The sequence below is a fragment of the Choloepus didactylus genome, chromosome 12 (assembly GCF_015220235.1).
Source record: "Choloepus didactylus isolate mChoDid1 chromosome 12, mChoDid1.pri, whole genome shotgun sequence".
Lineage (NCBI taxonomy): Eukaryota > Metazoa > Chordata > Mammalia > Pilosa > Megalonychidae > Choloepus > Choloepus didactylus.
In genome coordinates, this window is record NC_051318.1 from 93,074,463 (window position 1) to 93,202,916 (window position 128,454).

Here is a 128,454-nt window from a genome sequence, read left to right on the forward strand (position 1 = left end):
AAGGCAAACAAACACAATGCTCAAAAACATGAAGGATGGAAGAAATTGATGACACCTCAACTTTGAAAATGAAAGAAAGGGCTAGGCATGGTTTAAGAATTTAGATGAAGAGTTTACATTTAAATTAGCTTGAATATCCCATTTGTTCAACTGTTAAATATAGATATCTCAAATTAGGATTCATTTGTCTACAACTCAGCACAGTGACTTGGTGATTATATCTGTCCAGAACATTCTGTAATTCTCTCCATAAAGATCTTGCGCATCCATTTATTTTTCAGGACTTCTGGTGTTTGGAATTGGATTAATCACAATTCTTGGTCCATGATTCACTCTGTGCATTGGTCCATGTGCGGCCCTCTTTTCTATAACTGTATAGTTATTTTTGGTGATGTTGTAAGCATCATGAATCCAACACCCCATACAAATCCCAGGAGCTTGGCCAGAGCCTACCTCTAACTCCCCCTTTCCAATCCCCTTATCTCTCCCACCTGAGGTTACTCTCCTCCTACATTTTACATCCATCACTCTCTCACTTTGCATACTATAGAGTTTTTTGGCATCTATATGAATTTCTAAAATTTATTTTGATTTTAATTGTTTTAACATTATGAAAAATTACATTATGCTGTATATCATTTTTAGGACTATTTCCAATTAACATTACATTGGTTCATCCATACATTGGTTCAGCAGCTGTGGCTGCTGTATCCCATTCATTTTGGCCTCTGCATAAAATATTATTATATTAAATACCACAGGTTTTTTTTTTTTTTTTCATCCTTTACCCTGTTGATGAGCATTTGGGTTGTTTCTTTGCTATTATGAACATTGCTCATGAACATTCTTGGTAATATTTTGTCACAGACATATGCCCAAATTTCTCTTAGGGCACACTTTTGTTTTGTTTTAATACCTTATATTAAGGAATAATTTACGTACAGTAAAATAAACCTAGTGTAAGTGTGTGGTTGAATGAGTTATAACAAATACTCATGTAACCTCCACCACAACCATGTTTGTAGAACATTCCCACATCCTCAAAATGTCCCCTCATCATGGCACATATTTTGCTGAGTGTATTCATAATTGTCTTGGCTTTTTATTGCTCTCATGAATGGTATATTACTTTGTATTGCATGTTTATTGCTTATGAATGGCATATAGAAGAATGTTATTGACTACTTTAATTAGAGCAATTGTAGGTTTACAGAAACATCATGCAGCAGGTGCAGAGCTCCCATATACCCCCCTGAATGTTATTGATTTTAATATGTTTATTTTGTACCAAGGAGCCTTATTAAACTCACATCTCATTACAATAGTTTGTCTATAAATTCTCATGGATTTTCTGAGTAGACAATAGTCTGTCTGCAATGAAACAAAAATTTTGCTTTATTTTTTTCCAATACTTCCACTTTGTGATGAATTATGAGTCCATCTGGCTGGACTATTATACCCAGTTACTCAATCAAATGCTAAAGTGGGTATTTCTGTGAAGTTACTTTGTAGATATGGCAAGCTTCTACAGCCAGTTGACATTAAATAAAGGAGATTCTTCTTCATAATGTGGGTGGGCCTCATCCAATCAGCCAAAAGTTCTGAAAAGCAAAACAGGTTTCCCTGAGAAAGAAGAAATTCTACCTCAAAACTGCAGCATCAACTCCTGCTTGACAGTTCCCAGCCTGCCCACCCTACAGATTTTGGGCTCACCAGTTCCCACAATTACATGATCCAATTCCTTGAAATAAATTACATATATCTCCTACAGGTATATAGGAGAGCCCTGACCAATACCTCACTACCTATTTCCTTTTCCCTTGCCTAAGACTTCCACTACAGTGTTGAACTGTAAGGTTAACAGGAGTGCAGACACTTTCCTCTAAATTACTGCCTCCCACAGCTCCAAGTCCAGCCTTCTGGGATGCACACTAATTGAAGAGGTATTCCTAGTTACGGGAAGGATGCATAGACAAACTACAGCAACAAACTAGCCAACAACCATTTACATTTGGCTTTACAGCACAGCCAGATATTTCAAACCCTGGGGGCCCAGATATTTTTACAAGACATATTTGTTTCAAAAATTTAAAGTCATAAATGTTTACCATCAAAATTTAAAAAAATATAAAAACAAAAGTGCATTGGGGAAGAGGAAAGGGTGACTGATAGTCCTACCAGAACAAATGGCAGGTGTGAAGGGTATTTTCCCAAAAGGCACATAAGATGTTACTTCCAGAAGAACAGAGAACAGATGCAGGAAATAAATCATAGATGTAAAGAGCATAAGACCAAGCCTTTCAGGATAATCCAGTGTCCTGTAATAATCTGTCTCCTCTGACCTGCATTGTCCTCTCTGTCCCTTTCTACGGATGCCTCTCCTGGCTTCCAGGTACTTCCCTTAGCCAGCTACCGCCATAGGATTTCTTCTTGTGTATGCCTTGTGCATGTCTCACTTTCTAGGTCTTATCATTTGTTCCTGTCAGTGACTTTCTGTGCCCCAATTATTTCCTTTCTTTTTTTTTTCCTCTCTCCCTTCTCATTGGAGTTTTTTCTTTACTTGACCCAAGGTGCTTTTTTTCTTTTTATCCTGGTTGAATTACCAAGTGAAAAATGTATTTTTTTTATTTAGAAAGTGAATTAATGGAACATATTATGATTCTCTTTTAAAAAGATTAAATTATGGTATTTATGTGACTTTTAATTGAAGAGAAGGGCTGGGAAGAAGCCCAGGGGCTTTTGGTAGAAAAGCTGTCCAGCCATTACCATCACCATCACCATCATCACCACCGTTATCACCACCATCACCATCACCACCATCACCACCGTTATCACCACATCACCACTGTTATCACCATCACCATCATCACCACCGTCATCACCATCACCACCGTCATCTCCATCATCACCACCATCACCACTGTCATCACCATCACCATCATCACCGTCACCGTCATCACCACTGTCATCACCATCACAATCATCACCACCGTCATCACCACCATCATCACCACTTCATCACCTTCACCATCATCACCACCATCATCACCAATGTCATCACCACTGTCATCAACATAATCATCATCATCATCATCATCAGATAGCAATTATATATTCAGCATCTTCCAAGTGCTGGGCTCTGTTCTAAGTGCTTTACATGTTACTTCATTTAACTCCTACAACCTCTCTATAAAATATCTATTTTGATAATAATAGCTACAACATATTAGATGCTTCCTGTGTGCTAAACACTATGTTAATTAGCTTATATTTATTATCTCATTTATGCTATCTAGTGGTACATGTGTATGCTATTTTAACAAAACAAAGGCCAGATGAGTTCTCTGCAACATCTATTTAAAGATAACCTAATTTATTTGTCTACAACCTGGCTTCACCTCTCTAAACTATCCAAATCAAGACCAAATGCTCATTTTTAGAGAATCTGATGTTCTTGGCTTGATGTCAATCTCAAGACATGGGAAAATCAATCCCTCAGAAGACAACAGGATAAAAAGGAATTTCAAAGCCTAATTGGTAACTGAGCACATGGAGAGCAAGAGGAGACACAAGGTTCTGAGCCCAAAGTGCAGAGAACCTGAGTAATGGTTCAGAATAAAGAGCTCAGAATGAATAACTAAGAGCATCACCACAGTGTTCTCTGTCCGGACAATTAGGTTACCGTGGGAAAACATGCAGCTATTTAAGGACAGAAAAGAGCTCTGTGTAGGGCTTCCCAAAGCTCCCTCACCTTCTTGTGGGCTCTGAAGAAGCCAGTGGTGGATGATCCTAAGTGCTTCTCCTTAGGTTTTCACTACTTAAAGGGTAGTCCCTGAACCAGCAGCACTGACATCACCCAGGAGCTTGCTACAGCATCTAGGACCCTACTCAACAACTACAAAATCAGAATGTTCATTTTGCCAGGATTCCTGGTAATTCCTATGCCCATTAAACTTTGAGAAGAACTGCCTTAAGGTATGTCAGATCAGTAAGGAAGGAAAACATAAACATTCTGGGAGCAATAGGCTCCCAGAATGATCATGCCCCACTTTTCAAAACCCTTCAGTCGCTCCCAATGTCCTTGTGATAAGGCTCCAACTCCTTGGTGTGGATTTGGACTCCCATCTCCAGCCACCTCTTCTCACACTCTTCCCGTCTACACTCCAGCCAAGCTCAAGTTCAAGCAGTTCCACAAACCAGCCAGGTTTTCTTTCTGCTCTGTAATTGTACATATTTCTGCTGTCTGTTGTGCTTTTCATCACTTTAACAAACAAGAATGTTTAAAAGCCAGAGAGATATAGTGCTGAACATGGCTATATAAGACATCCTGTGAAAAAAATCTCCCCAGAGATTCTGAGACTATAAGGAAAAACTCCACTTGCTTAGAACTCTGGAGGATGGTAGGGACTGGAGAAGGACTCCGCAAATGCTGAATCAGAGAAGGAGAAAAATATCAGGTAGGAAACTTCCCTCCCAGACCAGCCGGTCCTCTTCTCCTCCACTTCACTCAGTTCCATGCAAAGCTTGGGAGTTCTCCAGAGGCTGTAGCCTGGGTCCCACCCGCTTGGGGACAGACTACAGAGGAACTCAAGCAGTGAGTTAGAACCCCACACATATCCAGGCACAGGGACACAAGTCTGCAGAGACCCAGGGTGGAACACAAGCCACTGAGGAGTGCTGCATACAAAAGGGCCCCTTGGGAGTGAGGCGAGGGGAACCGGTGCCAAATAGCAGTGTCCAAGTGGTGCAGTCGCTCAATCCAGTTACTGCCGGTGGGATTCCCTAAACACAAAACAGACTTTTCCGGAGTGGCCCACTTTTCCGGATTGAACCCATCTGGCAGCCTGGGGTGAGATAAACTACGGGGAAGAAACTGGAGGCAGAAAGCCTCACAGAGGAAAAAAAGGGGAAGGGGGTGTTATACTGAACTGCTGTATGACTGGAGGTTCCCAGAACTGAAAAGTGTAAGGAAAATGGAGCACTGTGTAAGGGAGAGAATTTAAACAATTCATAGGAACTGGGGAGAAAATTTTGCACACAAACAAACAAAACAGATCAAGATTCCCAAAGAATGAACAGAGGAAAGGAAGCTTTCTCCAGTAGGTGAAACAATTACACAAAAAATGCAATTTAAAAAATTATACTGCATATCCAGGGCAAGAATCAGATGAAGAAGAGCTGAGAAAATCTGATCAGATAAATTTGGGCTTTTCTAAAGATCCAGAATAAGTTGGACAAAGCATCAAAGAAGAGCCTTAAAACAAAGCCAATTGACAATAAAACCATAGCCAAGAGGGAGAAACTGATGTTCAGAGTTACCTCATCAAGATAATCAGACACCTAGACATCAGCAAAAAGTTACAAGCCATACTAAGAAATGGGAAGATATGGCTCAGTCAAGGGAACAAATTAAAACTTCAGAGGAGACACAGAACTTGGAACATCTAATCAAAGAAATTCAAACAAATCTCCTAAGTCAGTTCAAGGAGATGAAGGAAAATATGCATAAAGAGATAAAGGATATTAAGAAGACAATGTATGAATATAAAGAATTTGAAAATATAAAAATAATAAAATTATGGGGATGAAAGGCGCAATAGTAGAGATTAAAAATACACTAGAGCCCCTTGGCTGGCCCCACCCAGAAGGCTGCCCAGGACCTGCTGGGTGCAGTGAACGGAAAGCTGGAAAGGGCAAGCCAAATTCAGTTCACCATGGAGCTGTCTGGGAAATCCCAGGAGAAGCCACCCAAAGAGCTGGCCAATGAATGCTCACTGAAGATAAAAAAGGAAATGAGAGTAGTTGGCAGGCAAATAAGAGCTATCCAAAGGGAAGAATAAACAGTGAAACAATCTGTGAAAGATGCTGCTAAGACAAGCCAGAGGACGTCTGCGTTGTCCTGGTCAAGGAGATGATCAAGTTGAGGAAGGCCATGAGCAACATCTATGCCTCCAAAGCACACATGAATTCTGTGCTCATGGGGATGAAAAACCAGCTTGCAGTTCTGCAAGTGGCTGGCTCCCTGCTGAAGAGCACAGAAGTTATGAAAGCCATTCCAAGTCTTATGAAGAACCCAGAAATCCAGACCACCATGTGGGAGCTGTCCAAAGAGACGAAGAAGGCTGGGATCATAGAAGAGATGTTGGAGGGCCCTTTTGAACAATCAGGAGGAAATGGGAGAAGAAGCAGAAATGGAAATTGACAAGATTCAGTTTAATATTACAGCAGGGACTTTGGTAAAACCACCCAACAAGGTGACCAATGCCCTTCCAAGGCCAGAACCCCCAGGAGTGGTGGCTACCTCCGAAGACAAGGAGGAGGTGGAGAGGGTCCTTGTGGCCATGCAGTCATGTCTGGCCACATTCTGCAGCTAAGGGCTGCCTGGTATGTCCTCAGCTCTGCTCCTGGCTCACCTGCTGGGTGCACACACAATCCTCTGAAGCCACTGCCATTTTCTGTGTTTCTTCTTGCACTCTGCCATGAGGCATTGCATTTGGGGAAGCTTCTCTGCTAACATCTCTCCACTCTCTGCAGAGGTTTGGGAGCTGTCATAGATCTCAAAGGGAGTGTTACTGTAAGAGGTGGTATAATTAAATGCATCATTTTCAGGGGTATAAACAGGTATCTTATGGGGGGGTGGGCAAAGAATTCTGTCTTCTCACAAAGTATTTCTGAGAACAGAGTTTATTGCCTAAATGTTGAAGATTCTCAATATTATTTTTGTCTGTAAAACAATATATAAAATGATTTTAATAAATTTCTGCTTTACCACTTAGAGAAAAATACACTAGAGGTTTACAATAGGAGATTTGATCTGGCAAAAGAAAGAATCAGCAAACTAGAAGACAGGGCAATCAAAATCTTACAGTCAAAATAAAAGACAGAGAAAAGAATAGAAAAATGTCTCAGGGATTTGAGAGACAGCATGAAGCACACAAACATATGCATCATGGGTCTCCCAGAAGAAGAGAAGGGAAAAGGGGCAGAAAGAATATTTGAGGAAATACTGTCCAAAAATTTATAAGAGTTGTTATAAAAGACATAAATATACATTCTCAAGAAGTGCAACATAATCCCAATGGTATATATCCTAATAGACCTACTCTGAGACACACACTAATCAGAATGTCAAATGCCAAAGATAAAAAGAGAATTCTGAAAACAGCAGGAGAAAAGTGATTTGTCACATACAAAGGATCCTCAATAAGACTTAATGCCAATGTCTCATCAGAAACCATGGAGGTGAAAAGAAAGTAGTAACATATATTTAAGGTACCGAAAGAGAAAAACTGCCAGTGAAAATTCTTTATCTGTCAAAACTATCCTTCAAAAATGAGGGAGAGTTTAAAATATTCACAGATAAACAGAAACTAAGAGAGTTTGTCAATAAAAGTCTTGCCATACAAGAATTACAAAAGGGAGTTCTGCAGGTTGAGAGGAAAAGACAGTAGTAGTGTGAAGAAATGAAGACTCAGAGAATAGGTATCCTATTGAAGCTAAGTGGGTTATCTTTTCAAATTAGTAGGCTATAGATGTAGATTGTGTAATACAAACCCCAGGGTAGCCACAAAGAAAGTATTTTAAAAATATAAAGAAACAGAAACGGGAAAGAGAACAGTCAGATACATCACAAAAGACCAACTATACAGAAAAGGAAGTTGCAAAAAAGGAAAAGTGACAAAATGATGTGACATATAAAAATCAAAGGAAAATGTGGTTGAAGAAAGTACTACATTTACAGTAATAATACTGAATGTCAAAGGATTGAACTCCATAATCAAAATCACAGAGTGGAAGAATGGATTTTAAAATATAATCCAACTACACGTTGTTTAGAAGAGACCAACCATACACCCAAAATACAAATGGGTTGAAAGTGAATGGCTGGAAAAAGATTTTCCATGCAAATGGTAACCAAAAAGGAGCTGGGGTTCCTATACTAATATAAGACAGAAAATAGGCTTTAAGTCAAAAACTGTTACAAGAGACAAAGAAGAGCACTATAAATTAATAAAAAAGTCAAGTCAATCCATCAAGAAGAAATAACCATGATAAGTATTTCTGAACCTAACCAAAATATATGAGGCAAACACTGGCAAAATTGAAGGGATACATAGATGTCTCTATAATAATAGTTGGAGACTTCAGTACACCGCTCTCATCATAGATAGAACATCTAGACAGAAGACCAATCCGGAAAAAGAGAACTTGAGTAATACGATAAATGAACTAGACCTAACAGACTTACACAGAGCATTTCACCCCAAAACAACAGGGTATACATTCTTCTGAAGGGCATGTGAATTCTTTTCCAGGATGTGTCACAAAACAAGTCTCAATAAATTTAAAAGACTGAAATTATACGAAGTGTTTTCTCTGACCACAACTGAATGAAGCTAGAAATCAACAATAGGTGGAGAAAGGGAAAATCCACAAATATACAGAAGTTAAATAACAAACTCTTAAACAATCAGTGGGTCAAGGAAAAAATTTCAAGGAAAATCATATATAAATATCATATGAATATATTCAGACTGATGAAAATGAGAACACAACATATCAAAACATATGGCATGCAGTGAAGACAGTCTGAGAGGGAAATTTAGAGCCCAAAACACTTATATTAAAAAAGAAGACAGAGCTCAAATCAAAGACCTAACTGCACACCTGGAAGAACTAGAAAAAAACAGCAAAATAATTCCAAAGCAAGCATAAATAAATAAATAAATAACAAAGATTAGAGCAGAAATCAATGAAATTGAGAATAAAAAAAAAACAAGAGATTAACAAAAACAAAAGTTGGTTCTTTGAAAAGATCAATAAAATTGACAAACCCTTAGTTAGAAAAAATTGACAAACCCTTAGCTAGACTGACAAAAAAAAAAAAAAAAAAAGAAGACGCAAATAAATAAAATCAGAAATATGAGGGAGAACATTACTACTGACCCCACAGAAATAAAAAAGTATCATAAGAGGATACTGTGAACAACTGTATGCCAAAAAATTAGACAACTTAGATGAAATGGACACATTCCTAGAAAAACACAAACAACCTACACTGACTCTAGAAGATAAAGAAGACATCAACAGACCAATAACGAGTAAAGATATTGAATCAGTCTTCAAAAACCTACCCCAAAAAGAAAGGCCCAGGACCAGATGGCTTCACAGGTGAATTCTCCCAATCATTCCAAGAAGACTAATACCAATACTGTTCAAATTCTTCCAGTAAATTGAAAAGGAGAGAACACTACCTAACTCATTCCATATGGCCAACATCACCTTAATACCAAAGCTAGATAAAGATACTACAAGAAAGGAAAATTATGGGTCAATTTCTCTTATGAATATAGATGCAAAAATCCTTAACAAAATACTTGCAAATTGAATCCAGCAGCCCATTAAAAGAACTAAGAGCCATGATCAATTGGGTTTTATCCAAGGTATACAAGAGTGGCTCAAAATAAGAAAATCAATAAATGTAACATACCATCCTAACTAAATGAAGGGGAAAAAAAACACATGATCATCTTATTGACACAGAAGAGGTTTTTGACAAAACACAGCACTTGATAAAAAACACTTAGAAAAATAGGCATAAAAGGAAACTTCCTCAACATGATAAAGGACATGTATGGGAAACCCACAGCTAACAACATACTCAATGGTGAAAGACTGAAAGCTTTCCCTCTAAGATCTGTAACAAGACAAGGAGGCCCACTGTCCCCACTGCTAATCAACATTGTGCTGGAATTTCCAACCAAAGCAGTTAGGTAAGAAAAAGAAATAAAAGGCATCCAAATGGAAAAGAAGAAGTAAAACTTTCACTATTTGCAGATGACATGATACTATATATAGAAAGTCTTGAAAATCTACAACAAAGCTACTGGAGCTAATAAATGAATTCAGCAAAGTGGCAGAGTACAAGATCAACATGCAAAAATCGGTAGAGTTTCCCTGCAACTAGTAATGAGCACCCTGAAGAGGAAATCAAGAAAAACTCCATTTGCAATTCCATTAAATAATGTTAAGATGCCAATTCTACTGGAAACGATTTACAGATTCAATGCAATACCAATCAAAATTCCAACAGCCTACTTTGCAGAAATGGAAAAACCAATTATCAAATTTATTTGGCAGGGTAAGGGGCCCTGAATAGCCAAAAACATCTTGAAAGAGTAGAATGAAGTTGGAGGACTCACACTTTTTGACTTTAAAACATATTACAATGCCACAGTGCACAGAACCGCACAGTACTCGCACAAGGATAGATATACAGTAGTGACAAAGGGAATTGAACTGAGAGTTCAGAGATAGACCCTTACATTTATGGCCCAATGATTTTTCTCTTTTTTATGATTTTGTTTTGTTTTGGTTTAATGCAATTTTCTTGAGATACAATCACATAACATACAATCATTCAAAGAGTACAATCAGTTGTTCACAGTATCGTCATATAGTTGTGCTTTCATCACCACAGTCAAACTTGGAACATTTTCATTACTCCAAAAAATAAAATGAAAATTGAAATAAAAAAGACTATCTAAAACATCCCATTCCCCTCTTCTCCCCATTATTCATTTACTTTTTTTAATGCAGTTTAATTGAGAGATATTCACACACCCTACAGTCATCCACAGTGTACAAGTATTCACAGCACCATGATGCAGTTGTGCATTCATCACCAGAATCAATTTTTGAACATTTTCCTTACTCCAAAATAAAAATAAAAGCATAAAAGGACACCTAAATCTTTCCATCCCTTCTGTCTCACTCTATTCTTCATGTAATTTTTATCCCTACTTTTCCAGTCATCTGTCCATATACTGGATAAAGGGAGTGCAAGCCACAAATTTTCACAGTCACACAGACACACTATGCAATCTACGTAGTTATACAATCATCTTCAGGAATCAAGGTCACTGGGTTGCAGTTTGAAAGCTTCAGGTATTTCCCTCTAGCCATTCCAACACACTAAAGACTAAAGATATCTATATAGCGCATAAGAATACCCTCCAGAGTGACCTCTCAACTCCATTTGAAATCTCTCAGCCACTGGAACCCTACTTTGCTTCATCTCTCTTCCCTCTTTTGGTCAAGAAGATCCTCTCAATCCCACAGTGCTGTATGGCCCATTGATTTTTGACAAGACTGCCAAGTCCACTCAATTGGGAAGCAATAATCTCTTCCACAAATGGTGCTGGGAGAATTGGATACACATATGGCAAATGAATGAAACAGGACACCTATCTGACATCATATATGAAAATTAACTCAAAATGGATCAATGACCTAAATAGAAGAACCAGGACTATAAAATGCCTAGAAGAAAATGCAGGGACACATCTTCAGAATCTTGTATTAGGCAGTGGTTTCTCAGACTTTAAATCCAAAGCACAATGAAAGAAAAAACAGATAAATGGGACCTCCTCAAAATTAATAACTTTTGTGTCTCAAAGGACTTTGTCATGAAAGTGAAAGGACAACCTACTCAATGGGAGAAAACATTTGGAAACCACGTTTCTGATAAGGTTTAATATCCAGAATATATAAAAAATCTTATAATTCAACAATAAAAACAAACCAATTTAAAAAATGGGCAATAGACTTGAACAGACATTTCTCCCAGAAGCTATACATACAAATGGCTAAAAAGCACATGAAAAGATGCTCAACATCACTACATATTGGGGAAATGGTAATCAAAACCACAATGTGATAGCATTCACCCTATTAGAATGGTGACTATTAAAAAATACAGAAAATTACAAGTGTTGGAGAGGATGTGGAGAAATAGGAACACTCATTCATTGCTGGTGGGAATGTAAAATGGTTCAGCTGCTGTGGAAGACAGACTGGCTGTTCCTCAGGAAGCAAAGTATAGATTTACCATATGACCTGGCAAACGGATATTTACACACCAATGTTCATAGTGGCATTATTCACAATTGCCAAAAGATGGAAGCAACCCATGTGTAACATCAACCAAAGAACGGATAAACAAAATGTGGTATATACATACAATGCAATATTATTCAGCTGAAAAAGGAATGAAGACCTAATGCATATGACACAATGGATGAACTTTGAGGACATTATGCTGAGTGAAGTAAGCCAGACCCAATAGGACAAATATTGTATGACTGCACTGATAAGAAGTAATTATAATAAGTAAACTCACGGAGTTAGAGTCTAGAATATAGGTTACCAGGGGATATACAGGGGTTAGAGAATGAGGAGTTGATGCTTAATTTGTACAGAATTTTTATTGTAAAGGTTTGGAAATGGATAGCGGTGATGGTAGCATGTTACTGTAAATGTAATCGACAGCACTGAACTATATATGTGAATGTGGTTAAAAGGGGAAACTGGATTTTTGTACTACTAGAGCCAAAATTGAAAGATAAAACATAGGACTGTAAAACACAGTGAACCCTATTACCAATGATGGGCTATAGTTAATAGCACAAGTATAAAAATGTCCTTTCATGAATTATAATAAATGCATGATACTAATGCAAGGTATTAATAACAGAGTGGTATAAGGGAAAAATACACCTAATGTAAACTATGGATGCTAGTTAATAGTATCACTTTAATAATCTTTCATCAAGTGCACCAAAGGTAGTTACTATTAAAAAAAGTACAATTATCAAAAAGTGCTGTCATCAATTATAGCAGATGTTCCACACCAACGCAAAAATGGTGGTGGTGTATGGGAATGCTCTATCTTAGGCCTGACTGTAAACCCACAACTTCTCTAATTTAAAAAAATATCAAAAGACAGAGAGAGAAAGAGAAAGAGAGAGGGGCGTGGGGTGGGGAGAAAAAGAGAAATGCACTTCTAGTTAGGGCAATGAACAGAAAAAAAAAGTCTCCCTACCCACACAGACCCAGTGAGTATGGCTGGGTTGGCATGTCAGCTCTGCACAAAACCCAACACAGGAAGCTCATGTCTTTCCAGGGGAGTTCTTGAGCCAACAACTTTCAGCTGATGACATTTTTAAGGGCCTTTTTTTTTTTCATTTATACCTGGTCTTCTCTGTGACAGAAATTCCAACAGCAGAAAATGACAACAGAACTGTCGGGAGTCCTTCTCAGTTAACCAAATGTTGTAATGATTCATCGATACGCTTTACTGTTCTTTCATTCTTCAGAGAGGCCTAGTGTTTTGTGTTGTACTCCATATGGGTGTCAGATATGTTGATAAGACTGTCACAAGCTCTTTCACCAGCCAGCTTAAAGAGCTCTGCATGCCCCTGAATAGAAACAAAGCTTCCTCTTCTATGAGGGAACTTATAAAGTTATGTTAGGACAAGGCATTGATTTTTAACTTGAATCCACACCTTCACTGTAAGTAGACAACCAAGCTGGTATCATCAAAAACTTCTCTCCTGAAGTCCATTAAATTCAGCAACCAATTTCTTAATTAGATAGTTTATTCCCAACTAGTTAAAGATAATCCTTAAAGTTTTTAACTATCAAATTATACCAGTCACTGGCTCACAGTGAAATAAAAATACCATTTATTTCAAAGATATTTTTCAGAGCCTGTTCTGTTGGAAGCACTTTTATGATTAGAGAACAAAAAAAGTGAGATAATCCTGGAGGAGGCCAGGAAACCACTTGGCAGGGTTCTCCACTTTGCAGCTCCAGAAACTGCCCTTTCATCAGCATAACCAAAATCACTCAGTGTCTTGGAGTCTGATATGATCCAATCAAACTCATCAGAGATTAACACATAAGCAAGAAGGTCAATTTGTTAGTACTTACTATGAAAAAAAGTAAAGTTAGAGGAATGGGGGTGGGTGGAAAAGCCCATGCTGGCTGGTCAATGCTTTCCATCCCTATAGGCAAATTGACCCAGAAAATCAATGAACATGAAATCAGAGCCTCAAATCAAGTGGAATGACTTTAATGGTTGGAGTCATCACTCCATGAGAGAGGATCCATGGTTTGTTCCATCTTCATTAGAGGGATTTAACTTCTCAGACTGGAGACCAGTATTCATTGGTTAAGATCAAGCCCATTTTTCTACTGGTGCGATAGCATTTTTGAACCTGATGTAGGAGGATAACTTATTGAGAAGTTCATTAGCATTTGTTGTTGCTGATGACAATTTATTGAGAAATTCATTTGTTTTGTTCTTCTTGCTATTATAAAAAAATCAGAATGAATGGGACCATTTTTCCTTCACCTCCCTGAAGAGGGCCTGCAGAGATTTGGGTCCAGAGACCTGGATTTCTATTGCCCCAGGGCAGAGTTAAAGAGATTTTTGTTTGCTTGTTTGTTTTAAAGAGCTTATTTGTGGCTCTGTGGTTTGGAAAGCAGCTGGGCACAAGCTGCCCAGATGGGAGGTAGTTTCTTTAAGTTGGAGCTAAGGGAAAGGGACTTATTATTGTTTGTTTGTTGATTGATTCATTGATTGATTGATTGGTGGAAGGGACATAGTAGGTCTGAGACAGACTCTCTGAAGGGGTAGCATTTGGATGTTGGGTGACTGAACCTGTAAGAGCCTCGTAAAGGATCCATGAACCCACACTTAGCAGAGAGAGATAGAATCGCCCAGTGTATTAGTCGTCTATGGCTGCTGTAACAAAGTACCATAAACTGGGTATCTTAAAACAACAGACATTCATTCTCTTACAGTTCTGGAAGCTACAGGCTTCCAAAGCCAAGGCGTTTCAGCAGGCCTTGATCCCTCTGAAGGCTCTGGGGAAGAACCCTTTCTTGCCTTTTCCAGCTTCTGGTGGCCTCAGCTACTTGGCTTACGACTATATCACTCCAATCCCTACCTCCATCTTCATGTGACCATCTTCCCTCCATGTCTGTCCCTGTCATTCCTCCTCTTAACACCAGTCATATTGGATTAAGGAACACCCTACTCCAGCATGACTTCATCTCAGCTTAACTAATTAGATCTGCAATGACCCTATTTCCAAATAAGGTCACAACAAAATGCAAATGAGCTTCTCAATAAGTTATTGACATAATTCAACCCACAAGACCCATCTTAACACAAACTTAAAACTGAAGGTCTCAGCAGTGACCATGATGGAATAAACACCAGAAATCTTTCCCTGGATGATACATACCCATCCGGGTTCTTGAGAAACTCTAGGGAGGGATGGGGCTTTGCAACAGGACAGATTCCATTTCTTACCTCTTTGCAGGTGAGACACCAAATCAATTCAATATGATTTAGAACAATCTTAGAAAAACAAGGTGATGTGACTTTTTTTTTGTACCAGAGTAAAATTCATACCAGCCATATGTGTTTTCAGCATTTCCTTATTAAACAGTTTACATATAAATGACACAGAGAATTGTCTAAACTCTGCTAGAAGGTGGCTGGACACTATATTAAAAAATTTTATTGTGATAACTTATATACAATGTAACATTTCCCATTGTAACCATTTTCAAGCACACAATTCAGTGGTAATATGCTACCATTACCACTACCCAATACTAAAACTTTTCCATCACCCCCAAAACAGAAACTCTGTACCCATTACGCATTAACTTCCCATTCCCCACCCCCACCCCTTCCCCTGGTAACTTATAATGTTACTTTCTATCTCTGTGAATTTGCATATTCTGGTTATTACATGTAAGTGACATCATACAATATTTATCCTTTGGTGTCTGTCTTATTTTGTTCAACACGATGTCTTCAGGGCTCATCCATGTTGTAGCATGTGGATACAGACTTGAATGGACTAAGGTAGAGAGAGAAAAGCTGGGATAGTATGAAGGTCACTGGAAAAATCTTCTAAGAAAGACTCCTTGAGGATTCATTCAGCCAGGTACTATGTGTTGGAGATTCTGGACCAAAAATTTTCTATAAGGAAAAACTGACCTCCTCTCCTTCCTCCTTTGAACACATTTTACTGAGCATCAGTGGTATATGAAATGCTAGAGATGTGAAGAATGCAACATGTGCTCCCTTCTCTAAACGGCTTGAGGCACAATGATGGAAAATGTGGAGAATGTTCCAGAGCAAATGGTAAGGCAATTAGGAGGGAGAAAAGAGACTGAAATTTAGTTGAGACCACATTAAAGAATGCTTTAAATTCTAGAGCAAGACGACTGACCTTTGGACATATTAACTTTTCAAGCACGAGATGATTTTAGCTTCATTCCTTCCTCTTTTACAGAATGGCATGCAAATGACAGCCCACAAGCCATATGAGCAGTGAAAAACATTTGTTAAACACCTAAAACATGCAACACACAGGGCTAGGACCAAGGGCGAAGGAGGGCTGTGGGAGAAGGAAGTGAGAAATGAGCGATCCTCCTGGGGCCAGAGTCGAGTAGTTCAGAAAGAACATAAACCATTTAATATTTTTGGTTCTAAGGACAGATTACTGCTTATCACTGCACTCATGGGGGACCCCATATTTTTCATCATAAAAATAGACCACAGAACAGGTCCAGCTAAGGACATCTTCAAGGAGGAAAATGGAAACACTGTAATTAAGAGTGAGGGAGAAGTAAGAAGGGTTACTTCTTGTTACCTGTCAGACAAAGGGCACACATCCCTTATCATCTGTCTCCTTGGGAACAGGCAGACCCTGGGGTGAGGGTTTGCCTGAGGCTGCTGGGTTGCAGTGTCTGGGATTCTAAGCAGGCAAACAGCACTTTCACCTAGACCCACAGTCCTTTTGTTTTGTTTTCCTCCATCTCTGAAAGGTAAAGAGACTTTTTCAGTGCAGAGCAACTCTGGATATCACCCCTAGGAACCCCAAGCCACCTACCACCAGCAGAAGCAAATATACAAAGGCAGGACGAGGCTTCCTTCCGAAAGGGATGGGGGTGGGGAGTGCCCCAAAGCTCATCTCTGGCATTCCTAAAGGGAAGCAAGATAGGGCAAGATTTCTTAAAATGCGAGAGAGGAGGAAACTTAGCATATTACTTTCACTTGGGCTTTTACTCCAAAGATGTATTGCATCGTGATAATGGATTTTTAAGACAGGCAGGCAGGAGGGAAAAAGAATGGAGACAAATCAAAGACAGCTACCCCCGACCCTGCCCCCCAGTTCTTTCTCACCCTGCCTGACGCATGTTTTGGCTTCCTTCTCCAGCAGGATTTTCCCTGCTTCTTCCTTGGATTTCTCTGTGGTGACCATGCCTTTGGGCTCCTTGCGGTAACTTATTATGCAGTCCATTGCATCTTGTTTCCTTCCTGTTTTGTACAGAGACCGATTTCCCCTTTGCTGACTCCATCAGCCAAGTTTGAAAACAGGGTTGCAGCTCTGCTCAAGTCACACACACACACTGCTTCCAGTGAAATCTGATTCCACATTTGGTGGGCAGCCAGCTTTTAGTCTGCTATGGAGACTGTCCTGGTTGTAACAATGGAGGACTGTGGGGACAGACGGGTGCTGGGCATGAACCTAGTATCTAAAGTGGTGAGTTGCTCCTTACACTGTTTCTGCCCTTGAGCTGTGGGTCTAGGGTTCACTGTGACCCCATGAAAAAAACCAACCCAAACCAGCTTCTGCTTTTTCCTGCCTACTGCTTGGTTTGTAATCCTCAGCAACTTTCTCAGAATAGACCAGTGACTTGGGCAGCCTTGGAAAAAGCCTACCCCTCAGTATTTAGCAACTGGGGAATCCTCCTCCCAGATCCCAGAGGGGACTGAACAGATTTTCAGTGAGTATTGCTGATTGGAAGATATGTCTTTGAACTTTCTTAGCTCTAGAGATGGTCTCCTGGAATCTGGACACCTTTATCCGTGACCACCTGTTGAATGTGTTGAATTTAGTAGGGCCTCCCATGCAACAGGTTACAGCCTTCTGGCCCTTTCGGTAAAGGTGATTTCAAATGTGGCTTCGGAGGACACTGACCACGTGCCACCACCTTGACCCTAAATCTCGTCTTCCAACAAGTATGCCTTGCTTATCTTTCTTCCCTTGTGCTAAGTAGTCTGCTACCCACTACAGTACTTGGTGACTTGAAGACTCCTCCCTGAGTTCTTTTTGCACGTCTTCTCCTGTGGTTTTAAGATTCTTTCTCTCTGCTTCCTCCTGACTGCTCTTCCCTTTAAAATATGTCCCAAAGAGGGCTCTTGCTTGCTCTATTTCATTACTCTGTTGTGTCTGGCTGGTGGCATGGTGGAAAGTGGACACGGGGCTTGATGTTGGCTACACCTGCCTTCAAAGCCTGCCTATACTACTTGCTAGCTGTGTGACCTTGGGCCAGTTACTCACTAAGGGTCCTCGTCTGTGAAATGGGTACAACGATTTGTTGTCTTGGGTATATGATGGCATTACTTTAAGGTAAATTAGGAAAAGCACTGGCACACAGTGATACTCAGCAACCGCTAACACACACCGGCACCCTTTCCTTTCTAACTTGGTTGAAGGTAAGTCCCTCTCAGTGTGATCTGAAACCCTGGTGCAGAACCCCAAAAGTGAAGCGTTCTTTCAGTTCTAAGCAGGTTGGGATAGCGTTAGGTACAGTCAGATTGCCCTCAACAGAAGTCGGTGATTGGTAGCTGGTTCACCTGACGTGGTGATGTTTGTTCCCAATTTCTCCATCTGAAAGTGCAACTAGAAGAAGGCAGCAACTGGTGGTGGTGGTGGGGACCACTCCTTAATCACTCCCTGCCGGGATGTGTCAGGGAGGAGGATATTTCAGCCAGACACCTGGCAAGTAAAGAGCAAAACACCCCTGAGGTTGTTCCATCACCTGGAAACAAACAAAAAGACAAAGCCACGAAGGGGGTTCGGTTTCAACCAGCAGAAGGAACTCTTTTAAGAAAGCCAGGACCGGTTCACCTGCGTATTGTTCCCGGTGCTGGGAGCTCTGAGACTCTTTTCCCAAGAGAAGTCAAGGGCACGGCCAGAGCGCTCTGCAGCTCCACGTGCGCTCAGCCCCCGGGCTGAGGTTTCTGTTTTGTGAAAACTTCCTGTAGTGGTTGGTAGCTTCTTCCCAGCACCCACCCAGAGCTCGGTCCCACCCAGGCACACCTGGGGTGAGATTACAAACTCTCGTTGCCAGAAAACAAGGTTACGATTAGGTTGGACGCCACGACGAGTGCTGACAATCGTCGGACTGGGTCGGGATCCCCCTGGAGCAGCCAGCTGAATTCGGGGAAAAAAAAAAAAAAAAAGACCGCGGCTCACGCTCCGGGTAAGTTGCGGGTCCTTGCCGGGCCCCCTGATTTCAGTGCAGACTTAACGAATCCAAATCACTCCCAGGATCCTTCTTCATTTCAGGCGATCGTGCTGAATGCTAAATACCGCTGCTTGGGGGTTGGGGGTTGCTGGGGATTCTTTTCTGCTTGGTCTATATTTCAGTCCTTATTTCGACCCCTGGAAGCGCGGCTGGCTCTGGCAGGGCGTGACTTCGAGAGGGAGGACAAGAAGAGGGGCGCACAGCTGCTCCTCACTGTCCCCATGGCCGTGGGGGGGGTGGGTGCTGGGGGGAGTAGAGGACGCGGCAGCGAAGGGGTGGGAGCGCAGAAGTCCCTGTGCCTTCCAGCCCGGGTCTTCCGCGTGTCCCTGGGCCAGGAGCCGCGGCGCTTCGCTTCCCCCGTGCTCTTCCCCGCGCCACGGTGGCTCCCGCTAGGGGGTGGGGGGTAGGAGGGGGACGTGGCGGCGTCGGGGCGCCGCGTCCCCCACCCTGCTCCTTCTCCCTCCCTCTGCGTAGCGAGGAGACAGCTGAAAGCTACCTGGCGTCACGCGGACGCGCTGCGCTCACCTGGCGCAGCTTTCCACCGCCGAGGTGAAGCGGTGAGGGGCGAGGGGTGGGGAGGGCGGGAGGAGGCGGAGGGGAGGCTGGGGGTGGGGGGCACCAGATTGGCCGGCGCCTGTCCGGGACCCCGGGGTAGGACAGCGCAGTGGCCGGGGCCCTTTGGGGGAGTGTAGGAGGGGGCTCCTCGGCAGGGGTGGCGAGTTTTACCGAGTTGAGTTTGCGAGGCGCGGACGACCCTGTGCTGGGCTTGGGCGCGAAGGACTTGGGTGCAGGGCGACACCCAGTGAGCAGAAAGTCTGCCCCCTGCGCTGGGTAATGGGCTTGGTGGCTTTTCTTGGTCCCTCCAACGCGGGCTCACAGACTGCAAAGCCCCGCGTCCGACCCCTTCTTCAACATATGCAAACACATGCGTATCTGGTGGAGGTGGGGGCAGGGGAGTAAAACCATACACGCACGCGCGGTGTGTCTGCTGAGATTGCAGCGTGCACCTGCCGAGATTGCAGCGTGGAGAGCAGAATTGCTACATTCCACCTGCACCCCTGCCAGACAGACTGCCGGCGGGCGCCGTGGAGGTTGCTACAGACCCCCAGTAAAATTGGTGGTGTCAGCTGGGAGAATGCAGAGCACCTTTAGAAGAGGGGTTATTTAGCCTTAGATGGCGATTAAGACTCAAATGAAAGGGCATGTTCCAGAGCTGCCCTTACTGTGTAATTACAATAGAAGCTGGAAGGATCTTTGAATTAAAGATGTGGTGACAAGGCACAAAGGCTGAGATGTTGGTAAACTTGGGTGTTCTAGAATCTGTCCAGGAGCTACATACCTGTGAAACTGAGGCAAGTCAAGAAACCTCATAGAGATGGGAATCGATGCTTAATGGATGATGAGTTTGGGATGGTGAGTGAATTTTGATAATGCATGATAGTGAGGGTGGCACAATCTTGTTAATGTAACTAACACCACCTAATTACATACCTGAATGTGGTTAAAAGGAGAAATTTTAGGTTGTAAATATGTTACTAAAATAAAAATTAAAAATAATGAGAGAGTCGATGACAATGGAATTCTATGCATGATCCTGGACTGAACTAATAATGGAGAAGGAAAGGCCCAAAAGGACATTAGTGGGACATATGAAAAAAAAACTGGAATGTAGACTGTAAGCTTTATATGGGTGTTAAATTGCTTGAACTTAATAACTGTATCTAAGGTGGTTACATAAGTGAATATCTTTGTTCTAAGGAAATGTACGTAGAAGTATTAAGGGTTTAAGAAGCATGATGTATACAACCTACATAGGTAGATATGATGGAAAGAAATAGGTAGATCGATGATGGAAAGATGGATGGATGGATAGATGGATAGATGGAATGATATGGCAAGATTTGGCAAAATGTTAAAAGTTGGTGGCTCTGGATATTTGAGTGAAGGGTATGTTAGAGTTCTCTGTGTGTTTTGCATTATTTTTGCAACTGTTCTGTAAGTTTGAAATTTTGAAATTAATTAAAAAAAAAAAAAAGAAACCTCATAGAATGTCAGTTTCTGGGTCTGAGAAGGGAGAGGAAAACACCCTCCCTAACTCACTGGGTGGTTTGGAAGATAAAATGAACTAAAGGGAAGAAGAGTTTCTCTTTTTTTGTTTTGTTTTGTTTTTCTAGTGGTAACATATATACAACATAACGTTTCACATTTTAACCACTTTGAAGCATACAATTCAGTGATGTTAATTACAGTCACAATGTTGGGCTATCCTCACTATCATGCATTATCAAAATTTACCCACCACCCCAAACAAACTTCTTCATCCATTAAGTATCAACTCCCTTCTCCCTCCCTGAACCCGGCCTCCACCCCAGTAACCTGTAATTACTTTCTGTCTCTATGAATTTGCATACTATGGCTAGTTCATATGTGACGTCATTCCATATCCTTTTGTGTCTGGCTTAGTTCATTCACGATGGCTTCCAGGTTCATTCATGTTGTTGTGTGTGGAAGAACTTCATTCCTTTTCATGGCTGGATAATATTCCATTGACTGTATATACCACATTTTGTTTATCCATTCATCCATTGATAGACACTTGAGTGGCTTCCATCTTTTGACCATTGTGAATAATGCCACTATTTATCAGCAAGTATCTGTTTGAGTCTGGAAGAGAGGAGTTTTGAAAAGTATCCAGTAGTATCTGTACACATGAAGGTCTTACCACTAGCTGCTCTCTCCCAGGCTGGCTAGCAAAGCTCATTTGGAGCAGAGAAAGATTAAGGCAGCAACTTCCCAAGGGGTAAGGCTCATAGCGTTGGAGTTTTCATTATTACCTATCCTCAGTGTCAGGTGGGTCTGTTTCTCAGTTCCTTATTGTAATTCCTCTTTACTGCACTATATCACACGAAAATGTCCATCAGGAGACAGACTCTTTGCTTTTGTCATCAGCTTCTGTAGGGCCTTTTACAGAGTGGGGCGGTGCTAGGAACATCCTAGAAACTTGCAGTTCGGGGCGTCTGGAGGGTTAGATTTAATTAGACATTTTCCTCCTGCAGTCATTCAACTCCAGAAACAACGGTGGCCTTCTGCAGTTGGAGTTCTTGTTTTCTGTCATGGGAAATTCTATCACAGTCAAGGAAAAACACCCAAGATTTTTAAGCATTTACATTACAGCAGTCTTTAAAGGAAGATAATTGAAGAGCTGTAGAAAGACTGCATTGCTTGGTAAAACATTTTTTCCCCACAGCGCTGACAAACTTCAGCAGTTTCCCTTGTTACCAAATTTAGATTCTTATTTCTCCTCTGGGAAAGAGTGAGTCACATGGGTGGTTGGGTTACTGTTAAAATTCAAGTAGTTTTTGGGTAAGCTGTTCAGCCTTCCAGGGATGATAAACTCTGGCAATCCTAGTGCCTGGCAGCTGTATTGGATCGTCTCATGAACCCAATAAGATCTTTCCCTAGTTTTCCCATTTTAGTTAAAATGAGTTGAAGGATGATTTAGTTGAGAGGTTGGGAAATAAAATTAGGTCTCCTTAATTGTGCTGCCTTATGCTGAACTGAAAGCCGCTACTCAGGAACCGTGATGGTGATAGAATATTGTGTGCCAGGCTGGAATACACGTGTTACAATTCATTTAGTTTTCACAATAATCCTGTAAAGAAACTGAAGCACAGAAGGGTAAGTACCTGCTCAAGGTTCCAAGTTAGGGAGATCCAGCCTTGCCACTGACAGATGATTTTCTTTAGTTGATTTCAGGAAAATTGGAGGCAAGACTTTTTTGTTTTGTTTTGTTTTCCTCCTTCTATGCCACTGCATTCTTTTACTCCAGCGCGCTATCATGAATCAGAAAACAGTAGGGTCCTGCAAATGTAGGTAAACGATTCCCTATTCTTTCTTTATTGGGAAATCATTCTTACGAGATCAGCTTTTGGGATGACCCCTTTAAATTTGGTTGGTGACAAGACTTGAGATTTTGTGTATGCATATATATTTTTAAGTGTATTTTAAACATATGGCTTAATTGTCAAATTGTTTATATAGTCCTATGGCCTATATAAAAATCTGTGTTTTTTTTTTATTTCTCACCCTTAGTTTAGCCTCATGATTTCTCTGGCGATTTGGAGTGAGGAAGACAAGCACGTTAATACTGCTTGTGGTGTCTTTCGGGGCAGTTGCTCCAGGCTTTGGTGGATTTTGCTATTATGGAGAGGTATTTAGATCAGTGAGACCCCTTCTCCCCCGTGGTCCGGAAATTAGGGCTGGATTAGTTTAGCCTGGGTCTTTTGGGTCTTTGTCGTCTGCAAATAGCTCTTGAAATAGGTTGGCTGTTGGCCTTAGTACCAAAGAAGCGATTCAGTGTTAAGCAGCCTTCATTTGTGACACTGAAAACAAAGACTGAAGTTTTCTTGCTTCACCTTGTTCCAAACAATGCCATTTGGAGTTCTGGCTTTGCTCACGTAGCAACTTTCGTTTCTTAATCAAGATACCTGCCACTGGTTTCTCTGCCACACCACACCCCCATCCAATCCTCTGGCTCACCTTTGGATGCTGTTCTTTAGAAACCAAGAGGGTACATTTTTGTTAAAGGCTGGGCAAGCGTGGTAACAATCAGAAATCACTTTGAAGGTAACTCTGTTAGGGTTCTCGAGGGAAACAGAACCTGCAAGAGATATGTATCAGGATATTATGAGATTTTTAAAAAAATAGGAATTGACTCCCATGACTATTGGGATGGGCAAGTCCACCTTCTGTAGGGCAGGCCACAAACTGGGGACTCCAGTGTAGGTTTTCCATGAATTCTCCAGGTGAAGCTGGCTGGCTGAAGTAGAGTTGGAAATTCCCTCTTCTTCAGGTTCTGTTGATTTCAGCCTCTGGCTGCTCCTTCTGTGGCTTTTTCTCCCTCTGTCTGAATTTCAGTCTGTTTATAAAGGACTTCCTTACTAGATTGAAGACCCATCCTGATTGAGGTGGGCCACACCTTCTTAAGTGAAGTCACTTCATCCAGAGGTATTACTTACAATGGGTTCATTCCTCCAGGAATAGATTATATTTAAGGACATGTTTTTCTGAAGTCTGTGCTGGTTTGGAAATATTATGTCCTCCAGAAGAAGCCATGTTCTTTAATGCTGTCTTGTGTGGTAGACATATCAGTCTTGATTAGGGTGGAAATGCTTGTTTAAATTATTTCCATGGAGACATGGACTCTGCCCATTCAGGGTGGGTCTTAATTAAATCACTGGAGTCCTATAAGAGAGCTCACAGACACAAGGAGCTCAGAGCAGCTGAGAGAGACATTTTGGAGACAGCTGTTGAAAGCAGATGCTTGGTGACATTTGGAGATGCTAGCCCAGAGTTTGCTCCAGGGAAGCTAAGAGAGACAAGCCCGGAGACATTTGGGAGAAAGCCATTTTGAAACCAGAACTCAGGAGCAAAGGATCAGCAGACACCAGCCACGTGCCTTCCCAGCTGACAGAGATGTTCTGAATGCCATCAGCCTTTCTTCAGTGAAGGTATCCTCTTGTTGATGCCTTAGTTTGGACACCTTTATGGCCTTAGAATTGTAAATTCATAACTTAATAAATCTCCTTTATAAAAGTCAATCCATTTCTGGTATTTTCCATAACAGCAACTTTAGCAAACTAGAACAGGGTCCATAAAGCTTCAAAGCATCACAGTAACTAACTCCGTCACAGGATAAGGAAATATGAGATGCAGTTGGGATGGTGATTTGGACTGAGTTCTTTTCTCTACTTAGTTGTCCCAGTAGCCTCTTTCAGTCACATTTTGATGCCCTGCCTTCTCTTCCTTGGAACCCTGCTGGAAAACCTTTCTAAATCAGTCATAGTTTTGCATGGGTGTGAACAGCTCCTACCATGTTTTCAATGCTTGCATCATCTTTGGATCCCCAGCATGGCGCATTACCTGGTTCAGTCATTATTCAGTAATGCTTGTTGAGCACTTACTCCAGATGCTGGGAAAGGGCAATGAACAAATCAGACAAAAATCCCTGTCTTCATGGAATTAATTTATTAGTATAAAGAGATTGACGGTAATAATATCATGTACCCAAAGGCTTGTGATGTTGTGGGTAGGTGTGTGGGCTCGAGCAAGGCTGTCAGGGTTGGAAACCTGGCTTAGCTCACTATCTGAGCCTCAGTTTCTCATCTATAAAATAGGAACCCTATTAGATTGACCTCATAGGGCTCTTATCAGGATTAAGTGTGCAGGTGCAAAATTTAGAACAGTGCTGGTACATAGGGATAAGGATGTCAGAATATGAATGCTTTGGAGATAAACAAGGCAATAAAGGGGGATGATGTATCCATGTAGGGATTTGGTTTTAAAAAGGGTTATGTGGAAAAGTGTCCTCAGAAGGTGACATTGGAATAAAGACATAAAGGAGGTGAAGGAGTACTGTAGGTACCTGGAGGAAGGGTGTTGCAAGTAAAGGAAGTCCTTGAGGCAGTGACAGCCAGTTACGGGTCATGTAGAGTCAGGCTGATGTTGCTGAGGAGGAGGGGGAAAGGAAAATTTTCTTCTGGAAAATTTCAAACTTAGAAGTAGAGAGAATGGTGTAATGAACTCCCACATACCCTTCTCCCAGCCAGCATTAGCAATTATCAATGCAGCGAGCCACACTTCACTGGCACTTCCCACTATACTCTTCTAAAGCAAATTCATTAAATTCTATCAGTTCATCTTAAGCACTTCTGTATATATTTCTGAAAGATAGGGACTGTGTCAGTTTGGATATATTATGTCCTCCACAAAAAGTCATGTTTTTTAAGGCAGTCTTGGGGGGGCAGATTTATTAGTCTTTTGATTAGAGTGGAAACGTTTGATTGAATTATTTGCATGGAGATGTGGACCCCGCCCATTCAGGGTGGGTCTTAATTAAATCACTGGAGTCCTATAAGAGAGCTCACAGACAGAAGGAGCCTAGAGCAGCTGAGAGAGACTTTTGGAGAGACGCTTGGGAGCTGTCAGAGATGCTTGTAGTTGTGGACAAAAGGAATTTGCAGATGCTAAGCTAAGGACACACAGGAGCTGAGAGAGGAGCTGAAACACAACCCAGGACCAGCAGATGTCAGCCACCTGCCTTCCCAGCTGGCAGAGGTTTCCCAGATACCATCAGCCTTTCTTCAGTGAAGGTGTCCTCTTGTTGATGACTTAGTTTAGACACTGTATTAGTTAGGGTTCTCTAGGGAAACAGAATCGATGAGATGTGTCTCTGATTATCAAATTGTAAAAGTGACTCACGCAACTGTGGGTATGCACGAGTCCAAATTCTGTAGAGCCGTCAACAAACTGTCAACTCCAAGGAAGATGTCCAATGAACTCCTCAGGAAATGAACTGGCAACTTCGGTGAACTCCTCAGGAAATGAACTGGGATCTTCGATGAACATGTTCGATGAACTCCTCAGGAAGCGAACTGGCAACTTTGACGAACTCAGGAAATGCTTCACTGGGCAGCTGAAGAAGAAGTGAAGGTCCTCTACCTGTCTCACTTAAAAGTCTTCAACTGATTAATTGGATCAAATCCAGCCAGTTGCATTCTCTCATTGTGGAAGACACGCCCTTTGGTGAGTCATCTGTCACAGCTGCAGTCAATTGACTGATGATTTAATAAACCAGACTGTTGGTTTATTAACCAGCCTCAAACATCCTCACAGCAATTGTTAGGCCAGTGTTTGCTTGACCAGACAGCTGGGTCACCTGGCCAAGTTGACACATGAACCTAACCATCACAGACACCTTTATGGCTGTAGAACTATAAATTTGTAGCCAAATAAACCCTCTTTATAAAAGCCAATCCATTTCTGGTATTTTGCATAATGGCAGGATTAACAAACCAAAACAGGGACTTAAAACATAACCATAACACTGTTTTTACCTGGGATATTTTAAATCAATATCAGCAATTCCTTTACATCAAATATATGGTTGATTTATTTGGATCAGGATTCCAAAAGGGGTTCACACATTGCATTTGATTAAAAGGACTTGTATTACTGTATTTTTTAAAAAATGTTATTGTGGTAACATGTATATAACATACAATTTCCCATTTTAACCATTTCTAAATGTAAATGTATTGGCATCAGTTACATTCACAATGTGATGCTGCTGTCACCACCATCTATTGGCAAGCCTTTTCATCACCCCAAACAGAAGCTCTGTAACTGTTAAGCAACATCTCACCATTCCCCCTTCTCCTACCCAAACCCCACCCCCTGGTAACCTCTGATCTTACTTTCTATCTCTATGTGAAAGGCCTCTTAATTCGCTTCTTCTAATCTTTAACAATTTTCCATTCTTCTTTTTTTCTTGCCATTCATTTATTTTGTTGAAGAAATAGGGTCCTGTGTCCTATAGGGTTTCTAGCATCTGGACTTCTTTATTGCATCCTTAAAATGTCATGTTCCTTGGTCTGCCATCTTTCCTACAAACGTGTCATTAGATCTAGAGGCTCCTTCAGACCTAGGTTGGACTTTTGGGGTTGTACTACGTCCTAGGTGGTGTACCGCTTCAGGAGACTACTTGAGCCTGGGTGTTTGTTTTGTGATGTGAAAATTATGGGTTCAAGTGTTGTCAGCCTGGTCTATCAGTTATAAAGTTCCCCATCAACCTTTCACCCTGTGGTTTTAACAACAGTTGATGATCATTGCCTAGATCCAATATTAACTGTTTTGATCAGAGGAATGACGTGATTTCCTACTCTGCTGATAGTAAAGCATGCAGGAGGGAAGCAAGATGAGCACTAGGAGGCTCTGGCAATACACCAGATGAGACGTGAGGGTGACTTGGACCAAGGTGTGAGCAGTAGATGTGGTGAGAAGTGGTGAGTTCATCCATGTTGTCACATGTATTAGAATGTCATTCCTTTTCACAGCTAAACAATATTCCATTGTGTGTATATAACACATTTTGTTTATCCATTCATGTTTATGGGCACTTGGGCTGCTTCCATCTTTTGGCAACTGTGAATAATGCTGCTACGAACATCAGTGTGCAAATATCTGTTCGCATCCCTGCCTTACATTCTTTTGGGTATATACCTAGAAGTGGGACTGCTGAGTCATCATTGCTGAGTCGTGATGATTCTATACTTAACTTTCTGAGGAATTGCCACACTGTTTCCCACAGTGGCTGCACCATTTACATTCTCACCAACAGTGAATGAGTATTCCTGTTTCTTCACATGCTGTCCAACACTTGTAATTTTCATTTTTTAAGTAGTAGCCATTCTAGTGGGTGTGAAATGGTATCATGTGGTAAGTGTATTTTGGGAAGGTGGAGACACCATGCTCTGTACAAAGGGAAGTCTTGTACTGAATATAATCAAATGCCTGCATCCGAACCACAGTCAGGCCTGTCTAACCATAAGTTCCTGTTCAGAAAACCTCTATTTATTAGGATCAAAGCTTGATCCTTTTTATTATGATCAAAGGTTGATCCTATTTATTAGGATCAAAGCTTCATATACTGATATTCTTGTGAGTGTGTGTGTCATCATGGACAGGTCACTTACTTTCTCTGAGCCTTATTTTTAGTTTGTTTGTGTAGTCTGTGTTGGCATTTGAGTTGAGTGTAGTTTATTTTTTTCTCCAGTTGACAAGCAGAAGTAAACAGGGAAAACCTGCGAACACACAAGCAGTATGATCCAGACTGTTGATACATCCGATGTGTGTTCTTTCGGTTTTAGTATGCACTAATAGTTAGAAGTTCTAAACCTACTTCGTTGGATCTGATCCTTCTTTCTTCTAGGTGCTGACAAACATTGTCCTCTCCTCTCTATTGATATGTTGGTTTGCTTTTGAGATTTGAAATTCTATCCCAGCAATGCCTTCACTTATAGCTTAAAAAAAAACTAATGATAGTATTGGTATTAATAATACTATCAATTACTAAGGGCCTACTGTGTGCTACCCCTGGGCTAAATGTCTCACATACATCATTTGATTTAATCCATACTACAACCCTTTGATGTTGGTGTTCTTGTCTACATTTTAAAGATGAGGAAACAAGGCTTAAAGACCAGTTATTTGCTCTAGCTTCATTATTTTTTGTTTTGTTTTTTTAGTTTTTAAATATATTTTTTAAACAGAGAAATTGTAGGTTTACAGAAAAACCATGCAGAAAACACAGAGTCCCATATACTGCCTCTCCTTCACTATGTTTTGCTTAAAATTTTGGAGTTTTAAAAAATGTTATTAAATTTCAAAGCTGTTTGGATGAGGCATGAGTGATTGTAAAAATAAATAGAAGAAAATCTGTAGAACTTGGTTCTTTATGGAAAGCTCTAGATGTTTTTTTATGGTGTCCTTACATTTCTCATTAAAATATAATAATGTATTCATTGCTGTTTTAAAATTTCACTGTTCCTGTTTTTTCCTCCAATATTGCCTGAGCTTTGGAGCTAGAAGTTTGTTTTTGAATGCTGGATCTGCTTTTAGCCAGCAGGGTAGGCTGGGGCATGTCACTTGAACTTTGACTTTGTTTCCCATCTATCAATCAGGGTATGTTGCAGGGCTGGTTTAAGGATAAGGGAGAATATCTCCAAAGCCCACGGGTCAGGTCAGGTCAAGCAGTAAGTGCCCAATTACTGGCAGCCATTGTGCTGATCCTATCGGCTAACTGCCTTTATCAGCTCTTGATTTTTTTTCTTTCTCTAGATAGTTCCTCTGTAGCACTTTCTCTTCTTCCTCTCTTCTCCATACCTATTTTAGGTGCATTTATTCAGTATTCCCTTTATCTGCTCTCTACTTGCCCTATTAGCTTTCTCTTATACCTTCAGTGCTTTTGTTTGCAGCCTGCTGTGTTCCTTTCATCCCTACAGCCCTTGAAATAGCAGCTCCCCCTGGTCATCCTAGACTTCCAGAAACAGAGACAGCTACCTCTCCCCTTTTCATTTCTTTAAACAGCTTTATTGAGATATAATGCACACACCATACAATTTGCCCATTTAGAGTGTACAACTCAATGGTTTTTAGAATATTGACAGTTTATGGGCAGACATCACCATAGTCAATTGAAAACATTTTCATTGCCTCGGAAAGAAACCCTGTGCTATTTAGTTATCACATCCCTATTCACCCGGACCGCTTCCCCCACCTCCCAGCCCTAAGCCATCACTAATCTACTTTCTGTCTCAGTAGATTTCCCTATTCTGGACTTTCATATACGTGGAATCATATACTATGTGGGTTTTTGTGACTGACTTCTTCAACTTAGCATAATGTTTTCAAGACTTATCCATTTCGTATCATGTATCAGTACTTCATTCTTTTTATGGCTGAATAATATTCCAGTATTTATCCATTCATCAGTTGATGGATGTTTGGGTTGTGTGTGCTGGTTTGACTCTGTTATGGACTCCAGAAAAGCCATGATCTTTTAATCCAATCTTTTTGGGGTGAGACCTTTTGATTGAATATTTCTATGGAGATGTGAGCCCGGCCAGTCATGGTGGGTCTTAATTAGATCACTGGAGTCCTTTAAGAGATCTCACAGAGAGAAGAAGCTCAGAGAAGCTGAGAGAAACATTTTGGAGAGAAGCTAAGATATGTAATCCAGAGTTTGCCCCCAGGAGAAGCTAAGAACGGACAAAAGACCGAGATGCTTGTAGACACTTGGAGATGGAGACAGAAAGATGTTTGGAGATGTTAAGAGATGAAGCACAGAATTTGCCCTGGAGAAGCTAAGAGAGGACTGCCAGTCATTTAGAGAGAAACACCTTGGGAGAACAAGCAAGGATGCACAGGAGCTGAGAGAGAGAAGCTAAGAGAGACAGAAGCCCAGAAACATTTTTGAGAAAGCCATTTTGAAACCAGAACCCAGGAGCAAAGTACCAGCAGATGCCAGCCACATGCCTTTCCAGCTGATAGAGATGTTCCGGATGCCATCAGCCTTTCTTCAGTGAAGGAGTACTCGTGTTGATACCTCAGTATGGACACTTCTATGGCCTTAGAACTGTAAATTTGTAACCTAATAAGTCCCCTTTATCAAAGCCAATCCATTTCTGGTATTTTGCATAACAGCAGCTTTAGCAAACCAGAACAGGTTGTTTGCCCCTTTTGGCAATTTTGAATAGTGCTGCTGTGAACACATGTGTAAGAACTTTTGAGTAGACATAAACTTTCATTTATCTTGGGTTTATACCTAGGAGTGGAATTGCTGGATCTGTGGTCACTCCATGTTTCACCATTTGAGGAACTGCCAGACTGTTTTCTAAAGTGACTTCCCATTCATTTTGCTCAAACAGGAAAATCTGCCTATCCTTCAAGAACAAGTAATCTTACTTGGGTAAACGGCAAACATTATCTTTTTGTAGTAATATTTTTCTCTAAGTCTTAATTATCTACTTATACTCATGTATAAGTTTTGCTTTTTAATTTTTTTTATGTGTAAGGTCTGAAGTAAGTAATTTCTAGCAGTTGTCTCCCTAGTGGAGGATGTATACCCTTGGGGTATAAAATGATTTGTTAGGAAGCAAGAACAAAATGCTATTTTGTTTAAGTCTTATGATTACAGAATGGGTTAGAATAGCTGTACATGTACATGGTTTATAAATAAATATTCATATATTGGAGATGTTTGTACAAAGATTTATTTTTACAGATAGGAAGGAGTGATCACAAAATTCTGGGGACAGCTGTTCCAGAAACACAGAATCAAATATACCTATGTGGTTCTTAAACCTATGTTTGGTGACAAATGTGATGGGAAATTTTTAAAAATTACTTTGCTAACAAAATGGAAAATTTCCTGCTTATTCAGCTTACATGGAACATGTGAATACAAGTAGGAAAACTTTGGATCAGGTGCTAGGCTTTTGTTTTGTGCTAGTTCTGCTAATTACTAATGGTGAAACTTTGGGCAAGTCCCTTAGTGGTCTACAAGTCAAACTGGCATAATACCATCTGAAATATCTCAAGTATCATTACGCAGAATGAGAGTAGCAAGGATAACATATGCAGTGACCATAAGAAATTAGTCATTTGCATGTCTTGGCAACCACCCCCCCAAGCTTTTTAGGTGAAACATCTAGTGTTTCCCAATCTTTGCTTTCTCTGGGTCTTCCCTTTCTCGCCCCATCCCACCAATTTCTCTTAATCACTGTCTCCCCTACCTCCATGTTTTTGTTTTTCTGACAGCAGACTTTCAAAATTAAGGTCAAAACCTAAATCTGTGGGAGAGGAGTCCATGTGACACCACCCTGGCTTTATTGCAATACAGCATGGTTTCCTTCCTGGTGCTTTTACTCTTGGGACACAGTGTTCAGCATGGGCTGTGGTGAAGGTGTAACCGTAAGAAAATTATGATTTATAATCCCCAGTGATGGGGAAACTGGGCTGTCACTTCGTCAAGCATCAAATGGCTTCTGTCTGATAGGGGATACTCTTAGAGCCTGTTGACATCCATGGGGATGTGTATCTCAAGTAAAAGCATAAAGGGAAGTCGATAGAAAGAGAAATGGTGACACGATCTGGGGTACCGTGTTAACCAAGCAACTCCTTGGTTAAAGATGTATTCATTCTTTGTTCACTTGCATTTGTTTAGTACTGAGCATGCTTAGTAACAGCCTATAAAATTGATGAAGATGATTTTTCTCTTTCATCTTCAGTCTTATTGTTTGTGATTTCTATGCTCTGGTAGCCTTAATTGCACGGAAATGGTTGGCAGATAGTTTAGGTCGCTGTCTTCTTCTTAAGGATGACATCTATTTTTGACCTCCTTTCTTGGGCAATAGAAATAACCAACATAACTGTATTTATTTACCAATTGTTAATCTGTTCATTTATTCCTTTATTCACTCAAAGAATATTTGCTGAGTATAAAGGAATGAAGTTCCGATACATGCTGCCACGTGGAGGAACTTTGAAAACCTTATGTTGAATGAAATAAGCCAGAAATATAAGGACAAATATTATATGATTCCACTTATATTATATGAAATATCTAGGATAAGCAAACACATAGGGACAGAAAGTAGATGAAGGCAGCATGGAAGTGGCCAGGGGCTGGGGTAAGGGGGAATGGGGAATTATTGCTTAATGGGTACAGAGTTTCTGTTTGGGGTGATGGAAAAGGTTTGGTGGTGGATGGTGATGATGGTGGCACAACATTGTGAATATAATTAATACCACGGAAATGTACACTTAACGTGGCAAATGTTATGTTTTATATTTATATGTTATCAATTTGAAAAAAATATTTATTGTGCACTTACTATGTGAACAGTGTTCTAGGTTCTGGGCACAGAGCAGTGTCCCAAACAAAATTAGTTTCCTTCATAGATTTTACTTTCTAGTGGATGGTTAGTCATTGGAGTGAAATAAAATGGGGGTAAGTGCTAAGGAGAAATATAGAACTGGGAAAGGGGACAAGAATTGTTGGGCGGAGAGGGAGTAGCAGTGTTTGATAGGGAGATCCAGGGTCAGTCTGCCAGAGCTGCTATGGCAACTACTACATGCTGGGTGGGCTTATTGGCTGGAATTTATTGGATCACAGTTTGGAGGCCAGAAGTCCAAAATCAAGATGTTGGCAAGGCCACACTTTGTTCCAGCATTGGTAATGTTCTGGTGATAGAAGTCCTTTGTCAGATGGCGATCTCTCTCTCTCTCTCCCCTCTCAGTCAATCCCCCCCCATCTCTCTCTCATTCTCTCCCTCCCCTTCTTCATCTCTCTCTCTCTCTCTTATGTCCGGCTTCTTCCTATGGCTCTCTGACTTCTGTGTCCAAATTTGCTCTCTTTGTAAGACCTCCAGTCTTATTGACTAAGACCCACCCTGGTTCAATTTGGCCACACCTTAACTAATAATAACATCTTCAAAAGGTCTTATTTACCAGTGGGGTCACACACCTCAGGGATGCGGGTTCAGATGTGAACATGATTGTTTCTAGTGACAGGATTCAATCCCCAACACCCGCGAAGGTCTCCCTGAGAAGTAACATTTAAGATGGATCCTAACTCAGCCATCCCCCAGCTACGTACTCAGTGAGTAGCCAGTGCCGGGGCAGAAAAATCCTATTTTACCATCAGCTGGTAAAATAGCTCTAAGTCTGTTTGCACGGTTAGGAGCTAAAGCTGTTCATCCATTTTCAAAGTGCCGCTGCTTAGGGGCTGACAGGCATTTGTGAGGTCACCATAGAGGTCACGATGGCCCCCCTGGGGCATCTGCCCCTTTGCAGAGGCTTGTCCGTGCCGTGACCCCACTGTGGCCCTGCTGATGGAGATGCAGCCGCTGTCAGCATGGCCTTTGACCCTGCAGGACAAGGTTCCACCCAGCACGGCTTGGCTGGGGATGAGCAGCAGTGACGGGCTGGCGGGAGGCCTGGGCCGCCTCCTCTGGCTGGGGCCACTGCTGTTGCATGTGTGTTAACTGGTAATCTGGCTTGTGCTTATCCTTTGACGCCGATAGGGAGGACTCAGTAGGAATTATGGTAAGCTTTGGGACTTGATTTTTCTTTCTTTAAAATGTTTTTCCGGAAATGCATTTTTATCTTTGTACCCAAGAGCCTTTGATTTGATGAACCCTGTTTTGATGGTGAGAAGTATTTTGAGAAGAAGCCATGAAGTGCTTTACTCGCATTATCTTCTGCCTCTCGGTATAGGACATGCATGAATGTACGTGTTTGTTCACTATGTCTCCTCCACCAGAATGTAAGCTACTGGAGCTGGAAGGTTACTGTAATCACCACTGTTACCCCAGTGCTACCCTAGTTTTGTATCAAAATAAAAACAATGCTTGGCAGGTAGTACAAGTTCAAAGATATATAGATAGATAGATTTATTTATATATTTATATTTTAACTTTTTATTTGGAAATAATTTCAAATTTATGGAACAGTGGCAAAAATAATACAAAGCTGAGAGGGAATGCTTTACCCACACACCCAGATTCACCAACGTTTAACATTTTGCCACATTTTGTTTATCCATCTGTTGATGGACACTCAGGTTCCATCCACCTTTTGGCTATAATGAATAATGCTGCTCTGAACACTGCTGTATAAATATATGTTTGAGTCCTTGTTTAATTCTTTTGGGCATATATCTAGAAGCAGGACTTCCAGGTCAAATAGTAATTCCATACTTAACTTTCTGAGAAACTTCCAAACTGTTTTTCACAGCATCTGCACCATTTTACATTCCTACCAATAATGTACTAGGGTTCCTATTTCTCTGTATCTTCACCAGCTCTTGTTATTTTCAGTTTTCTTAAAATGGCCATTCTGATAGGTGTAGGGTGCTAATGTGCTTTTTGATTTGCGTTTTCCTAATGGCAAAGGATATGGAGAATCTTTCATGTGCTTATCGGCCATTTGTATATCTTCTTTGGAGAAATATCTATTCAAATTCTTTACCCATTTCTTAATTGGGTTGTTTGTCTTTTTGTTATAGAGTTCTAGGAGTTCTTTATATAGACTGGATCTTAAACCTTTATCAAAAATATGATTTCCAAATATTTCCTCCTGTTCTGTAGGTTATCTTTTCACTTTCTTGATATCCTTTGATGCTGAAAAGTTTTTCATTTTGATGAATTTATTTTTTTCTTTTCTTACTCATGCTGTTGGTGTAAAATCTAAGAAGCCATTACCTATTACAAGGTCCTGAAGATATTTCACTATGTTTCCTTCTGAGCTTTAGCTCTTATACTTAGGCCAATAAATAATTTTTAATTTGCATGACTAATAGACCTTAAGTAATATGGCAACAAGCAACAAGCCCAGGGACTCCATCATAGTATCTTGTGAATTACATACTGCCCTAAAGATGGAGAAATTAAGATGAGCTGCTGTCAGGAGGGCCTGGTCTTTGGTTGTTTCAAATTCTTGCTCTCTCCTCTGTGCCAGGTTGCCTCTCAGAGACACTCATGTTCCCTAATTAGTGTCTGACCTTGGTTTTCATCCTGTCTCTGCCACTACTCAACTGTGACCCTGCATGGCTCTGAAACCCTGCAAGTCTTTTCCAGCCATAAAATGTTCTATGTCTATAACTTGGCAAAGCTAGCACCTCCTGAATATTTGTGTGAAGCAATAATACCTTTCTAGAAGGAAGTGGACCAAGCACCTGCTTCTGAAAATTGCTTTTTATGAGGAAATCTGTTCTTGCTCAATGTAGTTGGGTCAGTTCCGTATCTGGGAAGCTCATTGTGGTGGTTGGTTCATGTGTCAACGTGGCCAGGTGATGGTGTCCAGGCGTCTGGTCAAGCAAGCACTGGCCTGTTACTGCAAGGGCATTTGTGGCTGGTTAATAAACCAGAAGGCTGGTTTATTAAATCATCAGTCAATTGGCTGCAACTGTGATTAAATGAAGGGCATGTATTCTACAATGAGAGAATTCAATCGGCTGAATTTAATCCAAACAGTTGAAGACTTTTAAGCCAGACAGATGGAGGACCCTCACTTCTTCTTTGACTAACCAGCGAAGCATTTCCTGAAGAGTTCATCAAAGTTGCCAGTTTGTTTCCTGAGGAGTTCAACCAGCATCTTCATTGGAGTTGCCAGTTTGCTGCCTGCCCTACAGAATTTGGACTCATGCATACTCATAGTTGCATGAGACACTTTTATAAAATCTTATATTTATAGACATCTCTTGTTGATTCTGTTTCCCTAGAGAACCGTAACTAATAAAACTTAGTACCAGGGGTGGTTCTTGAGAAACAGACTCTTAAAATGGGCTTTTACAGTTGGTTTTCTACTCTGATTAGATTTAAAGGGCACTAATGACTCCATTTCCAATAATCAAGATGGCACTGACAGTCCATGGTGTGAGTTAGCAATGGAGATACACAAAATATCACTGTTTGATTCTCCTAATTATACTCTTGTACGGAGCAAGGCTCTGGGTGACAGTATTTTTGACACCTTAACAGAGTTTTGCAGAGTTAAGAGGTATAATGATGTTGGCTGGTTGCTCTTAGATATGCTGGATAAAGTTATAAGAAAAAGGGATGAGCTAAAGGATTCAAATTTAAAACTTGAGTGCCATATGACAGATGTAAAGGTTTCTATGTATGCTCTGAAAGAAAATCTTATTTCTTGTGGTCACAGATTTGAGATTTCTGAAAACCAGACCCAGAGTCTCATTTTGGAGTTGCAGATTTACAATGTAAACTAAAGTCGCAACCTTGCAGGGTGTCTGCTGTTGAAGTAAAGGCATTGATTGGAAATGAATGGGATCCTGAAACTTGGGATGGGGACATATGGCTTGATTATAATCGCAGTGAGGACATTGGAACCCTGGATTCTGCTGAGTCTTTGTTAGATACACCTGTAGTGGTCTGTACTGAGGAAACAGCCTCCCCACCCCCCCGCCACCTCCAGTCTGCCCTGAGGAGAGAGCTACCCAACCTCCAGCTACTTTGAGGAAACAGCTTCCCAACTTCCAGTCTGCCCCAAGGAGCCTGCCATCCAATCTCCACCTAAAGAGATTAACCCTTCAGTGCCTGCTCAACCTATAATCACCTCCCCTGAGGAAGCAGCCCTTACTCCTCTGTCTAGAGAGATTAATGCTGTTTTGCCAGATGAAACTACAACAGAATATCCTGAGGTAAATAGCTTGAAGGATACTTCTAATTCTTTTCATGACCCACCCCCACCACCAGTCTTTGCTTTAAGACCTATAACTAGATAAAGTCCCAACAGGCCCCGAAGGGTGAGGTACAAAGCGTAACACCTGAGGAAGTACACTATACTCCAAAAGAACTGTATGAGTTTTCCAGCTTACACAGAAATCAGGGGACTATGTGTGGGAATGGATATTAAGGGTGCGGGATAATGGTGGAAGGAATATAAAGTTGGATCAGGCTGAATTAACTGATATGGGCCCACTAAGCAGACATTCTGCATTCAGTGTTGTAGCTTGAGGGGTTAGAAAGGGCATTAACAGTTTGTATGAGTGGTTGGCTGAAACTTGGATCAAAAGGTGGCCGACATTACTTGAGGTCAAAATGCCAGAACTGCCCTGGTATAATGTAGAGGAGGGGATTCAAAGGCTTAGAGAGACTGGAATGTCAGAGTGTGTTTATCATGGAAGACCTGCTCACACACCCCTGGAATGTCCAGAGGACACACCTTTTACCAGGACTGTGTGGAATAAATTTGTGAGACTAGCTCCATCATCCCTGAAGAGCTCTGTAGTTGCCCTTCTCTGTAGGTTAGATATTACTGTAGAAACTGCTGTCACTGAGCTGGAATCCCTAAACACAATGGGGATAATTGGATCCCAAGTCAGCAGAAGCCATGTGGCGGCAGTTAATTACCAAAGACAAGGTGGGCATGGCTACCATAATGGAAAACAGGCTCAAAGCAGCGGTCAAAATAATCTGACTTGCAGAAATTCATGGTGTTGGCTAGTAGATCATGGACTACCTAGTAGTAAAATAGATGGGCAGTCTACTAAATTTTTGTTTGAACTGTATAAGCAGAAGAATTCTAGGTCAAGTGAACAAAAGTCTACCTTGAGATGTGGGCAGCTTGCTCTCATGTGTTCAGAAGACAGAGCAATAGATGGTGGATGATAGGGAGGAAGGGAGGGAGGGAGGGAAAGAAAGAAATGGTGTGACAGGATGTTAAAGTTGGTGGATCAGGGTATCGGGGGAGGGGGTTGGGGTATGCTGGAGTTCTGTGTATGGGGTTTGTATTGTTTTCGCAACTGTTCCTGTAAGTTTGAATTTATTTCAAAATAAATTTTAAAAAAAGTCTACCTTGAATTACAAAAACAGAGAGTCACAGCCCCTTAATCAATTCCCAGACTTGAGACAGTTTACAGATCCAGAGCCCCTGAATGAGGGAAAGGTCAGGTACACTTGAGGAAGGACCCTGTTACGCTGCCAAAAATTTATACTATTAATCTTCCTCCCAGCCTTCCCCAGGGGAATCTACGGCCTTTTACCATGGTAACTGTGCATTGAGGAAAAGGAAATGATCAGATATTTTGGGGATTATTAGACACTGGTTCAGAAGTGACATTAATTCCAGGAGATCCAAAACATCACTCTGGTCTACCAGTCAGAGTTGGGGCTTATGGAGGTCAGGTGATCAATGGAGTTTTAGCTCAGGTCCATCTCACAGTGAGTCCAGTGGGTCCCCAGACCCATTCTGTGGTTATCTTGCCAACTCTGGAATGCATAATTGGAATAGACATACTCAGCAACTGGAAGAATCCTCACATTGGTTCCCTGACTCATGGAGTGAGGGCTATAATGGTGTGAAAGGCCAAGTGGAAGCTGCTAGAACTGCCCCTGCCTAGCAAAATAGTAAACCAGAAGCAATACTGGATTCCTGAAGGATTGCAGAGATTAATGCCGCTCTTAAGGACTTGAAGGATGCAGGGGTGGTGATTCCCACCACATCCGCATTCAACTCTCCTATTTGGCCTGTGCAGAAAACAGATGGGTCTTGGAGGATGACTGTGGATTATTGTAAGCTTAACCAGGGGGTGACTCCAATTGCAGCTGCTGTTCCAGATGTGGTATCATTGCTTGAGCAAATCAACACATCCCCTGGTACCTGGTATGCAGCTATTGAGCTGGCAAATGCTTTTTTCTCAATAGCTGTTAGTAAGGACCACCAGAAACAGTTTGCATTCAGCTGGCAAGGCCAGCAGTGTACATTCACTGTGCTACCTCAGGGGTATACCAACCCTCCAGCCCTATGTCATATTATTGTCCGCAGGGATCTTGATCATTTCTCCCTCCCACAAGACATCACACTGGTCCATTATATTGATGATATCATGTTGATTGGACCTAGTGAGCAACTACTCTAGATTTGTTGGTAAGGTATTTGCATGTCAGAGGATGGGAGATAAATCCAACAAAAATACAGGGGCCTTCCATCTCAGTAAAATTTCTAGTTGTCCAGTGGTGTGGGGCATGTCAAGATATCCCTTCTAAGATGAAGGATAAGCTGTTGCATCTGGCCCCTCCTACAACCAAGAAAAGAGGCACAATGCTTAGTTGGCCTCTTTGGATTTTGTAGACAATATATTCCTCATTTGGGTATGTTACTCCAGCCCATTTACCAAGTGACCAGAAAAGCTTCTAGTTTTGAGTGGGGACCAGAACAAGATGAGGCTCTGCAACAGGTCCAGGCTGCTATGCAAGCTGCTCTGCTGCTTGGACCAATGATCCAGCTGATCCAATGATGCTGGAAGTGTCAGTGGCAAATAGAGATGCTGTTTGGAGCCTTTGGCAGGCTCCTATAGGAGAATTACAATGCAGGCCCTTTGGATTTTGGAGTAAAGCCTTACCATCCTCTGCAGATAACTACTATCCTTTTGAGAACCAGCTTTTGGCTTGCTATTGGGACTTAGTAGAGACAGAATGCTTAACCATGGGCCACACCAAGTTACCATGAGACCTGAGTTACCTATCATGAGCTGGGTGTTGTCTGACCCACCAAGTCATAAAGTTGGGAATGCACAGCAGCACTCCATCATAAAATGGAAATGGTATATACAAGATAGAGCTCAAGCGGGTTCTGAAGGCACAAGCAAATTACATGAAGTGACCCAAATGCCCATGGCCCCCACTCCTGCCACCTTACCTTCTTTTCCCAGCCCACAGCTATTGGCATCTTGGGGAGTTCCTTATAATCAGTTGACTCAGGAAGAGAAAGCTCAGGCCTGGTTTACAGATGGTTCTGCATGATATGCAGGCACCACTTGAAAGTGGACAGATGCAGTTCTGCAGTCCCTTTCTGGGATGTCCCTGAAGGACACAGGTGGGGAGAAATACTCCCAGTATGTGGAACTTTGAGCAGTGCACCTGGTTGTTCACTTTGCTTGGAAGGAGAACTGGCCAGAGGTGCATTTTGTATACTGATTCCTGAGCTGTTGCTAATGGTTTGGCTGGATGGTCTGGGACTTGGAAGGAACATGATTGGAAAATTGGTGACAAAGACGTCTGGGGAAGAGGTATGTGGATATACCTTTCTGAGTGGGCAAAAAACATGAAGATATTTGTGTCCCATGTGAATTCTCACCAGAGGGTAACTTCAGCATAGGAAGGTTTTAATAATCAAGTGGATAAGATGATTTGTTCTGTGGATACAAGGCAGCCTCTTTTCACAGCCACTCCCGTCATTGCCCAATGGGCTCATGAACAAAGTGATCATGGTGGTAGGGATGGAGGCTATACATAAGCTCAGCAACACGGACTTCCACTCACCAAGGCTGATCTGGCCACAGCCACTGCTGAGTGCCCAATCTTCCAGCAGCAGAGACCCACACTCAGTCCCCGATATGGCACCATTCCCTGAGGTGATCAGCCTACTACCTGGTGGCAGGTTGATTACATTGGACCACTTCCATCATGGAAGGGGCAGCAATTTTTTCTTACTGGAATAGATACATTCTCTGGATATGGGTTTGCCTTCCCTGTGTGCAATGCTTCTGCCAAAACTACCATCCCTGGATGTATGGAATTCCTTATCCACTGTCATAGTATTCCACATAGCATTGCTTCTGATCAAGGAACCCACTTCATAGCAAATGAAGTGAGGGAATGGACACATGCTCATGGAATTTGCTGGTCTTACCATGTTCCCCATCATCCACCGTTGACAGAACAGTGGAATGGCCTGTTGAAGACTCAATTATGTTGCTAGCTAGGTGGCAATACCTTGTAGGGATGGGGCAGTGTTCTCCAGGAGGCTGTGTATGCTCTGAATCAGCATCTACTCTATGATGCTGTTTCTCCCATAGCCAGGATTCATGGGTCCAGGAATCAAGGGGTGGAAACAGGAGTGGCACCACTCACTATCACTCCTAGTGATCCACTAGGTAAATTTTTGCTTCTTGTCCCTGCAAGCTTACACTTTGCTGGTTTACAAGTCTTAGTTCCAAAAGGAGGAGTATTTCCACCAGGAAACACAACAATAATCCCATTGAACTGGAAGTTAAGACTGCCACCTGGCCACTTTGGGCTTCTTATGCCTCTGAATCAACAGGCAAGGAAGGGGATTATTGTACTGGCTGGGGTGATTGATCCTATCAAGGGGAAGTAGCACTGCAACTACACAATGGAGGTCAAGAAGAGGTTTCCTGGAATATAGGAGATCCCCTAGGGTGTCTCTTAGTACTACCATGCCCCGTGATTCAAGTCAATGGAAAACTGCAACAACCCAATCCAGGCAGGGCTACCAATGACCCAGAAACTTCAGGAACAAAGGTTTGGGTCACCCCACCACGCAAAGTACCACGTCCAGCTGAAGTGCTTGCTGAGGGTAAAGGGAACATGGAAGTAGTGGAAGAAGGTAGTGATAAATATGAACTACGACCACATGACCAGTTACAGAAATGAGGACTGTGATGGCATGAATATTTCCTCCTTGTTTTGTTATGAGTATGTTTGTGTTTGTCTATAAAGCAAATATCTTTGTTTTCTTCTTTATTTTATCCCCTTATCATATGACATAAGCTATATTGTTCATTTTGCAGTATTTAAGTTAAAAGAAATCAACTTTAAGAGTTAATGTCACCCAAGGACTTGCACCCTATTCTGGAGAGATTTAGTGCATTGCCAGTTGTACGCAGGACAGCAGAAATTGCCGGTTGTACGCAGGACAGCAGAAATATATGTGTGTTATTGTTCTCTACATAGAGATAAAGTATGGTTTAAGGTGATGTGTATAACTGCCAAGTTGACAACGGGGGGACTGTGATGGAGATGTGTCAACTTGGCTAGGTGATGGTGTCCAGGTGTCTGGTCAAGCAAGCACTGGCATAACTGTTGCTGCAAGGACATCTGTGGCTGGTTTATTAAATCATCAGTCAATTGGTTGAAGCTGTGACTGATTACAATGAAGGGTGTATCTTCTACAATGAGATAATTCAATCAGCTGGATTTAATCCAATCAGTTGAAGACTTTTAAATGAGACAGATAGAGGACCTTCACTTCTTCGGCTAACCAGCAAAGCGTTTCCTGAGGTCTTCTTCAAAGTTGCCAGTTTGCTGCCTAGGAGTTTCATCGAACATCTTCATTGGAGTTGCCAGTTTGCTGCCTGCCCTATAGAATCTGGACTTGTGCATACCCACAGTTGCATGAGACACTTTTATAAAATCTTATATTTATAGATATCTCTTATTGATTCTGTTTCCCTAGAGAACTGTAACTAATACACTCATAAATAACATGATAATCTTTGAACTATTGACTTTAATCTGTTTATTTAAAAAAAACAAGGATCACTATTACTTGGCATTTGTCTGAAGTAGTATATTTTTCATATCATTTCACTTATGTGATCACTGCCACACACAAAACTGATAAGCTGATGTATAGAGAATTGAGAGTAAATCATAACACATAGCTTCGTTCTCTTGGAAATAATGAGGTTCTCTGAGCTATAGCCTCAGAACTAATAGTGGAACTAATAAGAGAGAAAAGTCAACATAAAACAACATGAACAGAGATGTGTTTTTTGTAATAAGACAACAAAAAATAAATTTCCATCAACTGGGATCTTTCTAAATAAATCATGGTACATTTATGGTATAGAAAGTGCTTAGACAATTAAGAAGAAGAGATACATCCTCCAGATACAACTTTTGAGAGAAAAAGAAGGTAAGTTATAGGATACATCCAGTATGAGCCCATGTATGAGTTTAAAGAAGGAAAACCAAACATATATCTTAATCTGACATATGAATATTAATTCATAGAAAAAGGTCTGGAAGGAATAAAATGGTTAACGGTGTTTTGAGGAATGCAGTAGGATTGGCGGGGCTTAGTGTGATGAGAGCTTTTCATTTTTTACTCTTGACCTCCATGTTTTGGACGTTTAAGAACATATTCGTGTTTTCCTTTTATGATTATTGGAAAGGAAAAGATGTGTGACAAAGAGAAATTAGGGCACAAGGTAGAATTTAGAATCAGCAAAAGGAAGATGAAGCACTTTGAGGTAGCAAGTTCTGGCTCTTGGCATAAACAGCCATCTCCTGTGATATTTCATGAATGGTGGTTTGGGACTTGTGCAGTGTTTTCAGGATGCATGTATGTATACAAAAATATCAGAACCGTCATCATGATCTTTCTTCACTTCTTAGAACTTGCGTATTTAACCTAGATTTAAGATGACGCAAACATTGAGAACTAGCAGTAGTCAAGTAGAAATTAAGTAGAATTACTTAATTGATTATGGATAAAAACCCAGAGAAAAGTTTAGAAGGAGTGTTTCAAGAAAGAAAGTAGAAACAGACTATTGAGAAGCCAAAGTAACAACTTAAAGGTTTATTCAGGATTGTTTCCTTCTTAGGACATCAAAAAAATCCTTCAATCCTTCCCAGTCCAACTGTGTATATAGGATTTAAGCTTGGACAAATCAACAACATGGAATTTTTGCGTGTGTGTTAATCCAAAGAATTGAGTAAACCAGATTGATGAAAGCAGAATGTAGCTCAGGAAGACCTATTCCAACTTATATTTCCAAAACTAGCCAACCAGTTAGTTACTTGTTAGTGTCCAGAGGTTAAAAAACAAACACCAAATTGATCCAGAGTTTGGAGTGGTCTTTTCATAGTTTGAACCCATCAACAGAGAATCAGACGTCCTCTTGATCTTTACTCACTTCTTAGAACTTTTGTATTTGAACTACATTTAAGATAAAGTGAACACTGAACTATCATTGAAAGTCAAGTAGGAATTATATGGAACTACTTCATTCATTGTATGATAAGTATATTATAGTTTCAAAATAGTTTTCTCACTGTGTAGTGGAGAAATCAATATTTTGGAAGAAAGCGTCATCCCAGAAGTTATGACCTAGAATGGAGCCTTCAAATAAAAAACACACAAGGATTTCTAGTACTATTTTCTTACATGCCTTCTCTTGTTCTGTCTGAGCTTATATCTCATCACTGTAGGTACACATTGGGTGAAAAAGTTTTCATATCTTTAGGAAACATGGATTCACTTCTATCCATGTATGAATAATTCTTCCCCAGCAATAGAACAGTTGTATCTATCCCAGAATTCTCTTCTCTGGCTCTTGACTTTATTTCCACCTTGTTGGGTTTATTCGTTCATTCAGTAAACATTTATTGAGCTGCCATTTGCAACACTGTTCTAGGTATGGGGGATGTGACCTGCAAGAAAAAAAGACAAAGCCCCTGTTCTCATGGAGATTATCTTGGGGGAAGACTGACAATAAGGAGCTACAGAAAAATGTCAGGAAGTGATAACTGCTATGATGGAAATTAAACAGGGTGATGTGATCAGGAGTCCCTGGGGAACTAGGAAAGATTTCATTGAGGAAGTAATTCATAAACCAAGGCATGTCAGGAAGGAGCCAGATGTGTGATAATTTGGGGGAAGAACAGTCCAGGCAGAAGGAACTAGAAGAGTGACCTTAGAGTGGGGAAAACCTTATAGGAGTCAAGAGCTTGCTGTGTGGTTAGGGCTTTTGGAGGTTGGAGGAAGATGAGGGAGAGAGTTCTGCTGGGGCAGGATCATGTCACATCTTAAGGACAAGGTAAGGATTTTGGATTTTATCCCAGGTATCATGGGAAGCCATTGGGGGTTTTTAGTGAGGGGAAAGACATGAACTGATTTAGGTCTTTAAAGGACCCCTCCTCCACCTTGATTATAGGTAGGCAAGAGTAGAAGAAGGGAGACCTGGGGAGGCTGTGGCAGGATGTTCAGCTGGAGAAGAGGTGACTTGGACAAGCTTGCGTGCCTAGACATAAACTTGCTGATGGCTTGAAGGTGGAGAGTTCGGGAAAGATCTGATTGCAGATGACTCCTAGGAGTTTGGCTTGAGAAAATAGGTGTGTTTCCTGAGGTGAGAAAACCAGGATGGGGGAAAGTTGGTGTTTGTTGGAACATGTCAGGTTTGCCATGGCCCTAGACAAATGTCAAATAGCCAGTGTCTTTGTTTCTCAGGGCTGCCATAACAAAGGAACACAAACCGGGTGGCTTAAAGCAACAGAAATTATCGTCTCTCAGTTCTTGCAGGCCGGAATGGATTCCAAAATCTGGTGTGCACCACTGGCATGTGTGTAGACTGTCATGGTTCAAGCTAAACTTGCCTGAACAGTCTTCTTCTGTCTCTTGCTGAACTTGCTTTTGCTGTTGAAGACTGATTTTAGCTTGACAATGTGGGAGAACAGTCAAAGGAAACATTTGCTGGGTCTGTAATTCCCTTTGCAAGAGTGCGTCTTACTGGTGCGTCAGCTCATTTACTGAAAGCCGAAAACTGAGTGTGAAGCTGAGTGGCCCATTTCAAAGATGGTTTCTAGATGCCCGGTGTGTTCTTTATTTAAATATTATAAGCTATTGTTTTTGAAATGAAGCAAAGTTTTTAGCACTTCTGATCATCCCCTTCTATGTTACTGTCCCTTGCCTGCTTTGATGAAACACAACCATAGATTAAATAAAAATTGAAGTATGTATATATGAAAGTATATCTTTACTCCCCAATGGTATTCCTATTTGGGATTTGACATTTAAGTTTATTGGAATAATTTTTGATGTACGAATGTTTTACATTTTATGTGATTTATCAGCCATATCCCTTGTGGCTTCTTTAATTGCTTTTATGCTTTGAAAACACTTCCTATCCCAATGTTGGGCCCCCTTATGTTTGCTGCTAGCTTTATGGCCTTTTTTTTTTTTTTGACTAGTAAATCCAAGTGGGATTTACTATGTTGTATGCAGTTCAAATTTAATTGGGAGTTTAAGATAGGATAGAACCCTAACTGATACCGAATGACTCTTGCTCATTTGCACTTAGACGTCCCCAACCTCCGAGTAGGACAGCAGCATCAGCGAGCTCTTCTGATCGGGTTTGAACAGCGTGACACCAGTCCTGAGCCAAGAAGGATGGGTTCTCAGTCTACCGGCCAGCAGGATTCTCCTGTGGACCCCTGGGAAGGGGTCAGCAATACCTCTGGTGATTTGGATCGTTCGCCCAGCCCCTCGGACACTGACCGTGCCCCTTGCCAATCAAACGTCCAGCTCACGAGGCACAGGGCTGCCTGGATTAATCCCCAGTGTGCACAGTTCCAGCTGCAGAATTTGTCCTGCCAGGTGCCAACAGCAGGGAGCAGTGGGAACCACTTCCCCAAGGACACCTCAGGTTCCTCTCCCTTGGGCCCTTCCCGGACATCCATCAGGGACTCCCTGATGGAGACACCATTGTCGGGCGATACCCTGAACTCTGCCTGTGGCTCCCACAAAAAGGGTAGAGACTTCTCCTTGGCTTCCACAGAAAAGCAGGTGGCACTTCCCAGAAGCTCTCCTCGGGCGTCTTGGTTCACAGACTCAAAGATTTTGGCCGTCTCCCCATGCCCTGAGGTTGACAGTGCTGTTTGCAAGCCTGCCCACCTTCCAGTTTCCGCTGATGAAGGTAACGTTGCTTGGCGACTTCCTCTATTCGTCTGTGCACCTGCTTGCTTTGCCTTGGTCTCAAGCCCACCTTACTGTCTTCCGTGAGAAAAAAATGTGCGTGGGTTTCCGCGTGTTCGCTTCTGTAATATTGACTTGGACCAGCCACCTGGGATGGTCATACGGGTGAAACCAAGACTTTCCTTTCTCCTTAGCCTGTAGGGAATTGTCATGCTTTAACCTCAATAGATAGTTGATAATTGATGCTATGCTTCAGCTTTGAGCTGGTGTCCACCTTCAGGGAACTTATAGTTTATTGACTCGTCTGTGACGGAGAACACCGGAAGCCGTCTCAACTCAGTGAGGGTGATGGAAGGTGTTTCCAGACATTTTACAGGGGAGCTCTGTCTCACATTCTTACAATTGGAGATGAACTTCCCTCATCTGTTGTATTTACCTGTATGGGATGACTAGAAACTAGGAAGAACTAAAAACAATAACCATAGTTCCCCCAAAGACTATACAAAACTATCTTTCATTAAAGTAAGGGCTCCCTGCAAAGTACCATTGCTATGAGGAGATGTGTATATTCCTAAAATCCTCAAATTCCTAAAAGGAGATAATCCATGTAAGTAAAGTGCCACTCAGGAGTCAGTCAGCTCATGTTCTTATTTGTGGCATATTTATTTTATTTTTATTTTTAAATATTTTACTATTATTATTATATTATTATTTTTAATATTAAAAATAAAAATAAAATATTTAATTTAAATAAAAATAAAATATTCATTTTAAATATTTTAAAATATGGCATAGTCACTCTTTGTTATACATTTATCTTTATATTAGAACCCTACTTTATTCAATGAATTTTTTCTTTCAAAACTATGTTAGAAGCTATTTATCAATTCATGTATATATTTATTTGTTTTGAACTAGCAGATAAGTCTCCCGCCCCATCTGTAATATGGGGTTCACTGGTTCCTTTGCACGGCAAGGATGATGATAACTTTTCACACATTATTTGTTTAAGAATGGCAAATTTGGGATGATCTTTTAATGGGAAAGTTTTGAGATAAGAGCCAAATTTGAGCAAAATGACAGATTCTGATTGCAGGCCCCCCCACCCCCCATAGTGACTTGTAAATTTAGTGGTTTCTAAATAAGAAATTAATCTCCCTATAAGAATGTCTCACAGTGAAGAGTGAGGAAAACAGGGAGAAAAGCAAAAGCCCCTCTGCCACCATCCATAACCACGATCACCAGGTAGAAAGTAATTGGAGAAGAGCCTTGGGTGTAGTAGACGCCTGACAGGAACTAGTGTTCTGCAGTTTTAAATTATCCTGAAGCTTTGTCTTTCTCTGAGAAAGAAAATATGTGCCAACCTCTTTCTGTTGAAGCACAGACAGTCCCAGAAATCCTTAAGTATCTTTGTTAACTACTCATTCTTTTGAGAGTATCTTTTAAACTTTTAGGGAATTAAGAAAAGGAAGTCCTGATCTCTTTGGTTCTTTCTTTCATTGGTGGGGGGCAGTGATGGGGAGGACAGACCTTGGCCACTAAGGCATGGATGGGATTTGCTTTATTTTATTTTATTTTGTTTTGAAATAAATTCAAAGTTACAATGAATAGCTGCAAAAACAATACTAGCCCCATACACAGAACTCCATCATACCCTGACCCCCCTCCCCCGATAGCTCAATCCACCAACTTTAACATGCTGCCACATCGCTATTTCTTTCCCTCCCTCCCTCCCTATCTATCATCCATCATATGTTTCTCTGTCTTCTGAACATATGAGAGTTAGCTGCACACATCCTTGAGCATACACTATAATTCACGTATACACTTCCCATGAACAAGAACATTGTTTTATGTAATTCCATTAAGCGCAGCTAAGAAGTATAAGAGATGCAACAATGATACAATGCTTGCATTCTATATTTCCTTTTCCTTATGTCTCAACTGTGTCCCTTTGAGCCACCTGTCTTTCACCCTCCAATCCCATCCAAGTTCATCCTTAGCATTCAATTGTCATCTAGTTAGACTGTCTCTTTTTTTTTTCTTTTCCTTTTTTTAATTGTGGAAACATATATACAGCCTAAATCTTCCCATTCCACCCCCTCCCTAGCCTTCCATTAGTGGGATTAACCACATTTAGAATGTTGTAATGCTCTTTCCCACCATCCATTGCTAGAAATTTCCCTTCACCTCAAACAGCAACCCTACACTCATTTCTTAGCTTCCCATTGCCCCTTCCCCCATTTCTCTTAACCCAAACTCTAATTTCATCTCTATGGTTATATTCTCTGATAATTTCTTTGTGTTTACTGTGGGGCTTAAAATTAACCTCTTAAATCCATATCAATCTTGTTTTTCTTTGATACCACCTTCACTTCAATAGGGCACATAAACTATGTTCCTATACTCCTTCATCCCCCCACCTTTATATAGTTGTCTAAAATTACATATTTTACATTGAGTTCAAAACCACTGATTTGTCCTTAGAGTTTGTGTATTTTTTATCATGTAGGAAGTAAATAGTGGAGTTACAGTTCAAAAATTATTGACTTCTATTTGTATTCCATTGTGTTTGGAGAATGTTCTTTGAGTATATTCAATTTTTTTTTTTTTTTTAAATTTCTTGAGGCTTGTTTTATGTCCCAGCTTATGGTCCCTTCTGGAGAAAGATCTGTGATCATTAGAGAAAAATGAGTGTCCTGGTGATTTGGGATGTAAGGTACTATATGTGTCTGTTAAAATTCTCTGTATCTCTTTCTCCTTTCTTTGTCTCTCTGTTGGTAGGGCTTCCTTTAGAATCTGAAGTAGGGCAGGTCTTTTATTGGCAAAGTCTCTCAGCATTTGTTTGTCTGTGAAAAATTTAAGCTCTCCCTCAAATTTGAAGGACAGTTTTGCTGGATAAAGTATTCTTGGCTGGAAATTTTTCTCTTTCAGAATTTTAAATATGTCATGCCACTGCCTTCTTGCCTCCATAGTGGCCACTGAGTAGTCACTACTTAGTCTTATGTTGTTTCCTTTGTATGTGATGAATTGCTTTTCTCTTGCTGCTTTCAGAACTTGCTCCTTCTCTTCAGTATTTGAGAGTCTGATCAGAATATGTCTTGGAGTGGGTTTATTTGGATTTATTCTATTTGGAGTTCGCTGGGCATTTATGCTTTGTGTGTTTATATTATGTAGAAGGTTGGGGAAGTTTTCCCCAACAATTTCTTTGAATACTCTTTCTAGACCTTTACGCTTCTCTTCCCCTTCTGGGACACCAATGAGTCTCAAGTTTGGACGTTTTATTTTATCTATCGTATCCCTGAGATCCATTGTGATTTTTTCAATTTTTTTCTCCATTCTTTCTTTTGTTCTTTCATTTTCTGTTCTGTGGATTTCTAGGACACTGAGATGTTGTTCAGCTTCCTCTAGTCTTGTATTGTGAATATCCAGAGTCTTTTTAATTTGGCCAACAGTTTCTTTTATTTCCGTAAGATCTTCTATTTTTTTATTTACTCTTGCAATGTCTTCTTTATGCTCTTCTAGGGTCTTTTTTATGGCACTTATATCCTGGGCCATGGTCCTCTTGATGTCCTTTAAATCCTTTGCCATGTTTTCGTTCTTTGATTGTAGTTCTTTAATTAAATTTGCAAGATATAACGTTTCTTCCGAAATCTTGATTTGTGTGTTTGGAGCTGGATTCTCCATATCATCTGGTTTTATCATATGCATCAAGATTTTCTGTTGTTTTTGGCCTCTTGGCATTTGTTTTGCTTTATAGGGTTCTTTCAAGTTGTATCAAAAAAAAAAAGGGATATCGATCTAATTTTTCAGAGACAGTTTGGTGATGTACACTTTCTCTAACCAGCAGATGGTGTCTGTGAGCCACCTATATCCCTCCAGACAGTAATATGGGGAAATGATTCTTGTATGCTCAGTTGGAGAGCTCAGCCTGGTCACGCTGCTGGAGTCGCCCGCCCTGAATGTGGGGCGTGCGCACGGGTGGCCAGGGAGGAAGGGCAGCTCTCTCTCGGTGTCCCGTAAACCACCGGACTTGGTGTAGTGTCCCTGGGATCTCCGAGTGGATCCCCCCTCCCAGCCGCGATCCTCCCTCAGCCGAGAGAAAATGCCGTGCTATGTCATCAGTGTGCGCCGTCCCTCTAGGGAAGCCCTGGGCCGCTTGGCTGTGCCGCGGGGCTCTCAGCTCATTTCAGAATGCAGAATGTGTGAGGCTGTCTCTACTGCAATGCCTTGTTGGCTGAGAACAGCTGAGGTTTTCTCCACAGAGAGAGAGCGAGAGACAGAATATTTCCCCCGATTCTCCCAAGGTCAGTTGTCGCCAAAAGCCTCTGTCTGCTTGTTGAGGTTTTGCTGTCTGTATTGAGCAGTTATTATTAAAAGCTCACTTGGAGCTGGGCTGAGAGAGTGCGCAGCGCGGCTTCCGTGAGGGAGGGGCTCCCGGCTCTAGGTTCTCGGCTCTCAGCGCGGGTCTGCAGTTTTACTTACAGATTTTATGCTGTGATCTCGGGCATTCCTCCCAATTCATGTCAGTGGAAGTTGAGTGTACTGTCACATTTGTCTCCCCGCTACCATTCCAGGTTATTTACTGGTTTTTTGTTCATTTATGAATTGTTCTGGGGGAGACTAAGTCTTCCACTTCTTTCTATGCCGCCATCTTCCCAGAATCCCCGGGATTTGCTTTTAATAGCTTTATTGAGATATAATCCATCTGCCATTCAACTCATCCATAAAATTTAGTGGTTTTTAGTATAGCCACTGAGTTGTGCAGGCATAACCCCAGTCAGTTTTAGAACGTTTCATCACCCCAGAAAGAAACCCCTACCCATTAGCAGTTAATCCCCATTTCCTTCCAAACTCCCCAGCCCTAGGCAACCACTAATCTACTATCTGTCCCAATAGATTTTGTCTGTTTTGGACATTTCATATCAGTGGAATCATACAATATGTGGGCTTTTGTGACTGGCTTCCATTACTTAGCATATTTTCCAGGGTCATCCATGTTGCAGGAGATATCACTACTTCATTCTTTTCTTTGGCCAAATAATATTCCATTCCAATATTCCATTGTGTGCATATACCATATTTTATCCATTCATCAGCTGATAGACGTTTGGGTTGTTTTCACTTTTCAGCTATTATGAATAATGCTGCTGAGAACATTTGTGTACAAATTTTTGTGTGGACATGAGTTTTCAGTTCTCCTGGGTTACACATAGGAGTAAAATTGCTGGGTCATATGGTAACTGTACTTTTAACATTTTAAGGAACTGCCAAACTATTTTCCAAAACAGCCAGCACCATTTTACATTCCCATCATCAATGTTTTCCCATCATCCAGTTTCTCCACATCATCACCAACACTTGTCATTGTCCGTCTTCTCTATTAGAGCCATCCTGGTGGGAGAGGATGCTATCTCATTGTGGTTTCGATTTGCATTTCTCTGATGATGTTGAGCATCTTTTCGTGTGCTCTTTGGCCTTTTGCATGTCCTCTTTGGAAAAATGTCTATTCAGGTCCTTTGCCCATTTTTAATATTGGCTTATTTGTCTTTTTGGTGTTGAGTTATATATTCTGGATCTTAAACTCTTATCAGGTCAGCAATTATTTTTCTCACATTCTGTTGGATGTCTTTTCATTTTCTTGATGGTGTTCTTTGATGAAGTTCATTTGATCTATTTTTTCTTTTGTTGCTCATGCTTTTTTATGCTCATATCTAAGAAATCACTGCCAAGTCCAAGGTTATGAAGGTTTTCAACCCCTATGTTTTCTTCTAAGAGTTTTTTTACTTCTGCTCTTATGCTTAGGTCTTTTGTTAATTTTTGTATGTGCAATACAATTGGGATATAACTTCATTCTTTTGCAAGTGTATATCTAGTTTCCCCAGCACCATTTGTTGAAGAGACCATTCTTTTCCTTAACTAATGTACTTGGCACCCTTGTCAAAAATCAGTTGACCAGAGATGTGTGGGTTTATTTCTGAACTCTCAATTCTATGCCGTTGGTCTATATGTCTTGGATGGGATTTTGCTATCCAGCACCAGGATTTCCTTTTCTAGGTAAATATGGTAGGGAAAAGACCACCTGAGCCCGAACACATTTCTTCGGGTGGTAAGAAACAATACCACAAGTCTTTTGTTTGTATAAGATCTCCATATTTACAAAGCACTTTGACATTCCTGATCTCCTTCTGTGCTCGAATAGCTCTGTGGGGGTAGCTATCCCGATTTAGAGGATGAGGACATTTTAATACAGAGACACAGTTAGTGAATGGAGAGCTGGGACTGGAACCCATCCTTTTGATTCTTCTCTGTGTTCTTTCCTCTATAACACAGGGTCTGCATACTATAACCTGCGGGCCATATCCAGCCAGCTACCTGTTTGCATTATTTGCAACTGCTCTCTTACTCTCATGGCAGAGCTGAGTAGTAGCAACAGAGGCAGATGACCCTCAAAGCCTACAATATTTACTATCTGGTCCTTTACAGAAAAAGGTTTGCTAATCCCCAACAGCCTTGAAAGATAAGAGGTTCAAAGCTTTTCGTGGAACAGCTCCTTTCTTGGACATGATGCAGGGATTGGGGAACCCTGCATGGATCTCTGTTTGGCATCCTCAGAGCTGCCCAGTCACCAAGACATCTTGTAGCCTGTTCCTTGAATTTAGCAGGTTGGGACAACTCAGGTCTTATGGCTCTCTCAGAAATTTGTTGCCTTAAATGCTGCAGTGAGAAATCCCATGGCAGAAATAATTTTGATTTTGATGGGGTTCATTGCCAGTGAAGTGGCTTAAGGGTATAGGAACCAAAGAGTCAACAGGCTATACCTTCTGTAGCTTCTTCTTGATTTGGAATGGAGGAACATCACTTCAGAGAAGCAAGGCTGACCTTCTTCAGATCTTGTTTCTGTCAAACAGGAAGTTTTGGGTCAGTTGTCATGAGTTGAAGTAAGCCATTGACCTTATAGCCCTGCTTCTGGCCTTGCCCCATTTTCTCTACGTGCTCCCTACAGTCCTCTTCTCTCCTCTCCGCTCATGGACCTCCACTCCCATTGTACTCCCACCCCTTCTTCTGGGATGCATCTCAGGAACTCTAACAGCTTATTTTAGACATGCTCTTCATCAAGGCACCATCACCTCCTGTAGTTATATGAATGTCTACCTGCCTGTTTTAGTTTCCTAGGCTGCTCAAAGCAAATGCCATGAAATGGGTTGGGATAAATTATGGGAATTTATTTGCTCACGGTTTTGAGGCTGGAAAAATGTCCAAATCAAGGCATCATCAATGTGATGCTTTCTTCCCAAAGACCAGCTGCCGTTGATCCTTGACTCCTCTGCTACATGGCGAGGCACATGGCGGCATCTGCTGAACTCTCCCTTCTCTTCTGGGTTTCATTGATTTCAGCTTCTTGTTTCTGTGGCTTTCTCTCTCTCTCTTTCTCTGTGTTCATTCCATTTATAATGGACTCCAATAAGAGGATTAAAACCCCTCCTGAATGAGATGGGTCACACCTTAACTGAAGCAACCTCACCAAAAGGTCCTACTTAGAATGGGTTCACACCCATAGGCATGGATTAGATTTAAGAACATGTTTTTCTGGGGCACATAACAGCTTCAAACCACTGCACTGCCAGAAGGGTCTTTGTTCTTCTGTCATCCTATTTCAAATAAAAGTGTGCTCACATTTTTCATTACAGTATTCAAAAACTGCTCCTTAGAAATTTTTGTTTTCTGAGATAATATTTGAACTTCCTTTACCTTATTTCAAATAATGTCCCCTATTGGCAGGTGCTGCTCGAGTTAGTAGAAAAGCAATTTCCTTGAATTGCTTCACACCTGAAGCATTTGTGCTCCCTGTTGATGTAGAAAAGGTAAGCACTGTCTTCATACATATATTTTTTTAATTGCAGAGATTCTTGATGATTTAGGTAGTGCTGTTCTGATTTAAACCTGGAAACTTCAGCTTAACAAGGCATGCAAACAGGTTTCCTTTCAGCGTTTGATTGGTGGTGGCAGCCCAAAACACCAAACTGAGAAGGTCTCTGAGGCAGGGTCTGTGCTGGGTTGGAAAGTTTTCCATAACTGATGAATGATGTCTGCCATGGGCTACCACGCACCTAGGGTTTCAAATCACAAGAAATTTAACTTGGGTGGTTTGTTGTGTGCAGTGGGCTAACTCTTATGTCTCTCAAAGATGTGGACTATAAGTCATAGAATGACTATAAATCAGTTAAATGAACATTTTTACTTACAGGCATTAACCCCACTTAAATGTAGCTTCTTGCCTTTTCAAGCTCATATACCCTCAGTGAAAAATTTGCTTTATGATGTGTAAGGAACTAACAAAACTTGAGGGTAAGGGCTCAGTCCTCCAAACTGCCAAGTCTGCCCAAGACTTGTGACACCATCTTCTGTGAGTGGAAGTCCAATTACAAAGCTTGATGGAACCGTCCCAACTTTTGTCCTCACTTTCGACACCAACCACAAATTCAGGGCTTCCCATGATCATCTTTACTTCTGGCCAACTGCCTTTCAGCAGTTGGTCCCTCAGGTTCAATAATTCCCTAGAATGACCCGCAGAACTCAGGGAAGGGCTATACTTACAATTACAGTTTTATTATAGCAAAAGATTACAAACCAGAACTAGCCAAAGGGAGAGGCACACAGGGCAGGATCTGAAGGGTCCCAAACACGAAGCTTCTGTTGTCCTCAGGGACATACTACCCTCCTGGCACACCAATGGGTGACAGTAGTCAAAGAGTATTGCCAACTGGGGAAGCTCACCTGAGCTTGTTGTCTAGCATTTTTATTGAGGCTTCATTATGTAGGCAGGATTCACTGAATGATGGGCCATTGGTTGAACTCAATCTTCAGGTCCCCTCCGGGGTTTTAGAGGTTCTCTCTCAGAAGCCGGGACAAAGACCAGACATTTTCTGAGGTAAAGTTGATTGTTCTATGAGTATTTTACTGATATTATTTTAACTGATAATATATTTTTTTCTACAGGAAAATGCCCACTTTTATGTTGCAGATAGGATTATATCAGCAATGGAGAAAATGAAGTATAAGATTCTGAGTCAACAGAAGACAGAGAGCTGGACTATAGAAGAAGCCAGCGGGTCACTGGAGAATGATCGAGCTGACTCTGAAGAGACCTTAAATAACAACATAAAGCAAGAATCTGGGTCGTCTTCTTCTGACAGTGGCTATGAAGGCAAGTTGGACAAATGTAGAGAAGCTTTATGCTTTATTCTACCCATGTACTTTTCAAATCACAAAATATATATTTAAATCTTATGTCTAAATCTTGTGTGATCTATAGAAACCCCACCAGTGCTACTGCCATGTTGGATTGGGATTGGTTCTCACGCTCTATCCAGTTGTCAAATCCTGTTTTGATTTTCTTTCCCTGGGCTTCATCCTTGCTCTCTTTAATTGCAGTCATGGATGTTTTCCCCCTTCCTGTGTTTTCTGTGCCACAGCATTCTCCTTAGCTCTCCTGCCTTGTATGTTTCCTTTTTCAAGTATTCCTTCATTCATTCAGCAAACCATGAGCATGTGATGTGCGAGGTGCTGAAAATACAATAAACATATGCTCGCCCCCGCAAGGAGCTTGCATGTTGGGACAGATGGCTCAGGGAGCTGCGTGGGGTAACTCCTCTCACAGAGGCAGTACCCAGTGTGGCTGCAGTGGAGGAGGAGCAACTGGCCCCATCTGGGGATTCAGGGAGTTCTTTCTGGAGGAAGCAATACCTATGCGGAGAACTGAAGTTAGGGTTTGGCATCTTCTGAGAATTTCTTGAATGTGGGGTCTGCCTTCAGTTCTACTTCCCTCTTTTTCTTTATTCGTGTTCTGAGCAATTTTATCCATGGCAACACCTGCAATTGTTCTCTCTCAGTTGATATTTCCCATTTCTGTGATTTTGGTCCTGTGCCTCTCTTCTAAACCACATGGCTGAGACCTGTTGAACATCTCCACCTGGTTGGCATCCCAGAACTTATAACTTAACATGTCTACACCAAAGCCATCTCTCTGTCACTTCTTCACAACCCATTTCCCCAACAAAAATGATTAAAAATTAAAATTTGCTTTTCCTCTTGACATCCTTTTCCTAGTATCTTAGTGTCTTAATCAGGAATCTCTTAGTGGCAAGGAAAAAGCCCACTCCGTGTGGTATGTAACAAACGCCTGGCACAAAATAGGTGCACAATAAATATTTGTTGAATGAATTACCTAGTTCAAATTAAAAGGGACCTTTTTTAAAAGGTATTGAGGATTCCGAATTGAACCCAGTGATGGGAGGTACAGCTGAGCCACATAAGAACTCAGCAGTGGAGAGACAGCTGCTGTCTTTTCTGGGGCTTTGTGACCTCTTGTCTCTTCCTTTCTTAGCGTAGTTGCTTCATTCTCCTTTTCTGTAAACCTACTTCTCTCCCCAGAAGCATATAGTTACAGTTCTGGAGTCTCCCTGACCTCTTGGTCAGGTCTTCACAGCTCAGCTCAACAGAGAGAAGAAGGATGGTGTGTGTTTGGGTTTGCTAAAGCTGCCGGAATGCAATATACCAGAAATGGGTTGGGTTTTACAATGGGGATTTATTAACTTACAATTTACAGTTCTAAGGACATGAAAATATCCAACTCAAAGCATCAACAGGGTAATATATTGACCCTGAAGAAAGGCTGCCAGCACCTGGGGCTCCTCTGTCACATGGGAAGGCGCGTGGCCAGCATCTGTTGGTCCTTTGCTGCCAAGTTTCATTGCTTTCAGCTTCTGGTTCCAGTGGCTTCCTCTCTGAGCTTCTCTGGGGCTTTTCTCTAGGAGCTTCTCTTAATATCATCTCTTAGCTTCTGTATGTGTTTCACCCTCTTACAAAGAACTCCAGCAAGAGGATCAAGACCCATCCTGAATGAGGCGGGTCACATCACAGTTGAAACAACCTAATCAAAAGGTCCCACCTACAATAGGTCTGCACCCACAGGGATGGGTTAAAAGAACATGGCCTTTTCTAGGGGACATAACAGCTTCAGACTACCACAGGGTGGGAAAAAACGATCTGCATTTTATTCCAAGTTTTCTCTCTGACTCTTCTCTCTGGTGCCTGTGCCCCCTCCACGTTTCTAGCTAGCGAAGCACTTGGTCCTGACCTCTCAGTGGGAGTGATGTTCCTTTCATGAACTTCTTAGGTTCGTGGCATGCAACTGTGTTTTCTTGTGGTTAAGGGTGTGTCTTAGCCACATCTTGAGATTTTTTTTTTTTTAGTGAGAAATCTTTCATATACCATAAAATTCACTCCTCTAAAGTTTGCCATTCTGTGGTTTTTAGTAAGTGCACAGGGTTGGACAACTATCTAATTCTAGGACACTTTCACAAACCCAAAAGGAAACCCTGAACCTCTTAGCAGCCATCCTCCATCCCCTCTCCCCAGGCCACCACTAATCCACTTTCTCTCTCTGTGGATCTGCCTATTGTAGACACTTCATGTGAGTGGAATCACATACCACGTGGCCTTTTGTGATTGGCTGCTTTTACTTAGCATAATGTTTTCAAGATTCATCCATGTTGTAGTATGTATCAGTACTTCGTTCATTTTAATGGCTGAATAATATTCCATTGTTTATATATACTGCATTTTGTTTATCCCCCATTTATCAGTTGATGGTTATTTGGGTTGTTTCTCCTTTTTTGGCTATTACTAATTGTGCTACTATGAACATTGGTGCACAAGTTTTGGTGTTGACATATGTTTTCAGTCCTCTTGGGTGTAGATCTAGGAGTAGAGTTGCTGGGTCACATGGTAACTGTATGTTTAAGTTTTTAAAGAACTGCCAAACTGTTTTCCCAAGTGGCTGCATCATTTTACATTCCCACCAACATTGTATGAGTGTTCTAATTTCTCCACATCCTCACCCACACTTGTGATATTCCATTTTTTAAATAGCTGTTCTGGTAGATGTGAAGTGGTATCTCACTGTGGTTTTGATTCAATAAATTAGTATCTTTTTATGTGCTTTTTGGCCATTTGTATATCTTCTTTGGATAAATGTCTGTTCAGTTTCTTAACCCATTTTAATAATTGTGTTATTTGTGTGTTTGTTGTGGAGCTGTATGAGTTTTTTTATGTATTTCAGAAACTAGCCCATTACCAGATGTGTGTCTTGCAAATATTTTCTCCCATTCTCTGGAGAATTTTCACTTTCTTGATAATGTCCTCTGAAGCATAGACGTTTTTAATTTTGAGGAAGTCCAATTTATCTATTTTTTTTTTAATTGTTGCTTGTGCTTTTGGCCCTCGGGAGATTTTGAACTCATGATTGAAGAGAAATCACCTTATTCTCATTTCCATTTACCATAGTGCCTTACTTGAAACAGATATTTTATAAATATTTGTTGAGTAGTTTAGTGGAAATTTATGTTTGGTTGAAACAAAAAGAATATACAAATATATCAAATGAAATTTAAAAATGTTTCTACCACCCAAATAAAAATATTTCCCTTTTATTAACTATCTCCCTTGTCAAATTTGTGATGATAGATATTACCTTATGAGTGAGGTCAGGGTTTTTCATACTGCAGATTGGTACTGAGAGCATTTTTTAAAACAATGAAATAAAACAGAAACAAGCAGAGTGTAACTTGCTTGTCAGGGTGACTACTATTTCCTAAAACTTTTGTATCAGTTAAATGTATTTTGTTTTTCTACCAAGTCACAATGTAAATTGTAGTTTACAGAGACACATAGTCAGTAGACTGGTGGAACCACAGAGGGGTGTGGTTCCTTCTTATCCATAAGGAAACTGAGGCTGGCAGGTTGAGACTGCTCATAGTTACCCAGCTCGGACGAGACAGAGTGTTGTTTTCAACCCTAGGCCAGCCACTACGAAGCCCATGGATGTAACCTCTACACAGCTCATGGGCTGTAACATTTCCCTAAAAGAACACTGTTCCTTTCTCTGCATACTTTCGCATGCTTATTCAAGTGGATACTTTTTTTTTTTTTTACAAAAATGCATTCATAATAATTATATACTTACATTAATATAGCTGCATTAAGATAGTAATATAGTTGTATAGATGACTGTTCTATCTTAACAGTGCTTCATAACTGTTTTCCCATGTTGTTACAGTTTTCACATTTTTTAATGGTGGCATTTCTTGAGCAGTATGATTTGCAATATCAATTCCCTAATATTAGGCATTCAGGCAGTTTTTAGTATTTTAAATGGACTACACATAGTTCCTTTGCAGTCAAAGCCTCCCCCTTTCATGTTTTTCATTCTCTTTTTAATGATATCCTTAGGATATTCCCCAGACTGGTACAACTAAGGATTGAAAGGCACAAACATGTCTATGGCTCCTCTATTCTTTACCCCGGCTATGAAGCTGGAGGTTGGTTGTTCATTGGTTTTCATTTTTACAACTTTGTATTATGGAAAATTTGAAACATACATAAAAGTAGACAGATTATGATTATGAACCCCTATGAATTCCAGTGAAGCTGAATTGTTAAATTCCTTTTAAATAAACTCAGCCCTTTTCATTTTCCAATTGTTGTTGAGTTGGGTGTTGCAGTTTGCACAGTTTTTCTTTCACTTCTTGATGGCAAAACCCCCTTCTCTTTTTTTTCTAGGTTGTGCTGTGTTACAAGTCAGCCCAGTGGTTGAAACATCTACTCCTTATGATGTGGGGAAAGAGGCCTACAAATGTGCCTTTGAGGAATTTGTCATTTTAGGTAAGATTTGGGAATTCCTCCGATCTGACTGCTATACCCCCACCCCTCCCCACTCCCTGCCGCACAAACACACATCACATGCAGTACCACATCACAGCGGCACCGAAGGAAAGCCTCCCAAGATCAGATTCTGTCTCTGACATACAAGATGAGATGTTCCAGTCATTTCAAATGCCTTGATAACTAATCTTCTTTCATCTCACTCGAAGTGAATGAAAAACCAGATACTTGTTATGAAGAAGAGCATATTTTTCTTTAATGCCATCGCTGGGCGTTATCTGTCTCTTAGCGGAAACCCAAAAGGCCCTGAAGCGTGGAGATGGTGAATCATTGGTTCTTTCTATGATGCAGGGAACAATTTTGTGTTCTTTTTGGTTGGCTATGATTAAGTGAAGTAGACTGAGAAGACCTCACTGCTCTCTTTTATTTTCCTGAAGAACCTGGAGACTTTAATGCTGTCACTGAAACCTGCGGCTCTTCTTCCAGCTCCTCTCAAAGGTAATTAACTGTCTTAACCTTGACCCTCGGGGCTGCCACCTCCTGGCTCAGGGCAAGGTGAATACGAAGCCTCTGACATCTTGACCTTAATCAGCCAGTTCCAATGACAGGGATTACTACCTAGAAATGAAATAATCACCACCAAGGAGTCTATGGTGTTTTTAGGTTAGATAAAAAGTTTTTGTTTCATTCTCATTCATTATCCTCATGGGAAGGCTGAACAGGTTTCATTGCCCCATTTTACAGCCGGAGAAACTGAGGCTCAGAAAGACCATGTGATGTGCCTTAGGATACGGTAATGTTAAATGGCAGCACTAGGACTCGAACTCAGATCTTCTGACTCTAAATCCAGTGCTCTTGTCACCACACCTCCAGGTCTTGGTACCCTAAATACGTAAAACGATGTTCTGTTGACAATGGAGGAATTATGTTGAGCAGAACGCATGGTGACTGATGCCCGGTCTCTTACCTGACCGCCTCCTCTGAGTTACTGGGACTGGGAAGAACAGTTGAAAGCATGAGGATGACCCCAAAATACACATCTCGGGAATGCACGTTGCCAGTTTTGACATCTCTTACGTTTCAGCGTCACGTATGAGCCAGACTTCAATTCTGCTGAACTGATCGCCAAAGAGTTGTACCGGGTTTTCCAGAAGTGCTGGATGCGGTCGGAAGTTCATTGTCAGCTGACGGGATCCCTGAATGCAGCCAGCTCAGTAGTAAGTATCAAAATAAATTGATCCTGGATTGAAAGTTTTTAAATTCTCCTTTTGTCTGAGGCTCACTTCAGATGGTGATGTGGTGTCTTGTATGAGTGCTGGGTGTTGGGGAGACCCAAAATGAATGAGGGAATTTGACATTCATTGTGTGTTTATCATGCACACAGGACTGTGCTCAGCACTTCACATTTTAATCCTGTTAGGTAGATTCTGTTGGTTCCATTTGGCCCAGCCTCTCAGGCCACAGTGCTGATAAGTGGTAGACTGGTATTCCTACTGCAGGTTGCCTCAATTGAAAGCTCAGAGCAGTTCTCTTGCAGGACATCCTGCCCTCTGGGAGCAGCCAGTGCATTAAGGGCAGAACACGTGGTGACAAAGGTGAAAATGGGATAGGAAAAAAGCTCTCTGGGAATGCAGAGCAGGGAGCGTTTAATTTTACTAGGGGACCTTAGAAGCCTGATTGGAAACGTGGAGCTTGAGGGCGGAGTAGAAGCAGGTAGAGATGTGGACACGACTTGGAGGTAGGTGCGTGGCATGGTTACTGAGTATTGGGGGGAGGTTGATCTTCATGGGGAAAAAGGCTTGAACTGAAGCAGCCTAATTATGGAGGATGTAGAATGCTAATTTCAGGGGATTGGACTTTAAACGCTAATGTGAAAGTGTAATGGGATGGTGCCGAGGAGAGCCACAGAGCGTTTATGAGTAGAGGAGAGCTCCTAAGAGATCCTCTTTCTGGGGAAGCTACAGGACAACAGAGGGTTCTGATGGACACCTGAGAGACCAGTCAGAAGACAGTGGCAAGGTGTGCACTCTGGAGAAGTTGGATTGGTCGAAGTTGTCAGCCTGATGAATGAAAGAGAGAGAAGGCTTCAGCTTCAGCCATTTTGAAAGTATTCCAAGTCAAAATGACCGTCTTAATGTAAGGCTGAAACCTGGAAACAGATGAGCTAACTAAAACTGCTAATCAAAGGGATCTCAGCTAGGTGGTATTTGAAGCAATTTTTCTGCAGATGGCTTTAGATTAATGGAAGGCTCTTGACATATCCTTTATTCAAGTTGAAAGCAGTTTTAATTTTTCATGGCACATTTTAATATTGCAGACACATTTGAATGTTCTTTATATTTAAATTCCTGAATTAGGCTTATTTAAGTTGTTACTAAATCTTTTTCTGTACTATGCAGGTTTTAAAGGAAGAGTGTGTCCGAAAAGAGTTTGAATCCAGTGTGGATGTAGTGCAGAAAATTAAATTGAAGTCTAGGATCAGACGGACTGATGACTGGGACCCACCTAGATTTCAAATCATTTTTAATCTTCATCCACCTCTCAAGTAAGTACAGGTCATTGCTTGGGCTGCCTGTCAATTTAAAACAAGTTTGGGACTGAACTCAGTTAATTCCATGGAAGCAGGGTGGTTTGCTTTGGTAAAAGGAAGATTGAATATATTTTTCTGTGTTTGCTTACTTGACACTCTTTTTATCCTGGGCTTTGGGAGGTTCGGTAAGTTTTGACAAGTTAAGAGAATTTAACCTCACATCACTACTTGTGAACATTACATAGCAATTGAAAATTAAATGGGCTTACAAGGGAATTTTTAAGGGGCTAATTTTGAATTTTAAAAATCATAATTTTAAAAACCTGGGCGATGCTTGTTCGGCAGCACATATACTAAAATTGGAACGATACAGAGAAGATTAGCATGGCCCCTGCATGAGATGCAAGTTCATGAAGCATTCCATATTTCTGGAATGTGATTTGCAACAAATGTGAAGGCCAAGGTGGTAAGAAAGGAGCAGTAGAGTGCTGTCCCAGTTGTTGAGGTACTGGAATGATACAGCAAATTCAGTCTGTGTGCATGGAGTGCCAGGGCCATGGGGAATGGATCAGTCCTAAAGACAGATGCAAAAGTTGCAATGGAAGGAAGATATTTTGAGAGAAGATTCTAGAAGTTCATATTGACAAATGCATGAAAGATGGCCTAAAAGATAACACTCCATGATGAAGGAGACCAAGATCCAGGACTGGAGGCAGGAGATACTTTCATTGTTTTAGATCAGAAGGATCATGCTGTTTTTACTTGACGACGAGAAGACCTTTTCGCGTGTATGGACACGCAGCTGGTTGAAGCATTGTGCGGCTTCCGAAAGCCAACATCCACTCTTGACAACCAGACCACAGTCATCACCTCCCATGTAGGTCAGATTCTCAAGCATGGAGATATCAAGTGTGTGCTAAATGAAGGCATGCCAGTTTATCACAGGCCATATGGAAAGGGTCGCCTAATCATCAAATTTAAGGTCAACTCCCTGAGAATGGCTTTCTCTCTTCTGATAAACTGTCTTTGGTGGAAAAACTCCTACCTCAGAGGAAAGAAGTAGAAAAAACTGATGAAATGGATCAGGTAGAACTGGTAGACTTTGATCCCAAACAGGAACGATGGCACCATTACAATGAAGAAGCCTATGAGGATGATGACCGTCACCCCAGAGGTGGTGTGCAGTGTCAAACCTCTTAGCTGGGGCCAGTGGATAACACTCACTACTGGCATTTTATATGCAGCAGTGAATAAGTGAAGGACTGTAATCATAATATTCAACCATAGTAGTGTTTTAAGTTAAATGAAGAATAAACCCAAATATAAAAGCTCTCACTTTGCCCTGTATGTATGATGACTTCACTGTGCAAGATGAAATTTAATAATTGTAAAAACTATTGCTTTAAAAAAGAAAAGTCCCCTTAGCATTTGTTAGGCTATACCTTGTAATCATTTTTCACTGTATACATGGACTAGCTTAGAGTGAAATGTCCAGGTATAGGTATGTGTATTGACTTTTTGTAAAAAAAAAAAAAAAATCCTGGGTAACTCTATATTCAAGTTCAGTGTGAAATAAAAATAAATAAATGACTTAATAAGAAAAAGGAAAACTCATTCTTCAGGGGAGCTCCTATCATTAAGAAATGTGACAGAATGGAAATAAAAAGAGCATAGTTCGCTTAGGAAATAACAAAGAAATGTCCTAAGAGACAAAACAACCTCAGATGATGCAAAAAAAAAGGAAATAAAACCATTTTATATATTTTTGAAGAAGTAGTTTAATTGTAATGTGCTCTGAGAATACATAACAGATTATAGACAAAGGGACAATTGGACCAACTAGCATTTTCCCATGCCTCTTGGTTTGTATTTAATTCAGGGTGCTGCACACTGCAGAGAGTAAGAAAGCACTGGTGAGGACTGCTGATTGTGATCTGTGGAGGTGCCTTGTTGATTGTCTTTCTGTCTTTTTCTTTCCAGAGAATGCTGGGAGGTCCCTGGGGCTGCTTGGGCTGAAGGGCTCCCTCTGTAGGCAAGAAGAGGAAATCACTTTCCTTAGCATGGGGTAGCCTTTTGTTAGGGCACCCCTGGGCGCTCTTCAGGGCACGTGGGCTGGGATTCAGCATATTTTTACCTTGGCCATTTTTTTTTTTTTTGACCCTGGACCATATTCAAATTTTACAACGTTTTCTGTATTTCCAAATCACATGTGAAATCATAGCACCAACAGTTCAGTAGAAAACGCTTCCTTTGAAAATCTCACACCAGAAATGTTGGATAGCTTTGTCTCTGAATTTCTTTGGATCCGTTTGTGAATGATCACCTTTTGGTGTGTCACCTTTTGATGCCTTGTTCCCCTGAATGCCTTCCATGTATAACCTGTCTCTCATTCTCTCTGGAGTCGGAATCCTGTGCATGGGTAGTGACAGCTCCTTAAAGGCTCTCTTCTGCTTTGGGGCAGGAGGGAATTTTAAGGAGCTCCAACTTAAAAAATATCCAGAGATTTCTGTTGAATAAATCTATTTTTTTTTCCAAAATGGAAAAAAAAAAAGACAAAAAAAAAATAAGGCTCCAATCCAAGAAAAGTATGACATCAATTTCTTTTTCAGTCAGTGGCAGATGTTCCTTTGACCTTCTTTGAAATGTAACTGTTATCATTTTCTCTACCTAGGAGGGATCTCGTGGTAGCATCACAGAATTTTTTGTGCACTGGCTGTGGAACTCCAATAGAACCTAGTAAGTATGAGCAGTGGATGGTCTGCTTATTATGCAATGACAGGGCAAAGAATAGCAAAATAATGGGGCAGTGCATTGCTTTCGTGAGAGATGCTTTTCAAAGAGAAGTTTCCTGGACACCGTTTTCTCCTTCATGCACAGCCCATCATGACCTAGAAGGCTCTGTGACTGGCTTCATACCTCTTTAACTCTTACCTCCTGGTTCTCTTCCCACTGGGCACTCAGCTCCAGCCATGGGACCTCCTTGCTGGCTCGCTTCTGACTCAGGGATTTGCATTTGCTTTCTCTCTCCCTGGAATTCTCTCTTCCTAGACGTCCCTATGGTAGATGCCTTTCCTTGACATTTTCACTCAAGAGATGAAGTCCTCTCTGGCTGCCCTATCAATAATGCCAACCCCCTCACACCTTTGGTTGCAAACACACACATGCACACACTTGCCCACACTTCACATTACCCTCCCCTTCTTCTTTTTTTTTTTCTTAGCACTTGTATTTCCAAAATACTCTCACATATTTTCTTGGTTTATTTTGTTTCTGCCCATCCTCCCCTGTAGACGATAAGTTCTATGAGGGCAGATATTTTGACTGGCTTGCTCATTGCTTTATCCTGGCTCCTAGATCGGTGCCTAGATCTGATAGTTGGTCTTCAAAGAGTATATTTGTTAAATGAATGAGTGGCTTACCAAGGAGCTGGCAAAGTCCTCTGAGAGCGTTTGAGGAGGTAGCCCTCTGAGGCCTAGAAAATGACACTTTGCCTAATCGAAATGCAAGCTCCCCACTTGAGTCCTGGAAGCCCCTGCTCTGCTGTGAGGGTGTCTGTAGGTCTGGCCTAAGGAAGTCTGGAAAGAGGAGCTTGGGTGGAAAGGCCTCCCTTGGCCTTTAGTTTGCAGCCTCTGAAGGGAAAGGACTTTGAGGAATTCCACATCAAGAAGTAAAATAGAACACAGGGCTCTGTTTGGTAAGGCCAAGAATGATCGGTCCTAACATGCGTTATGGTTGTAACTAATTTTTTTTAATGTCTCATCTTCCCAGCTGATCTAGTTGGGTTCATCACTGTATCTTGGTACCTCAGTAACTACTGGATGCATGAGTAGAAATTACAGACATGTGACATGCTTCTACAAACTTTTTAAGTAGTTGCCCAAGTTCAGATATCTGTGGAGATGTGTGCCTGCCATGACGATGCAGTGTTGGGTCTTGCAAACGTGGTTCCAAAGTTCTGTGCTGTTTCACTACTTCTGATACCAACCAACTGCAGTGACTCAGTACATTCAGTTTTGACTCAAACTTCCCAGAGTTAGGCCAGACTCTCCAGATTCAGGGCCACCCTCTACAAGATTTCAATATACAAGAAATATAAACTATATTGAAGCTTATAAGCACATAATACTATCTGCTGTGTCATAGTTCTCAATCCAGGGCAGGACACAGACACAACATAACAGAATTTTCCAAGTTTCACATTTGAGGGCTCAGACATAATCATGAGGCACTGAATAAATTCTTAACAAAGAATTTGTCAACTCGAGAGGGATGTCCTATAGTTAATCCAGGGTTTGATAATAAAGTACACACATACTTACTTGTTTGGTGTGTTTTTCTTTTTCTTTAAATCATCTTGAATTTTTTTTTATTGTGGTAACATGAAATTTGCCATTTTAACCATTTTTAAGTATACAATTCAGTAGCATTAATTACATTCACAGTGTTGTACTACCATCACCACCATCCATTTCCAAAACTTTTTCGTTACCCAAAACAGAAACTTCATACCCAGTAAGCAGTAACTCTCCATCCCTACCCCCCACCCCGCCGGTCCCTGGTAACCTCTAATCTACCTTCCGTCTCTATGCATTTGCTTATTCTAGAGATTTCATGTCAGTGGAATCGTACAGTATTTGTCCTTTTGTGTCTGGCTTATTCTACTCCGCAGAGTGTTTTCAAGTCTTGGCCATGTTGTAGCATGTAGCAGAACTTCATTCCATTTCATGGATGTATAACATTCCTTTCGGTGGTTATACCACATTTTGTTCATCTATTCATCTGTTGATGGACGCTTGGGTTGTTTCTGTTTTTTTTTTTCAGTTTTATTGAGATATATTCACATACCATACAGTCATCCATGGTGTACAATCAGCTGTTCATAGTACCATCATATAGTTGTGCATTCATTACCCCAACCTATTTTTTAAACATTTTCCTTATACCAGAAAAAGTAAAAATAAGAATAAAAAATAAAAGTGAGAAAAACACCCTCCCACCCTATTTTTTGTTCAGTTTTTGTCCCCATTTTTCTCATTTTTCTACTCATCCATCCATATACTGTATAAAGGGAGTGAAATCCACAAGGTTTTCACACTCACACTGTCACCCCTTGTGAGCTATATTATTATACAATCATCTTCAAGAGTCAAGGCTACTGGGTTGCAGTTTGATAGTTTCAGGTATTTACTTCTAGCTATTCCAGTACATTAAAACCTAAAAAGAGTCAGCTATGTAGTGCATAAGAGTGCCCACTAGAGTGACCTCTCAACTCCATTTGGAATCTCTCAGCCACTGAAACTTTATTTTGTTTCACTTCGCTTTTAAGCATCAACTCTAAGTGCAACCTGAGTGACAGAATTTGGGCAAGTGCAAACCCATCACCCCCTCTCTTTCCCTCTACCCCAAATACCCAGTGCAGCACAGGAGTAGGGGGTGATGGCTCAAAGCTGAAGCTTTGGCAGTTCGAGTTGGATTGGAATCCGGGTTTCCCTAATCACTGTTTGAGTGCCACTAGTCACCCTGCTTTACTTCTCTCCTATCTTTATTGGTTATCTGTATTTCTTTGTTCGTGTATTGCCTGTTTCCACCCTTTGCACGTTTATATATTTTTTCTCACTGATTTCTCTGGGAACTCTTCTGGATACTAGTTTCTAACATTGTATGTATACTGCTTTACCATTTACAAAGTACTTTTCATATGTGTGATATCATTCGATCTAGTTCTGAGGTGCCTGCTGTAATTCCCATCAGCTTTCGGGGCCCCAGGAAAGAGAGGCCTGCAGGGTTTCTTATTTGCCCTCAATCTTCCAGCCAGGGAGAGGGATAATCGGGAATCCCACCCAGGACTGGAAACCCTACATTCCTTTCTCTTTGCCATGCCACAGTATACAACACCCCTCTTCTAAATCCAGGAGTATCTGAGAGGGTTTTATTTTTCCAGCATCTGTTCCAAGAAAGCGGAGCTCCTGGATGTCCACGTTAAGGACCGTTTAACCAAGGCCCTGCCAGCTTTCCCAGCCCCCCACCCCACCCCACCCCACCCCATAGCTTTAGCAGCACAAACAGTCCTCTGGGCGCCCCCAGCGCTGTGGGGGGATCCGGCTGGGGCTGCAGGAGCGCGGATCCTCAGCGCCCGGCGCGGGGCTCACCGTCCCGCGTGCTCCGCAGAGTTCGTGAAGCGGCTCCGGTACTGCGAATACCTGGGCAAGTATTTCTGCGACTGCTGCCACTCCTACGCCGAGGCCCGCATCCCCGCCCGCATCCTCACCGCGTGGGACTTCAGGAAGCACTACGTCAGCAATTTCTCCAAACGGCTGCTGGACGGCATATGGCACCAGCCCCTTTTCAATCTGCTCAGCGTCAACCAGGGCCTCTACGGGAGAGTCAAGGAGCTTGACAGAGTGAGGGTGAGTGGGGAAGCGGGTCCAGACCCCCAACCCCCACCTCAGAGGGTCCTGCTACAGGAAAGGCACATCCCACTCTTTCCCGGGATGCACAAACCACCCCACTCAGGCACAGATGATGGAGAGGCTAATGAAGCTCCCAAGTCATCTGCATGGGCTCTTTGCAAGGCCCCATACCTGATTATATAATTGTGCACAGTTTGGGGTTTATGCGTAGTTTTGCATTTTTCTTAAAGATGGTCCCCAAAGTTGGGTGAGCTTCAGGCGCCACAAAACCTGCTTCCACCGGGACCTTCTATGGCTCTGTGGGCTCATGTGATGGCCCCTGTCTATATAGACTCTGCTTCAAAGGCTCTTTTTATACTTACATCATTTCAAGGTTGGACGCAACATTTAAATTTGGAAGAAGGAGTTTAAATTGGGCGTATTTTTTTCCAGGGTTGTTTATAATGTTCAACTTTTCTCCCCTGTTTTGGTTTCCCACATTAGGAAATCCGGGAGCAGCTTTTTCACATCAAGAAGTTGTTGCAGACCTGCAGGTTTGCCGAAAGGTACTTTTCTTGGCTGGGCTTGTCCCAGGTGCATCCAGCACTGTCCGCCTTCCCTCAGTGCACCCGCTCAGCATCAGGGTGACTTTCTGGTCCAAGCTCCTCCATCACACAGGGATTCCGTCTCAGTTCCCTGGGGCCACCGTAATGAGGTACCATAGACAGGATGGCGCAAAACAACCGAAGTTTATTCTCTATCACAGTTCTGGAGGAGAGAAGTCAAGAATCAAGGTGTCGGCAGGGTCATGCTCCTTCTGAATCCTGCCTTGCCTCTCCCAGCTTCTGGTGTTGACCGGAGTCCTTGGCTTCCTCGGCTTGTAGATGGAGCCCTTCAATCCTGCGTCCATCTTCACAGGGCCTGACCCCATGTCTGCCTGTCTGTGCCTGTTTTTGTTTGGTAAAGCTGATGAAATGCAATATACCAGAAATGGGTTGGCTTTTACTATGGGGAGTTATTAACTTACAAACTACAGTTCTGAGGCCCTGAAATTGTCCAACTCAAGGCATCAACAGGACAATACTTGGACTCTGAAGACAGGCTGCCAGCATCTGGGACTCCTCTGTCACATGGGAAGGCACATGGCTGATGTCTGCTGGTCCTTCTGTCCCGGGTTTCATTGCTTCCAGCTTCTTGTTCCAGTGGCCTCCCCTCTTAGCTTCTCCAGGGCTTTTCTCTCAGCTTCTCTGGGGCTTTTTTCTGTCTTTTATCCTCTTATAATGGATTCTAGTAAGGAGATTAAGACCCATATTGAATGAGATGGGTCACCTCTCAATTGAAATAGCCTAATCAAAAAGTCCCACCTACAATAGATCTGTACCCACAGGAATGGATTAAGAGAACATGATCTTTTCTGGGGTACATGCAGCTTCAAATTATCACAGTGCCTAAATTTCTTCTTCCTATTTGGGCACCAGTCATTTTGGATTAGGACTCATCCTAATCTAGTTTGACCACATCTTAACGAATCATGTCTCCAAAGACCCTGTTTCCACGTAAGGTCACATTCAGGGGACTGAGGGTTGAGACTTGAACCTATCTTTGGAGGATACACAATTCCACTCCTAACCTTCTAGAATAATTGTCTGATGCCTTCCTTGGGAGCACACACACCTCTGTTTTAAAATTACTAAACCTTTTAACTCGTAGTCCTGTATGTAACTTGCTAAGGAGAATGGGCCAAAACAAAGATTAAACTTCTCCAGCCAGTAGTCTCTTTTAACACTTACTAAGTGCTGTGGAACCACGATGAGGCCACAACATCTCGAAATCCACTTCTAGAAAGTTCTCCTAAGGACACAGCTATGAATGAAGGCAAAGATTTAGCTAAAGAGTAGCTAAAGAGTAGATTTATAAAGGATATTAGTAAGGATATTAAGTAAATCCTTAGTAAAGGATATTAAGAATCTATTGGGTGTCCAGTAATACAGCCATACTTACATTAATACCACAGCCATACTATGTTATACTATGCAGCCCATAAAAGTATAGGCATGAATTCTTGACGTAGAAAAGATTTCACACTATATTATATGGGAAAAGAGTTAGTTACAAAGGGAGTAAGATTATTTGTTATAAATAAAAGGGATTGTGGTTTTTTGTTTGCTTGAAGCTTTTTCAGCTCCTGGTCTTTATTTGATGATGATGTATGGCTCCTGTAATGATGCATTTTGGGGAAAGGAGCAGGGATTCTGTAGTTTTGGGCCTTGAGCCTCACCTCATGGTATTTGTGTGCCAAGTGACTTCTCAGAGCTTTCATTTTCTCATCAGTAATAGATAATGGTAGCCACCAATTCCCACCTTTTACAAGAACGTATTGAACATCCATTCTATGCTTTAGGTAAAAAAATATCAGTAGGACTCATCCTAAAGTCCAGGAATGTTTGCTAATGCTGCCCTTATGCAAAACACCAGAAATAGATTGGCTTTTATAAAGGGGGTTTATTTGGTTACAAAGTTACAGTCCTAAGGCCATGAAAGTGTCCTAACTAAGTTATCAACAAGGTTCTGGTTTCAAAATGGCTTTTTCCAAACCTTGTTTCTGGGCTTGTCTCTTAGCTTAGCATCTTCTCCAAAGTCCTTCTGTCCGCATCTCCAAGTATCAGCTTTCAATGGCCTTCTCCGAAACTTTCTCTCAGCTGCAGCACTGAGCTCTGTCTGTGAGCTCTTATATGACTCCAGTGACTTAAATAAGACCCACACTGAATGGGCGGGGCCATACCTCCATGGAAATAATCTATCAAAGGTATTACCTACAGTTGGGTGAGTCATATCTCCATGGAAACACTCAATCAAGATATTACACCCTAATCAGAAAGACTGATAAATCTTCCCCCACAAGATTGCATTAAAGAATATGGCTTTTTCTAGGGGACGTAATATATCCAAACCAGCACAACATGTTAGATGTGTTCTCGGGTGCCATGAGCATTTAGCTCGGTGAGGGTGTGGGGTGGGGAGGAGAGCAGGCCAGCCTTCCTGGAGAATAAAACCTTAGCTTGATGTGAATGGAGCTTGGAGAGAAGAGAGGAGTTGGGAATTCTCCAGGCAGAAGATGCAGCTGAACAAGCACCCCCCACAGGCCGTGTGAGGAATTAAATTCAGTTTGGCATTACTGGAGTGTCAAGCCAGCTAGGGGGTTGCTGGCTTGGGAACCCAGTGAAGGATGGGGCCACTGGCCAATTTCAGGAATTCAGAAGAAAACCAAGGGGGAGTTGGAGAAGATGATGCCCTTGGGACCTCTAGGAGAGTGTGCCAGTTTGAATGTATTATGTCCCCCAAAATGCCAGGTTCTTTGATGCAATCTTGTGGCGGGGGGCAGATGTGTTAGTGTTGATTAGGTTGGAATCCTTTGATTGACTGTTTCCATGGAGATGTGACTCAATCAACTGTGGGTCAACATTTGATTGGATTATTTCCATGGGGAGATGGACCCCAACCATTCAGGGTGGTTCTTGATTTAATCACTGGAGTCCTATAGAGGCTCTCAAAAAAAGAAGGCCCTCAGAGCAGCTAAGAATAACATTTTGGAGAGCAGCTAAGAGTGACATTTTGGAGAATTGCTTAAGCCAAGAGAGACATTTTGAAGATGGCCATTGAAAGTAGACTTTTGCTACTCCAGAGTTTGCTTGGGAGAAAGTAAGAGAATACCCCCAGATGCCTAAGAAAAATGTCCTGGGAGAAAGCCATTTTGAAACACAACCTAGGAGCAAAGGAAGAAGATGCCACCCACGTGCTTTCCCAGACAACAGAGGTGTTCCAGACGCCACTGGCCATTCTTCTATGAAGGTAGCCTACTGTTGATGCCTTAATTTGGACATTTTCATGGCCTTCAGACTGTAATTTTGTAACCAAATAAACCCCCTTTATAAAAGCCAATCTGTTTCTGGTATTTTGCATGACAGCAGTGTTAGCAAACCGGAACAGAGAGTTTGACCAGCAGGCACTTGACTGCATGAGCCTTAAGTCTAGGAATTTGGGAGTTCCTCAGGTGCTTGGAACCGTAATTTTCCTACTGGCTGAGAAACATCCAGTGACACAGATGGACTTGAAATTTAGCTGGAATGACTAAAGTAGTCATTTTGACCCAGGTTACACGTTTTAAGACTTGCAAAACAAATTTTCAGACTTTTCCTTTGCTATCTGTGTGCACAGACAAGTTCCAAGGGATATATTTCTCTGCTCATTCATTTTTGAAATAAGCGTGGAATTTTAATTTCATGACTTCCAAGCAAATCTGCAAAATGTAAAGTAGTGCTGAGCCAGGTTAACTGTTTCTCTTGGGGATATATTTTTTGTTATCGTTTTTCAGATTGAGTTCAGACAATTAAATGTGAGTGCCAGGAGAAAATAAGCCCTGGCCTCAGTTCCTTCCTGCTTCTGTGTGGGTGGACTTTTGAATTCCTTTTTGTTTCTTCTCTGGCAGTGCATTAAGTGAGTTCAAACAGGTCCCTAAACACTTGACTGATGAGCTCCACCTCTTCTCTCTGGATGACCTGGTCATGGTCAAAAAAGGACAGCTGGCGCCTGTGCTGAAGGATATTCTACAAGTTTCCCTCGCGCACGTGGCCAGCTGTGAGGTGAGCATTTGCACACTACCTCCTTTAGCCCTCCCAAACCCCAAGGGAAGTGCTCCTGGTGCCATTTTACAGATGAGGAAACTGAGGGTCAGAGTGGTTAAGGAACTGGACAAGACCACCCTGAAGGTAAGGGGCAGAGCTCGGATGCAAGTCTAGGCCAACCGACCTCTTATTCTGGGCTCTCAGGCATTTTGGGGACTTCCTTGCACTCCTCCTCTGCCTTTAGCTGCCAAGTACAGCAGTGTGGACTTGGGGTCAAATGCACGGGAGGCTCCATGTCTAGCTATAGGAAGTGTAGTGTTGAAATAAGAAGAAACGTTAGCTCATTTAAGAACACGTTTAAAATCATGATCTGGTGCCTCAGCTTCCCTTGATGTGGAACTTCTCCACGCAGAATGAATGTGCATTTCGGATTTTGATTGCTGAAGGATGCAGCTCCTGTTTCCTTCTGGAGGGCATCATCCTAGACCTTCAAAAATATATGCATGTTAAGTTCATTAATGCTTAGAAATTGAAAGCAGTAGCTCAGCGTCTTCATCTAATGAAACATCACCACTGAGGATTTCATGTCTCTGACCCCCTCTCTTACAGCTGTGCCAAGGAAGGGGCTTCATTTGTGAATTTTGCCAGAGTACGTCTGTTATCTTCCCATTTCAGACCACAATCTGTACACGATGTTCAGGTATTTTTCCACACAGAGTTAGTTCTTTATTTTTTCAACTGATGTTGGCATGTGCTTGCACGTTGGGTTGGAGACAATAATGTTTTTAGTACTTGGGAGGAGTATTTGGGTTTGGCCGTGGTAAAGATTGATGCATTAGGATACAGGGTTTGGCTAAAGGAGAAGCCCCCTGCTTCCACGTCAGAGGTGGATGGCCCATGGCCTGCCCTCTGTTTTTGTAGTTGGAACACAGTCATGCCCACCGATAAGGTATCGGCTTTGGCTGCTTTCCCACTACAATGGCAGATTTGAGTAGATGGGATACTGACAATATGGCTACAGTGCCTTAAATATACCATTTGGCCTTTTATGGAAAATGTTTGATAACCCTTGTGCTCTGATGTTAGTGCCATGGGAATCTTCTGCTCTCTAAATGCCATTTTGTGGGAAGGATCTGGGTGATGCACCCTGCTTTCACTCTTGAAAAGGACAAGCCCTCCTTGCAGATCACCCCAGGGGTGTCTATCCTCATGCGTCAATCGGTGTTGCAGGATGGGCTCCTCAGTGCACAGGCTCTGGGACAGGAATTTGCTGGCTCACCGGTGCACATTCCCACCTTTGGGGGAGTGAAGGCAGCAAGACTGGGCAGAGGGAGAAGTTGAGCTGCAGTGAGGTTGCAACAAAGGCCTCTGGAGCTGGGGTGGCTTTTCAGTGTTTTCCCAGATTGGAGCAAGCGGCCAAGCAGAGCCTTTAAATCCCACAATGACCAGTCCCTGGGTGCCGGTTGGCCCCAGGATGGGGGCATGACGAGTTAGGGCCATTTCCATTGGCCATCGGCCACCAGCACTGTCAGCTGCCGGGACAATGTGTGTTTCAGTCCTTGGGTACCTCTGGGGCCCACTGCAGCACCCACTGAACCTCCTGTTCATGACCTGTTGGGGGGGGGGATTTATTATCCCTGTGAGTTTCGATCTGGCTGATTTGATATTTTCTGGGGCGCAGCAGGGTGGAGGAGGCCCTGATTTCTGGATTCAGACCCCGTCCCTTTGCAGAATGGGGCTGAGCATCTGTGAGATGACCCCTCTCGCCTTGCTTGCAGTGTGCAGAGCGTGCTTTCACAAGCAATGCTTCCATTCCAAGTGCCCCCGCTGTGCAAGGATCATGGCCAGGAGAAGACTGTTGGAAAGTTTGCCCTCTGCTGCAACGTGATACCCCCGAATACTGTGAAAAAGACTTTTCAGCACACCTTATAACACCAGTGTGTGTCTGTCATTGATAACATTGTTTTAGATGGCAGGTATTGTATATTAAGAAAAAAACAGATGGCTAATATTCTTTTTATTGTATTAATATTTAATGATTTAAAAAATGCAGATTCTTTGTTAAGAACCCTTTTATGGATAGTTTTGTTTACAAATGTTCAATGTTTTGGCTGCTACTTTTTTTTTTTTTTCTTCAGTGTTTTGATACTGAACAGTTGTCTTTGGCGAATGCGGGAGTCTATTTTTGATGAATTGTAACTGACAAGCTGAATTACTATTTCCCTTCTTTTAAAGCTTGTTTGTGAAACCGAACAAAACTGGGACCAAAAATCTGTTGCTCAGGTTTTTTTTTGGTTTTGTGTTTTGAAGAAACAGATTTCTACTGGGTGTAGTGTGTCTAGTGTGATTTTTAAATGTCCTTTTGCCACTCTGTCGGCTTTACACATTTTATTTATTCCAGGGTTTGTATAAGGATTAAGCAGTGTCACCTATTTCAAAACGAGTTGAGCGGCTCAGTGTGCTGAGGTCCACTTGAGGTGCTATTCAAAGCTACTGCCCCTAGAGGACACTCTTTCACGTGGCACAAATCACACTTGTATCTGTCAGCTCTAGTCCACACACTGCTAAGTCCTGCCCTTTAGGATCTTCCTTCGTAAATAGAAAACTGAAAATAAGGATTTGGGGACTTAGAATAAGCTGCTGAAAATACTCTTAGTGAACAACATGATTCTAGTAAGAGCGTTAAAATTAGAGACAGATGGATCACTAAACTTTAAGAATCTCTTTTCCCCCTAATATGTCCCATATTTGTGTGCATTCTTAAAATACATGAATCTGTTTTTCTCTTCTACCTCCTATATACTCTCTCCTACCTGAGAAAGGAACCCTGGGGCTGGGCACCTCGGCACATCTTGGGGCTGAGCGGTTGGTTTTCAGTCAGGGGCTTGTATTACCTAGGATTCACCCATCCTGACTACATCTTCTCGAATGAACTTCTCAAATGGCACAGGCAGGCAGTAAAGTGAAACGGGCTGTTCTCTTCCTGCCTCCAGTCCTCCGTGTGTGTATGTTTCATTCAGTGGGACAATTTGGAGTCCTTGAAAGAAATGAGTGTCTCCTCTCCATCTGGTGCCGTCTCAGCCTGTGACCCTTTCTTTAAGCCAGGTTTCCTTTAAATAGAAATTCAGGTACAGAGAATAAATAAGATTGGATTTTAAAACTGCGTTTCCATCCTACCCTTACGTTATATTCTCCGTCAGGAGTCAGGGAAGGGTATGGTGGTTTGTACTCCTAACAGCTCTCTGAGGTAAGTGTCAGCATCTCCATATTATGGGGAAGGAAATCAGTGCTTGGAGAAGCGAAATAACTTACCTCAGTTCCCACAGATGCAGTAAAACTGGGGCTAGCACTGCCATCTGGCTGCTTCCAGAGCCCACACTCCTAGCCCCTACTTCTGTGGTACCCTTTTGAGATCATGCAAGCGAACAACTGCCTTTAAGTGCTGATCAAGCTCACATGAATGGAATCGAGTGTCTCCTCACATCCTTGTGTTGATTTAAGGAATAGCTGTGGCCGAAGTCATTCCTAAGAATGACTCTGGGATTCAGCGCTCGGGCTTGCTGTTTCGCGAGGTCCAGGTGAGCGTACAGATGTGCATTACACGTCTTTGCTGCTAGGGAAATGTGCACAGCACGGAAAAGGACGTGATGCATTTGGTTTTGCTTGTGAGGGAGAAGGAGGTATTCTAACTGCTCCCCAGGCCCGGCTGAGGTCCGGTTCCTCTCCATAGTGGCAACAGGAGCTCCTTCCCCGTCAGCTGCCTGGTGGGATGAAGAAGTGACCTCCGGCCCATGTGTGACGGCCCGTGTGACGCCTGGCAGGGAAGGACTTGCGGGTGGCATACGTTGGTTTTCAGTGGGGGTTACTTGTCGCTTGGCTTTTCTTTTCAGCTCTTTCTTGGCTGCTGGAAGGAAGCTGAGCACTTGTCATTTTCCCGCCATCTCAGCCCCCATGAGATATTCGTTCAGGGGCTGAGATTCTCAATGGATATTGAGAATCTTACCTTCACTCCCCACTTGGAGTGAAGTTGTAGCAGTGGGTCGTCTACCACCCCGATACCCCCCTGCGGGTAGAGAGTTGACCACCTCAAGGCCTGGGGTGTGGGGTGAGAAGGAGCACCCCATCCCAAGGACATCCTGGTGCATTGACTTGCGTGAGAATGAGTGACCAGAACTTTGGCTCGAATCCCAGATCTGCCGCTTGTAGCCGAGGACCCTGGGCTGGCACTTTCAGTGATCTGAGCCTCTGTGTCTGAGATGGTGGTGCTCATAATCACCACGCAGTCGAAAGGACCAGTCAAAATGTACATGAAGAAGCCGACAGAGGACTTGCCCAAGCAAGGACCTGATAAGGGGCAAGAATTAGGTCGAGGCAGATTCAAAACAGAGTTTTGCCACCTGCTTTCTGTATTCTTGGCTAAGTTACTCACGGAGACTCGGTTTTCAATCTATAATAGGGGGATTAGTGCAATATCTATTATGGGTTGAATTGTGTTTCTCAAAAAAGGATGTTCAAATCCTAACCCCCAGTCTCATGCATGTGAGCTTATTTGGAAATAGGGTCTTTGAAGATGTGATTAGTTAAGATGAGGCCACACTGGATGAGGGGAGCTGTTCCGGTTTCTAAAACTGCCATTATGCAAAATACCAGAAATGGATTCACTTTTATAAAGGGTGTTTATTAGGTTACAAATAATAAATACAAATATGGTTCTGAGGCCATGAAAGTGTCCAAACTAAGGCATCAACAAGAGGTAAAAGTTATTGCTTCTATGTATATATGTTATATGCTACAATTTTAAAAAACGTGATTAAAAACACAAAAAAACAAGAGGACACCTTCACTGAAGAAAGGCCAATGGCATCTGGAACACTTCTGTCAGCTGGGAAGGCACGTGGCTGGTATCTACTGGTCCTGGGTTGTGTTTCATCTCCTCTCGCAGCTCCTGTGTGTCCTTAGCTTAGCATCTCCAAATGTACTTCTGTTTGCAACTCCCCAAGTATCTCTAGGCATCTCTGTCAGCTCCTAAGCGTCTCTCCAAAAGTCTCTCTCAGCTGCTCTGAGCTCCTTCTGTCTGTGGGCTCTCCTATGGGGCTCCAGTGATCTAATTTAGACCCACCCTGAATGGGCAGGGTAACACCTCCATGGAAGTAATCTAATCAAAGGTATCACCCACAGTTGATTGAGTCACATCTCCATGGAAACACTCCATCAAAAGATTAATGTCTGCCCTCACAAGATTACATTAAAGAGCATGGCTTTTGGGGGACATAATATATCCAAACCAGTACAGGAGCCCTAACCCAATATGACTGGTATCCTTATAAGAAAAGGAAATTTGGGTACAGAGACTAACATTGTGAGAAAGCCACGTGGAGAAGGAAGAGGCAGAGATTTGAAGTGATGTGCTTGCAAGGAACGCCAAGGATGGCCTGCAAACCCTGGAAGCTAGGAGAAGCGAGGAAGGAACTTCTCCTACAGGTTTCAGAGGGAGCCTGGCCCTGCTGACACCTTGATTTCAGAATTCTCACCTCCAGAACTGTGAGATGATAGACTTCCTTTGGGTTAGGCCATCCAGTGTGTGTGGTTCTCTACGGCCAGCACCAGGGCACTCAGCCACCTGCCATTGGGGTTGCTGTAAGGGTGAAATGATAATGATTAAGGACCACACATGAAAGAACTGGCCTGGTCCTTGGTATGAGAGGCTGTTTCAAGTACTGCTCACTTACCTTCAGTGTCAAGGACAAGGAAATGGAATCTAAAAGAGAGTGATGGCAGAAAAACCTCTACTGTCTACAGGTTTCTGGGTGGGTAACTAGCTTGAGATCCCCCAAAGCCAGTAGCAGCTGAACACTCCTGCCCCTTGTCCCCGATGCTCAGAAGGTTGCAGAGAGAGCTGCTTGTCCTCCTGGGGTCAGGAGAGCACTGGGAATGAGGAAGGTGGGGTTTGAATCGTGGTGGAGGTGGTGGGGGGAGCTGGCTATGATGTCACATTGAAAAGCAGTTAAGTCCAGCTTGATTTTCAGATGGAACAGAAAGGGAAATTAATCTTCAAACAAATCTGGAGTGAGGACTTGGTCGGTGACAGTTTGGAAGGCCCCCCTGCCCTTGTGGTCAGTGCAGGGCTGGGGGATGGGTTGGTTGCTGAGCTCATGGGCAGTGCTGTGTCTAACAAAGAAGAGGCTCTAACAGACCTCTCCCCATCCCAGCTTCATGTGGGGGACTGCAACGAGTGGGGGAGACTGTACCCCAGAAGGCGTCATGATGGCGTGCGAGTGAGCTTCGCCTGAAACGACCCCTTGGGCAGGCCACTTTTGCAGACCATGGCCTTCGGTGTCCAGTCCCATGGAGTAGGGAATCTGTTGACATCAGGGCTCCATTTTCAAACCAAACCTGAGCTGCCACTGGGATATTCAACAGTCAGAAGGAAAGAGGCAGGAGAGGCTGGGGAGGAGACTGCCAGAATGTCTGGAAGGTACAGATTTGAGCTGGAGGCTGATGAGGCCCCAAAGGGGAACTTCACAGCACCCAGGAAGGGCCCCTGCCCCAGGCTGGAGGTGGTGAATAAAGTACAGACCCCACCATCAAGGAGCTTACAGTTCTCTCCCAGGGAGACTGGCAGGGGAGCAAGTCAGGATAATAGAAGTCACACGAATACTTTCAGTAGTTGAGGCTGAGTCCAAACACGATATCTGTTCCAATGGGGATGTTCCAAGAAGGCTCCATGGAGGCAGATCTTGAAGGCTAAGCCTTACTGTTACCAAAGAAATGGGAAGGGAAGAGGCTGTGTGCCAGAAAATGCCAGGCTTCTTCAGGGACGGCGAGTAGAGCAGCATGGAGCCTGGGCTGGGAATGGAGCTGGAAAGGTAAGCAGAGCCTAGAACACAGAGCACAGTGAAGACAAGTACAGGGAGTTTGGACTGCATGGGCAGTAGGGAGCCCTTGAAGGCTCCAGAGGGAGAGAGGGGCACAACTCAGCCTAGGCTTCAGGCAGAGGATGCTGGGCTTAGGTGTCGGATGGATTGGAGCAGGGAGATGAAGTCTGAATGAGGGCTGTTTGGAGAAGCAGGGTCAGAACTCTAAGGTGAGGTCAATGAGGCCTCACCTCAGGCATAAAATTTAAGGCAACACCAAAAACAGAATGATTAGGATCAATCGTGTTTTAATGCGCTATTTCCAAAAATCAATGCCAGAAAATCCACAATGTACAAAATATCAGTATTTCAAATAAAGACAGGCTTCTACCCTGCACTTTATGACCTGGTTTTATTAGCCTCACCCTGATCCCAGCCCTGTGGGGAGGACACTGAGAAGTCAGGAGTCATGGATCCTGGATATTGGGGGAAAACCCCAGGAAGTAACTGAGGTTGTGAGGCTGTCTAGGAAGGAGGCAGCGTCACTGACTAAGATGGGGGAATACACATGGGGGAAGAGGCTTTGAGCTGCCAGCGAGCCCTCTGTGGCGAAAGGCTCTGCAGTCAACAATCAGTAGGGGTCTGGAGAAAAACAGGTGCCAGAGCTCCAGAGTTGCAAACCATCAGTGAAAGAGCACTTGTTAGGGGATCCTTACCTCCAGGGCACTGGAGAAGGGAGTGGAGAGGAAAGGGACGGATGGGTGTTTCAAGGACAGATTTTTTAAAAAGTATCAGAAGTTGTAAAAAGTTCTGAGGGCTGTGCTCAGTGAAATAATGGGGATAAACAAGACATTGGAGTTTAGGAGAAGAGAGTGAATGTGTGTGTGTGTGTGTGTGTGTGTGTGTGTGTGTGTGTGTTCTGGTTTGGTAATGCTGCCATTATGCAAAATACTAGAAATGGATTGGCTTTAAGGTGGTTTATTTGGTTACGAAATTATAGTCCTAAGGCCATAAAAGTGTCCGAACAAAAGCATCAACAATAGGGTCCCTTCACTGGAGGAAGGCCAATGGCGTCCGGAAAACCCCTTTTAGCTGGGAAGGCACGTGGCTGGCATCTGCTCCGGGGTTCTGCTTTCAAAATGGCTTTCTCCCAGGATGTTCCTCTCTAGGCATCTGGGGCTGTTCTCTTAGTTTCTCCCAGACAGACTCTGGGCTAGCAAAATTCTGCTTTTAGCGGCCATCTCCGAAATGTCTATCTCAGCTGCAGGTGCACTGAGTTCCTTCTGTTTATCAGCTCTTTTATATGGCTCCAGTGATTTAATTCAGACCCACCTGAATGGGTGGAGTAACACCTCCATGGAAATTATCCAGTCAAAGGCCTTGCCCACAGTTGATTAAATCACATCTCCATGGAAACACTCAGTCAATAGGTTCCAACCTAATCAACACTAATACGTCTGCCCACACAAGATTGCATTAAAGAACATGGCATTTTGGGGGACATAATACATCCAAACTGGCACAGTGTGCATAGGTGATATTTTGAAAAATAAGCCCTTGTTTGGGTTGGTAGGTTGGTCAGCGGGAGAAAGGCCTGCCACTCACATTTGCTGAGCTTGTACATGGTATATAGATGGAGATCCTCACACTGTATATCGGGATATTTAAAATTAAACAAAACATGCTCTCTCCTCCTATGGTGATAAATACAACATCATGAAGACCTAGTGGGGCAGGTTTGGGTTTCAGTATCTGGGACTCCTGGGTGATATGCTCTGGAACTGGAGGGCTCAGGGAGGGCTGGCATCACCCAGCCTTCCCCCTCTCTCATCCCGCCCCTGGCTCCAGGCCATAAGTAGCCACCTCTTAGCTGGCCCCTAGTGGGGCACCCAGGGCCAAGTCCTGGACAGACACTGTGGGTGGGCTTGGGGCCACCTAGGCAGGGAATCCTGGGGTTCCAGGCACCCAGGGCATCGACTAAAAGGAGGGTGTGGGCTTTGGGTGGGCACGTGCCCTTGACCTGTAGTCTCCTCATCTGTGGGGACGGACAGAGCCAGAGGGAGGCAGAGGAGGCAGGAGGAGTGGTAGCATGGAGGCAGGAAACAGGGAGAGGAGGCTCAGTGGCACAGGCAGAGGTCTGAAGAAGTACAAATTAAAATAACACAATTTTTCCTAAACGAAATGGTTACTCTTTTCAATTCTTAGTCCTGTTGGCTAGGAGAGCTGCCCCGGAGGTGGGGGAAGAAACAGGTGAGCTTGCTTTCTCATTTTTACCCTGAAGTTTTCCCATTGTGCTTGCAGCCTGTTTACTGTGACATCAACCATAAAAGCACACTCCATGAGTTTCTAAGGAAGTGAAAAGGGGGGAACCACAATTTCCTTTTTCAAACCAGTTGGAGAGTTATGCATTTAAATATAGATATCTTGAAAGGTTGGTTTTAAGGAAGCATACTTATAAAGAATGTTGACACAAGAAATAACGTGATTCTTTCCCTCACTCCTGATGGAGATGGCCTCAGGATGACTAGTGACTGCGGCTTTCCTGAGTGTGGTGTCTGGCTGAATTTAAACCAGCACACAGGCTCAGACCTGGTGACAGAGCGCAAAGCCCCAAATCCCCCGTTATGTCTATGATGTTCCCTTCAGCAAGAAGTGGAAGTTGGTGAGCAGGGAGGCTACGTGGCTGCATGAGCTCACCAATCCTGGAGACCGGAGTCCTGGACCAGTGAACCAGCCAACTCCCCGTAGCTCTCCCGCCACTACCCCATGCAGAGGTGCAGCAGCTTCCAATTGCTCATTTGAGCAGTGCTCCCTTCTGCTGTCTCCCCCACTCCTATTTCATTCTTCTTATTTTCAGTCCCAATCATTTTAAAAAGTTAACAAAGCCATTCAAATAAGCCTTTTATTGAGCAACTAGTGTTGCCAGGCCCAGAAAGATACCTTTGGGAACAGGCATGATTTTAGGTTCCAGTTACCCTGATCTGAATTTTTCCCTTGTACTTGGCTCATTATGGACTCCAGGAGTGTAAAACAAGAATGTGCTGCTTTACCGCTGAAGGTGGAGGGCTCTGGAAGTAGTTCCTACATCAATATCCAACAAAAAATAACTTATTGTTAGTGGCCATTGGACCATCTTTATCACATCAAGTTAATGGACCTTGCTTACCATTGAGCACTGTAACAACCTTGTTTGCTTTGATGCCAACTTAATTTCAATAGAATATACAAACTATGTTCCTATACCCCTCCGTCTCCCCACTGTTATGCAGTTCTTGTTGCAAACTACATGTTTATACACTATGAGCTGGAAACCATTGATTTATCATTTCATTTTATGATTTTTGCCTTTTAGGTCCTGTAGGAAGAAAAAAGTGGAGTTAGAAACCAAAAATACACTGGCACCAGGGCTTAGTTTGAAGTTCTCTTTTCTTCTCTCTTTAGATGATCTCATCCAATGAAAGAGCTTTCAACAATTTCTACATGCCATTAGCTCCCAAATTTATCTCTTCAGCCCTGATCTTTCTCCCCACCCCCTGAGTCATGTATCCAACAGCCGGCTTGGTAGCTGTACTTGTATTTCTCCCCAGTTTTTCCCATCTTAGGAAGTGGCCCCACTGTAGATCCAGTTGCCCAAGCCAAACTCCCAGGAGTCATCCTTGCTTTCCCTTCCTCCTCACTGCCCAGAACCAGTCCATCAATAAGTCCTCCTCCTCCAAATTACAACTCCTTACCACTTCCAGTGCTGTTTCAATGGTGCATGCCACCATCTCTCTTTTAGACTTCCATTAGGTTATACTACACGGGATTGCAGATGTTTTATGGTTTTTAAGCTACCAAATGGCAACTTCATAGGGTCCAACCTAATATAAGAGCCACATAAGAGTCTCCTGCTTCCACACTTGCCCCTCTACAATCTATTCTCCATGCAGTGGCCAGAGTAAGCTTTTAAAAACAGTTATCAGATTGTGTTTCTCCCTGGCATAAACTCTCCAAGGACTTTCCATTGCATTTTAAATTAAGTCCAAACTCTTCACCTGAATCAGTTTCCTGTTGGATTTGACATCCTCCTAAACTGCTTTTCTCTTTCCTCCATCAGGTTTTAGAGTCAGAAAAGTATTTAAATCCTTTCCCTTACTAATTCTGTGGTTATGCAAACTCCTTGAGACCCAGATTCCTTATTTGTAAACTGGTGATATCATATCTCAGAGGGTGGTTGTGCAAATTAAATGATGTAAAGTATGAAAAGTGCTTAGCACCCTTATCTAGCACTTTGTATATGAAAATCAGTGCCCGCCAAGCCACCCTGCCTCCCTCTAGTCCGCCACCCTTTTCCTTTTCTGTATAACCTCTTGATTCATGTCCTCATATAATTCATACAACTGATTCACCATCCTTCCCCTTGGTTCCTTGGACCTTCTAAATGAGTTTGGCTAAATGGATCTTTTATGGCCCTGTGATCTATACTTCCCTTGAAAGCTTTTGAAGAAAAAGTGGCAAGACCATTATGTTGCATTCCCTATCCTTGTTTTTAAAAGAACAAATCACAAGTTTTAAAAATGGCTTGTATTAAACTTTTACATTTGAATTAAAGATTATTAAACATGAAAAAAAGCCTTTGGAAAAAAAACCCAACTTTTCTGAGGGTCTCCTTCACATATTTCTTTGGGTAAGGGTGCTTGTTTTTGCCCATGGCATGATGAAAAATGGGGCAGAGGATTTACAATCACAAACTGGACAGTTCAAAGGCTGGCTCAGACACAAAGTAGTGACTTTCGGCAGGTCACTGAATCTTTACTTCTTTATTTGGAAAATGGGGAATAACACCCACCATTCAGGGCTGTTGCAAGCATCAATTGTATAATGTATAATGTCATCAAATGAGATAATATTATAAAAGTGCTGTAATGCCAAGCACTAACGAGGTATAGCTTATAATAATTTCTCTCTTATGATGCAAATACTCATGAAAACTGAACACCTTATCTTTTCCATCCTCAGAGTGCAAGTGAATTGCCATTGACTTTCTTAAGAGTCACTTTCCAGCCAAGCTTCTTTCATTGTTGGAGCCCAGATCAGCCAAATTTTTGCTGAACTTTCCTGAGTCACGTCTTTGGATGAGAGAATTGGTGTGGGTAGTAGCAGAACACCATTAGGGCTGCCAGGCTTAGACAATAAAAACACAGGGCACCCGGTTAAATTTGAATTTCAGATAAGAAATGAGTAATTTTTTAGCATAAGTTTGTCCATGCAATATTTGTATTTTTCTGGCACCCCTAGGCCCTACAGAAAGCTGGATGGACACCACTCCCACGCTAAGGCCATTTCCAAGGGTCTGTGAGCTAACATGACATTTGACCATGGCTCAGCTGGTGTTCCAAGGCATGTGCTGCCATCTTGGCCTGTCGCTGCACCCAAGGAGCCACTCTTGGTGGCCATGCTCACCCCTTCCAGATGGTGTGAGGCTCTGCATGAAGCCCTCCTGGTATAGGAAACCTTAATTTTTGGACTCCTCTCAGATCTCTCTGTCACTTGTCTTCTCAGCCTGTGCTTCTTGAGTAAACAACATGCTCCCAGCAACTCAGTGGTGACTCCTGAATTGAAGTCAACATAACATGCAGTCACTATTCATCTACCTGCCTTACTCCAGGGTTTGGAGCACAGGTGTGAATCAGACCCAGTGCCTGCTCCAGAGAATCGCCTTCTGATTCCAGCCCCTCTTGTTTGTTTCTAAAGCATGATTCTCTAAAAATGCTCTACCTCACCTCATGGAGGCAAAGGCATGGGTCAGGCAGTGCACCACCAACTGTGCAAGACTCCCTTATTCCCTGATGAAGCAGTCCTAGGATTTGGTAAAGTTTCCCATAGTGTACCCGAGGAACACTCTGTCATGAACACAAACACATGCAGGATTTCTTGCTTTTCTTTTTTTAAGTTCAAACCTGATCCAAATTTCATTAACTTCTTTCCCTTGTTGGCTAGCTCCTGTCCTCCCCATCCTAAAGGAGATGCCCACATGATGTGTGACCCTACTGCATTGTCCAGATGCCAAACCATGGGGCAAGGCTGATGTTGGACACCTGTCCTGCCAAGATCCCCACCTTGAGCCCATAGGTCAGCCCACTGAGAGAAGCACAGATTCTTACCTGCCTGTTCATTCCACATAGGCTTTTGTCTGTCTTTCTTTGCCCTTTTCCCTGCAAACTTATGATTAAATTCCAGTAAGTCACAGGCACATATGATGAGACTGCAGTGTAATAACAAGAAAGGAGGCAAGATGGTGCAGTAAGGATATGAATGGTTTTGTTCCTATGTAAAGAGTGGCTATGTATGACTTTAGAAATAATCCCCAGGGTTTTCTCTTGTATTTTCACTTTACAATATTGGTAGGTAACGAAGTGGACTACTTTTAATTCCCACCTAGTATCAAAACTCCATTCCTAAGTTTGGGAAATTTGCAATCTGCTGATGCTTGTTGGGATGCCAGATTCCAACACCAAATGCCGGTGAGAACATGGAGCCACCGGAACTCTCATTCATTGCTGATGGAAAGGAAAAATGGTCCACCTATTTTGGAAGACAGCCTGGCAGTTTCTTACAAAGGCTATGTAACAGAGTAAAAAGTAGGCTTATCATTTCATCCAGCAATCATGCTTTTAGGTATTTACCCAAATTATTAAAAATTGGGATCCACACAAAAACATGCTCATGAATGTTTCTAGCAGTTTTATTCATGATCATTCCAAACTGAAAGCAGCCAAGATGTCCTGCCATGTGTTATGGATAAACAAAGATACATCCACACAGTAGAATATTATCTGGTAATTAAAAGAAAGAAAGAAAAAAAAGGAATGAGCTATCAGGCCACAAGCCTACTATACTATAAAATTGTTGAGGATAACTTTAATATTTTATGAATTTTTCTACATATTGCTTGGTAGAATTCCAAAAATACAGAGGGCCTTTAACCAACTTAATTATACAAGGGTGGGGGTGGGAGTTGGGATGCTGGAGCTATGACTGTAACATACACAGTCTCTCTTGAAAGGGGTTGTATATTTTCTTGTGTTTCCCTATAGCTAATATATAATAGAGACCCCCAATAAATGATTTACTAAAAGAATGAATGATGTTTTTGCTCTAGCTTCTGAAAATGATTTCTTGACAGTAATCCTTGATGAGATTCCTAGAAAGTAGTTCTTGGTGATCCCACCTATCCATACTATATCTGGGAGAAAAAAATAACATGGAGATTTAGTTGTCCTAACTGGTGGATATTGGGAGGCTTCTGCAAGGTGATACTTTCTCCCTGAAGACTGTCACATTCTGGGGCTGGCTGCTGGTGATCCTTGGCCCTTGGCTTTTCCATCTCATGGCAATGCACATGGTGGCGTCTTCTTTCTCTTCTGGGTTCCATGGACTGCCAGCTTCTGGCTGCTCTCCATAGCTTCCTCCTTCTATGTCCAATTTCCTTTGCTTATAAAGACCTCAGCCATATTGCATTAAGGCCCACTTTCATTCAGTTTGGGCACAGCTTAACTAATAACACCTTCAAAGATCCTATTTACAAATGGGTTCACACCACAGGACCAGGGATTGGGACCTGAATATGCCTTTTGTGGGGGATATGATTTAATCCCCAACAATATAAAACATAAAATATGTGATTTTAATCATTTAAAGTATAAATCAATGGCATTAATTATATTTCACATTGTTTGTGCAACAAATACTACTATTTCCAAAATTTTATCATCACCCCAGGCAGAAACTATGGACCCACTGAACATTAACTGCCATTCTCCCCTCCCCACAGCTCCTGATAATTTCTGGTAACCTGTCTATAATCTGTCTCTATGAATTTGCTTATTCTGGATATTTCATATAAGTGGAACCATGCAATATTTGTCCTTTTGTGTCTGTCTTATTTGACTCAGTCAAATGTCTTCAAGGTTCATCCATATTTTTGCATGCATCAGCATTTCATTCCTTTTTATGGCTGAGTAATTTTCCATTATAAGCCTCAATAGGTTTTAAGAGTGTAGAGGAGTCCTGTGGCCATAAAATTTGAGAACTGCTGCTATGGAATGTATCTGCAGTTTTTTTTTCCCCCTATATATTCCCATTATTGTTCAGAAAAGCAATTACGGATGTTAGTAAAATGTCCTCAAAGCACTTACCCCTCACTGCAGTTTGTGAGATTTTGAATACCTTGCCCCAGCTGCCTTTCTCCCTTTGGATGGCTGTGTTCTACCCACATTGGCCTTCTCTCCATTTCTAGAAGACATTAAGCACCTGCTCACAACACAGTGGCCTTCCCTTATGCCTCCCATCTTCAAATGCTGGGCTGTGTCCCTACTTCAGAACTCAGCTTAGCTCCTTGGAGCTTAGCAGCTAAATACATATATTAGAACTCATGTTCTATTCCTCCTTTTCATCAATTCCTCCTTAATTGTAAGTTTCTTGAGAGAGAATGATATTTGTTGTTCTTTGTTTTTATTTGTTTTCCTCTAAATGGAAACATAATTTACTATTATTCTTCATTATAAAAGTTGCTCATGTTCATTCTAAAAATCCAAAGTAAGTAGACAGCTATTTTGGTATATTTTCTTCCAGATCTGTTTTTTTAAAAAGTTTATGTAACACATTCTGTTTTGTAACTGACTTTTCTCACTCAATAATATTTCTGGGTATTTTTTTCATGCCAATTCATGTGGATCCACATAATATTGTAATGACTGCATAGTATTCTATTCAAAGGTTCTGCCATAATTATTTGACCAATCTTCTAATTTTTGTCTCAAGTTTTTGCTATTAGAAACATCTTGGGATATATATATATATATATATATATATATATATATATATACACATATATGCCTTTATTTGCAGGTTTAAGTATTCCTTAACATGATGATTCTCTCTCTCTTATTCCTTCTTGCCTTCCAACTTTTTTGTAGCTATTCCTTGGGCAATAGTTTGAAAATTTGCCATAATATAAATTCCAGGAAGTGGAACAGCTAAGTCAAAGCATGAATACAATTAACATTTTTATAAAAATTGCCAAATATCTCTCTAGAAATGGTGAATAAATTCACTTTCTGGTGGTGTTTGAGAATTTCCCTTCCCCTAGAGTTTCCCAAATCCCACTCTCTTTTCATTTCACTTTTTATAGTTTTATTGGGGTATAACTGACATATGCTAAACCACTCATATTTACCACTTTTCTTTTAAATCTTTGCCAGATCTATGGAAAATGAGGTCTCCATGTTTTAATTCCTATTTCTCGAATTACAAGTGAAACCGAGCATCTTAGCATATATTTATTGAGCATCCTTTTGCATACTGCCTGTCCCAATGTCCATTTTCCACTTAATTTTTAGCCTTTTCCTTGAAAGTTTATGACAGCTCCTTCGATAGGAGCTCAGATTTGGATTTGCCACTAAGCCAAAGTTAAAGTTAAAAGTTAAAGTTAAAATGCTGCTTCTGTGCCAGGGCCTGCCCTGTCTGACCCTGTGGCATTTGCCACTCTCAGGAAGCGCAATGGCCAAAGAGGAATATGTAACGTTAGCTGGGTAGGAAAGTTGCTGGTGATCACTATATAAGCCAGGGTTCCACCCGAGGAGCAGGACAAGTAGGAGACTAGCCTAATATATATATATATTCACATATACATGCAAATACGTGTGTGTGTGTAGATAGATATATAGGAAGGCTCTATTATAATATATGCTAATGTGCATATATATATTGCAAAGAAGATATATATATATATATGGCAAGGAGGCTGAAGCTGGCTAGGCAAATCTGATATCCATAGTGCAGGCTGTCAGGAAGGCAGGTTGGAACCCTTGGGCAGAAGCAGACGCTTCAGTTTTAAGGCACAATTTTTTTCTTCTTTGGAGAAACCTCAGTTCTACTCTAAAGCCTTTCAACTGATTGGATCAGGCCCACCCAGAATATCAAGGCTAATCTTTAGTTAAAGTCAACTGATTGTAGATGTTAAACACATCCACAATACACCTTCATAGCAACACCTAGACTAGTGTTTGATTGTTTGAGTCAGTAACTGGGGACTAGCCCAGCTGAGCTGACACATAAAACTGGCCTCCACAGTCACCAGTGATCTGCCTTCTGAGAAGAGAAACACCAGCTCCTCTGGTGAGCAGGAATCTGGGGGAGAAGAGTGGGGGTCAGGGCTGGCTGGCATGCAGATGGAGTGAGGCTGTGGGGTTCCTACAGTTCATGCCAGGGGACAGCAGCTGAATCCCGAGGCCACCGGGCCAATCCTGTGGCGGTGTTTCCTGAATCACTTTTCCGCCAGGACGTGGGGGCAGTAGCTTTTGTTTTCATGCCAAGTCAATGGAAGGGAGTTAATGCATTCCTGAAATGCAAGACATCTTTTATTTTTTCCTCTTGCCCTCCCTTCCTTTGATCTCCCCTTCTTGCCTTCTTCTTTTTCCTCTTAAACAGTTTAAACTCTTCAATAGACAACTGGTCACTTTCCAACCAGGGCACTACTGTAGTAAAAACAGATGGAACAATGGACCCAGCACTTTGAGGACAGACAGATGAAGATGTCAGCATCTTCATCATTGACATGTTCTCTCTCTTTAAAAAAAAATGTATAAATGTATAAAATATATACAATAAAATTTCCCATTTTATCTACTTTCAAATATATAATTCAGTGACAATGGCCTCTTACCTATCTACTACTGACAGTGTTCTTTTCCTTTGCAAAGGACAATAATAAAGTAATACAATTCAGTTCAAAATTTAAATTTTAGATGGCATTTTCATACACCTATTTTACTTATTGCAAGTGTTGTTTATTTATTTCATAAATGTTTTGTTTATTTTCACACCGGCAACATAGGTTAATTTTTGTTATTTTCATTTTATTGCTGGGACAACTGAAGCACAGAGAGAAGTAAAATGCTCAATGTCACTCAGCTAGAAAGTGGAGGTGGAAATATGCACACGCAGGTGATTTATCCTTTAGCTGTCCTCTTTCTACTGTGTTCCTTATTCCCATTTTTACATGCACCACAGGTGATTTTTTTAGCATTTTTGAAATAAAGGGTCCCATTCCTTGGATGAAAGCATTTTAGATGCTTTGATAAAAAGTAAGTGAATAAGCACCTTTTCCACAATTCACAATTTTATCACACGCAAGGGATACATCTGTTGGCTGAGCAAGTACCCTGGGAATCTAACATGTCTCTCAGAGAATTTCGCTGGAAATTAGCTAAAGGGAATGAGATAATACCATGGGTATATCCACTGAGTTACAGTTAACTTCAGCAGTTGTTTCACCAGGGACTTTTGTGTCTAAAATTGAGAACTGGTTATTTAGAAACATGGACCATTTCCCATAAATGGAGCTGGGGACCCACTGACAACAGTACTGGGCTTTTAGGGGTGCAAATTAGCTGTAGCCCTGCCTTCCACGCTGAACTGGGGGGTCGAATTACGTACCCCCTCTAAAGACATGTCCTTCCTGTGGGCGTGAACTTCTTTGTAAAGGATCTTTTGAAGACATTAGTTTTTCCTTAAGGTGTTGTCTGACTGAATCACGGAGAGTCTTAATTCCTACTCCTGGGAGCCTTAGAAAGAGAAAGCCACGGAAGGGCGAGCACCCGGAAGTCCGGGGAACACCGGAAGAGGAAATGCGGGGGAGAGAGGTCACACGTGATGGACGCAGAGACAAGCCAAGGAAGCTCGAGGATGGCGGCAGCCAGCGCTGGAACGAGACAGAGATGGGGGAGAAAGCATGGCCTGGCTGGTGCCTTGACTTTGGACCTTTGGCTTCCAAACCGTGAGCCGATAAATTCTTGTATTTCTCATAGCAACCTGGCAATTAAGACTGGATTATTTGGACTATCACACCCCACCCCAGGTTTGTGGGTAAAGAGTCCAGATGCATTTCCTTCTGTCTCTTGTCAGGGAGTGACGATTCCCTGCTGGGCAAGGAAACCTGAAGGATGGGGGAGAGACTTTCCCCAATAAACATTCCTCTCCAACACTCCTTTTCCAGAAAGGTGATAGAACCAATCATTTTTGTAAACATAGAATTTATAACACTGGCTCCTTATGGAAAGGAAATGCTATTGTTTAAGTCATCAAATTGCTATCTTTGAATGGATTCTGAGCCCTTTGGAGACCCAGGAAAGACGCCCTGGTGAGCCTATCATCTACTGAAAGTGGGAGATTTCCTGGAAGAATTTCTATAGCTGCTCTTTCTCTTGCCCTTTAGGTTGACTTCTCCTTGTCCCAATCAGAATAACCCTTCCTGAACAAGCCCCCAGGTTTCTGGGGGAAATTCTGTTGGGCCAGGAGCCCAGGGAAGGTATCCTAAGACCTTGGGCCTCTCTCCCAGTCTGGACTGGGAGAGAGGAGTTGTTGGGACTGGTCATTTGAGCTGAGCCTGATGCACAGCAAGGTAATTTAGCCCATCAACTTAACATGACTTCTGTATTTTCTCACATATTTTTGTTTTTATGCTTTGGGTTTAAAAGGGCTATGTGTACTACAACGAGTTACTACTACACACCCACTAAAATGTCTAAAATTTAAAATGTTGGTGAGGATGTGGAGCAACAGGGAACTCTCCTATGTTGTCACTGGGAGAGCAAAATGGTCCTGCCACTTGGGGAAATGGGCAGTTTCTTACAAAGTTAAACATCAAGCGATTCCACTCCTGGATATTTATCCAAAGGAACTAAAAATAATCCATGTGTCCAGTAATAGGAAAATCGATAAATGTATTGTGGTATATTCATAGAATAGAATAATACTCAGCAGTAAAAAGAACAGAGTACTAACAAATTTCCAGAATTGTAATGCTGAGTGAAAGAAGCCAGGGACTAAAGAGATCATATAGTATGAATCCATTTATAAGAAATTATAGAATAGGCAAATCTGTAATGATAGAGAGCAGATCAGTGGTTGCTTGGGCCAGGATTTAGAGGGAGGGTTTGACTGTGAATGAAGCAACTTAGGGGGGATGATGGAAATAGCCCATTATCTTGTTTGGAATGTGTACGGGGATGTATGTCTCTGTCAAAACTCATCAAACTACACACTTAAAATGGGGGCGTTTGATTGTGTATAAATTACACTTCAATTAAGTTGATTTTTTTAAGTGCCATATTGAGTCCTGAGAAAAAAAATCGCCCAAGAATATTACGTGGACATTACCGTTCCCTGAATGAAAACCTGTTGGAGAATAAATTGTGTATAATTAGAGTGTCTGATTTTTAGAGTTTGGAGTGCAGTGTTTGAACGCTCGTGCTGGTATTAAGAAGACACTCAGTGTGACCCCCGGAGCCGAACAGTCTAGGTGTACAGACTTGGAACATGGGTGCAGACTTAGAACAAGTGTACAAAAGTGGATCTAGACAGACTGGTTTTCTATCCCAGCTCTGCCACGTATATTTGGGCACGTGACTTACCTCCTGTGTGCCGGTCTGTAAAAGGAAGATAATAGTACCTACTTAATAGGGTAATTGTGAGCTTTGAATAAGCTTATGTGTGTAAAGTGATCAAGACAATGTGTTTTAGATAGGGCTGTGTCAATTGCTAATGATTTTAAAGGCTTAACCTCCTGTACTAATTGAGGGAAGGCCAGGAGATGGGCGGGAGCAGCAGGTTTTTCTTGCTTCAGTGGCTGATAGCAGTGGAGGTTGAGAGAAGCTGACAGTCTATTTTACAGGGGTTAGTATTGGGATTAAGAAGAACTTGGCATAGACTTCTGTTCTAACGTCACGTTAATGCAGAAAGCAAGAGCATGTTTCTGGCCAGGAGCTCAACGAGGCACCAACTCTGCACATGGGCAGATTGGTTGAGGTTGGGGTTGTCTCACCCACTTCCCTACCCCTTTTTAGTTCTACGACTGTGAAATTGTTTAGGAGAGGATCAAAAAATGATCACCCATCTCAACAGTAGGTGGCAGTATTGCTTCTGGTGTCACACATCACATGCTTCAAGCAGCATGGCAAGCTTGCCTTAGCACCTACAAAAGAGAAGTTGCGAAATCAGGCATTTCATTATCTAGAAGCTTGCTCCCTAGGAAGGTGATGGAACCAATTGTGATTTAAACCTATCATTTTCCATAAGGACAAAATGACACCTTTTTAAAAAGAAGGGTGCTTTCCCCCATCTTGCCAGTCACAAGGCACCGTGCTGGACCATGAGCGGTTTCCTGATAAGTCTGCTGTGACTCTATTGTGTGGTGGAAGAGGCTCCCCAAGGCTGTGTTTTTAGGCCCAGGGAGACTGGGTAGCCTAGTGGTTAAGAATTTCAGGATCTAGTCTACTTGGGTTTGAATCCTGGCTCTCACCCTTACTGGTTGTGTGACCTTGTGCAAGTTGTTTAACCTCTTGTGTCTCCGTTTCCTTGTCTGTGAATGGGGAAGGTCACGATAACTGCTGCACGAGGTCATTGGGAAGATTAAATGACTTGCAATGCAAAGTGTTTAGAACAGAGCTGCCCTCCTGAGGGTTAGCTGGTATCATCAGCATCGCGTGTGCCCTTTAGGGGTGACAGCACCCCAAGCCAGGAGCAGCTGGCCATGGATACCTCCTAACTTTTCCAAAGTTACTAGATTGGTGGTAGAAACCCAGGATTGGAGTGGATGGAGAAAGATGTGGGGTACATCCCAGCTTCTAGAACAGACTCCACACCAAGTATACCTAGAGGTAGGACCTCAATTTGCACCAAGTCTGGACTCAGCCTCTGCTTGAACACTTTCAGAAAGCCTGGCTGACCCCCTGACTGAGAGCTGGGTCTGCCCTCCTGTCATTTACACCCTTGGTTCTAATTCCACGCTGAAATCAGCCTGGGTAAATGGAAATCTCTCCTCATTCCAAAAGTTCTTCAGGGAAAGTGAGGTAAGACTTCACTTTGGCCCCAAATATCATCATCAGGAAAATTCATTAAGGAAAAGGGACCCTTCCTGAACTTAACTTCTTCCTTGTTTTTGGTTGGAAAAAAAAAAACAAATTGACTACAGTAGATCCTTGACCTTGAGCTGGCCTTTCCTTTGGTGAGTATCTAAGTGCCCTGGATCCACCATCTGCTATCAAACGGAGCAAAACAAAATGAGAATGGTATTTAAATCCTACCCCCACCTACAATATCAGCGCCATGCAAGAGAAGTTAGGCTAGGAGGCAAGCCTGCAGAGCTGGGGTTTGTTTGGACAGCCAGCTCTGATATGCATCCTTCAAGTTACCTGACTGAAGTAAGCAAGTCATTCATCTCCTTGGGCGTTCATTACCTCACCTGCAAGATGAGAACAGAATGAACGGAATCAGAGTTTCCCAAAGTGTGTTCCCTGGAACATTAGTCCTTTGAGATGCTCCTTGAAGAAAAGAATTCTGTGGTCTAAAGCAGACTTTTTGAACCATGAGCTCTTTTGTTGTTTAACCCAGGGGACGTTTGGCAGTGTCTGGAGGTGTTTTTGGTTGTCAGAATTTGTGGGACTGTGAATGGCATTCTGTGGGTAGAAGCCAGGGGTGCTGCTAAGCATCCACCAATGCAGGGGACAGCTCTCCACCCCCACCCCAGCAAAAAATTATCTGGCCCAACATGTTGCAAGTGCTGAGGCACTATCTCTGATGCAAGACCCTGGAATAATGGTTTTGGATCATACGGGACACATTCTACTGCATTCTTTCTCAAGTAACATTAGCATCACATAGATGTAGGTGGAGAAGTCCCACAGTAAAATTCCTTTAACCCAGTGTTTCTCAGACTTGTTTGATTAGGGAACCCTCTCCCCTCCCAACACCCCCACCCCCACCCCATAGCCTTATTATCATCATGCAGAATTATTGGGGAAATGCTGGCTAGAGGATCTCGAAAGTTACTTTCTGTTTGAAGAGATGTTTATTTCCTCTGATGAGGCAATATAATGTTGAGTTGTGAATACAGCTCAGAATCGAGCTGCTCTGAGACCCGTCAGACCTGCTTGCTGGGTGACCTTGCACAAGTTCCCTTAACTTCTGGTTCCTTGCTGCTCGGTTCTTAAGTGGTAGTTGGTTGTAAGGGCTAAATAAGATCATACATGTAAGCTTTGTCGGTCAGCACCTGGTACTCAGTAAGCCCGCAATCAAATGTTAACTATTATCTAAGATTGTGTTGGCAGCACAGTTGTGTTTTTGTGATTGCCTTGAGCGCAGAGGCCATTATAGGTGTCAGATCTGCCCACGAGAGGGTGCTGTTACACAGCCTTGCCACTGTGTTTTCAAAATTAGCTGTGCTGATGGTCTGGCTCTGATTTTTCATGAACTGCTGAACCACGGATTTTAGAGCTGGAAGAGACCCTGTGAATGATCTAATCCAAATCATCGGATTTTCCAGTTATAAGCCAAAGGAGGTTCAATGTGGACCTGGTGAGTATGTCTTAGAAAACCAACATGGTGGCAGGAAAAACAACTTTAAGTCTATTCTCTGTAGGTGACAGGAGAGAAACATCATCTTTCTGGGGAAAAAAAGAGAAATCAGAAATGTTAATGGCAGGGTTGGGCTGAAATGAAAGGAAATGGGCACAGTGGGGTATTATGTCTTAAGTTTTTTTTTTTTTTTTTTAAGACTAGCTACTGGTTCTTGCCTCTGCAACAGCTCATGGGACAAAAGTATTCAAGACTGTCCTTGACAGGCTGAGCCTTCAAATGTCTTCCCACCCACTTTCTAAGGGAAAGGCCCCCTGCATCCCCTCCAACCACACCTGACCCAATGGTGTCAATTCCTTCAGTTGACTTGGGGACAGGAGACTCGTCACCTGTTGAGAATGATGCGCTGGGCCAATCAGCTTCTATTCTCTGAGATCTAAATGAGCAAAAGTTGGAGAAGGTGAGCAGTGGGAATTCAACCTGCAAAACCTGAGGCCGGCAGGGGCAAGGGGAGAGTGTGGAGGCAGAACTGATGGTTCATGTTCTGAAGCGAACACTCTGAAAGAAGTGGAAATGCTGTGAGCACCGCAGATTGTGTGCCCCATGGAGAAGCCAAAGCAGGAAGCCAGGCTCCCAGTGCATCCTTGTCCCTCTGTTTTAAAGCAACTTCCTGGGGCCTCTAGTTCCTACCACGAAATTGCTTAACACAGACGATGAGAAAGTTTGGAAGGCATTAACAGATTGGAAACCTCATGACAAGTGTTACTGAGTGGATTCTCATTGTAACAGTTTGTGGCCTGTAGACCCACGTTGGTTCAGCATGAAAAGGGCTTCCTTCTCCTCCTCTTTCTAAGCCCTGATAGTAATTAAAACAAACAAGCAAAAAACCCTTTATTTTGAAATAGTTTCAGACTTAACAGAAAAATTGCAAAGATAGTACAAAGAATTCACGCACACCCTTTGTCCTGTTTCCCCAAAAGCTGACATCTTACCCACACTTCTCTCTGGGTATGTGTGTTTCTGAAATACTTGGGCGTAAACTGTGGATATGTGTCTTTTTACCTCCCAATATTTCTGTGGATGTATCCTAAAAATAAGGACATTTTCACATATAATCAGAGTTCAGTGATCAAAATCAGGAAATTAACATTGATACCATAGAATTATCTTTTAGAAAGTCTACATACTTGATTCAAATTTTGCTGCTCGTGATATAATTCAGAATCATATGTTGTGTTTCTCATATCCCTTTAATCTCCTTTAATCTGAGGCAGTTACTCAGTTTTTCTCTGTCATTCATGACCATGACACTTTTTGAGGCTACAGACTAGTTATTTTTTAGAATGATTTTTCTAAGGTCTCCTCATGATTGCAATTATGTTGTGCATTTTGAATTTTGAGCAGTGATATCACAGAAGTCATGTTGTGCGGGGAGACAAGTCTTCTTAACTCCTCTCATCTCTGTCCTGCAGCAAAAAATGCTGTCCTGCACTTTGCTGGGGTATAAGAAGCTCCCAGCCAGCCTTTAGGCCTTTGAGAAGAGCTGGACTTCCTGGTGAATGTGACACCTGCAATCAGTTTTGGAGAAGAAAAAGTTATTGAGAACAACACTGAGGGGAAGGATTTCTGGAAGGATGAAACAACTCCTTTGCAGATGCCTGAATGCTCTGTTGTCTCCCTGCGCTCTGCTCACACCGTGTCCTCCCCCTGCCGACACCTCACTTCCCAAACCTCTTACCCATGCTCTCTTTTCCTGGTTAGTTCTCATGCAGCCTTCAGAACTCAATGGCAATTGTCTTCATTTCTTAGGGCTGCTGTAAGAAAGTACTGCAGACTGGGTGGCTTAACACAGCCGAAATTTATTGTCCCATAGTTTGGAGATGAGAAGTCTGAAATCAAGGTCCTGGCAGGGCCATGCTTCATCTGAAGCCTGTAGTCTGTAGGAGAGAACCTGTTCCATGTCTCTGTCCTGGCTTCTGGTGGTGGCTTGCTAGCAGTCCACGGTGCTCTCTGCCTCGTGTGTTACATAGCGTTCTCTCATCTTTCTGTGTGTGCCCAGTTCTCCCCTTCTTATAAGGAGACCAGTCATGTTGGATTAGGACCCACCCCAACCCAGTTGGGCTTCTTCTTATATGATCACATCTTCAAAGACCCCATTTCCAAGTAAGATCAAGTCACAGGACCAGGAGTTAAGACTTGAACATGACTTTTGGGGAGACACCATTCAACTCGTAACAGAAGTGTTTTCCTCCTCCACTTACTGGAGCATGGCAGAGTTCAGACTCTCTCATCAAACAGGCCTGGGTTCAAATCACAGTCCCCCACTTTAGCAAGTGAATGACCTTGGCAAATTTATTTAACCTCTCTCAGGCCCGTTTCATTCTCTGGACCAACGAGAGGCCCTGGCTGAGGGCTCTCTGCTGTCACAGGTGTGGCCATTCTGGACAGTTCCTCATTTCCAGGACCTCTGACCCCTCTAAGTCCTCCCCTTGAATTCTGAGTTCCCAGACCCTGTTTCTCAGGCTTATCTCTTCATCTGGGTTTCCACGACTCGTGTGTGCTGTCATGCTTTGGCCTTGTATCAGGCCCAGACAGGAGGCTTAGATCTTTGCCATTTTTTAAAAGAAACTCAAACACAATCAACATTTTTGAGTTCCGTAAGCTCACTACCGATTTGAGGGGCTCTGTACAGATGCCACGTGGCCCATGGCCTGACTTCTGGCCCACCCAGTGGTGCCAACATAGTCTCCATTGTTGCCTTCTGAGGCCCATGCATGTCACCACTGAGGCTTAGGCATCCAATCAAATGTCCGACTTCCCATGGAAACTGAAGATTGGGAGTCGGGGGATGTTTTCATGTGCATTTTGCAGATTGCTTTCCCTGATCTCTGCAGGGTGTGACTTCTTGTCATTCAAATTTGAACTTAAACACTATCTTGTGCTTAATCACTTCACTCTATTGTAGTTTTTACTACCTGCTATTTTCCTTTCTTTCGTTTTAGAAAAATAGCTTTGTTAGTCTATCTTACTCCTTTCTACATAATGCTTGTACATAGTAGCTACTCAATATTTTTTGGAAATTTGTTAAATGGGTAAATGTGCTAATTTCAGTTCTGTTCAGATAAATAATTGCTGGTTAATGATCCTATTTCTATCTTGTTTGGTATATGTTCTGTCTTCCAGAGTGCTTTTAGTTTCCTCTCATACATTCTCCATCATCTCTCTCTATTAGTGTGTTTTTTTCTCTTTGTTCTCATTCTCAATAACTTCTTTCTTCTTGGCAAGGTCTCTCTCTGGCTTGTTGCACATCTTCACCATTCAGGCTGGTTTGCTTATGTCTTTGAAAACCAACTTTCAGCCTAATGACCCCTGTCCCCAGCTCCCTCCCATGCTGCTTGACACTTCCTTGGGCCATGACAAGTTAGAAGCCTTCTGGATTCTAGAAGACCAGGAGGACTGACAGACAAATTCATTCATGTTGTCTGCCAAGAGCTCAAAGAAAGAACACCTTGGATCACCCTCTTTCGTTAGAAGTGGTAAACTCTAGAGGCAAAAGTTGCATACCGCTGGGGGCTCATTTCAACTTAGCCTTCCCCCACATTTCCTGTCCCGGTTCATAACAATGACAATTGCAGTAGCAACAAAGGGAGGGAATATATGTGGCAGGTAGAACCACATATCACCCAACAAAGTTTTTAAAGACAAATGAGAAAAAAAGCATTACTTTTTTTTTTTTTTAATCATCATTTTATTGAGATATATTCACATACCACGCAGTCATACAAAACAAATCGTACTTTCGATTGTTCACAGTACCATTACATAGTTGTACATTCATCACCCAAATCAGTCCCTGACACCTTCATTAGCACACACACAAGAATAACAAGAATAATAATTAGAGTGAAAAAGAGCAATTGAAGTAAAAAAGAACACTGGGTACCTTTGTCTGTTTGTTTCCTTCCCCTATTTTTCTACTCATCCATCCATAAACTAGACAAAGTGGAGTGTGGTCCTTATGGCTTTCCCAATCCCATTGTCACCCCTCATAAGCTACATATTTATACATCTGTCTTCGAGATTCATGGGTTCTGGGTTGTAGTTTGATAGTTTCAGGTATCCACCACCAGCTACCCCAATTCTTTAGAACCTAAAAAGGGTTGTCTAAAGTGTGCGTAAGAGTGCCCACCAGAGTGACCTCTCGGCTCGTTTTGGAATCTCTCTGCCACCGAAGCTTATTTCATTTCCTTTCACATCCCCCCTCTGGCCAAGAAGATGTTCTCCGTCCCACGATGCCGGGTCTACATTCCTCCCTGGGAGTCATATTCCACGTTGCCAGGGAGATTCACTCCCCTGGGTGTCTGATCCCACGTAGGGGGGAGGGCAGTGATTTCACCTTTCAAGTTGGCTTAGCCAGAGAGAGAGGGCCACATCTGAGCAACAAAGAGGCATTCAGGAGGAGACTCTTAGGCACAAATATAGGGAGGCCTAGCCTCTCCTTTGCAGCAACCGTCTTCCCAAGGGTAAAACTTATGGTAGAGGGCTCAACCCATCAAACCACCAGTCCCCTATGTCTGTGGTCATGTTAGCAACCATGGAGGTGGGGTAGGCGAATACCCCTGCATTCTCCACAGGCTCCTCAAGGGGGCACTACATCATTTTTTTTTCCTTGTTTTTCTTTCTTTTTTTTTTTTTTTAACTTTCCCTTCTTTTTTAAATCAACTGTATGAAAAAAAAAGTTAAAAAGAAAACAAACATACAATAAAAGAACATTTCAAAGAGACCATAACAAGGGAGTAAGAAAAAGACAACTAACCTAAGATAACTGCTTAACTTCCAACATGTTCCTACTTTACCCCAAGAAAGTTACATAATATAGCAACCTTTCTGTGAACTTGTTCCTACTATATCCATCAGAAATTAACAGACCATAGTCATTTCTGGGCATCCCCAGAACGTTAAATAGCTTATCTGTTCTTCTTGGATTATTGTTCCCCCTTCCTTAATTGCTCTCTACTGCTAGTTCCCCTACATTCTACATTATAAACCATTTGTTTTACATTTTTCAAAGTTCACATTAGTGGTAGCATATAATATTTCTCTTTTTGTGCCTGGCTTATTTCACTCAGCATTATGTCTTCAAGGTTCATCCATGTTGTCATATGTTTCACGAGATCGTTCCTTCTTACTGCCGTGTAGTATTCCATCGTGTGTATATACCACATTTTATTTATCCACTCATCTGTTGAAGGACATTTGGGTTGTTTCCATCTCTTGGCAATTGTGAATAATGCTGCTATGAACATTGGCGTGCAGATATCTGTTCGTGTCACTGCTTTCCGATCTTCCGGGTATATACCGAGAAGTGCAATCGCTGGATCGAATGGTAGCTCTATATCTAGTTTTCTAAGGAGCTGCCAGACTGACTTCCAGAGTGGCTGAACCATTATACAGTCCCACCAACAGTGAATAAGAGTTCCAATTTCTCCACATCCCCTCCAGCATTTGTAGTTTCCTGTTTGTTTAATGGCAGCCATTCTAACCGGTGTTAGATGGTATCTCATTGTGGTCTTAATTTGCATCTCTCTAATAGCTAGTGAAGCTGAACATTTTTTCATGTGTTTCTTGGCCATTTGTATTTCCTCTTCAGAGAACTGTCTTTTCATATCTTTTGCCCATTTTATAATTGGGCTGTCTGTACTATTGTCATTGAGTTGTAGGATTTCTTTGTATATGCAAGATATCAGTCTTTTGTCAGATACATGGTTTCCAAAAATTTTTTCCCATTGAGTTGGCTGTCTCTTTACCTTTTTGAGAAATTCCTTTGAGGTGCAGAAACTTCTAAGCTTGAGGAGTTCCCATTTATCTATTTTCTCTTTTGTTGCTTGTGCTTTGGGTGTAAAGTCTAGGAAGTGGCCGCCTAATACAAGGTCTTGAAGATGTTTTCCTACATTATCTTCTAGGAGTTTTATGGTACTTTCTTTTACATTGAGATCTTTGGTCCATTTTGAGTTAATTTTTGTGTAGGGGGTGAGGTAGGGGTCCTCTTTCATTCTTTTGGATATGGATATCCAACTCTCCCAGCCCCATTTGTTGAAAACACCATTATGGCTCAGTTCAGTGACTTTGGGGGCCTTATCAAAGATCAGTTGGCCATAGATCTGAGGGTCTATCCCTGAATTCTCAATTCGATTCCATTGATCTATATGTCTATCTTTGTGCCAGTACCATGCTGTTTTGGCAACTGTGGCTTTATAATAAGCTTCAAAGTCAGGGAGTGTAAGTCCTCCCACTTCGTTTTTCTTTTTTAGAGTGTCTTTAGCAATTTGAGGCATCTTCCCTTTCCAAATAAATTTGTTAACTAGCTTTTCCAAGTCTGCAAAGTAGGTTGTTGGAATTTTGATTGGGATTGCATTGAATCTGTAGATGAGTTTGGGTAGAATTGACATCTTAATGACATTTAGCCTTCCTATCCATGAACATGGAATATTTTTCCATCTTTTAAGGTCCCCTTCTATTTCTTTTAGTAGAGTTATGTAGTTTTCTTTGTATAGGTCTTTTACATCTTTGGTTAAGTTTATTCCTAGGTACTTGATTTTTTTATTTGCTATTGAAAATGGTATCTTTTTCTTGAGTGTCTCTTCAGTTTGTTCATTTCTAGCATATAGAAACATTACTGACTTATGTGCATTAATCTTGTATCCCGCTACTTTGCTAAATTTGTTTATTAGCTCTAGTAGCTGTATCGTCGATTTCTCAGGGTTTTCTAGATATAAGATCATATCGTCTGCAAACAATGACAGTTTTACTTCTTCTTTTCCAATTTGGATGCCTTTTATTTCTTTGTCTTGCCGGATTGCCCTGGCTAGCACTTCCAGCACAATGTTGAATAACAGTGGTGACAGCGGGCATCCTTGTCTTGTTCCTGATCTTAGAGGGAAGGCTTTCAGTCTCTCACCATTGAGTACTATGCTGGCTGTGGGTTTTTCATATATGCTCTTTATCATGTTGAGGAAGTTTCCTTCAATTCCTACCTTTTGAAGTGTTTTTATCAAAAGCGGATGTTGGATTTTGTCAAATGCTTTTTCAGCATCTATTGAGATGATCAATTGATTTTTCCCTTTCGAGTTTTTAATGTGTTGTAATACATTGATTGTTTTTCTTATGTTGAACCATCCTTGCAAAAAGCATTACTTTTTGATGCAGGGGAAGTAATTGTCATCTTTTTTTTTTTTTTTTTTTGCTACCTCTTCTGAAAAATATTCTTGGGTTACTTCTATATTTAAAGTTCAGTTCAAAAATTAGGTTTTCATTACATATTTCAGATACTGTTTTAAAACAACAATTGTAAGTGGCATCAGCCCATCAGGTTGAGTACGTGCCCCTTTACCCATCCCTTCCTCATTCAACACCCTTAAAATGACTGCAGAGAAAGTTAAGAAAATACAGAAGACCAAGAGGACAAAGCAAATTGGATAGGAAACAGCATCAGATGAGAGAAATTTCAACAAAATTTGGTTGATGGAGGATTTGTAACTGATGTGGGTGTTTGCTTGATGGGAAGGAGTGATTCCTTTCTGGATCTACAGAAAGGCTTGGCACGGAGGTGCAAGGTGCCATGAGGCAGAGGGTGGGAACAGGGGCTTTGTTGGATGTTTGTGCGGGGAATGGTTGGACACACTCCCTATCCTCATGGAGTTGGGCAACTGCTCTCCCACCCCTCTGGGACTGGAGGTTTATTCTCTAGAGAAATGGAACTTGAGAGAGTCAGAACAATCATGGTGAAGGGCAGTGGGGAGAAATAGGATACAAACTGAAAACAGGAAGCAGGTGAAAATTTGCTTCCAGCCTACTCTCTCACCCTCTGCTTTTAGGAAGCTAGCAGCTGGGCTTACAATCCTCTGTGCCTTTTAAAGACTAGACGATTCTTCTGTGGAGCATGTGGGTGAACCTAGAGAAGATGTACCCAGGCATCCATCGTGGGAGGACCCTCCAGCGATGAAATGAATTTGCCAGCTGATCCCCATGTGCTGAGGCCCACAAGTGCTCACAAGCTGAGCTTGCAGTTAGTTTCTCTGGGCCTCATGCTTAAATGTGAATGATTATCCAAGTCACCAGACATCTGTGGGGAGCTTCCAAATGAAAGAGAGGTAGGAGAAAAATAAATAAAAACAAGCAGGAAGAAAACAAAACAAAGAACCTGGAGGAAACAGAGCTTAATGAGAACAGAAAAAATATCTTTAAAAAAATTAATATCCTCTGACGGGGAAGGAGGAGGGTAGGTGTGATTCAAAAAGGGTAGCACAGGAGCTCTTTGCGGTGATGGAATAGTTCTGTCTTCTAGAATCTCAACTGGGCTGTGGTTACATGAATCTGCCCATGTGAAAAAATGGCGTAGAACTATACACCCACATTGGACCAATCCCAGCGGACTGGTTTTGATATTGCAGTTTAATTATGCAAGTTGTAACCAATGGGGGAAACTGGGCGAAGGGTACATGGGACCTCACTGTACTGTATTTGCAACTCACTGTGGATTTATAAATGTTTCAAAATAAAAAGTTAAAATACTTAATATCCTCAATGAGTTAAGAGAAGATGTTGCATCCAGAACAAGAATGGGATAATATACAAATAACAAAAAGAAAAAAAAAATTCTTTGAGATTGAAAATGGGACATGCCCCCCAAATTAAAGGGTTGGAAGATAATGTTCAAATCTCACGTAAAATAGAAGTGAAGTTTAAGCAGTGAGAAATATGAGAAAAAAATAAGAAAATGAGAGGATCGGTGTGTTGGTTTGAATCTATTATGTACCACCAGAAAAGCCATGTTCTTTTAATCCAATCTTGTGGAGGCAGACCTATTTTGATTAGATTATTTCTATGGAGATGTGACCCTGCCCATTCGAGGTGAGTCTTAAATAACTTATTGGAGTCCTTAAGAGAGATGCTTAGAGAGAAAACACCTAGAGACAGCTGTTGAAATCGAAGCCGACACAGACTCAGATGCTTGGAGATGCTAAGCTGAGAGATGACAGAGAAGCTAAGTGAGAACCCACAGAAACTTAAGGAAAAAGTCACTGGAAAAAAGTCACTGAAAGCAATGCAACCCTGGAGCAAAGGACCAGCAGACACCAGCCATGTGCCTTCCCAGCTGACAGAGGTGTTCCAGGTGCCATCAGCCTTTCCCTCAAAGACGATATCTAACTCTTTATGCCTTAATTTGGATGTTTTCATGGCCTTAGAACTGTAAATTTGTGAACTAATAACCCCTCATTGAAAAAGCCAGTCCATTTCTGGTATGTTGCATTTTGGCAGCTTAGCAAACCGAAACAATCGGTCTAAGAAGTCCAATGTTAACTAATAGGAGTTTCATACAGGAGAAGAGAGAAACAGGGAGAAGTAATCATTAAAGCAGTAAAATGAAACAATTTCCCAGGTGACAGGACTTACCAGTACCCAACACAACAAATGAAAAAAGATCCACACCAAAGTTAATCATTATGAAATTGCAAAACACAAGGGATAAAGATTCTAAATGATTCTGGAGAGAAAAAAATCAACCGACCAAGGAGCATAAATCAGACTGGTGTCAGACTGTTCAGTAGAAACATCTGGAGTTAGGAGATAATGGAACAATATCTTCAAATTCTGAGTGTCAGTACTCTTTAACCCAGAATTCTATAAGCTCTACACACGGAAGTCAAAATAAAACATACACACATTCTCAGACATAGAAACCCTCAGAACAGTGATACCCCTTTTGCATTTCCTTAGAAAACTACTAGAGGATGTACTCCACAAAAACAAAGAAATAAACTAAGAAAGAGGAGAAAGGGAAAACAAAAGTCCTGAAGTGACAGTGAAGGAAAGTGACAGGATAAAAATTGTGTGGCAGGCCTTGGCAGAAAACAGTCCTTCTTGGAGCAGGAGAATAAAGGGCTCCAGGACAAACACAAAATAACTGCTATGTTTTAGGGTCTGGAAAATACTATTGATAGGCACATGACAGTAATCAAGGAAAAATAGCCAGATGTACATAAGATATCTGGCAGAAAACAAAGCAAATATTTATTCTAGAGAAAATAAAGGTTTATACAATAAAAGGACTTGGTCATAGTGCAAAAGTCACCCTACTGGGATGATACTAAACGTCAGCAAAAGTTATTGTCACAACTACAGTGATGGGATATTAGGAGGAGAAGTGGGTCTTGGAGAAGGAATAGATACATTTTTTCCTACCATAGCACAAAGTCAATAAGCAATATCTAAAATAGATCAAACAAGAGATTGTAGGTTAAACACATTGTTTGGAAATATGGAGGTGAACCCAGTGATAAGAGCTAGAATCATTGAGAATAGAGCTACTAGGAATTTCTAGACTTGGGGAGATGGGGCATAGAGCTGTGATTTTTTTTATTATCATACAAGTCTTTAGTACTTTTAAAGTTTTAAAACTATGAAATATATAACTGTGCTAAAATAAAGATTTAAAAGAATGGCATATTGTCACCAAAACTCTGGAAAATAATAAGTGAAATTAAAAATGAGTAATGATTTAAATTATTTAAAATCAAAATGTTATGGGTTTCATGCAGATAGGAGAGCAATTCTGGACATACAAAGAATATTTTGATTCAAAGAAGAGATCAGTACTAAAAGTATTCATTTCCTTGGGCAAATGAATAGCACATAGTAAATACTCTCTTTCTCTATTACAGTAAAGAGCTTGTATGTCTTGCCTCCCTCCTGGGATGACGGAGACACACACTTTGCATTCATTCCAAGCATCTAGCATAGGCCATGCACACAGTAGTTGCTGAATAAATAAGTCTTTGTGGAATGAATGAATTCTGGTATGTCTTGAACAAGAATAAATTTTTGGATTTTGCTGAAAGAACACATTTAGCATTGGTTTTATTTTACTTGAAAAGACAGAAACCAGTGTGACAAAGTAAAAATGGTTATTTGGCAGGAGATACTGCAATGGTTTCTCATTCACTCACTTAAAAGCACCTCATGCCAGATGCCATGTGAGAGGCTGGGACTCTAGAGTGAGCAGGACAGACATAGTCCCTGTCCTCAAGCAGCCTACAACAGAAATTGAATAAACAATTACATGGGCTCTGAATGTAATAAGGGAAGGGGCAAGATGCCACGAAAGCATTAAAAGGGGAGCTCTAGCCTAGTCTGGAGGTCAGGGAACATTTCCTTGAGGAAGTGATATTTAAGCTGAATCATGAGAATGAGTAAGCTAATGAAGGTTCTAGCATGTGCAAGGGTCCTGAGGCTGGAGAAAATATGGCCCATGTGAGGAGCTGAAAGAAGCCCAGAATGACCCGAGTGTAGACTGTGAGATGAGTGTGATACGAGATGAGGCTGGAAAGATAAGCTGGGACCAGATAACTCAAGCTGGGAAAGGTATCAGGTATTAAGTGATCAACTTTACATTTTGGCAAGCTCACGTTGGGAGAGCTGTGTGGGAAGTCAGTTGCAGTAGGAGAAGAGTTGATGCATATGGCCATACCAATAAGTAAGCTATCAAAGTGGTCCAGATGAGAGATAAGGGTAGCCTGGAGGGGGATGGTGGCATGGAGCTAGAGGTCTGTGGAGGTGTTAGAGAAATAATTAGGAGGTTGAACTGACAGAATTTAGAAATGAGTGGAAGTGGAGTGTGGCCATGAAAACATAGAACATTGAACCATTCAATTTAATCTCTACCCTCATTGTGGGGGGTAATGGTGGTGAGGGGTGGGGAAAGAGAGAAAGAGGGAGAGAGAGAGGGAGGGAGGGAGAGAGAGGGGAGACTGATTTTTCTAGCAGCCAGAAATATATTCACTCAAGAGTAAACAATGCTGTTTTCATTGACTTCATAATATCTGTAGTCTCTGCTCTCTGAGATGAAGTAACCTTAGATGGAGCATGAGGTGATTGAACAAGAACTTTGTTGTATTTACCTTTGAGATGAAGAATGAGCAGGAGAGTCATATAAAGGAGGCCACTTCAACAGTCGGGGCATGGCCAACTCAAGGCAGCCTCACAGGAAGAAATCAGGGGGTAGAAAGACCCTTACCTCACTCTCCTTCCTCCCTCATGTCTCCTTCTAGGATTCCTGATTGTTCTAACCCACCTTGAAGCCGGAGTCAAGAGACCATTAACACGGAGCTTACAGGACAGCCTCCCGGGGCAGAGAGCTGGCTGGAGAGGGGAACTGGGTGGATCTAGAGAAGCAAATGGAAGATATTGTCTTGTGTGAGGTGAAATAGAGGCATTTTCCACATAGCCTCTAGCACACAACAGAAATTTCTCCTGTGTTGAAAATATACTTGTTTCTTAAAATTGGTATTTTCTCTGATGTAAGGAAAATGTTCAGAGATAGATTGTGGTGATGAACGCATAACTATGTTATCATACTGTGGACAGTGGATTGTATACCATGGATGATTGTATGGTGTGTGAATGTATTTCAATAAAACTGAATTTAATAAAAAAAAATTGGTGTTTTCTCACAGCAGCTTTTGTAAGTGTTACTACTAGGATCCACTTCTCTGAAAAAATAAAACTTACGCAAAAAAAAAAAAAAATTGGCCAAGTTTACCAAACAAGAGAAAGACATGAAACCTTGGGTTGTTACTTTCTTAACAGCAAGATGTAAAAACCAGAAAGGTTTTTTCTCTCTTATCGAAGATATACAGCTGTATTTGTCAGCTTTCATAGGTTTGGTTGCAGTAACAAACAACTCCAAATTCTCAGTGACTTATGACAACAAAGCTTTGTGTCTTTCCCATGATACATGTTAGCTAGAGTTGGTACAGCTCCGTTCCACGTATCTTCTTTGTCCTGGGATATGGGTGGAAGATTCACTCCTACCTTAGAACATGACATTTTGTGATCGAGGATAAAAACCATGGCTGACCCATGCAACAGCTTTTCAAGTTTCTCTTGTGACCTGGTGTGAGTCATCCTCTCACATTCCATCAGCCAAGGCCCTTCCATGCTCAAGCCTGATATCAATAGTGTGATGAAACTTATTCCCCAGGAAGGCACCATAAGTCACACAACAGTAGGCATGGGTACATAATTTGTTTACAGGGCAGCCAGTGAATAATATGGAAAAAGTACTGCAGTTTGCCACACCTCTGAGAGGTATTTTTCTCATTTATATTTTTACCAACAGTGATTGGATGTGGTCCCACTTCTATTGCACCATGCCAAAAATAGAGCTCACCATCTCAAACGTTCTGTATTAACCCTGTGAACCTCGGAGACTTTCTTTATCACCATCACTCAGAATCTAATCCACAAACGGTTTGTTAATCTGCAAGGAAATAAGGAGATAGTGCCAGAAAGTAAATTGACACACTGCTTTCTTCATCCCAAAAGTCTTGCTATTAAAAAAAAAAAAAAAGACATCTGCACGAAACAGTGTGCTCTGTGATGGAGCTGATTAACATTTTTGCATTAGCTGCTTACCTTGTCGTGGACTGGCAACAAAGAGTTCGTGGCCTGGCAGCGGTCCTCAGACCACGCTTGAAGTGGCACTGTTCTGTGGCACAGTGGTTTCATCCTGAAGATCATTACAGGATTTTAGAGCTGGAAGGGGTCCTAGATCTACACTACCTAGTCCGAACCCCTGACTTTACAGTTATCCTGAGACCCTGTGAGTTTTAGCAAATTGCCCATAGTCACACAGTGGTTGCAATCCAACTGGAAGGAGAAGCTAGCTGTCCTGACTCTTTCTTGTCACCAGCATGACCTAAAATTCCTGCAGGAAGATGAAATTCCTCTGAGGTCCCTGCTGAATATTCTTTAGTCTCCATCTGGTGCAGGGACTCAGTCGAGGGGACCAGGTTGTCCCCTGGGGGGAAGCATGGGCTTTGAAACAGGCATGAGTCATGTTCCAGCTCTGCCTCTTACCAGCATGATAGCCGTGGGAGGATTACATAACTTCTCCAAGCCTCAGTTTCTTACTTTGTAGATGACCTACCTTGCAGGTAGCTATGAAAATGAGACAGAACAAATCTGAAGTCTCTGATGTCCCCTCTTGTGTAGGCAGAAGAATGGCCCCTTTGCAAAGATGTCCTGGTCTGAATCCCTGGAACTGGTGATGTGTTATTCCATGGCAATGGGGGAATTAAGATTGCAGATGGAATTATGGTTCAAATCGGGTGGGGAGCTTATCCTGGGTGATCCTCATGGCCCAGTGTAATCACAAGGGTCCTTCTAAGTGGAAGAGGGAGGCAGAGAGGGAGAGCTAGAAATATGGCAGCAGGAGGACTCAGTCCAACACTGGTGGCCTTGAAGATGGAAGAATGGGGCCACTAACCAAAGGATGTGAGTGACCCCCCAAAAGCCGGAAAAGGCAGGGACACAGAAACTTCCCAGAAACCTCCAGAAGGAACACAGCCCTGCTCACACCTTGATTTTAGCCTAATGCTAAGCTTGAGGTAACTTGTTATAGCAGCAATAAAAAATACTAATATACCTGTCATTGAACATTGTTATCGTTTCCCTAGAGCAGTCTTTACATCGTCTTTTGGCAGATAGAGCTTTTCTGAGGACATGCCTTATACTGGTGTTCTTTGGCAGAACATCTGTTCTAATGCAAACAGGCCAAAGCAGGAAGGCTGCCTCTTTTGAGAATCTAGCTCCTATCTGGCTGCTACTCAATTCCTTTTAGCTATTTTGCTTAGAGCTGGGATGAAAACAATGGTTTGCAGACAGTCACTGCACTTGGGAATTCAAATGCACTCTAAAATAGCTGGTAAATCTGACATTTCTTTTTTCTTTTGCCTAAAAAGAGATTTGGGTTAGAGCTGCAGACTTTCCAGAATGTGCTGACCTCTTGCAACATGTCAGTCACTTTGTCAGGAAAGGGTTGAAGGAGAGGCAGCAGTGAGGTCTGTGCCGCCTGGAGGTGGTGGCAGACAGTTTGTGGTCCCTGCTTCTTGCTACACCCACCATCCTGTTTGATGCAACCTCTTGATGCAATGGGAGAGAGATTGCAGCAGGAGTGAGCTCCTCCATTTGACCACCTTCCTATGTATTTATGTTTAATAACTCTAATGGGATCTGAATGTTAGATAACCACATATTCACCAAGTTGCAAAAAAGGCTTAGCACTCGGGGACACAATAACATGACCGTTGCCGGTGATGAGTTTATTGGAGAAGAGGAGAAAAAGCACCGAGTGAGGTGCCGTCTAGTTCTGACCAAGGCTTGTGACCATATGGTCTGTCACTCTCAGCTTCTCTTGCTGCTGCCGCCGCCGCCACTCTGGCTACCTGGGAGAGGAACAGAAGCAAATTCTTTCTGGTTCCTCAGAGTAAAGCAGCTGTTCCTTTTCTTGGAACAAGCTGTAGAAGTGTGGGAAGGGCTGATGCTTTTAACTGTCTCCCTTTTTAAATATCTTCTCTTTTTTAAAAATAAAATAGCTAAGGCTAGCTTCAGGTGAAATAGTGAAATATTTAACTAGTTACTTAGGTTTGCTTCCCCCAGGTTCAGAAGGATCACAAAATTAAACAACGCATTAGAAAATGGGGCATTTAACACAAAGACAATTGAAATATCCATCATAAGTGTGGTTTTGAAGACTGCTGGCGTGTTTACCAGAGTGGGGGATCCAAATGGGTGCAGATTTTCCAGAAAGCCAGTTGACTTTCTGTACCAAGAGCCTTAAATGTGTTTATGTTTAATAACTCCCAAATCATCCTGTTCAGAATCCATCCTTTTTTTTTTTTTAAACTCTGTGAGCTTCAGTTTCCTCACTTGCAAAATGGAGATTAATAAGAACTGCTTCAGAAGGTGAGGTGAGAATTAGTTAATGGTGTGATTTAGAGCCTGGTGTATGCCCAATAACTGTTAGGCATAATTATTGATAAAATGTAAAATCATTCCAGACAAAAATTATTACAACATTGTGGTAGAGACATTTAGGGCCTTGATACATCCATGTGCTTGAGCGGACCTAAAAACCATTTTAGGAGGAGGGTGCTGGCTCTGCATGTGAGCTTTTGGCCCACCTGCTTCCTTTTTAGTCCTTGAAATTGGCCTTTACGATGTCTGAAAGTTATGTAAATTGAAGATGATTTAATTCAGAGATATTGTCATAAAAAAAATTAAGAATTTCTTTGATGAAAGAAAACAACACATATTGTTTTTATGGCTTGATTTTGGACAAGCTTAGTGTTCTCTTGAGGAAAAGTTCTAGTGAGCACTCGGTTACCTGGAATTGTGTGATTAGTGTGGATTTACAAACCCTCCCCAGTGGGAGGTTGTATTAGTCAAGGTTCTCCAGAGAAACAGAAGTGACAGAATGTGTGTATTTGTGTTTTAGGATATTTATTATAGGAATTGTCTCACAGGCCTGTGGGGATTGGCAAATCTAAATGGGTAGAGCAGACTGCAAGATAGAAATTTGATCAAAGTAATCTTGAATTCCCCAGCAGAAGCTGGCTGACTGAAGAGGCAGAAATTCCTCTTTCTGTCTTCTGAAATCATCAGTTCTCACTTTAAGACCTCCAACTGATTGGATAAGGAGACTCCCTGCATTGCTGAGGGCAGTCTCCTTTGCTGATTGTAGATGTAATCAGCTGTAGATGCAGTCAACTCACTAATGATATAAAGCCATCTACAAAATAGGCTCACAGTAACTATCAGGCCAGTGCTTGCTTGACCAAACCACTGGACACCATAACCTAGCCAAGTTGACACATGAAGTTAACCATCACAGTGGTGCTGTAGGATTTGGATCTCAGTCTATTTGAAGGTTTTCAAAGGGCTTTGAAGACTAACCCTTCCTGGCCCTTGAGGAAAATGTACCCAAATTTGCTTTTGGTAATGATTGGGATACGGTTTCCATGGACAAATCAAGGTCTGTGGTGAGAGAAAAGAGAATACAGCCATTTGGGAAGGGTGTAAAGAGTGCATGTGGTAGAGGTCCGCAGAGAGTTGATGAAATGGAGACACAGTTATCTGAGACCTGAGCAGAAGGAATTGTCAGAATGGGGAGGGGAAGCCGTCAAGGGAGGTGAAGTGGAGAGCAGCATGTGTGTGGAAGTGGGGGTTATGGGAGCTGGAGGGGGCGGGATGGCTGATAAGAGGTCCAGCTCAGGGTCGTCTCACGGGCCCAGCTGTCTTGAGTGGTGGCTTCACCCCTGACCACCCAACCCCTTCCCTCCTCCCTGGACCTCCTCCCTGGCTGCCTGCAAGATGAACCTGAGTTCCACTGGCCCTTTGCCTTACCAACTGACTGACTACCCCGTGCCAATACCTCCCCACAACTCCCCAGGACACCTATAAATCCAAAAGGAGCCCTGGGGGGGGGGGCCTGTTGGCTAGGAGAAGTTCCCCCTCCTGTACAGGGGCAGGGGTCTGGCTTGATTGAGCAAGATCTTGACACCCAAGCTGGATAAGTGCTTAGTGGACTCCGCATTGCTTTCATAGATAACATTGTTTTTCTTCTTTTAAAAATGTATTTATTTGTCTCTTATACTGGTCATGCTATCCGCTTATATCCACCAAGACTACAAAGAGCTATAATTCCTTTTGCTCTATAGAAAGGGGGGACAAGGAAACAGACCTGGTAGTTATGATAACAAACACCATCTGTTATCATAATTGAATCAATTCAGTTGTGATCTAAATGCAGGAACATCAGGGAGTTCTTTGAGCTTTGCCAAAAAGGGGTACCGTAGATCATTCCGGGTCACTTTCTTGGCATATTGTCTAAGAGAAGGGAAAATGAAATTGGAAAGTTCCAAGTAGGCAGTTCTTTCCATGATGCATGATGCTGCAAAAACATGCCCTTGTTTGAATGTGGTTCCAAGGACTGTCTATTATCATGCTTCCTGGGCTAAGAGAATCTTCAGCAAAGGTCAATTGGAAATTTTGGAAATTTGGTGTCTGAGTAGATATTTCCCAATTAGGTAATGACTTTTTATAACTGCCTCTGCATCTTGCCAGGCCTTAGGAAGACAGGAAACTATTGATGTGCTTGTTGAGCCAAATTTTGCATTACAGTAAATTACTTGGGTAATTCTTACATTTTAGTATTTCCCTCCTTATCTAAAAGTGTGTAACAAAAGCAAGCACGACCCAGGGATCAAAAAGTACAATTAGTATGCATCAAGTTTTAGTAGAAACAACTTATAGAATACATAAGCTATGGAAATTGAGCTCTGGAAAAGTTAAGAAAGAAAATCAAGCTGACTATTAATTTGCACAATTTCAAGGAAGCCCATGTTCTCACTAGACTTTTAAAAATTATGGCAAGTGGCTTGTCTGTCTTCCTAAGAAATATGCCAATTGGCCTCATAAAGTTTCATCTTAACAGAAATCTAATCATAATAGAATCTGGAGAAACTTCTGGTGTCTGCAGAATTTCCTGACATCAGCTTTCTTTCTTTGAATCATAATGAAGATTTAACTGCTTCAGATTTTCCCAATGGTCAAACAAATTGAGCGAGTTGCTTTTTAAATATAGTGAATGTGGTCGGACAACATTTCAAAACTGATGTGACGCTTTGAGTAGACTGACCCTTGTTCTTCCATTCTGGGAACATGGAAGCACCCTTTCCAGTTTTCAGGAGTAGCCCTGGTGGAAATTCTTTCTAAGGAGACAGAGGTTCAAGGGTGGAGGTGGTGCGGCCGCTTTGGTGAGCACATTGGATCCAGTGAGGGGCTGGGCGTGGGGGCAGCATGGAATCACTTGTCCTTTCTCTCAGCAGCCCCTTACGCATCTTCCACGGACTGCCTCTCTCCCTGCCCCTGCATGAAATCGCTGGCAGATCCCATAGCCCTTCCAGCTCTTTTATGTCCTAAGCAGTACCATTTTTAGTGACAGAATGACCAGTCCATGTAACAATCATACTCTAAGCTCTTAACCAAGTGAGGCAGTATCTTCTGCCCCAGTATTGGGTCAGGCCTGAAAGCCACAGTGGGGGAGTGGCATGATCAGCTGCCCCTGTTCCCCCAGTTCACCCCATCCCTGCTCTCCCATTGTCTAGCAGCCACTTCTGCTGACCCTTTGAGAATGGTGCTCTGGGGTGGGGTGGCAGATTAGGAGAAAAGGGCATAGTCTTGTGTAGCTCACACAGTCAAGTCTGGCATTGAGCCTTTTGGGCTTGGTAGGTGCTCAAATCCTGCTCTGAGCAATTTTGTAGGTTTCTTAGAGATTCCCCCACCCACCAAGAACCTCCCATCACAGCTCCTAGCCTAGCCTATAAATCTGGGAAAAAGCAGATTTAAAAGGTGATCAAGAGCAGCTTGAAGGACAAAATGAAGTCAGTTAAGCACATATTCTTCCCTAGAGGTGGCTGGACTGAAGTAGAGGGAGTCTGGCTCTGTCTGGTGGTGTAATTTATTGGAGTCCATTAACCGGCTATATTAGTTATGTTTAGGTCTGGTTGGATACAACAAAAAAAAAATCCCAACATGTCAGTGGCTTCAACAAGATAGAAATGTTGTGATGGTTAGGTTTAAGTGTCAACTTGACCAGGTGATGGTGTCCAGGTGTCTGGTCAAGCAAGCACTGGCCTAACCATTACTGCAAGGACGTTTTTGGCTGGTTAATAAACCAGAAGGCTGGTTTATTAAATCATCAGTCAATTGGCTGCAGCTGTGACTGATTACATCCATGAAGGGTGTGTCTTCCACAATGAGAGAATGCAATCAGCTGGATTTAATCCCATCAGTTGAAGACTTCTAAGCAAGACAGATAGAGTACTCTCACTTCTTTAGCTGACCAGCGAAGTGTTTCCTGGGGAGTTCATCAAACACCTTCATTGGAATTGTCAGTTTGCTGCCTGCCCTACGGAATTTGGACTTACGCATCCCCACAGTTGTGTGAGACACTTTTATAAAATCTTACATTTGTGGATATCTCTTGTTGATTCTGTTTCCCTGGAGAACCCTAACTAATACAAATGCCTTGTTTCTCTCTATCTCTCTCATGTGAAAGGGAGGCAGCACCAGGGCTGTATTGTAGCTCTATGGTGGCACCTTCTATCCCCAAGGTCAACTCGTGGCTCACTATGGCTGCTCGAACTCCAGCCATTGTATCTGTATCATAGGCTGGAAGAAAGAGGAAAGGCCAAAGAGCAAAAGAGTCCTCTCTCAGTTCAATCAACTCCCTTTAAACAGTCTTTGTGGAGTTCTACCCAACATTTCCACTTGTATCTCACTGGCCATGGTTTAGTGGCCAGATCTAGTTTCCAGGGAGCTTGGGAAATTTAGTATTTTATTCTTGGGAGTGGGTGGGAATTGTGCTAGCTAAATATCAGGAGTCTGCTCCTAAAAGGGAACGAGAAATTGGAAATGGATAAAGAGCCTTCTGCACCACACAGGTAATACTAGAAAAGCAATGGTATTAAAATCCCTTTCTTCCTTTGATATACTGTTTTGCAAAATTATAAAATATTTATGCAGTGTAATCTGGTTTGTAATGACATACATGAGTTTGAAGTGATGCAGGAACCATCAAACATTTGATGAGAGATGAAGTGAGCAAATGAGGACTGTCAAACCATGGTGCCTTCGTCTCCCTAATGAATAGCTTGGACACTGGGATCATGTATCTAATTTTTTTAATGGGAATATATAATCTGGCATCTAATTTGAGAGTCTGACAATAGAGCAGAATGTTTAAATTGTGAAGTCATTTCCATGACATTATTGGGGATCACTCTCTGTTCTTCTGAAAATTTCTTCAATTGAATAAGTAGAGAGTGCCTGCTATGTGCCAGGCACTGAGCTAGAAGACCTTAAAATCTAGCAAAAGGGTTAATAGCACATCCTATTTTTTTAAAGGAAAAAAAAAGGATGATTCATTAGAATGTAAATTTCATGTGGGCAGGCATTTTTTGACTGTTTTGTTCACTGCTAAGTATCTAGGACAGGGTTTGGCATAGCATAAGAACCAAACAAATATTGATAATTGAATGAATGAATAAAGGAATAAATGAATTTTAGAAGATGCTGACCTGTGAAACTTATTCTTAAAAAAGCATATCTTGAAAAAAATTAGAAAGTTTGTTTCTAAAGAGCAGTGTATTAATCTGCTATTCAGTGCTGACAATTTAAAAGTGTCATGTGAAGAATTATTTTATAAAATGAAGAATCCTTTTATAAAGGGAATTCTCACCCTTATTTTGTTTGACTAATCTGGATTTTTATATGTGATGTTTGCATAAAGTGGTCTCAACTCCACCTTAGCACCCTGAGAAGAAAAGAATGTGAATCGACATGGAGTTATGAAAAAATCAATCCTATAACTAGTTTTTTTTCTATGACAAAGTTATAGTCTTAGTGAATTGATGAGCAAATCTTTTCATATTTCTCCCTCCCATGAAATGCACATCAAGGAAATCATTCTAGAGACTCCCCTCTCTCATGCTCAACATCCAGTCTACCAAGTTTACATTCTAAATATTTATTGACAATTTCTCTGTCTCCCAGTTCCCCTTCCTACCACTGCTTTTGTGCCTGGCTGGGAAGTTTTGTGCCTTCTCTGAATTTCGTCCATCCATCTACCAAACTAATGTTTTTAAAACCCACGTTACTGACCATGTTATTCTTTGCAGCCTTTATCGATGACTCCTCATCAGCTAAGGAATAAAGTCCAAACTCCAGCAGGGCATAGGAGAGCCCAAGCCTTCTGCCTCATCCTTATCTCTAGCTGTATCTCCCGTGGCTCTCTGCTATGTACCACACAACAGAAAGCCTGTTTTTCCCACATGTTCCTACTGCTTCCTGCCCCCTGCCCAGTTGGTTTGATGGCCACACCCTCTGGACATCCTTCCTGGATTCCCAGAGTTGGCTCTGTGCTCCTTCACATGCTCTTGCCGCAAGCGGCTCACCTCTGTCACAGAGCATCCTACATTATATCATATCCAAAGGCACATACGGCGTCTGGTGGGCACTCACACATCACCAGCGAATTGAACTGAAAATGTGCAATCACCGGAGAACACTAGTTTGAAAGCTTTACTCAATAATATGCAACGTGGTTGTCCTCTATTTTCTTTCTTCCACTACAAAATAATCAACTTTCAGGTCTCCCCAGGGGTCGGTGGCAGAAGAACAGCCCCCAATACATCTATCCTCTGACATCCATTTTCTGCTTGAATATGCAGTATTTCTTATTGGTGAAAAATAGGATATCCTCAGGTGTTAGAAAAGAGCGGGTACTAGTCTCAGTGGCTTGGCTCTCCTGATTTGTGGATGTATGAATTTTTGAGATTAATTGCATTTGGAACACCTGCATTGTTCGCTAGCCAAAAGTATCCTATTTAAGTTTAGAAGTGCTTAACTCAGCACAACTTGGAGGAAACAGAAAGGGGGGTTGATTTTTGACGTTAGTCTCTATATCCTCCCCTACCCATAAGTAGGGACAATAAAATATAAAAAATCAGAGGTCCTCAGTTGCTGCTTAATCAATTGGAAAGGTCATTGTGTTTATAATTTTAAAATAGAAGAAATAGGAGAAATACGTATTTAAAATATATTTTTTAAAAAACACAAAGCAAACCATAACATCTTAGAAAGTAGCCATCATGGTAGAGGAGAAGGGCGAATCAGGTTGGGACCGAAAAGGTGGCCATTCTAACATTAAAAATAACAGCTACAGTCATCACAGGTAAGGCTCACAGAGGAATATTGGATATAATACCATGGAAAGATGTTTGTGATATATAGTTGAGGGAAGAAAGAAACAGTGTCACCATTATGTGACCATTATAGGACCTCATTAAAAATCAAAACTTTTATTTTTATTTTTATGGGAGTAATAGATGGTTATTTAAAATAATTCAATCATAAGTCCATCTAGTAGAAAATGAAAGATCCTATTCCCAACCTGTAGATTTAATTCCCCAGAGGTAAGAATGAATCCGTGGTTTGTCATTCAGATTGCTTCTTCTGAGCTTTTTTCTCTGTGTGTGCAGTCACACATAAACACACGTGCCAACACCCATACAGTATGACTTGGAGATTATCTCACATATTTCACAACCAGCCTCTTTCAATTCTCCATAATCTACCCACATATTTTAATTGAATGAAGCCCTTTCTACACTGGGAATGAAAGAAAGATGGAAAATAGTAAAGGAAGAAATAAATGAGAGAGGAAGGAAGGACAAAAGGAAGGAGGGATAAAAGATAAGGCAAGTCAAGGAAAGGAAAAGAAAGAAACTATTTATTGAGGCATTTTGGATAAGGAAAATAGAAAGCTAGAAATATAAGCATACACCATCTCCCTATGCACCGACCTCTGATCCTTGTGGAGTTCTGGAAATTCCATTCCTTGTGGAGCTTACAGTGCATGCACAGTGGCTACCCCAGACGGGCACAGATACCCATGTAGAGAGAGCAGTACCGTTGCATCCCCAGGTTTCGTCTGACTGTGATGGATGGAACCAATGGCTGTAATCCTGGTCTTGGAGCCCAAAGCACTGTCACTCGAGCTCCTACCCTCAGAGTTTTGCTCCTGACTGGATTTTCTCCACCAAGGCAGTAATGTCAAAGGGTGAGGGGTGAGAAAAGGGATTCTCCTTGACTTCTGTTCTCCTAAGAGCCAATCAAGGGAACAGGGATTCTAATTACCAACCACTCAAAGGCTTTATCCTTTTTAGGACAAGTTTAATGGAGCGGAACACTTTTCTAGCTGAGTTTTGTTCACTACTACAAAATTATCTTTTATTTATAGTATATTTTTGGTCCAAACAAACTTATTGGCTGAAGCCTCAACATAGTTAATGCAATTTTGACTTCACCTTTCTAACAGTAGACAAACAAAAGAAATTAAAATGTTAGGTATATAAAAATTCTTAGACATTGGTTAATATCTGCTGTTCCGGTTTGCTAATGCTGCCTTTTCGCAAAACATCAGAAATGGATCAGCTTTTATAAAGGGGTTTTATTTGGTTACAAAGTTACAGTCTTTAGGCCATAAAGTGTCCAAGATAAGGTGTCAGCAATCAGGTATCTTCACGGGAGGATGGCCAATGGCATCCGGAAAACCTCTGTTAGCTGGGAAGGCACGTGGCTGGTGTCTGCTCCAGAGTTCTGGTTTCAAAATGGCTTTCTCCCAGGACGTTCTTCTCTAGGCTGCAGCTCCTCAAAAATGTCACTCTTAGTTGCTCTTGGGGCATTTGTCCTCTCTGAGCTTCTCTGGAGCAAAAGTCTGCTTTCAAAGGCCGTCTCCAAAATGTCTCTGTAAGCTGCAGCTCCTCAGCTCCTGTGCGTTCTTCAGTGTCCCTCTTGGCTGTAGCAAGCTTGCGCCTTCTGTCTGAGCTTATAGAGTGCTCTAGTAAACTAATCAAGGCCCATGCTGAATGGGTGGGGCCACACCTCCATGGAAATTATCTAATCAGAGTTGTCACCTACGGTTGGGTGGGTCACATCTCCATGGAAATACTCAATCAAAGAATTACAATCTAATCAACACTAATACTCGGCCCGCACAAGATTGCATCAAAGATAATGGCATTTTGGGGGACATAATACATTCAAACTGGCACATCTGCATTACATTTTTTTTCAACCCAAATACCAAGATTTCATAATCACACACAGAAAATTAAGAAATACACACATAACCACATTTAAAGAGAAAACTAGAAACGAGTGTGTAGTCCTTATGCTATTGTGTATTTTCCTTTTTTTTGGTCACTGAACAATAACGGTTAGTTTCCAGTTGGCCTATTAAATGCACTCATCTAATTTCTTTCCTCTGCAAACTCTGATACAACTCCAAAGGGATTTTCTAAAGGCATAATTCCATAAGGACTAGATGAACAGACAAGGAGACAATAGCACCACTATTTTAGAAGCTGACACGCAGAAATACGCATGTGTGATAGTTAATTTCATGGGTCATTTTGGCTAGATTATGATGTCAGTTGTTTGGCCAAGCAAGCACTGGCCTGATTGTTACTATGTAGGTGTTTTGTAGATGGATTTGCATCTATAGTCAGATGATTGCACTGTTGATTGTCTCTATAATTAACAAAGGAGATTGCCCTCAGCAATGAGGGAGGGTCTTCTCCTCCAAACAGTTGGAGACTTTAAAAGCCAGAACTGAGGATTTCAGAAGTCAGAACAATTTCTGCCTCTACTCCAGCCAGCCTGTTTATCCTGGGGAATTTAATTTCACCCTCATTGGAGTTTCCAACTTGGTACCTGTCCTATGGAATTCGAATTTGCCAGTCCCAATGGTCACATGAGCCAATTCCTATCTATCTATCTATCTATCTATCTCTCTATCTCTCTATCTCTCTATCTCTCTATCTCTCTATCTATCTAAGCTCCTATTAGTTTTGTTGTTCTGGAGAACCCTGATTAATATAACATGGTAACTTATTTAGCAAACCCAACTGGAAGATAAGCTGGCAGAGAAGAAAGCCAGGAATCAACACAATTTACAGAGCAGAATCCTATAACAATTCAAGAATGAGAAGCATCAATTATCACTGGAATTGGTGGGCAGGGGAGGGAGGCAAACAAAAATAAGGATGAAGCATGAAAGCTATTTGAAAAGGATTTAGATGTCTAGATGCCCCACTCCTCTGCTGAGCAACTACCCTTCTCTATGTTGGCAGAAATCTGTAGGTTTGTTCTCTGGAGAGGGTAAAACAGGGGTGTTCTTTGTATGGGAGCTTCCAGGCACAGTGGGGATTGGGCCCATCGTACTGAAAATGAGGATTAGGTGAATTTATGCAAACTGAATGCTGAGACCCTGCTCAGCCCCCTTCATCTTCTGGCTCCCCGCATGCTGGTAGCTTGACCTCTATGTCCAGGAAACTGACCAAATAGAAAAGCCCTAAGGACACTAACTTCCAGGTTTCCCAAAAAGAGGGCAAACCTACTCACATGGTAGAGTTAGTATCACTCTACAATGATACTCAGATTTTACAAGGCCAGCTCACATAAATAGAACTTCTAAATAGCTTTTTTAAAGAAAGCTTTATTCGGGCATAATTGATAAGACAATAAACTGCACATATTTGAAGTGTGCAACACACTTCTACATATGTATGTGTCCATGAAACCATCACCACAATCAAGATAATGAACATACACAACTAGCAAGTTTTTTCATGTGCTTCTGTTATTTTCCCCTCGTGCTGCACCCCGTACTGCCCCTTGCTGCTCCCCGCAGGCATCCATTCATTAGCTTTCTGTCACTATAGATTACTTTGCATTTCTAGAATGTTATATGAATGCAGTCACATTGTATGTACTCTTTTTTGGGTGATGCTGGTGGGTGGGGGCTGGCTTCTTTTAACCAGTATAGATATTTTGAGATTGATCTATGTTGTGACATTTCTCAACAGTTCATTTCTTTTATTGCTGCATTGTCTTCCACACGTGGATATCCAGCAATTGGTTTATCCATTCACCTGTTGATGGGCATTTCGACTGTTTCCAATCAAATGAAGTTGCTATGGCAGGTTTTATATGAACATATATTTCCTTTTCTGCCAATCCGTTTTCTAAGTTGGCTATGCTATATTACTTTTGACCAGCAATATTGCCAACACTTGGAATAGTCAATCTTTTTAATTTTGGACATTCTAATAGATGTGTAGTGATATCTCATTGTGGTTTCATTTCCACTTCCCAAGTGACTAATAATGTCAAATTCCATTTCATTTGCTTATTTGCCATCCATATATCTTCTGTGGTGAAACAGATGTTCAAATCTTTTGCCCATTTTCTAATTGGATTGTTTGTTTTCTTATTGTTGAGTGGTGAGAGTACTTTATATAGTTTGGATATAAGCCCTTTATCATGTTTTCTTCTAGAAGTTTATAGTTTTGGGTTTTACATTTAGGTCTGTAATCCATTTTGAGTTAATATGGTGCATGGTGTGGATCCAAGTTCATTTTGTTGCATGTGGATATCCAGTTGTTCTAGAACCATTTGTTTAAAATACATTGCCTTTGCGCCTTTGTCAAAAAATCGGTACTCCATATATATGGGGATTTATTTCTGGACTCTCTATTATGTTACGTTTGTGTCTGTCTTTACACCAATACCACACTGTTTTGATTATTGTTGCTTTATGATTATTCTAAAATCAGGTAGTATTAGCTCTACAACTTGTTCTTTTTCAAAATTGTTTTAGCTCTTCTAGGACCTTTGCATTTCTATGTGATTTTGAGAATCATTTTGTTACTTTCTACAGAAAAGTCTGCTGGGATTTAGATTGGAACATCATTGAATCTATAGATCAGTTTGGGAAGAATTGACATCTTAACAACATTGAGTCTTCCAACCTGTGAACCAAATATCTCTCTCCAATTTTTTAGGTTCTCTTTAGTTTATATTAAAGAAATATTTCATAGTTTTCAGTGACAGGGTTTTTACATCTGTTGTCAGATTTACCCCTCATTATTTCATATTTTGATGTTATTGTAACTAGTATTGTTTTTTATTTAAATGTTCAATTGCTTATTATTAGTATATAGAAATACAATTGATTTTTACATGTTAACCTTGTATCCTGTGACCTTGCTAAACTCACTAGCCGCTTTTTTGTAGATTACTTCTGATTTTTTACATAATCATGTTGTCTATCAATAGAAATAATTTTCTTTCTTTCCACTCTGAATGTCTTTTATTTCTTTTTATTGTCTTTATTGCACTGGCTTGAATCTCCAACATAGTGTTGAATGGAGGTGGTGAGAGCAGACATCTTTGGCTTGTTCCAGATCTTAAAGACAGAACATCCACTCTCTCACCAATAAATGTGATGTCAGATGTAGGTTTTTACACATGATGTTTATCAAGTTGAGGTAGTTCTCTTCTATTCCTATTTTGCTGAGAGTTTTTATTTGGAATGGATATTGGATTCTGTTAAATGTTTTCTGAGCTTATTGAGGAAGTCATATGGATTTTTTTTTAGTTTGTTCACATAGTAGATGACATTGATTTATTTTTGAGTGTTAAACCAGCCCTGTATTACTGGAATAAATGCCTCACTTGGTCTCGATGTGTTATTTTCTTAATACAGTTTTGGATTCAGTTGGGTATAAACTTTTTTCACAATTTTGGATCTATGTACATGAGGAGTGTTTGTCTTCAGTTGTACTTTCTTGTAATATCTTTGCCTGTTTTGGGAATCAGGATAACACTGGGCTCATAGAATGAATTGGGAAGTATCCCCTGCTCTTCAATTTTTTGAAAGAGTTTGTGTAGATCAGAGTAGTTCATTCTTAAGTGTCTGATAGAATTCACCAGTGAAGCCATCTTGACCAGAAATTTCAGGAAGTTGTTCTTGAATGAGCTTTAAAAATGTGTACCTTTTAAGGCATTTGTCTATTTCATTAAGTTGTTGAATTTATTAACTACAGTTGTTCATAATATTCCCTTATTATCCTTTTAATATCTGTAGAATCTGTAGGGATCTCACCTCTCTCATTACTGATACTGATAATTTGTGCCTTCTCTTTCTCTCCTCTTTTTTCCTAGAGGTTTATTTATCAATTTCATGAATTTTCTCAAAGAACCAGCTTTTGGTCTCATTCATTTTCCCTACTGCTTTTCTGTTTCTGTTTTTATCTTTTCTCCTTTATCTTCATTATTTCCTTTATTCTGTTCACTTTGGGTTTACTATGTTTTTCTTTCACCAGTCTCTTAAAGTGTGAGCTGAGGCCTTTCTTCTTTTCTAACAAAGGCATTTAGTGATATAAATTTCCCTGTATGAACTGTTTTAGAAGCATCCCCCAGATTTTGACATGTCGTTTCCATTCTCATGCACTTCAAAATACTTTCTAATTTCTCTCTTTATTTCTTTTTTGATCCATGAGTTAATTAGAAATGTGTTGTGTTATTTTCAAAAATCTGAGGATTTTCCAGAGATATTTCGGTTATTGATTTCTAAGTCAATTCCACTGTGGTCATAGTTTGTATGACTTGAATCCTTTTGAATTTATTGAGACTTTTTTTTTTTTTTAGGCCAGAATATGTTCTATTTTGGTCAATGCTCCATGTACGTTTGAGAAGAAAGCATATTCTGTTGTTGTTGGGGCAGTGACAATCAGGCCAGATAGTTTGTTGATGGAATTGTTGAAAGTCTACTGTACTCCTGCTGGGTTTTCTGCCTTCTTGTTCTATCACTTATTGAGAGAGGGATTTTGAAATCTCCAAATACAAATGTGGATTAGTCTAGTTCTTGCAGTTTTATCAGATTTCACTTTGTGTATTTTGAAGCTCTATTATTAAGTCCATTACCACCTAAGATTAAGTCCTCTGATTAATTGACCCCTTTATCATTTCAAAATGAACTTCTTTATCCTTGGTAATATTCTTTATTCTGCTCTACTGTCTGATAAAATAAGCACTTCATCTTTCTTTTGATTAGTGTTAGCATGGTATAACTTCTTCCATTCTTTTACTTTTAATCTATTTGTGTTTTCATATTTGAGGGGTTTCTCTTTTTTCTTTTCTTTTTTTTGTGAGTTGCTTTTTTAAAAAATCCAATCTTACAATCTCTGCTTTTTTTTCCCCAATTGGTAGCTTCATAATTTATTAGACATCCCTAAATTCTCTTGCTTTTATATAAATGAAACAAGTATTTATTCTATGAGTGGGAATGCATTTTTCAAGTTTATCTTTGGATTGATTTCTTGTTAGAATTTCCTAGCAATACATGAACAATACACTGAAACCATGACACAAAGTTTAGGTAGATATACATATGTGGTTGCATGCTTTTAAAAAATAAATAGTGGAAATTGAGAAATAATCAACCATATAAAACAACTAGGTGGAACTATTTTTTTTTTCCAACTCTATAGCTGTATTTAAAAGTCCCAGTAAGGTTTTGTGTAAAAAAAACAACAAAAATACAGGTTAAAAAAAGGCAAGGCTGGCTGGTCCCATTTAATTGGGGTGTTTAGACAATTTATATTTAAGATGTTACTGAAATTGTTTGGGTTTAAATCTACCATCCTCCTATTTGTTTTCTATTAGTCCTACCTGGTTTTGTTCTCTTTTGCCCCTCTTCTCCCTTGTTTTAGATTAACTGAGTATTTTTGATGATTTCACTTTTATCTCCTTTTTGGCTTATACTTTTTTGAGGGGGGTGACTTTAGGGCTTATATATAGTTACGGCATAGTCAATTTTCACATATTATTTCATGTATGGTATGAGAATATTACAACACTTTATTTCTAGTTATCACCTCCTAGCCTTTGTTCTATTGTTGACATGCCTTTCACTTTTACATGTTATAAACGCCATAATACAGTGTTATTTTTTAAAACTATCAGTATCTTAGAGAGTAAAATGATAAGAAAGAATTTTTTTTTAAATTTACTTACATAGTGACCATTTCTGGTGCTCTTTATTTCTCTGATTGGATGCAGGTTTCCATCTGATATATATTTCT

General features: G+C 41.6%; 1 protein-coding gene and 3 pseudogenes across 8 annotated transcripts; all 4 read left to right on the forward strand.

Annotated features, from left to right (window-relative positions):
- The first annotated feature begins 5,714 nt into the window (after nt 1-5,714).
- Nucleotides 5,715-6,374, forward strand: LOC119507108 (annotated as a pseudogene).
- Nucleotides 6,375-17,397: 11,023 nt separating this feature from the next.
- Nucleotides 17,398-110,493, forward strand: RUBCNL (rubicon like autophagy enhancer). 8 transcript variants are annotated; one of them, XM_037800196.1, is made up of 15 exons: nt 17,398-17,414; nt 19,028-19,140; nt 46,931-47,545; nt 55,327-55,409; nt 56,545-56,752; nt 61,168-61,269; nt 61,707-61,767; nt 62,354-62,486; nt 63,669-63,814; nt 66,471-66,535; nt 69,968-70,206; nt 70,693-70,754; nt 74,675-74,828; nt 75,420-75,510; nt 110,167-110,493. In XM_037800196.1, the coding sequence occupies exons 3-15, from the start codon at nt 47,020-47,022 to the stop codon at nt 110,313-110,315; spliced, it is 2,019 nt and encodes a 672-aa protein (XP_037656124.1). In that variant the 5' UTR covers nt 17,398-17,414; nt 19,028-19,140; nt 46,931-47,019; the 3' UTR covers nt 110,316-110,493. The 8 variants fall into 8 exon arrangements, with proteins under 8 accessions (XP_037656124.1, XP_037656127.1, XP_037656125.1 ...); XM_037800199.1 differs by lacking the exon at nt 19,028-19,140; XM_037800197.1 differs by lacking the exons at nt 17,398-17,414; nt 19,028-19,140 and adding an exon at nt 19,665-19,734.
- On the forward strand, nt 63,826-65,953 carry LOC119507107 (annotated as a pseudogene).
- On the forward strand, nt 64,130-64,229 carry LOC119507520 (annotated as a pseudogene).
- Nucleotides 110,494-128,454: the final 17,961 nt, after the last annotated feature.

Excerpts from the sequence above, each read along its gene's own strand:
- RUBCNL (XM_037800196.1), top strand. The coding sequence starts at position 47,020 with ATGGGTTCTCAGTCTACCGGCCAGCAGGATTCTCCTGTGGACCCCTGG. Across the intron at positions 56,753-61,167 it reads TTCTGACAGTGGCTATGAAG|GTTGTGCTGTGTTACAAGTC; the intron begins GCAAGTTGGACA and ends TTTTTTTTCTAG. Across the intron at positions 61,768-62,353 it reads TCTTCCAGCTCCTCTCAAAG|CGTCACGTATGAGCCAGACT; the intron begins GTAATTAACTGT and ends CTTACGTTTCAG.